This window comes from Cyclopterus lumpus, chromosome 14, assembly GCF_009769545.1.
Source record: "Cyclopterus lumpus isolate fCycLum1 chromosome 14, fCycLum1.pri, whole genome shotgun sequence".
NCBI lineage: Eukaryota > Metazoa > Chordata > Actinopteri > Perciformes > Cyclopteridae > Cyclopterus > Cyclopterus lumpus.
The window spans coordinates 19,189,482-19,333,660 of record NC_046979.1 but is presented as its reverse complement, the minus strand read 5'-3'; the positions used below and the strand labels follow the sequence as shown (position 1 = coordinate 19,333,660).

General features: G+C 43.7%; 2 protein-coding genes across 3 annotated transcripts; both read right to left on the bottom strand.

Moving 5' to 3' along the window:
* Positions 1-53,097: 53,097 nt before the first annotated feature.
* On the bottom strand, positions 53,098-74,406 carry ints2 (integrator complex subunit 2). The gene is made up of 25 exons (XM_034550361.1): positions 74,034-74,406; positions 73,008-73,316; positions 71,195-71,333; positions 70,491-70,593; positions 70,146-70,259; positions 68,970-69,100; positions 67,193-67,363; positions 65,927-66,147; positions 65,646-65,771; positions 64,938-65,009; positions 63,938-64,052; positions 63,354-63,422; positions 62,671-62,805; positions 62,387-62,563; positions 61,918-62,032; positions 61,072-61,176; positions 60,639-60,803; positions 59,942-60,143; positions 58,543-58,668; positions 57,979-58,180; positions 57,497-57,781; positions 55,907-56,014; positions 55,618-55,723; positions 55,110-55,286; positions 53,098-54,348 (listed from the first exon to the last, which is right to left on the bottom strand). The coding sequence occupies exons 2-25, from the start codon at positions 73,298-73,300 to the stop codon at positions 54,167-54,169; spliced, it is 3,639 nt and encodes a 1,212-aa protein (XP_034406252.1). The 5' UTR covers positions 73,301-73,316; positions 74,034-74,406; the 3' UTR covers positions 53,098-54,166.
* Positions 74,407-75,361: 955 nt separating this feature from the next.
* On the bottom strand, positions 75,362-143,356 carry med13a (mediator complex subunit 13a). Of its 2 annotated transcripts, none has more exons than XM_034549550.1 (31): positions 142,940-143,356; positions 142,717-142,819; positions 135,907-136,141; positions 125,105-125,273; positions 109,036-109,181; positions 103,564-103,764; positions 103,264-103,461; positions 102,972-103,134; positions 101,651-101,761; positions 98,853-99,638; positions 97,475-97,691; positions 94,449-94,479; positions 93,343-93,464; positions 92,927-93,017; positions 91,316-91,527; positions 90,660-90,856; positions 86,928-87,850; positions 86,365-86,532; positions 85,636-85,859; positions 85,186-85,375; positions 84,310-84,739; positions 83,940-84,171; positions 81,983-82,174; positions 80,973-81,196; positions 79,950-80,092; positions 79,647-79,805; positions 78,528-78,716; positions 77,917-78,059; positions 77,598-77,762; positions 76,749-76,849; positions 75,362-76,466 (listed from the first exon to the last, which is right to left on the bottom strand). In XM_034549550.1, the coding sequence occupies exons 2-31, from the start codon at positions 142,780-142,782 to the stop codon at positions 76,334-76,336; spliced, it is 6,561 nt and encodes a 2,186-aa protein (XP_034405441.1). In that variant the 5' UTR covers positions 142,783-142,819; positions 142,940-143,356; the 3' UTR covers positions 75,362-76,333. The 2 variants fall into 2 exon arrangements, with proteins under 2 accessions (XP_034405441.1, XP_034405442.1); XM_034549551.1 differs by having other exon boundaries at positions 103,267-103,461.
* Between the last annotated feature and the right edge of the window lie 823 nt (positions 143,357-144,179).

The window sequence follows — 144,179 nt, the reverse complement described above, 5'->3', positions numbered from 1 at the left end:
GGCTTTAAACAAGGGAAATTAAGTGGCTGCAACACTGTCAGTGGGGAAAGCAGCAGAACATTGAGGAGAGTTTTCTTTACTTTGTAAGATGGTTTTCCCCAGCGGGAAACCGGCATGCTGTGTGCTAATGCTTTTACATCTCAATAGTCTCAGTTTCTTGTTTCATCGCTGTGCCATTCTTAGTACAGTTTGGCATATAAGATCCCGATGGCATAACATTAAACAAGAGACCGACAAAGCATTGTCCCGGCAGCTATTTGTAATGCTTCCTAAGTCATGTTCCTTGTTCTAAGATGGGAGTACAGGAATGGACGATAACATACTTGCAGAATAACATATATATATATATATATATATAGTATTATACATTATTATATACAGTATTCAGGGACACCGTTTGGTGAGCTGTGACTGCTGCCGGTGAGCCCAGGTGTGGTATGGGTGGCAGAGTAATTGTTTTCCTAACGACATAAGACAGGAGAGGAATGCTCAACATGCTGGCGTGGAACAAGTGTCGAAGTACTACGGCCTCTGAGCGGAGGGGTTGTAAAGTGAGAATGAGGCCTGATTTTCTGGTTGGGAACCAGTGTAACCATTAGCTAACTACATTTACGTCTGTGCTCCCTCAGCCTGTGAAGAACTCTTATTTACTGACAATTCTACTACAGAGAAATAAATGCAAATGCCCTGCAATGGATGTGTAACATCTAACTGGATCTCCAGATGTAGTGGATGACCGCAAAGTTAATTCATTCTCCTTAGTATATTACGTCAATCTATGCTCCCTCTAGACGGCTCAATGGTCACATGGTTCCAAGGCTCAACAAGTCATTTTCTACATGGACATAATCCCTCATTCTTTACCTGAGCCGTGATTATTTTATATATAATATAATGGCCACTTTGTAAGCGCCCCTAGTAGCATAATACTATCAGAACTATCGGGAAATCCGAAGTGTGGACACAGGGGTGGTTCTAACAATCCAGCGATCACGTCATATTTTCTCTGTAAGTACCTTATTACAATTTTCACTTTTATTTCTACCTACTGTGTGTTTACTCTTAGTCACACTAGTGCTAGTAATGGTGTGTCGGTCCACCACTTTGGTCCAATCTGAATTATCTCAACATCTAATGGATGAATTTCCGTCAAATTAAATATTTGTTAATTGATGGTAAAAGTAGTGCAGCAGCTCTGTTCACAGGCAAGGTGGTAAGTGCATGCAGGTTGGGAACTGCACAGGGTGATGAGGAAGTGTTTGTGTTCTCAAGCACACATTACAAATGTTCATACTTTGTATTTTAAAACAACTTAAGCTAACTGTCTTGAGCTCGGTCTACGATCAATTAAGTCCTTCAAATTGTTGTTTTTTTAGAGAAAAAAATAAACCAGCATGCAAATGTTGATTTATAGTTTCAGTTTTATCAGCGTTATGAGTGAAGCTTCCAACTATTCGGTACAGCCCTAGAATAGTCTTGTATTAACGAGTCAGTTAAGTTCAGCAGTGAATAATGTAAATGTAAATGTAAATGTAAATAGCAGGAAAATACTGCACCATTGACTTCAGAGCAGGCTTTTGTTGGTCAACGGAGCAATCGCTTTCTGGTTGCTTCAAGACGGCAACGCTGCAGACAGCCAGCTGACCGCATCTTATTTTTAAGACCAACATGGCCGCTGGAGCACAGATGAACATGCAACAACGTTGGCCCTGGGCGTGAATGTGTCTTTAGTCTTGCTTTTTCCTTATAAAGTTTGTGAACAGACAATGATTCACTGAACCTAAATGATGCGAATTGTATAGGATTTCAATGCAACTGCAACACCTCCAACTCCCCTCCCCTCTGTGTTCGGGCCAGACACCTGCACCTCGGAGAGCGATGCATGTGACCACACTATCAGCACCCATTCGTTCCAAAATGAGTTAGTCCAGATGACCATCGCGTTGAGGCCCCGGATCTCCATGACCTGACACCCATTAACCCAGACATGGGCCCAGCGAAAGTGAGAAAAAGAGAGATCACAATCATTTTTCTCTCTCTCTCTCTGTCTCTCTCTCTCTCTCTCTCTCTCTCTCTCTCCCCCTCCCCCTCCCAGGATCTACTGTTTTACCAATGTCTGCACTTACAATTTGACGTATAAACTAATCCAGCCCACACTGCTCGGCCATTACGTGTCGATATACACTGCTCCTCAACGACCCCCCTTAACTAGTGAAAGGGCAGCAGCGCTAATGAACAGGCAGATGGCAGCACTTGTTGACTTGGCGTATAAGTTGTTTAAACCTTTGACCTCGCTCAGCAAATGAGGGGCTGCAGAACTGCTGACTCCCAGTTGTGCGCTCTCTTCTAGAGACACTTACCGGTAAGAGAGGGACTGCTAATAGAGAGAGTGACATAAGCTTATAGACTCAACATGTGCACTTTAACACAATGTATTCTGCCTCTACTAAGTGTTCATGCACTTTGTGCACACAAAACACTGAGGAAACATGCGCTTATGACCTCATTAAAATGGATCCTTGTTTTTTGATTTGCTGAGGAGGAAGTCGATGAAGTGACAGCACCAACATATGAAAGAGCCACATTCACTTTTGTCTGATCCCCAGGGAGAAATTCACAAGCTACCCTGTTAAAGTAATTAAAATTAGCCCCATCTTTATGGACTGCAGCATAATTAAATGGTGTGTAAATTAATGCAGCCAATAATTATAATCCAATAATATGATAATAATTGTTCTGAAATGGGATATTCGGCATGTGTGGTACTGATACGTTTACTTCAGTAAAATATCTCAGTACTGAGAATGCAGTGAGTTTTTTGGATACTTGTTTGGTTTATGTTATTGATCAGTGAACCTGTAACTTGCTTTTTAGTAACCAAACGAGGGGGAGGAAGACAGGCATGCGGCCAGTGTCCCAACTATTTTGCCACCATAGCTTACTTTGTACCACCAACAGACATAAATATATCACGTTTGTGATTTAAGACAAAGGCAAGAAGCAAATCTTTACATTTGAGAAAATGAATCCAGCAATGTTTTTCATATCTATCCTCAAATGTGTGCTCGGATTTAAACGATCAAAAATTGTTGCACATTATATTTCTTTCAATCGACTAATTGTTTCAGCTATAGTTTGTAATTAAATGTACCACCATATTTTGGAGAACATTATACTATAGTGATTATCTCTACTGTGCTGAAATGTTAACTCAGGCGTCAGCGTCAGCGTGGCCTGTTCATCTATAAGTGCTCTCACCAAAACGCTGTGTGTGTGTGTGTGTGTGAGAGAGAGAGAGAGAGAGATGAGTGAGATGACATTAAGCAAGTGCTATAACGCACTGTTTATTATGGCAGCAAACATTGCAACACAGAGTGAAGCTGTTAAAACATGAAAAAAGAGACATAAGAGCAGTGCCATTAAATATTAAACAGACTAAACTGATCTCAGACTAACATTTGTATCCATTTAGAGGTCACAGATTATTATACACAATTCAAACGGTGTACAAACGTTTCACATAGTTCATCCGACTTGATGCCATGTCCAGCAACTATCTGTAGCTTTGTGGTTCATTAACAAAATCAATCCATTTCCTGTAGTATATGGAGTGAAGAACCACTTCGGTGTCTGCAGTGTATGGATCCATTAACAGAAAGCAGTCACTTCTAGTGGGAATCCCTTTCTCTACACAAACATTCACCTCACCCAATCAATACGATTTCAGTCACCACAGCAAGTTCTCATGGATAGCATTGATGCACTGGGCTGGGCATTATCACTGGATTACAACAACAGTCTGGAACTATAATAAAGCGTATGTGTTATTTTTTAGAACCCTCACCTGTGCAAAGTGTCAGTTCCCAAGAAAATCCAAACCCAAGTGCAGTCATGAGAGAAAAGCGCATAGAGGGGGCTGAAGAGCAGGTGATTGTTACTTTGACAGAACAGTTTGCAGAGGATTATGCTTTGTGAAAGTGTGTCATCACCATTCATATTTCTACAATCAATGTTTTTATGATAACATTATTTACTAGTGCACAGTGTACAAATTCAAGTCCTAAATTCCAAAATGTTACTTTAGTAAAAGTACAAAAGTGTCCGCATCAAAATATACTTTAAGTGACAGATGTAAAAGTATTCCCATTATGCAGAATAGCTCATTTCAAATAATATGTTTATGGTAGTCTTTTATCATTGGTTTATATGTAATGATGCAATAATGTGTTCATCACTTTAATGTTGCAGCTGCTATTAGTGGAGCTAATTTTAACAACTTTAAATACATAATAGGCTATACGCTACTTAGTAATATATCATAGTTCATGAGTTGATTTATATTTTGTATTAAGAATCTAATTATACTGAGTAGCCTAATTAACTATAGAAAAATAAATGTAGTGAAGGTAAAATACAATATTTCCCTCCGAGATGTAGTGGCGTATAAGTATTAAATTAAATAATATGGAAATATTACTCCTGATAAAATAAAGTACCTCAAAATCCTACTTAAGTACTGTGGTGGCTGGGGCGTGGTTATGCTCAGCTGTGGAGGGGTCATGGGGGAGTGATTCGGGGAACAGGTGCCGGGGAGACGCCTAATTGGGCTCAGCTGCAGCAAATCAAGGCCGGAGTGACACTTCCTTATATATGGTGCACACAGGTGGAGGCGAGAGAGGGCAGCAGAGACACAGTCTGGACAATAAAGAATATTCCAAAACATATTCAGTTGTATGCTCATCCTTTGGTGCTGGGGGGAAGCAACCTGCATGTGACAGTATAGAACCTGTTACAAGTACATACTTGAGTAGCCTTGATTCCTTCACCGCAAGAGCACACCGTTTTTCAGAGATCTAGCCTCTTAATGTTGCTCTCAAAGAGCATCAGATTATAAAATAGTACCAACAGTCAGGACATTTTTCTTTTAATACTAAGGACTTTCAGTTGTAACAGAATATTTTACAATGTGGTATTAGTACTTTTACTTAAGTAGAGGATATGAGTACTTCCTGTCACTTCAGGTCTACACCTGAAGATGCTGTCTGTTACAGTGCACACACAAACAGTCCCCACTGCACACACACATACCCCCCAGTGACGGTAATACCACATCATTACTGCTGTGGCGATGACACAACAGCAGGTACTGCCTAATGCACCCATTTTTCATCTTCCGATTTCTAATTAGATTGATTTGCAGTCGAACAAATTAAAGAATGAGACATTTCCCTGTCCAATTGGCTAATTGGATCGACTGTTAATGGCTGCTAAAAGAAACGTCAAGTTTAATTTCACACTTATTGACATGCAGTTGATGTGGATGACATTAATCCAATGATTATTCATAAGACTTCCCTACTATCATCTCTCTCTCACCAGGCATATCATTAAGCCAAAGCAAAACCATCAACCAGCATGGTCGCCATGGAAAGTTCTCCTGATGATTTACTACCCACTGTTCAAATGGAAGGACACTTGTGTTACACTATCTGCTTACTTTATTTGTAAAGAAATCGGATGTTGTGTCTAGAAGATTGCTGCATTTTACCACTTTTTATTAAACTGCAGTGCACCAAGCGTTGCATGTTTCCAAGGCTCAAGGCTGAAATAAAAAATGTCTTCACCTTCAACTCTGACTGACTGAAGTAGGTTTAACAGGTAAAATCAATAACTTTACCAGATGAAATAGACTGACTACATACTGTTTATTGCAGCAACTAAAAGGGAGTTTCTACCTCAGCAAGAAAATATCCTGTGATCTTACGGGAAGATGTATTTTCTTCTTATGATGAGATCCTCTGTAGAACACAAGTCTAATTGCTACAAATCAAATATCTAATATCTTGATGCACACTATGCATATGATATGTCAGTGTCTGCTCTAGTAAAGCATCCCCTGATGTTCCTCAGTGTTAACTTAATTATCTGTACATTCAATTCAGTACACATCTTGTGGTGTTAACGCAAACTGCAATTTATTAAATAGTTTATATTACAAATGTGTGAATATCATGTTGATGGCAGATGGAAACAATAACCTCACGTTTATATTCCAAACCATTTATGAAGAAGTGGGCCATTCCTCTGAGATGTTAGTGCAGAAAAGATGAACTCTAGCCAGCTCTAAATCTATGACTGAAGTGCTGATTTAGTGGGTTTGCTAAGTAACTTGCAGCACTAAATATGTCTGAAGTGGTGATTCTCCAGTGATAAGTGAGAAGATGTTAGATAAAAACAGGCAATTTATGCGGAAACACTTTCTATAAAGGCCAGGCCTATAATGAATTCGAAGCATTCTCCTAGTATAATATAATCTTCTTATAGCATGGTATAATTATAGTAATAAGCACACAGCATTTTATATCTATTTATTCTATGTAGAAGGTCAAGAATCATAATACTTCATACCTGCTGGTCACTCACTTAATGCCATTATAATATCCTTATTAATTACTGTCGGTGGTCATTGGGTGCTTTAAGTGAAGTAATGAAATCCCCATATAAGTATAGGCAGATATAATACATTACAAACTGGTTGAGTCACGAAAAAGTGCTTATTATTTCCTTTTGGTATGACAGCATGGCGTTTTGTTGCTTATGGGTGTTTTGTTGCACATGGCTTTTTGTTGCTTATGGGCATTTTGTAGCACATGACCATTTGTTGCACATGACCGTTTGTTGCACATGACCATTTGTTGCACATGACCATTTGTTGCACATGACCATTTGTTGCACATGACCGTTTGTTGCACATGGCTTTTTGTTGCTTATGGGCGTTTGTTGCACATGACCATTTGTTGCACATGACCATTTGTTGCACATGACCATTTGTTGCACATGGCTTTTTGTTGCTTATGGGCGTTTGTTGCACATGACCATTTGTTGCACATGGCTTTTTGTTGCTTATGGGCGTTTGTTGCACATGACCATTTGTTGCACATGGCTTTTTGTTGCTTATGGGCGTTTTGTTGCACATGACCGTTTGTTGCACATGGCTTTTTGTTGCTTATGGGCGTTTTGTAGCACATGACCATTTGTTGCACATGGCTTTTTGTTGCTTATGGGCGTTTGTTGCACATGACCATTTGTTGCACATGGCTTTTTGTTGCTTATGGGCGTTTGTTGCACATGACCATTTGTTGCACATGGCTTTTTGTTGCTTATGGGCATTTGTTGCACAAGACCATTTGTTGCACATGACCGTTTGTTGCACATGACCATTTGTTGCACATGGCTTTTTGTTGCTTATGGGCTTTTTGTTGCACATGACCATTTGTTGCACATGACCGTTTGTTGCACATGACCATTTGCTGCACATGGCTTTTTGTTGCTTATGGGCGTTTGTTGCACATGACCATTTGTTGCACATGGCTTTTTGTTGCTTATGGGCGTTTTGTTGCACATGACCATGGCTTTTTGTTGCACATGGCCATTTGTTGCACATGGCTTTTTGTTGCTTATAAGCGTTTGTTGCACATGACCATTTGTTGCACATGGCTTTTTGTTGCTTATAGGCGTTTGTTGCACATGGCTTTTTGTTGCTTATAGGCGTTTGTTGCACATTACTTTTTGTTGCTTATGGGCGTTTTGTTGCACATGGCTTTTTGTTGCTTATGGGCGTTTTGTTGCACATGGCTTTTTGTTGCTTATGGGCGTTTGTTGCACATGGTTTTTTGTTGCACATGGCTGTTTGTTGCTTATGGGCATTTGTTGCACATGTCCGTTTGGAAAGCAAGCCTTTTAGGAGTGTTTCGATTGCTTGGTTCCTGGTCCCGAATGAGCTGCAGTTAAGTGAAGAAGAGTTGTAACATTAGTATATCCAGCATCCAGCAGCAAAAGTCAACAAGTCCACAGAGCCCTTAAGCTCCGCCAAACACTGCTACATGAAGCTGTTTGCTTGTTTAATCAAAGTTTAGAATTATTGAATAATTGTTTCCAAAGTATAGATTGGATGAGCAGTTCAAGATATACGAAGAACACACACACAGACAGATATTCCTTTCTTTAAAGTTAGATGGCTGTCATTGTGAGTGCTATACCATTTATGCTTCAAGGCATTTTACAAAAAGCCTTGAATCTGTTTGAGATTCTTCATATGGTCTCCGTTTATTGACAAAATAAAGTCTTGCTTGAGTTTTTTTTTTATTTTAACACATTGGATGTGTGACATTTGACAGAAAGTACTTTAGAGTCTCAATGACATAAGACAACTGTAGTAGCATGCATAATCCACAAAGTGCTGTGGGCAGTGAGTCTAATTGGTCTCTACAGTGACACCAAAACGGGTGTCTTGGGAGGCTGTGTCCTTTAGGCAATGAGGCATCAATGCCCTGCAGTCAAAGGACCTTGAGAACCGTTAGAAAGGACAAAGTACTTGGAGACACTGATTGGTATCTCCAACAACATTTACAAGAGTCTATTCATGAGGCTGGAGAGAGATAGATAGATAGATAGAACACTTTATTCATCCCCAGGGGAGAATTTGTTTGTAGCAGCAGCAAGCAAGGTTACAATATATACAGTACAATATAATAGCAGAGCAGGACATATTATATTTAAGAAAATTAAATGAAGAAATCTAAGTATATAAAGTGAAAGCGGTGCATTATTGCGGTATTGATGGTGATTCAATTTGAGGAGGATCTGGCCAGAGGTGATTTATTATAAAGTCTAATAGCAGTGGGCAGGAATGTTCTCCTGTATCATGTTCTACTGTATCAGGAATGTTCTCCTGTATCAGGAATGTTCTCCTGTATCTGGAATGTTCTCCTGTATCTGGAATGTTCTCCTGTATCAGGAATGTTCTCCTGTACCTGGAATGTTCTCCTGTATCAGGAATGTTCTCCTGTACCTGGAATGTTCTCCTGTATCAGGAATGTTCTCCTGTATCTGGAATGTTCTCCTGTATCATGTTCTACTGTATCAGGAATGTTCTCCTGTATCAGGAATGTTCTCCTGTATCAGGAATGTTCTCCCGTATCTGGAATGTTCTCCTGTATCTGTCCTTGTGACAGCGGAGCTGAAGCAGTCTGTTGGAGAACACGCTCCGCTGTCCCTGCAGTAGGTGGTGGAGAGGATGGTCCGTGTTATCCAATATGGACACTAATTTCTTCAGTGTCCGTCTCTCCACCACCTGTTCTGGATAGTCCACTGCAGAGGAGGCAAAGACTATAACCCAGATGAACTCCTCACCCGTTGAATTCACAGACACTGGAAACAAGTTGCTCCTTACTTCACCAGCATCTCTGTCCCCTCCTCCGCTCACACCCCCCAGAAATTTAATACCACTCAATCCATAACACTTTGAAATGCATGAAGGGGGTTTGCAGGTGAGGATGTGTGGGCGCCATGCTTGTGTTGTGCTGGCTTAGAGAGATCCAACGAGAGCCTGCAGGGAGTTTGTCAGATTAAGGTACTTCAACATGTAAACTCGGGGTCCCTGTTGGTGTGAGATATTAGGTTTGGGAAAAGTTTCCTTTGGTCTCCTGAAGCCAAAATTGGCTTTCTGGACAAAAAACTGTGCAGAGAGAGATGGGAAGAATTAAGTGCAAGGGCCACTTCCCGAGAGGAGATAGAGACAAACAAACAGTCACCAGCAGCAACTCATTTCACTAGCGTTGGGTATTAAAATCCTATTTTCCATCAAAACAAGCAGGATACTGCCAGTGGGGCTGAGATATTTCCACTTTATTCCAAAGCAAATCAGTCATTTCAAGAATGTTATTGGGTCAAGTGATATTAATCTGAAAACAGCCGCAATTTATACTATAGTGGAAATAGGCGACATTATCACACTCCATTAGCAGATTTTGGTTCACTCGTGGTTTAAAAATGAATTTGAGAGATCCAATATGAGATTAAATTACAAGTTAAGATGAATATTTTATGCAGTGTAAACATCTTGTGATGCCTGCCTGCCTTATGATGTTTTACTACAGGAAAAGAGAGTGTAAGGAATGATGATGTTTGGAGAAATATGCAGTGCAATAAGATGCCTTTCAGAAGTCTCTGCATCACATCATCCAATCCTCACATGCAGACACACCTGCACTCAATATTTCTCACCTATACATGAACAGCCAACTGATTGTGTTGCTCAAAGCACAAGTGTCATACGACAATGTTATTTGACTAATCACAGATCCCCACACCAAATAGGAGGTGACAAAACAACAGCTGTTTGATATTACATGGGGGAGAGCGGAACAAAAATAATGGGCTTTGAGCTGCGGTGGCGATAAGGACTTTATATGTGTTTTTATATGGAGTGTGTTTTATGGAACAGATGGACTTCTCTTGTCCTGAAGGAGTGAGAGGTCTGTTAGTTTTCATTTCACCCTTTAATACTTTAATTAGAGAGGATTAAGTGAGCAGTAAGTGACCCGAGCAGAGTTTAAGATAATACTGTGAAAGCACATTCGTATGCGTGTCTTCATATGAATGCAACTAAATGGCTGTACCTGTCATATGTACACATGACTGAAGCACAGCTAAATGTGTATCTGCTGCCCGACACGTTCTTGACAATTGCCGGAGCCAGAAACTAAAATGCATTCCTCTGCAAGCCCTAAAATGATCTAATGAAAGAATCATTTTTCGTTTTTCAGATTATCCATGACAGTTCTCAAAACATTATAAGAGCAATCACAGCACTTAATTTATCATGCAAATGGCCGCCACTCACTCACCCACTCACATTCAACCCTTGTGTTCAAAGTAAATAGCTCCTTCAGTCAGCACACATCACTGCCACCAATATGACATTTTCCTTTGTAATTAATTAGATCACAATGATGAAATGTCTATTAAATTGTGTCCAAACAAAGTATTCCGTAGATCTTGTGTGTGTTTTTTAAGCGCACACACACCTCACGCAGTGATTGGAGGTCAAATAGTAAACACGGTTTGAACTTCTCTAAACTTAGCTGCCTATAGCCATCACTTTTCATGTGGACATCCCAGTGCAACACTATGAATGCCTTCCAGGAGAGACAGTTTGAAAATGGGCTCTTGTTACCCGTATATCTCAGCTATTTTGGCATCTTGCCCCAAGTATGTGCACAGGCCACGAACGGGTTAAATGTCTTCCTCAAAGAAACTTCAACAGGTCATCACAAACTGCATCGCCCCCACAACTCCAACAGAATGTGATCCTGAAGTGTGGAGAACTTAAGCGTACAGCTATCCATCATCATCTGTCCAGCACAGACCATGAGGCAAACTCTCGGGCCTCCATTCTGAGTAACCTGAACCTTGATTGAAATACACTGTTTTACAGTCAGGGAAGAAACAAAAGACATGGAAACTGGTTGGATTACACAACCTTTTGAGTCGGTAACAAACTCCATGTGTCTCTGAGTGCTCTCTGGTAGGAAATAGGATCCAGCAGTGACTTTCCACCACAGGAATCTTGGGGTACCCCAAAGAGAAGGATTAAGAACTTGTGGCAGGAAGACAGAGATGAGAGTAAGGGGGAAAGAGCAAGACGTTATGGTTATCAGTTTCACACTTCTTTTCTGTCAGCGGGGATATACAGCCCTTAAACCAAGCCGGGTTCCCTGATCTCTGCTTTCCTCGAGTCGGCCTATCTTGAAATCCCTCCATCCATCCTGGTGGGCCAGCGGCCCGAGCCCGGCTGTTACAGATGAAAGGATTGGGAGAATGAACGAGCAAAAGGAGGCGTGAAGATTTTTTGGATCACGAGATGAAAACAATACAGATCAGCAAACGTTTGTCCAAATGAGAATATGTATAAAATGTGGTTTAGGTGTTATCGGTTTCATCTGAGCCCACTGGAAGCAGTCTGTTTCAATATCCTGCCCTGTAATGACTTTTCTTCCTCTGGAATGTCTTTGAGAGATGTTAAAGGTCGCATTGCTTTCAAGCCGAGACGGACACAAGCTAACTGCAGCGCTTGGCACAGAATTGATATGCAACAACCCCATGCTGTCTCCTTGGAGTATCACAGAGTCCAAGACAACCCCAGAACCCCAGTCCCTTTGTAGAAACATGTCGTGAGTTATATGTAAATTATGACCATGTGATACAGAGGAAATTCATCCCAGGCTATATGACTTACAGGAGATATTTGGGAAGAAATATTTCCTGCATAGCTTATTTAAGCAGACAACCATTTTCTCATTAGGATCCAGATGCACAGCTGTTAAAGCTTCTTCAAAATTAATTTATTTGCATCTCTTTCCCTGCAGTACAGGTGAAATAAATGTACGTGATGTCAGCATGAACTGCCTCTTCCACAGCGCACTGTGGTCATGTTTAATGAAACAAATAACACCCCGCCCAGCGGCGATGGGGGTGAGTAAGCAGGGAAAGAAATAGCGAGCAGAGATGCCTCGGACTGCCTAGGGAACACAGTGCAGCATCAGCTCACAAATCAGTGGGCATTGTGAACGAAGGAGAAAAGTCGCCCGCTGTGAAACACAGAACCAGACTGCACTCGGTTTCTCCCACCTGTGGAACCGACCTGGGTGAGGGGACACTGCGTGGGGTTTTCTGCAATAGAGAACGGATGATTTCAGACAACTGATCTTGAAAACTGTAGTGACCTCTCCTGGATAAGAATACAATAATATTTGTAATTTAAAGATATAAACAAATTTAAAAAACATAGGCACAAAGCTATGAGCTGCTTTAATTAAGAAATATCGGCATCTTTTGATGCTTTTTACAGCAGGGCCCTGTTCTTCAAATGTGGCTTCACTAATTCAGACTAATGTGTTATCAAGTTTAATTCTCATCCAAGATTGGTTCTTTGAACACTGTTTGAGAATTGATTTGTTAATCCTGGATTAAGTTATTTTAAAGCTACGGTAGGTAATGCATTTTAGAAACATTTTTTTCATATATTTGTTCTCATTATATCCGACAGCCATTCAGAATGTATTTGTTCTGACAAAGAAAGAAAATCCATTATCTGTGGCTGAACAAGTAGACGTATTGGTAAATGATATCAATATTGCTTCATTATAAATCTTAGAAAGCGAGCCATTTGTGTCTGAAGATAAGTTCATGTATTGGGTTCATCCCAAAATCTCTTGGTTATGATCCATGTCAAATCTCATGTGTAAACTGGATAACTCGGCTATGCATGTATAGGAAGAGCAGGTCGAGTGGCCCTTCCCTTATGACGGCTGCGAGTTCTGGTTGTCCCTTTTGTGGCCGTCTTTTATCAGAGGCAACATGAGCAGAGGAAATGAGAAGGACTAGAATGGATGATGCCTTCAGCATGCCTCTGACGTAAAGGTAGATGAAGAACCCAGCAGCAAGAGGAGGAAGGACATGATGGGAATGGAGGAAAGTGTGACAGGTGGTGCAACACTGCCCCCATGTGAGAAGACCTAGATTGTTGGTGTGGATATTGAAGCTCTTCTCTTCTCCTGTCTGTCTATCAGAGCAAAGAACCACAGCATGCATCTTCCTTGTTCGACACCTGCTACACCCTGCTGCCCTTTTATGAGGAAGGCTTTATGTCGCTTTCAGCCTAGATCCCTTGTCAAGCTTAAATCCGCATCGCTCCGGCCTTTGACACATCCCCCCCTCCTTGTTTACGGTGAGGGACACTCTGCCAGCAGATTTCATGTCAGTCAGCAAAATAAAATAGAGATGCCATGGTGGTGGGAGGGAGGAGAGACAACCACTGCAGATTACTGTAGAACTGGTCTGAAGACGGTTGTGCTACCTTAAGAGTTACTTGTGGAGGAGGAGAGTAGATGGATGTATTTTTGGATGGGAGAGACGAGCGCAACAGAGGCCGTGAAGTTCATTAATGTTATACAGATCCTGCTGACCTTTTATCGTGACATGTTTGCTGGCTTTTTTGAAAAGGGCAGCCATGAAAAATAGGAGCAAGCCTTTCCAAACAGGCAATAAGCACAGAGGGGAAAGCCTGTTTGCGATGCATGCAGAGCTGATTACAACACTGATACTGACACAGAAAGGCCATTACAGAAAAAGGCCAACAGCATCAAAAGGTGACCTACAACTTCACTATAATGAAAAGTAAAATGCAACAAAAACGGACACATTTTCATTCTCAAACATGGATATTTAAATTGATACAGTATAGGATACAGATTGCGAACCAAAGTGCTTAGCTGGCAGAAACCTCCCCTGTTTTAAGACCCAAAGAACCACGACTAGCTCAGGCATCAGAGAGTGTAGCCTCAGCATGGACATGGAGACTGCAGCTATAAACTGTTGAAGAAGTAGTATCAGACATAAGCCTAAATAACTCCTCTGAGGATTTCAACGATCCTTCCATGCCGGCCTGGGATTTTAATCTTCCGTTTCCATAAGCCGCTGTAAGAAATACATTTAAAAAAAGGGGTGGTATGAAAATACAGAGAAATGTTTTGATTACAATGTTTGTATCTTCAAAATGTAAAGTCAGTTAAATGATTGTAGAACATTCTGCAATGTGTAGGGCTCATAAAAACATTCTAAACCCATAAAATACACTTTCGACAACAGGGGTCATAAATTATTCTCTTGCAGATGTAGAAAGTCAAAGCGCTACATGCTGATAGAGCTTTGCAATTAGCCTCAAAACACACTACAAAGTTCATCACAACATCTCGTTTCACTGCACATAACTATCACCGTCACATTATATGCCCACAAGGCCCCCATTTCTCATGTGGTCGCGTGATGGATTCAAATGACACACACTAATAAGCACAGCTTCCACTGCCGTCTAGCAAATGTTGTTCTGACAGGACAGTGCGAGAAATAAAAGTGAGCTCCCCTTTTCCCTTGTTCAGCATGACGGCAGCTTTGTTCTTAAAATAGTCGGTGATTTAAATTCAGTCTGGAGTATTGAGAGCAATGAGACAAGATCAAAGAGGTCTCTTTAGACTCACTTACAGCAGAAGAGAGAGGAGGCGAGAGAAGACAGGGCAGAACATTCGAGTCTCTCCGGATCAAAACGGAAAATTGTTCTCCGCACACTTCCAGCAATTCATATTAGATAGAGTCACTGTGGCAACTAGAGAAGATAATCTTTAATGTGCTCTTTAATGAGAGGGAAAATGTTTGTCTCTTGTGATTGAAGCTCTCGTAGTGCAAATTATATCCAAATCAGTTCAGCAGCATGGGCTCTTCACTGATGAAAAGTGGCTGAGGGATGGCATTCAATTAGCGCATTAGATTGACACAATCAGAACATGTAATGGGTTGTGAGGCCTCGGCTACACGCGCATCACTCAGCAAATGTGAATGGCTCCAAAAAGGTAATCATTAGCAAACTGCAAGAACAGCCGTCAGCGGGTTCTGTATCGTTGGTGCAACATGCAGAGCTTCCACATACTGTCACAACACGCTCTGGGAGCTCTGGTTTGCTCTAGAGGACTGTAGTCACTGGTGTGTTGCACAACGACAGCTGTTCCAAACATCTAGAGGGACGTTTCTATCGCCCATTTTAAAGGAACATCCACATGAAACAAGTGAAATCATGAATTTTGTTTCTATGTTTTTATGTAACAAGATAAATTCACATGTACATTTGTGTCCTTTATAAAGTGTGGGATTCATAATAGACCAATTAAAAAAAGAATGGTCTAGTATGGATCTAAGGAACAACACTGATGACTTTGTCCAGATGATTTTCATAAGCTCTGGAAAGCTCCCTCCAGAGTCACAGCAGACATTAACCAACTGCTGTGAGTAGCACTCCTTTAGGAAAGTTAACTCAATGTTTTGTGCCCCTTAGTTAGTCAAGACTAGTATCAGGCGACCGGGACTCCACATACCATGTGCACATGCACACTGGTGCACGTGCACACAACTCTCAGCTCTACATGCACCAGGTACACGTAATCAGGGCTGCCAACCATGACTCACTTTTCATATAGTCTCATGCCACACGTCCATTTCTCCCACATGAAAAATACATTTATAACTGAAAAGATGATGCTGGCAGCGCAGCGCCTCAAGTCAGCCATCGTTTTTCAGTACTTGGAGTACTTGGCGCCTGTAAAGTATTAATACATATGAATAATTTCTCATATTCTAAGTACCAAATAAAACCAACAGCGTAGAAGTCCTAGTTTCCACAATGCTGCCATAAGCACAGTGGACTTCTCTTCAATTGTCCCTGGCTATGATCAGAAGTAGAATCACTGTACAGGGCAAGTCAGCTCAAATGATACTGTAACATGTTGAAATGGTCCTCATTTATAAACTCTCATACATTTTCCTTGAGAGGTTTGCTTGAATGTTTTATGTAATGTCAAATCTGAAGACCGTTTTTTTGTTTGGAAAAGTGAAGGGATATAACCACAAAATAAATGCATTGTAATAAAAAGGTGGTCATGTTTAAAATCATAAAATATTTTCTTTAAGATGTTTGCTGAAAAATGTTATCCGAGATGTTATACCATTATATCTGAAAGTGTGCAGCCTCAACAGATGTGTAGACACACACACAAACACACTGCTTACTGTAACAACAAAGATACCGCAATTATGGAGCAACTTCACACGCCTAATTGAGGCTCTTCAACTGCTGTACTGTCTGTTGTTTTTGTTTTCACGTCTTACGTGCACATTATGCTAATCTGGCAAATTAAAAACATTGTCAAACAAAGCTGCGCGGATAAAAGACAATTATTTGAGATTATGACTGTGGGATGATGATGAAGGGAAGAGACGTTTTTAACTCTGCGGTTCATGTTTAAGGCTTCATCACCATACATTAGTCAATTGTATTGGGCTGATCAAATGTAGTATGATTACTGATCCAAACACAGTGCTAGGGAGTTCAGCACCCTGTTTTGTTGGAGCACAATGCCGTAGACCCCCACAGGCCCAGCAACCTTTGACCCCTGTGCAGGCAGTCTTTCGTGGAAATGAGCTCGATCCCCTGCAGAGCAGCATGGACAGTTTCAGCCACCGGGTTGATTAAACCAGTCCCAGTGGCCGGCAGAGTCACAGCCGCCCAGATTGTCGATCAGAGGGATGTCGGGGAATTTGGTTTTCTAGTTGACAGGTGAGAGCGCTCCATGCTCATGCTATATTAAATCTGCTCCTCTACGCCAGCAAAGATGATGAACGGCAAGCTGTCAGCGCGGTGTAATCTCAGTGTGAAATCGATGCCTCGCACCTCGCCCTCTTTTTTTTGCCTGTCTTCATTTCAAATTTACAGTAAACCCAAATGCATATCATTAGATTACAGGGAGAGGCATTCATAACCCGAGGACAAAGATTGAGACAAATGTGTAGAACCATGAAGAACTGTAGATGTAAATCACTTTGTATAATATAGTAAGTGTTACATGTATTGAATATGCACAAGTCTCACGAGGCTAGTCTCTTGATTTACAGTCAAATGAATATAAACCATACCACACTGCAGTGCTGTGAAGTCATAATCCCTCTCAACAGCTGAGACAGTGAGAGAAGGCTGAATGTATTGAAGGGCTGTAACGGTTTGTGTATTAGTGCAGAACATCACTGTACGCAAAATACAGGGTATTAGGTATTGTAGGGTATGACGTGATGTGGATCCGCCTAAAAAACCTCTAGCCGTAGGCAGTCCGCAACATTTAGCACAACCAGCGAGTCCCACTAAGGCAAGTGCAAATGAAGCTAGAAGACCCGCCTCCAGATTCCCAGTGTCCCTGTTGCTCCAAAGTTGTAGGCCATGTCAATAGAGATGTGTTATAGCCTATTGTGACCTGTTACTGTCCTCCCCCCACCCCCCCTCATTGCCACTGCTTAACTACAGACATACAAGCTGTTTCATTATCTCAATATACAGTAGCTATCTGTACGTCTTCAGGCTCCCGTATATTGTTGTTGTTCACACCGTTTTGTGACAAATGTGCGTACTTTAGAAAAACAAGCTGAGAGGGTAGAATTGTAATGCTTCCAGATCTTTGTCTTTAGGTAATTCGTGTCTAGCACAAACAATCTTTACGTTACAATCTTTTTGCCAACCTGCCATCAAGCTTACTTCACACTGCGTGCCATAGAAACAACATATTGCATTAAAAATTCATAGAGTCCTGTTTAAGCCCTGCTGGGACAATAGTGCCTGGAGCAAGGCATCAAAAGCTTATTTCTAGTATGGATTGAGTGCTACTGAAGCGAAAAAATACAATTCCTTTCATAAAGGCTGAGTATATCAGTACTTAAATGAATCTCATCATGCCAGCAGCTTTAGCCATCACTATTAATAATATCCACTTTTCATAAAGCTGCTGATTTCTTTTATTTACGCCCAAGCGTGCTGCCGGTGGAAAGCGGGCCTGCATAATCACTGCTAATAAATTAAACCCAATAGAACTGTCACATCTAATTTGGACTCATTTGCACATGATTGTGTTTGTTGATGTTCGGTCTGGTTGAAAAAACAAGAAGTAGCTTTGACTGGCAAATCACTGGAATTAATGAATTTAACTGCTGTCCCTCTCCACCCTCCCTTCCTCCCAACGCTGCATGAGAAATCAAACGCTTTCTATCCGTTTCCTCTGGCAGAAGCTCAACATGGTGGAGTGATCCTGAGTGGAACACAGCTGTCAGACGTCAACAGACATCTTTCTTTGATAGGATGTGTGCATGTGTGCATGTGTGCACGTGTGCACGTGTGCGTGTAGGCGCTCTCCTGGATTATTAGTGTGCAGCATGTAATAAAAAAGCAATCAGGAAAATGATTAGGCTGAAGATGATGACAGGCACTGAGCTGAACTGTGAATGACAGAGCTCCCAAACACTCACTGTGTCACACACATCTCTATCACACACTGCATGAGGTAGAAAGGCAGCTACAGAAATGTCCAGCATGTGAGATTACAGAGATTAGGTCAAATAGACTGTAGTAGTTACAATGTTTACATTGTCCACATTTCAGCTGAGCACGTTAGCATTTTTAATTGGAAGATAATTGGAATATAATGCAGATAATTGGACATGAAACCTCCATAAACTATCAGACAATCTAGTAGTTCGACCTGATAATGAAGGCAGATGAAAATTCCATTGCAATCCATCCAATAGTTGCTGGGACCCCAAACTGCACTGCCATCCTTAGTCACGCCTCGTGTATGGTGAATAATCCAACACTGAACATTGTTTCAATCATTGTGATACAAAAATATTAACAAAGTATAACTATAATCCTCATGAAGGAACCTAGAATTGTTGTATGAGCTGAGTCCATTTATTTTTAAGTTATTGAGGGTTTTACACATATTCAACCTTGACTATAAACTAATGTTTGCAGCATTCACACAGGGAGTATTCCTTCTCTGCATAGACCTGAGGTACAGCAGGAGTACAATCACTTTGTGGGAGCTGGGAGCTCCTGTACTTGCTATTAAGAAGTCTAAAAGCTGTCTATATTTCCATTTATCTGGTTAGAGAGGTGAAGTCTGCTGAGCTTATACATGCCTTGATATGTGTTATAAATGAGCCACAGAATCAGGTTTCACTCGGTTTATATACTACTTTAAAACAATCCACTGACAATCTAATATCACACGTATCCTGTAATTTCATCCTCAATCAGAATAGGTAAGCGAGACAGTTGCTTTCAGAAGCCCGATATCCATCACCTCCATCTGCTGTCTGGTGCTGACCTGAACCGGAAACAAGCCGGCAGGAAGAACTGACAAGGTTAGAGTCCCCATCAATCAGCAGTATAACATTATGATATCCGAGCACACATCTCCTCCACGTCTCCAGAACTCAACCGCTACAATATCTGGAGACGAGATAATATAAGCACCGCCTGTAAGTCTGCAAGTTCATTTGTCTGTCCATTGGTTCTGTCCGTCTACTCTGTTGGCTCGATGTAGCTCAAACAAAGCATCTATACAAACACGCAGGCACACACTACATTTCATTTTGTGGAGCAACAATCTATTAATCACTGCAGGAAAACAAAAATTAGCCTCATATTCAAGATAAAGACATTCCCATTCTCTCTTCATGTGGGCACAGCTGTATATTGAACCTTGATGAGTATTGACTGAATATATTAGCATTATTATCTACTGCAATGCGTGTCAGAAACGGTTACGGAATTGTAGGACGGTACCAAATGTTAGGTTAGATTCTTCCCTAGTCTTGTCATTGATAATGACTGATTTTAAGAAAAATCTCTGGAACATTCCATCACTTTTCCTGTAATGCAGCCCTTAAAACCTCAAAAAGTCAACACTTACACCATATTTCAATATTCAACATATTGAATGATATCTAGCCTCATCATGATTGATATATATATATATATATATATATATATATATATATATATATATATATATATATATATATTTTGGCAAAAGAAATACACTTGAAAAGCAACGTCTGTATCAAGAAATCATGACTGGGTTACTTAAAAAAATCCACAGACTGGATTATCTGGATTGATAAATAGCACAACAGATAATCACCGAGGGACCACCCATCATAGGCTCAAAAGAATCCCGTGGGAAACACTGTATGTCTTTCCAGAATTCCCATTTGCATTTATAAAATTGTGAAATTGCTCCAAAACTTCAATACCCAGAATGCCTCTACTTCTTGAAGAACGCTTCAATCCTCCACGTTATCAAGAGTGTGGGGCTTAAAAAGTCATTTTTGGAACAATGCTTGCAGCATCCCGCCGTACCCCCATTTATCAATTATTCAGGATAGACACAAACGGAAGTGACTGTTTTGCTGCTTACTCTAAGAGAGAGGCAGGCTTCAAATAAATAATGTAATGCCTCACAAGGTGGCATGTTTGCTGCCTAATCAACACGACTTTGTCTGATAACTGACTGTGTCGACATCCTTGCTTGTCGCTATAAGTCTCGCTCGGCTGCTACATCTTCCTGACGCAGCACGGCTGAGACAGAGAGGAAGCCCTGTTTTCCCTTAAAGGAAGGAAAGCTGCATTAATGAGCGGAGGCCCAATAGCAGGTTTTAATTAGGATGTTGAAACCTCCGCTGCTTGTAAAGCCCTTCATTCCTGCCTTGCTTCTCTTCTGCCTTGCTGCCTGCTGGGCTGCCACGTTGTGTGCAATATTTTAGAACATCAATAAATCATTACCCGATCATTTTGAGGCAACAGAGGCGTTAGTGTAAATAAACAAAAGGATTGCCCATAAGACTGGCAGCCTGGGGTCACGTGATGCTTTCTAGTGGAGCAAACGTCTCTTGCTAGGCTTCTGCCCCATGAGCCATTGAGTTCTTCTTGCGTAACCAAGTGCTGAAATGTAATCTGCACGTTCTTCTCATTCAGAATGTTCTGCTAGAACTCACGCAGAAACCAAAGACCTTCTGTCTGCTCACCAACTTGGTGACACGATATTCATGAAAGGCAGCAGTCTCAACAAGCTTGCTCACCTTGCTCAGATTACAGCTGAATAGCTCCACTCTCACCACTGAGAATAGTTTTCGGCTGTGAAGGCCGAGGTGACTTCATTGAAAGTAATGTGGCTTCCCCTTAAACAGTCTGTAATATGAATAATAATAATAATACTTCGAATTTATATAGCGCTTTTCCAGACACTCAAAGACGCTTTACATAGGGCATAGACAAACAGAACAAAACTAAATAGAAAGACAAAGAGCAAACAGAACAAATAAACATTTCCGGGTAAAAAGGAAAAAGAACTGGAGAAGCTATGCGGAATGAGTCATGTAGTGGAAGGTAGGGTGCAGGTGAAAGCGAGTTTGAAGAGGTGGGTTTTGAGCACTTGCTTGAATGATGATAGGTTGGGAGCCGGGCATTCCAGAGGGGGGCTACAGCAGCTGAGTAGGCCCTGTCACCCCAGGTCCGGCGCTTGGTCCTGATGGTCTTCAGAGTGTTTGCACCGGCAGACCTGAGGCAACGGGTTGGGGTGTGGAGGGGGAGGAGGTCTGACAGGTAGGGAGGGGCCAGGTTGTTTGTAGGTGGTGAGTAATATTCTAAAGTCTATCCTGTATTTGACCAGGAGCCAATGAAGGTTGCGTAGGACCGGGGTGATGTGTTCATAGCGGCGGGTGGAGGTGAGCAGTCGAGCGGCAGTGTTCTGAACATATTGGAGTTTATTGAGGATTTTGTTGGGAGAGCCATAGAGGATGATGTTGCAGTAGTCAAGTCTGGAGGTTATGAGGGCATGGATGAGAATTTCAGTGGTGGCAGAGATTTCCTGAGATGAAAAGAAGGCCTTTTTGGTGAAGTGGTTGGCGTGGGGTAGGAAAGAGAGGATAGGGTCGAGGATGATACCGAGGTTGCAAACCTGGGTGGAGGAGGTGACGATAAAGACATCAATGTTGAGAGAGAAGGTCTGGGCTGAGAGTCTGAGGGAGTTAGGGCCGATGATGAGTATTTCAGATTTATTGCAGTTGGGTTTGAGAAAGTTCTGTTGCACCCATGATTTTATATCAGTGAGACAGGTGGTGAGAGTGGAGTGGGTGACTACGGTGATGGTCTTGGAGGAGAAGTAGAGTTGGGTGTCGTCAGCGTAGCAGTGGAAGTCGAGGCCATGACGATGTATGATTTGTCCAAGGGGAAGGATGTAAATGATGAAGAGGAGGGGACCAAGCACAGAGGATTTACAGTTGTTTATGGCAATGAATTGATGTCGGTCTGAGAGATATGAGGTGAACCAGGAAAGGGCAGTGCCAGTTATGCAAAGGGAGTACTGGAGACGTGAGAGGAGGATGGAGTGGTTGATAGTGTCGGGCACTGAGGTCAAGGAGGATGAGGATGGTGAAGAAGCCAGAATCAGCAGCGAGAAGTATGTCATTTGTGATTTTCAGTGTGGCGGTTTCTGTGCTGTGTTTTGAACGGAAGCTGAATTGGAATCTCGTAGAGATTATGGAGATTGAGGTTGGAGATGGGCTAGTAGTTGTTGGGGATGTCAGGGTCAAGACCAGGTTTATTCAGCACGGGGGTGACAGCAGCGAGCTTGAGTCGGGGGGGTATGAGACCAGAGAACAGTGTGGAGTTGATGATGTTTGTGATGAGAGGGGAGTGAGGGGAGGCAGGCCTTGACTAATGAAAAGGGGAGGGGGTCAAGGGCACAGGTGGAGGTCTTCATTTGACAGCCCATCTCTCGTAGGTCTGTACGGCGATACAGTGAAGATCTTTAACTGTCTGTTTTGTCTCCTGCTCTCCAGCCGCTAAGCGTCGAGTTTGGGAATCCATGGCCTTGCAGACAGATCCTATCCCATTTCCCTAGAAATGAAGTCAGCTTGATTTAAGACTTCTCCTACCACTATTTCAACTATTTTACAGCCATAACTTTCTTTCTTCTCCCTCATGCTCTCTTTTGCTTTCCTGTCATTGAAATTGCACACTGCAGTTCATGATAGTGGCCTCACTCTAATGGATCACCACCATCTTTGTATCACCACATGCCTGGGTCACATCTATTCTAATGAAGCCAGTACTTTAAAAGATAGACTTTAATTAGTGACACTACAATGACTGGGTCAGGGCAGACTGTGTGTGCATATGTGTTTGTATGCAGAGGGTTGAGAGAAGCAGAGAAGCCATTTGGCAGGCCTGGCCCTCTATTGCACCCATCTGGCCGGCACTGACATTGCCTTTGAACTGAAGTGTCACTTCTTTGGGAAAAGCTTTAGGAAACCCTCTTTGCATGAGTAAATGCACTTAAGACTCATGAGCACAGGGGACCGATCGCCACACAAGAAAAGAGCCAATCAAGACATTTTCCCTGAGAGTGCTGTAGCTGCAGGGTGGAGGGCTGTCATGCTCAGTTGAAGCTTTTAGAGCTCGGTTTGGCATGCGCCGTCACAGCAACACTGGGAGACTGGCTGAGTGGAGAGACGAGAGAGAAATGGGGAATGCTTACATTTTCTATTGTTGCTCAGTGTCTGGGTGGCAAAGCACATTTTGATGACATTTTGTCTAGTATGAAATAACTGCACACTCACTGAATGACTGGAGGGTCACATAAATGTTTCTGCTTTTTAGGGAACAAGAATCAGGAACAGCAGCGCTGCTAGAATGGAAAATCGAATGAGTCTCAAAGGCCCCAGAACTATGTGCGCCGTTTTTTTTAACGCATAATAGAAATATCATCGTCTTGATGAAACCTGGCGATGGTGAGGAAGAACAAACACATTTATCCACCTTCATTCCTGACAATAACGCTCTACTTGTACCATAAGAGCTAGTGCAGTCTGCTGTGTGGAACCAGTTACAAATGCTGATGACAGCCAGAAGCACCTTTTATTACTTTTCAAGCAAAAGTAACACCGCAGATGTGTCCAACCACCTGAAATGTCACAACAAAGCCAAGTAAATCCCTGTCGCCTGACCAATCATACATCCAACAGAGAATTAAAAATACTATGGGCTCATAATTCTCACCACCAAAGTTAGCCAAGAACATGGCTCCAGTCAACACTGCACATAAATGCTTGCTCAACAAATGCTACGCAGTGCCTTCCTGCAAATGTTTCTCATATTGTCCCACCTGGAAATATGTTATACATTAACGTTATATTGAGCAGCAGTCGAGGCAAAAAATGTGAGAAAAAATATCAAGATGAGGCCACACGGATTTAGGATTAAGCTGAACTATGACATTATAAATGGGCATTCAGTAATGACTTCCCCACCTACAGAATGTTGGGATCACTAGGGACCCTCTTACCATGATGAGAGCATCTTTGCGTCTCAAGATAGAAAGTCTCCATTAAAAAAGGTAATGACACACCTGGGCAGACTGTATCATGTGTAATCACAGATATTATTCACGGGCAAACATCACCACCCTGTGGTCGAGGACAAGCTTCACTCAGCAAATAAGTGGGTAAATTACCCTGCAAAGAGTGGTTGCCTAGCACTGCATCCCTGTATTAACTGTGAGTGATGTAACTGTTTAAGATCACATTAGGTAGAATATGAGATCATTCCCTAGCTAGAGCACGCTCTCTGTATATAATGCTCATTCTAATGTGAACTAGACTACAGTTTTAGTGTGTGCAGGTGACTTGGCGGTCATCTGTGTGTGTGTGAGGAGGGGGCAGAGGAAGTTAAGGACAACTCACACCTAACTTTAAATTGATGAGACCCTATGGTGCTTTCCCATCAGCTTGGAGCCTTTGAGACGTCTGCGTCTATGAATCAGTGCCATCGACGCGACCATTTGACGAGAAATGAGACGTGGCTTAATGAGGATCTGGCAGCGTTTAATGGCCGGTGGAGACACACTTCCAACAGACGGTTGAAAAGATGACTCATTTAATGGGTCTGAAAAGTGCTCATTTGCTGCCTTAAGTGGAATGTGTTTAACAATGCTAATACATTCCTGTGATTTTGGAGATGAATTCAAATATTGAATTTTTTTCCCTCCTTTAATCACAGGCTGGGCCACCAGAAAGCACCCAGAACCGATGAGCAGCGCGTCTCATTCATCCAAGACATTGATTCACCGCATGCTTCGGATTAGCCTATTCATTAGTCTTAGTGTTAGCAATTTTTCAGCTATTTGGAATATTACATGGATGGCTGAGGACTTAATGGAGAGCCTGGTCTTTGAGGAACAGGAGAAGAAATGTTTAGATAAGCCAGTTTTGCTTTTAAAAGGCTCTTATCTCTCTTGTTAGATCAAGTTATGTTTCTTTTCTAAGCACTTCAGTCTTATTTCATGCCGGAGCAATCTTGCTCACGCTTGAGGCTCTGACCTACAGTATGAAATGTGTATTTCTGTCCATGCGTAATGCTCCAGTTAAACTACTGTGTTACAAAAGGAAAAGAAGAACACCTGCCTCAACACGAAAAATGTCTTAAAAGCATGTCCGTAATTTCTACTAAAATGACTTGTAAACTCGTTGCCAGTTGAATAAGAGGTAATGAATTTTCCTATAAAGGGCTACAGCCATCTTGGGATTAGTTTAATTATACCACATTCTCTTTGTGAGCCATCAGAGGATGAACTAAATCTCTCTCATCTCATTATAAATCCATGTGAAGCCTTTAAATGTACAAAAACTAAGAATTCCTTGAGGAGAACAAGAGCTCCGAGGAGACATGGAAGAGCAAGTTCGTTGTCATACTGAAATTACTGAAAAGAGCAGATACTTCGGCTAAAAACTGCACACCAGTAGTGATGTTTGCTTGAAATTAAGATTTTAATGTGTCACTGTAATGCAGGACTAACATGTCTCATGACTGTAGGCCACAGACCTTATTCAAAATGTTTTCTGGACATTGTGCTTGGTCATCTCGTAAGCCTTGAATTCGAAAAAAGGTTTGCTTTTCTTATCCAGGAGAAGCACCTGTGCACCACTTTGTGTCAGCAACTATCACAGGCATATATATTGTGATTGTACTGCCATCGAACACAGCCACAAAGCATTTTAGTGCTGAACAAGCCTCTACCGGACCATTCGTCAAATGGACAAAGTGCTCTTTGATTACAACTGCTCTGAGCAATGTAACAAATGGCCTCCCGCTCATACCTCTACACCAGTACTATGATAAAGCTCCATCCTCACACCACGTCTAATAGGAGCCACTGTCACCTTTTAGAGACCCAATTTAACATGTGTGTGAAGTGTAAAGTGAATGATAGCTTTCTAATGGCCGCTCAGTCACTCTGCCTCTGTGATAATCTCTGTGGCCCGTTTGCTGTTTCTGTGTAGGATTGGTTGCCTTTTGCAAATGATCTGGTCCATCATACTCTAAACCTTGGGTGGCTGCAGTATGAACCAGGATGGATTTTTTTCTCCATTTGTCACTGATGCAAAAACACAAAAAAGAAAACCCATGCAGTGGATGTTTTCTGTGTATTGACAGAACGTCTTTTCCAAACAGTTTGACAAGGGAGGCTGGTGGAGAGTCACAGCTGGAGGCTGACTGTTGAAGGGTGGTTGATCGCCACAACCCCTCCATCCAAACAATTTCCAAATACACACGCGCACACACACACACACTCACCTCCAGCCATACAGGACATGCCCATCACTCGGTCAAGTACAGAGGGGGAAGAATCAACACTTTTATCAATCACAAACTCTAAAAACAACAACACACTGTTCAAGGACTCATTAGACAAATCATGACCGGCAAACGCAACATCCTGGTTCAGTATTTCAACCGTATTATATTTCAACTGGATAAAACATTGAGAAGGGCAATGAAAAGCCGTGCTTATACAACACCTTTGGCTCTGCAACAACTGCAAGTCAATTGCCAATCAATGTGCCTGAACCCATATGAGCAGCTTTTAATCTTATGTATCCAGTTTGTAAGACACCGATAAGATGGCCTAGTGATTAAGACTGTGCTGTCTTTGTCAACCTTTTTCCAGAATATTAAAAAGATGCAATAAATCCGTGGTCGTATATATCCGTATGAATATCTGCTGCTGTTAAAGTTGTTTTTTTAATCATTGTTAACATCTTGGAGATATCAGCAGGATCTGCAAGATGGTCCAACTATTTACATAGTATACACTTTCATCTCATTTAGGATGAGTTGTATTGGTCCATAAAAGTGACAAATTCTCTTCTCTTGAATGCAGAATGAATTCAGTAGAAATATTACCAAACCCACACCGGATCATTGTCCCAGTAAGGTGTCCCCAAACAATGTCAGCAGCTGTGTTGCACTGAAAGCTTTTACTTGTCTGGAGGCGTTTATTCCATCTGTAGACCCTGGGAAGCTAGTTTTCCAGCTTCTTTCCTCTCAATAAGCCTGTTAAGTGACTACCGCTGGCAGGCCTTGTCAGATATACGAATAAATGTCAAACGTAAAATAAAACCATCAGAATCTCAGCAAGATATGTATTTACAAAGGCCAAAATAAACCATCACATAAAAGCTGAACAAAACATCAACACCCAGACACACACAGTACATACAAACACAAAAGCACATTTGTCCACTAAAAGGGTTGAAATCTTGAATTCTCTAAAAGACATGGAACAATTTCTGATGGAGGCTGCATCAGTGAACAAAAGGCTCTCTCTCCCTCTCTGATCTTAGCGAGCAGGGCCCTAAGGTGAAGGCAGCTGTCACCCTGATCTACAGCCCCCGGCAGCCTCAGTAATGTTGGCCAAATTGCCTGAGTCGCTGGAAATGACGCAATCATTGTTGAGGAAATTGGAAATCAATGCTTGTCATCACTGAACATAATACCCTTCTTTAGGAGAGCCAGGCCTCAAACACATTTGTGTAGGCTAAGGCAGCTCCGACAGAGATACCAGTGTGTGGTCAAATTGAAGTGGACAAGAGCAAGATAAAGACATGAGAAAGGAAACGCTGGTAATACTGGTACAGACATTGACATACTGACATTATTAGTTTAATAGAAACAATAAAGGGAATGTTGATGATGAAATGCCTGTGAGGCTATACATCCTGAACAACCTCCTGGACCCATGGAGTATGAATCTACAAATACAGAATCACTAAAGCATGCGCATTCTTCTCCTACGGTGTCCTCCGGGTAAACAGTGCTCATTAAACAGATTTCTCTTCAGTAATGCTCCGTAGTTCTCAGTAATGAGTTTTCTTAACAGATTTGCAGAACATTCTCAGCGAGGCCACGTTCGGTTTCCTGGAGCTCATCTTGACATTGTTTACAGCTCGGTTCATTTCTTCAAGGAGACCTTCACTCTCCCGGGAAGATAAGTGAAGTTTAAGGTGATAATGTTGGATTACTGACTTGTCAAACGAGGGAAGGAGCTCCTCTCGGACACACAGTAATAAGTGTTGATATACTGCGTATAACTCATGTAGGTCATAGCATGAAGCATGACACATTACGGTGCTTTTGCATGCTGAGCGCTTCATAAAGATGATCCCAAGGGCGATAAGAAGTAATCAGCAACAGCGGCACACCCTCACCAGCTCTCCTCCATCTTCCCACAAGGCACTGCTCCGAGTCAGCCCCCATCCATTATGCATCAAAACCCCGCGCACCAAATCTCCTCAAATAGAATGTGTGTCAGGCGTGATGAAGAACAATCGACCAAGGGGAGGGAATCAAAGCACCAAAAATATTCCACTTTGCTCTCTGATGTTGTTCTTTGATTTTCTTTGTTTGTGTTGTTATTCGAGTTGTATGTTCCTGTCTCTCGTGGGATGCTTGCCGAGGCGCAAGTCATCCGTCATCCTAATTGGTTGTGTTTAGAGAGCAACTGTTGTGTTTGATAGAGCAGCTTTTCCACTCCTTCTGGTCAAAACAAAGCTGCCGTTCTGCTTTCAAAGATGGATCGGTAAGTAAATACAAGTAGCCACAGATGTGATTATCCCAGCCTTGTCTGTTTGTCTCAACGGTTTTTTTGCCTCGGTGTGTTCAGCTGTTGTGATCTAGCATCCTTCATCTTTATGTGCCTGGAGCGCAGTCAGACTCAGCTGGGTGGAAGCCAGCAGCCGCTGGATCTGGTTTTAATGAGATTACATTAGTAGAGAAGTTACTGGGTATGCGAAGATGTGAGGAGAACTTACAGGGTTAGTTATCATGACCACGAAGGCCTTTTTGATTTTAAAAAAACAACCTGTCCCTGAAAGCATAACCTTTGCAACAAAACAACATAATTAAACAGATGAAGAAAAAAACGGAACTGAACGCCGGACCCAATGTTAATGTCTGCAAAAGTGGATTCCAAGGATTTGAGAAAGCCAACAGGTTGATAATAAACCTACCCACAATAAAGCGTTAGATGCCACACAAATGTAATTCCTGTGCCAGATCACTTACACAGCCGGCAAAGAATAAAACAATGTCCAGTTAACATATCATGTGTTCACAGAAAAATTGCTTTCAGGGCATCGTATCGGTCTAACTATGGGTTTTGGGAAGCAAATGGTACACAGACCTTCCTGCAAAGCTTTGTACGATTCAACTAAAGCTGAGGCAATAAAGGAAAACCGCTTTTTAAAAATCAGAACCAGGATATGCCAGACAAAAGAAAAACCTATACAATAAATAAATCCAGAGACGTTGAACTACTTGAATTGACTGAAGATATTTTTCATGGCAGACAATGTGAGTTGAGTGACATTGCTAAACTCTTTGAGGTAGACTTATCCTGGTTTACAGTGAAGGACAAAGCCCGTCCCTGGTGATATATAGGACAGCAGGGAACTATGGGAAATCCATCTTTGTCAATCCACTACTTTACATATAGTATTGCTCATAACAGACCATTTTTCACTCCCTCTAATCTCCTCCCATCTTCCATTTCCTCCCATCGTTTCCTGTCAGATGGACATTTAATGGCACTGACCAACCATCTTTCATATTAATGTGTATTATCCGAGAAATCACATCACTTTTTACTACCTGACTGGTGCTCATTTAGTCATTACAATTTTAGATTTTTTTAGGGTTTTGGAAATGTCATAAAAACTTTCCCAACTTATTTGAACTTAAAAAACAGAGGTTGGAGGTGGAATTTGGGATGACCCTCACGAGAAAAACCTAACCTTGCCTACAGTATGTTTACATTTATCAAAAATTAGCAATGCTGGTTGCAGAGAAAAATCTGAAGAAGTGCATCGGCCCGTCAATGCAGCCTCGACTTCATTGTGTCGTTGATCTGGATGCTCATGTTGCTTCTAGCTCCAGTGCTCATCTAGCTGGGTGGTTCTGTAGGATGTACCTGGAACTAGTGAACTTGATGTGTCACTTATTAAGGTGTTGTACATGCTATGCGGAATATCTTTTCTCCAGCTCAAAGATGCCAAGATGCTTCTCCTCCCAAGACATCACAACAATTACTTTTTTGTGTTGTGTTCAGGTTAATCTGGTTCTTTGACAGTTGAATTAATTTGCAAATGTTGTGATGGTGATGAACTACGGTACAATCGCTGACTTCCGCTTAGTTTTCCAGGCCACCAGCCATCTGTCTGCTCTGCTGCTTCACCCCGTGACTTCCTCAGCTCCACTGATGATCCACTTCTTTGCCTATTTTCAAATCTAGGCTGTGTCATCACTGACAATTTGGTGACATTTGGAGCCACACAATTTGAGCTTCACAACGGCTCCTCAGAAAGCTATGGGTGACGTCACAGAGACCATGTCCATATTTCATACAGTCTACGGCACCCCTTCAGCCCTTCGAAACAGGCTATTAACACTTCTGTTGATAACACCATCGGTTAAAATCCTCCACAAACTACTAACATGCTAATAACAACAAACAAAGAGCTACAAAGCAAACAATCTTCCTTAGCAAGCAACAAAGTATAAACTTCTAGTCTGTAACATAACCAGCTAATTTCAATTTCAATTCAGTTTATTTTGAATAGCCCAAAATCACAAATTAGCCTCAGAGGGCACCCAAAAAAACTGAAAAAAAACTTTCACAGGGAAAAAGGGAAGAAACCTTCAAGAGAGCAACAGAGGAGGATCCGTCTCCCCGGATGGACAGAAGCAAACCGTTGACGACAACTGTCCGTTTATAAGGTCACATGGGTCATTTTAGATGGCAATGACAAATGACTTATTCTGTCGATTATAGTGTAGGGCTGGTGAAGTTTGAGGGATTGACACCAAAACATTGAACAAAAAAAAAAAATCTATCAAATTTGACTGTATGACATGAAAAGTAGGATTCAATTCACATTAGTAATGTAGAACATATACAAATTCCTGATACTGAATCCTCTCAAATTATGTATTTGTTCTTTTGACTGTTAAGTTATTTGTGACTGGTAGTGGGACAGCCACCACTTCATTCACTCACCCTGTCACAGACATGTGTAGGAACACTGCAGCGGTCCTCATTAGAGGGTTGCGCACATGCAAAGCAGAACACCTGGAAACCCACAGCCGCTCAGTGTGACAGGTGCGTATGAAAATGCACATATAAAAACACAGAGATTTAAGTCATACTGAAGTCCTCAAGATCACACACACACACACACACACACACTCCAGGCCGTTCTCCATCTGCTTGGTCTTCATCGTGGTTGCAGCAGCATATGTCAGTGTTTGGAGAGCCGAGCACTCTGGGTCAGCCTTTCATCTCGTCCTTTGATGGGTCTTGCTGGCTCTGCAGCTGTGGATGAGAAGGTGCCACACTTAATGCATATGGCGTCTTTGAGAGGTATCTGGAAAACTAATGGCCAGATTTTTAGGAAAAGTTCCCTTGGATATTCAAGGTACCCAGAGAATAAATCATATTGATTTTAGTAGTGTGTATTTTTTTAAATATACTTTTTCCCACACACACACACTATCACGCCAATCAACAGTCAACATCAACTACAAAATCTCAGAAACAATCTCTGTGCAATAACCCTGTAACACATTTTTCTGTTTACAACTTTCATTCATTGTTTTATGTTTACCTTTTTAAATATTTCTACTTATTTATTTGTGCATGGTAGTTAAATGTTTATTTTATGCCTTTAATGCCACTTTTTTATTCTTGTCTATTGTAAAATGAAATAGGAGTCCAACAAACTGGAGTCAAAGTCCTTGTATGTACATACACATAGTTGGCTAATAGAACCGGATTCTGATACAAATGAACACGCAATTCTTCCCAAGCAAATGTACATGTCAGAGGAACTTTGTCCTACCGGAGTAACACATCATTGCTACACAGCTCCATAATAATGCAATCTGTTCAAAGCTCTGCTGTCACAGCATTTCAAAGGGGACACGTATGCGTAAAGGTCACATTTGGCAAGTTACAGTGCGTTTCCCCCACCCATTTGTGTATTCCTCGTCGGAACTGCAGGCCTTGAGGTATGAAAATATGAAGAAAATAAGTGTGTATGAAGAGAATCAGAGAAAGGCATCCGTGTCAAAATAGTAATTACACGCTGGCCTGATTCATAACGATAAACGCAGCGCAGGGTTACCGAGACAGTGAACACTGTCTGATTGTGCCAAGGTCCCTGAATTCAATTAGCTGCACACGCACACGCACACGCACACGCACACGCACACGCACACGCACACACACACGCACACTCCTATAGGGTGCTGGCAGCTCAATCAGGTGTGGAAATCTTGCCATGGCTGATTTCTGGGAAAACACACTTAGTGAGTGTGTGTATATACGTGTGTGTGTGTGTGTGTGTGTGTGTGTGTGTGTGCGCATGGCACACACTGTCAGACATGTCTCTAAAGCTACTACGACAACACACTGAGCTGTCACTCAAACCTTATCTGGACTGACAGTCAAGGCACTTCAAGGTCAAATACCAGAGTCTTGTTCCGTAAAGAAACCCGTTTCCTAAGTGTTTCCTTTCAGTCCACGAGGGCCTAGCATTGATACAGTAATGTTTATACATGGTAAACCTTGACACGTCTTCTAGTGATCAATGGCAGCATCTTGAGGTGCAGTAAAGGAATAGGGAGTGTATAGTTTATTGGAACAAGGATTATGTCTTTTATCTTTGCTGATGACCTGCCGGCTTCGTTGCACTCAAGGCCGGTTTGCAGGTGGTTGGAAATGAGTCAGCACTTTTGCACTTCTGTTTAGTGGATTTTTTAAATGTTTTTTTGGTTAAATGTCTGAAATAAGGTCTGCGGTTACATATTTTAACATTTGTTCTATGACAAACTACGTCAGTTAATACCCGTCTTGTGAATTTTTAAGCTTTTACAAAATGTAATCTGTTGTGGCTCGATTTCTCTCTTCTGGATCGGTGATGACTCATCTTTTAACCTGATGCTGTATAAACTTTTATCTATCTCCTATCTGACTGCTCGTGTTGTGGCAGCATTCGATATAATACATTTTTCTTCCACACATCACATTGACTAGTTCGCCTTCACAGCCTCTTTGTGTGTCCTTGCCCTCATACGATTGCGGTGTAGTTTGGTTATAGCCTCATTAGCTTTTTACTTCTTGTAATTGCATTCCTGCTTCAAAAAATCATTAGTGTGGATCATCTTGCTGAACAAAAGTATGAATAACCTGTGCTTTCCACAGAGCCTATTTATTGCAATAATCCAGCATCCAATGGAAAAGTCCCATTAGCTATTTGTCAAGGGAGCCAGTGCAAAGCTTACTTCCATGTTTGGCCTACAAAAATACTTCATCCTTGCACCACTCTATGTGCTACTGTGCAAACATGAGACCATGCATGCTCAAAAATCCGGTATGCTTTATTCTTTTTATCTCGACTATCAGGGCATAAAATATACAGAATATAGCATCCGAGCCACAGCTGCAAACCTAACTTAGAGCGGCCATCCGAAGGTGATGTATCTAAACACTCCCATTCGCTGTCCCCGACAGGCAGCCTCTTTGCTGCAGGTCAAAGACAAAGAAGCAGATACAGAAGTGGTTTGAAGAAGTAAAGTCTACTTTTAATCCCTCTATCACTCTTGACTCAAGAAAGTCTGTGATCCACTGTCTTCCCTGGAGGAGACAGAGAATTCAGTCATACTGGGTCTATCAGCTCGGTGCCATGTTAAAAAGCACTATCTGATTTATTAGTGCAGCTAATTGCTCCACTGTGCTAATTAAATCAAGGAGCCACCTGGCGTGTGACGTGCAGTGTGTGTGTGTCCTAACAGAGATGAAAACTCCCCAATCCTTTTTATGAAGACATTCAAGATTATATATCATTTTGTTCTAATTCTCTCCGAATGCAAAATTACGCTGCCTCTTGTCTCATTTAAAAGCAACCGATAACATAAGAAGCTCGGCTGCCTGGGTGTCCTAAGCTCCACGCAATCAGGACCATTTGAAAATGCCAGGCTGCCTTGTTAGCAATTCAAACAGCCAAAGAGGCAATTACGCCATTTTCATGTATCCACAGAGGCCCCGCTGTCTCCGACACAACTCTGACACCGTGCCCCCGTGTTTTAATACGGTCGACAGGAACATTACATTCCTCAGCTGCTATGAAAAACTAACCGAGCCATATTAATACTCCCCCTTCCCCCCTCCTACCAGCCTCCAATCGCACCGCCTCCCTCTCCTATCTCTCTCAATCACCCTTATCTCTCTCTCTCTCCAGCCCTCACCTCCTCTTTCATTTCCGAGACAGTCTATCATTTGGGAAACACGGCGGCATGATTGTGGCTTCCGCTGGAGGGGGAGAGCCGAATGCTATCATCACTCCCAGGGCCATAATCAATAGTGTCAGTAATGGCGATGGCGAGAAGAGAACAGTGGATTGCTGCGGGGTCCTCAGAGATCATATTGGAGGGCTTTGTCTTTTCTCTGACTCTCCCCACAGTGCTGTTAAATTATTCTGCCGGCATTCCCGATGCCAGTCTCACTCAGCTGAGGGCTGCGGGAGGGGAAACACTATTTTGTCATAGAGAGTTTGGAGAACACGTTGCCTGTTGAAAGGCTTCCAAAGATATAGCTTTTAGCGAAGGCGCGGCAGTCTATCAAAATATGTGAATTTATACCATGACTACTTTCAGCCACGCCACGGCTATCGATACTAGCAGCACGTAGTGATGAGGCCAGCATGTAGCATGTAGTACGCAGTATGCAAACAAAAACACCCGGATGTCGTACCTATTTGGAAAAATCTTCCAGTATGCATCGGACCACAACAGTGGCCACAAAACCATAAAGTATCTTATCAGTCAAAACTAAACAAAAACATTTGTCATGAACAAAACAAATTAAAAGCTCAATAAGTTGTATTATGGGATAAAATTACAATAATGGTACGAGTTTGTTTTGTCCAGTGCTCTTAAAATTAAACAGTTTCATACAGCATAATACTGATGAACACACTATGCAGCATGCACTGTATACTGCATAGTTCAGTAGTATTGAGGAGGCGGTTTCGAATACAGCGCATTTGTTTGGTCAGAGGTGCACTCCAATATGTTCCAATTTAACATTTTATCTTTGTGTTAACATTTACCAATTGATGTAACTCTTCTTTTTACTGGCATCATGAGCATTTTAGTGCGGCCCGCAGTACTCAACCTGTACGCAATGAGTTACTATTGCTCCTGTAATCAAATAGAAATGCACTTGCTGGTGTTATTACCACATTTTTTTAAAGGCTAGAATATTATGTTTCGCTTGCAGAACTGACCCTCAGAAACATTTTCATGGGGAAAGGATTTATAGCAGGCCGTATTTCTCACCAAACATTTTGTGCTGCAGAGGAAGTAAATCACAGGAGAAAGACACAGCAGTGGGCTAAGCTCACACTTTGAAAATCATTCCAGGTGGTAAATCAGACGAGCCATAATATTGATCCATGCTTGACTTTGAACCTCAGTTTCAGTGCTGGCAGAAAAAGCCGACTTCACAGCTGTGTCTGTTGAATGTATTCAGCGTTTGTGTGTTTTAGTTGACCTCTGATGTCACGTCCAGTGCAGAACTAATTGAAAGCAGCAACCCTGCCTCGTGCAATCAGACTGAATGGAACAAAAGATGGGCAGCACACGTTCTTTGAGGTGTGTTTGATTTTCTCTTTTTAGTGTGTTTGCGTTGCATTTTGTTTGACACTTTTTTTCCCTACGTATAAATGGTTGTATGCAAGTGTATGGTTTTATTTTATTTGCATATGTCTATGTACGAGTATAAACGTATGGGTATATAAACATAAACATGTATTTTTTTTTTATTTCTTATGATGCACACTCAAGTACGGATTTCAGTTTGCTTATTATTAATGTCAATTCTGATTCCTTTTAGTTAACTGTGAGCATTATTGCAAAAAACAGCAACAGCTACTCAATGTAACACTCTGTAATGACCTATTTAGGGTCCATCAAATCCTGCACAGGATTCAAATTTGCTTTACACGCCAGAGTGATTTACGGGATACGAGGCATCATATTATCCAATACATTGATATCAGCCTCACTGTCTACTCTCCTACAGCCATATCGCTGCTGCATCAAGTTACTAATGCAAACCAAACATGTCCTACTACTGCCTCATTTAGAACAATTCAACCGAGAAAATACAGGCACGCTTTTTATGTCTTACGAAAAGTATTTGTCACAAATTGATTGTTCATCAAAATGCATCTACAACAAAATGATATTTTAAATATTTCAGGGAGTAGTGGAACCGTAGAGTGAGTTGTTGGATGCAGAGCTGCAGGCGTTCCATCCCCTCCTCCAAAGGCTCTCAACAGGTGAGAGTATTGAGCAGCTGCATGTCTGCTCCACAGAGGAAGTAATACTGAGTACTTCAGTAATCACCTCAGTAAAAGTACTTACACCACAATTAAAAAATATCTTTATCAAATAAAAGTCCTGCATTCAAAATCTTACTGAAGTAAAAGTATGTAAGTATTTCAAAGACATGTACTTAAAGTAGAAAATTAAAAGTACTCACCATGCATCCAAATGGGCTCTGTAGTATATTATAGATTATATTATTAATATTATTGATGCGGTAACATGTAAGATGTAATTAAATGTTGCAACTGGATGCAATAGAGCTAATTTTATTAAATTGTTGTACTTTTGAGTTGTTTAATTTACTGTATGACAATGCATTGTACAATATTTCCCTCAAAAGTAGCATCAACTGTACTCAATCACGTACTTGAGAGTAAATGTAACTATGTTTGTGCTGTTTATAATAAAAAGAGTGAGACCAAATCATGTGCCGACTGAAAAGGTTGGTGGCATACCAGTGGAAAGGTTATTCTGGAGCCCTGCAAAGGCTGATTATTGACTTTTTAAAAATGAAAATAATCTGTTTGTTTGTTTGGCCGCACTGTAAACACACAACTGGTGCTGTGGTATTAAATCACACTTGCTGTTACCACCACGGGGGTCACCAAATCAACTGAAATCTTAAAAATTATAACTTTAACCTGACCTTGTGACAGACTCTTATATCACTAATGTGATATAAAGCCATTGTATTCTGAATGAGTAAGAGCAAAGGAAGTCTCTGGCCCTATGAGTTATTCCAGCACTGTATGAGCCATAAACCTCCAGGCAAAGTGCTGCTGTCTTGCCCCCCTGGAAGTGTTGAGGTGTGGAAGAGCTATCTGTTCTCACAGGGGAAGCCAAAGAGAAAATAGGGCATCGCTGTCAAGCCACAGAGGATCTAGGTAGGATTAGGCAAGCAGGCCTCAAGCTGCCTGACTGCACCAGCTAAACACCTCAGATTTCCTCTTAAAATATGCTCAAATTACCCTGCAATGTTAACAGATGGCACCTTTTTTGCCATGCTTTCATTTACGTCTCAATTCAAATGTCCCCAGATGGAGCTTTTCAGCTCTGCGTTTGATTAATTTCCTCTGAGTGCTCTTACGAGACGACATTAGCAGTCGTCTCCTAACGTGAGAAGTCAGCCACCTCGACTCAGCAGCGTGCAGCCGTTGTTCTGCGGCGTCAGGGGGGGTTCTGATCCCTTCGTTTGTGGCTTCAGAACACAGGAGCAGGCACGTGATTATTAAGCTGTGGAGCAGAACGGCTTCACCTCACAACAGGAAGCCAAGGAAAAAGGCATGTTGCCATCCTGTCGGAGAACAGGGGAAGGAGTTGGTGGGACGGGCCGGAGGGAGCAGAAAAGATACAATTTCACAGCTGAGCACGCTCGCTTGGTTCTCCGACATGAGCAGGAAAGGATTTCACACCTGAAGTAATAGCAGAGCGGAGATAGAAGATGAGATACCATTTTTAAACTGCTACCCGTCTGTTTCTCTTCATCAGGGGAGACGGTGTTGCCCTTTACAAGGTCTTAAAATAGCACACGGTTTAAAAGAGCAACACGTTGTCTTACATTCACTTAACTCCACATTTTTCTCCCTCTAGCCCTTCATTCATCTGATTACGCAGCACAAGAGATACATTTTCATGTGACTCTAATGACCGAGTGGAAAATCTGTGTTTGGATGTCAGGATGTTTTGTAATCAGACATTCTTCACCTTTTATTAACCGGTGAAGTCTGTAGCTTGTTGAAGCTTGTTGTTTTCATCTGCCCTTTGTCGCATAGATGAACTGATCAACAGTGATATTGTTATCAAAATGAGTGAGTTCTTCAGCCTGAAACCTAGTGGGGGGGGTCACTTAAAACACGTCTTGCGGCTGCATTGCCTGGTCTACTGAAGCTCTGCCTCTTCCACAATGACACAGGGCTGCTTCTAACAATTATCTGTCAATCAATTTAATGATCTTTTTTTTCCCCGGTTAGTCGATTAATTTAGCGATTATTCTAAAGTTTACAATTGAAGATAACATTTCATTTACCCCCAAATAAATATAAACTTTTCTGATCATATTCTCTTCAAAACAAACAAATGTAACAAGATAATCCTAAAATCTTCTGCTGTCTGATCAGAACAATACTGGACCTCACATTCAAAAGGATTGCTATACATTACTTTAATCCCTGAATTACCACAGAAACCTTTTCCCTGAACTGAACAATTAGTACTTTACTTAAAACTGAAAATGGTTATGAGATGAATTGATTTCATCACGGGAGTAATATGCGGTAAATAATAATCACTGGCAAATGTATTTTTGCATCAGTGTGAGGCAAGAAAAACAACTGAAACAATGTACAGTCTGTACCGTTAGTTAGAGCCATTTTCTTGAATACATACAACATCAAAACAACCGGATGTCAGCGTTAGATAACGTATGCCCTCAGCTGTGAAGAAACATATCCAAACACACATACCTGAACATCCATCCTCACCAACAATAATGCACTTTTCATATGTTCCACTCATCCTTCGATGCTGCTGCCGCTCATCGTTATAAAGATGAAGCTCATTAGGTGTCAGTCGGTCAGGAGGCTAAACACAGTCCTCAGCTGAGGAATCAATCTGCCATCTCTCCGGGTCCACCGGCGAAGCAACACACACACACACAAACACACACACACACACACACACCTTATAGCTGCGGCGGAAGATAATCAAAACCATAATTGCTTTTTAAATCACAACGCTAATGACAAGATCTCTCAATTGTAATGCATTGTAATCGCACCATTAATATGGATATGACTGCAGCATAGGGAGCCATCTGTTTGGCTGAGGCAGCGCTGGACGTTTTCCAACAGACACACTCATTTCAAGGACTGCATTTTGGCCAGCGATCACAGGCAACATAATCAATGTGAATGCCGCCACCAGTGCTAGAAAACGAGGGACCTAAATTGATCCATCAATCACCTATTCAGACAATGTTTATTCAGCTTTGCCTCACTTCACAGTAATGCGCGCAGATGAAAGCTCCAAAAAGAAAGAAAAGAAAGGATGGCATAGACTAGAGAGCAATAGCATGGCACAAAAGCAGGCACTCTTTACACAGGGCTTTAGTGTTCGCTTTTGGTGGGGTAGGTGATTGCCTTGGGTTACCTCTGGGTGGAATCAATTATACAAGCTTTTTAAAAGGGCCCTGTTTGGTCTTCACAGGAATGTGCGAAGCGAGCAAGCTCCCGAGGTATCTAGCATTATTCCTTTTTATGTTCTTACATCAAACTTTCTCTTTCTTCTCAAACTTTTTTCGTACTTACTGCCAGAGTGGAAATGTGGGGCATTTGAGATGTTATTGCAAAACTTCAATTGCCCCCCTCCCTCTCCTTCCTTCCTTACCCTTATGACTAATGTATTTCCAGTACAAAAGCATATGTTGCTTTCAAAGAAGCTGTGCAGCAACTCCTGCATGCTGTCGCTGTTTGTGGTCGCTGGGGGAGGTGGGGGTGGAACAGAAATACTTTTTTTTTTGCCTCGGGGTATTTCTGACAGCTTCACTTTGTGTTTTAGCATTAAAAGGAATGAGCGAGCCAAACCCTGACTTTGTTGTGACATGGGTGTCTTTGAGAAAGTCTGGGGAGGCCAGCGGCTGGAGGCACGGGCATATGGGTTATTAGGGGCATCCCTAGGGGAAGGGGACAAGTGGAGTCACATTTATCAAGTGGAGATGCTGGAGAGAAAAACAGCATTTGCAATGTCAATAAATTAAAATAAGAAAAGAAGCATGCTCTGAGTTAAATCAACATATCAACAAAGACATTTTGCCAGACAGAGATGCCTCATTGTCTCATTTCTTTTACTGAATGTGTACCGTGTTTCATTAATTCCAGAGATATGCATAGTCCAAAAGTCTAGACCGGGAAGACTGTGGGATGTTGATGTAACTGCTCCCTCGATGATGAATGCCAGACAGACTTAAATCACATTTCCCTGGTTCAGTCCTGTTAGCTACACATTGAAGAAAAGCTCATTTTATGATAAAAGCAGAAGCAAGTGGGCCCCTTAACTTATTGCATACAGCATTTACAGTGTATGCCTTCCCTGCACCCAATTTATTATAGTTTCCTGGAGTTACAAAACTCTTAAAAGAGAACATTTTGTTACATCTTCCTAGTGTAGCTTGAAGAACACACGTATGCAAACCGCATGCTTCTGTCTGGCACCTTTCCTGCCAGGCACTTTAAATTTGGGCCTTTTTACCTGCTGAAACACGGGAGCTTTGGGTCTCTTTTAGTCTGCAGTTAATTGGCAAGCCTGCCTACACTCCCTGAGAGCAGGAGACAGTCTGCAGGGGGAGAGCAACCAACGCATCTCATCTCTCTGCAGATTTCTTCATCTCTTGTAATTAATTGCATTTTTAAAAGAACAAAATGTAAATACGCCGCTGACACGCTGCCAATTAATTTTAAATCACCGTCTTCCTGACGTTTTCTGCTCAACCGAGGGGAGAATCAAACGTTTTAGAGGGTGTTACGAAAGCTTTAATAGTGTCCCTTTGTTCCTCGAGACACATTGTGAAAAATGCATCCAGGCCTGACAAAGTGCTCCTGCTACGTGTAATCAATTCTGTCAGCTTCTACCAGCCGAAGAAGATGGGGCGGAGGGAAGATCTGAGAGAAACCACCATCTCACTTGTCTCCCCCTTGTTCTTTGATCAGGCAAAACAAGTTTCTTTCCACATCCAAGAAATGGAGATAAAGAGAAAACCACCTTATCGGAGCGGGACAAATATTCATTCCCTTGGTTATGTAGTCGGTAATTAAACAGTCAATAATTATCGACCTCTAGTCTGTGATCACTGTAAGATCAGCAAGCATTCCAACCAAACCAACTACCTGTTCATGTTTTTAATCCTGTAAAGCATTGATACATAAGGAGGATAATGGTGGTTTTACCTTTTTAATTATATGTTGTCTGCAGCATACATTGTCCTACAGGCACATACACACTACACAGTGTCCAACAGCAACCTCTCCTACTGTCTCAGCATTTGTTTAATCAACATATCCTTATGGTCACCAATATTTTTATTTGGTTTGACCTGGATGGAGAGTGCCCTGGCCAAAATATCTGGACAATAATTGTACATAAACCAGAACAGAAACAAAAGTCACTGTAGGAAGCAGAGTCAGAATAATAGCAGGGTTTGAAATACCATGGGATTGTCAGCGATACGTTCCCCAGCGTGTGAAACTGTCCAAATGTAATCATGTGCAAGATGACCCAGACTGAGATCATGTCACATCTTAAGTCATTGTACTATCTCACAACAAACTAATAAAGAGTTGGCAGCCCTGCGTAACCTGATATAGAAAAAGTGTTGGGTACAGCACAATAAAGCGCCACTCAAAATCGAATGAGTTAGTTGAATGTTTAATGTTGTCAGCGTGTAATTGCATGTCATTAATATGGCAGAGTTTTTTAGATAAAAAAAATGGATTTGGCCGTATAGGCGCATGTGTGGAAACCTTCGTTTCGTAGTGAAAACCAAAAGAACGATGCTCAGCAGTCAACGTTGGTTTTCTTTCTGTGGCGGAAGTGCAGAGAAAGAAGAACAAATACACAGACGATGCAGTTTGTGTGGTACTCTGGTGGCCAGTGCAGAGCGCATGGTGCACGGTGAGAGCTTCCATTAGACGAGGAGGCGTTATGCGGGGGAAATGTGCCTTATACTCACTACTGCACTGCCAGTAGTGGTGCAAGCAGGCACAGGTAAAGCGGTCTCCATTGATCTGCAGACGAATGCATGATCTATAAAATGAAAAAAAAGTGACTCTCACAATATCTGTTATCCCTTTATGTAAGGTGCTCTTGTCGCACATGCCGTTACTAAGCAACCCAAAACCTGCAAGCTGCGATGATGATGGAGTTGCTGTAATTTAGCAGTAATTATCAGTGACTAAAATAAACCAAAGTCAAAACTAAGATGAATGGATTTCAAAAACTGTAAAAAACAACATGGCATGTGTCCCAGCACAGTAGAATACAGTATCATTCTGACAGAATAGCAGGATTGATGCGAGCATAGACACTGCTTCACCAAACAACTTTTCACAACGTGACTGTCAATAAATGTACTAATTAACTGTTAACACCATCTGCCTCTGACAGCAGATGTGTGTGTGCATCCAGATAACAACGTGGTTTCCTGGGGAGGCACAATCCTTCACTTGTTGAGCCGTCATGCATCACTGTGATTGGTTCAGCTGTTCCTCAGCAATGAGACCAGTGATGTGACTGGCTGAGAGCACATTTATTAATCCCCACACCCTGCGATCTATGTTCACCTGCAAACAGCCCATTGGGACTTCTTGCTGCTGCACATACATGAACCAAAATAGCGCTCGGAGAAGCCCACATAATACTTGTGCCATAGACCTCCCGCTTCGTATCTGTTGTTGCCTTAGCACAATGAAAATAGCAGAATACCAAATTCAAAGAGCAGGTTTGAAAAGTCAAATACCAGAAGAGCTCTAGAGACAAACAGTGTCTGTGGTTTAGCTGTAGTCTCAGCAGTACCTGGGTGTTATAGCTGAAGAGCCACTGAGGCCAACAGGGAAAAAATGCTCCGCTAACCTCAATGACTCTTGTAACAAGCTGAAGTGGGATCTGTTGCCTCTCAAAAGCCGGCCTTTTATTACCAGCAAGTAAACAGAAGCAAAAAGACCTGCAGCGTGATGTGAATTAGAAAAGCTGGAGGTAGTGTATAACTAGCTAAGTGCACGAAGAACACAATTTAAGAGCTTCCCTCTCATGGGGCGATTTCTAAAGAGGTAGAGGCATTGTTGAGAAACTAACCTTATTTTCCAATAATTTTAGTGTTTACACTTCCTTGGCTTAAGTGCAAGGCCTGGGAAAGCAAAAGACTACAACACAAATATGAGATTCAGCTCAAAGTCCACACTCGGGGCTCGGTGCACCCCCACGCTCTGAATCCCAATTACCACCACGTGTCTACAGAGAATTCGCCTGGTTATCTCTATGATCACCAAATAACACAATTCAGTGTTTTTAATAATGACGACAACAAATATTAAGTCCCCTTTTGATCATCACAGACATGTTCTGTATCCCTGTAGAATCTTTAAGCACATCATCAGAAAATTGTGTTTGTCATTTACACCTCCAAAGAGATTTGTCAAAGATTGTGACTCTAATCAGACTGTGTGACCAAATATCTGCTGCCAGTTATCTGACATGATATATTATTTTAATATAACTGTAAGGGGATGAAAAGCCTCCTCGTTAGCTGTGATCCTCTTAGCTTCTTGTATTGAAAAAAATCCTTTGTCAACATGAACTCACAGCTATTTCCTGAGTAGTGTGTCACGCTTTTGTGTACAACTTGCAGGATGCTCTGTGTCTATAGATAGATCTGCTGTTTACATTGTACGGCTGAATGGAGCAGCCATGTTCTGTCTCACATTCGCATCTTAATCAGCACGGTCTGTTTGATATGTTGGGATGCAATCAACTCGGTAATGGACTGCAGCATGAGAGCGTGTGTCTAATTACAAAATGAGAGTCGTCAGCAGGTCTTCCCGAGGCAGCTGAGGATCGTCGCCATCACACAACAAGCTTGTTTGTTGTGTTAACTGGACAACGCTGAGTTCTCCTGTCCTGCCTTCATACTGAGCAGAGAATAAATACATCTCTCTCACTTCCCCCTGTCTCCTCCTCACCACCCCTGTTCTGCAGGTCGTATGTTGTGTGCGAGGTGTTGGAAGCAGCACAGCGGTGTTGCCGGTGAAAACTAAACTGCTCTGTGATTTCACCCTCACTTGCTTCAGGCATCTCTCACAGCATTGGGAAACTGCAGCAACACAACAAACTACTGCAGAGTGCTTCATAAATGCCTGCACAACAGAGACGAGGAGCACACCTCTGGACATAAAATAATACAAAACATAGTATATTTTATCAACCAATTTGCATGGTATGTATTATTACCGCTTTAGAATATTGATAACATGTCAATCTTCCTGTGTCATTATTTCTTATGTACAAGATCATTGTTGTTGCACATACAGGAGTGAATTACACCTGTATGCACCTATGATGGTGCATCACCTTGATTGGTGATGCACCATCATATCTTAAGGAGCTTGTAGTACCATATTGCCCCACTAGAGAGCGCTCACTAAATGCGGGGCTACTTGTGGTTCCTAGAGTCCTAAAAAGTAGGATGGGAGCCAGAGCCTTCAGTTATCAAGCTCCTCTTTTATGGAACCAGCTTCCACTTTCAGTCCGGGAGGCAGACACAGTCACCTCATTCAAGAATAGACTGAAGACTTTCCTCTTTAATAGTGCTTATATTTAGGGGTTGCACTGGTCCAGCCCCTTGATATGCTGCTATAGGCTTACTGGCTGCTGGGGGATGTTTTAGGATACACTGAGCACCTATCTCCTCTTCTCTCTCTCCTTATGGATGAATTTACATCTCTCCATTGCACCTTATTAACTCTGCTTCCTCCCCGGAGTCTTTGTGACTTCACATCTCATAGGGTCCATTGGACCTGGAGGTGTCTGATGCCTGGTGAGCCGGCCTCCCGCGTTGGCCCTGCTGATGCGCCCCGCCCCCCCCTCCTCTCTACCTCCTTCTGTTTCATGGATTGGAGTTCCATTCATACATTGTCATATTCATGTAATGTGTTTATGTAACTTTGTAAATGCTGTTCATTCTGTACACATGACATCTATTGCTTCTGTCCATCCGGGGAGAGGGATCCTCCTCTGTTGCTCTCCTGAAGGTTTCTTCCCTTTTTTCCCTGTCAAAGGTTATTTTTGGAGAGTTTTTCCTGATTCGATGTGAGGTCCTGGGACAGGGATGTCGTATGTGTACAGATTGTAAAGCCCTCTGAGGCAAATTTGTAATTTGTGATATTGGGCTATACAAAATAAACTGAATTGAATTGAATTGAATTACTGTGTAAAGAGGCAGGGAACTACCTTAAAAATATTAATATTCATTACTACTGTAAATCATCTTACACCATAGCTTCTATAACAGTGATGGTTTTATATTTCAGCATAATGTGTGCAAACATTGAACACTCTGCTCAGGTTCTTCACTGGTGACTGTTGAAGGTTTATTTAATTAACAGGTTTAGTCTGACAGGATGGATCTGATGTTTTTAGTGTGGCAAGACTGCCCTCTGGTGAATTACCACAATATGTCAATTAGGATATGGTGGCCGTTGCACAGCTCAGATAATATGGATTCATATGTGTGCGAGTGAGTGGTATGAAAGAAAAGGAGGCAGATGCCTAAAAAAGGCTCCATAACAGTATGTTTCAGTTATAGTAACCCTCTATATCATCGACTGTGGGTATTAAATGTTAAACTCAAAAAGACAATGGTATTGAAAATACGTTGGGCCCCTTTAACAATCTCACCAAGTAGTATCAGCCACATGTATAAGATATCTTCAGGGGGTAGTGTTATATGTGAGAGACTAACCGCAATAAAGAAAGCACTGTGCACTGAGATGCTTTTACGCTGTGAGCCACAAAGATAAGACCAACAGAGGCTCTGTATTTCAAGATGCTCAATTCTGTTCTGTGAGTTTTTGTCTGGAATACAGACAGCGGAAACAATTCCAGCTCCTTCCACAGGCTATCCATCGCCCCTAAATATGACAATAAGCCAAACCAGTGAATGCCTGTCACTAGCAGGGCTGGGGGCAATACCAGCTCAAAGTTTCAAAATTATACATATGACGAAGTCTGAACAAGGACGTTAACAGTGTCCATTCAATATTGTAGTTATATAAGGGTTAAGTGTTATTCAACCACTCAAAATATACTGTCTGTAAATGTGCAGCATCAGGACATACCCAGTGGAGCAGTTTGCTCCAAAATATGGCACAGCCTGTAAATCAATATTTCATTCATTTCATCATTCCAGTATTTTTGAATTGCATTTTAAACTTTTGCACAACATATAAATACATTTAATAATGCAGTATTTCTCCACCAGCATTTTATTCCGACTTGAACAGAAGTTTTTGAAACAGCTTTTATAACGCCATGTTAGGAAATAAATTGGGAAAAGAATATGCCTTTGAATATTTTTTAAGTTAATTTACTTTGCCGGAAATCTTATATGCAAGTGTGGCAGCGGGGTGTGGTTAGGCTCAGCTGCAGAGTGGGTGGAGCGGGGTTGTGGTTCAGGGAATGGTGTCATAATGTGTAAATCAGCCTTAGCTGGGATCGTGTGTGTGTGTGTGTGTGTGTGTGTGTGTGTGTGTGTGTGTGTGTGTGTGTGTGTGTGTGTGTGTGTGTGTGTGTGTGTGTGTGTGTGTGTGTGTGTGTGTGTGTGTGTGTGTGTGTGTGTGTGTGTGTGTGTGTGTGTGTGTGTGTGTGTGTGTGTGTGTGTGTGTTGTTTTCCATATAAGAGCAGGAGTAGCTGGAGAGGAGAAAGGAGAGCGGGTAGCGGATGACTGGATCGTTCGCTACCGGAAGCGTAACCGAAACAAATAAAAACTGTTACTGCCCTCACGATTGTGTGTGTGTGTGTTGCCCTCTTTGGTGCCTGCCCGAGACTCAAACGTGTCACAGCAAGATTGAGAAATAACCTCAGTAGAACTTACAAATACATTGTTAATAGGAAAAGCACAGGTGCTACTAATTAACAATGGTTTCATTGGTGTTATATTAAATGTAGCAGCCATGGCAGTGACAATACTACAAAATAAATGTGGTAACGCCTTTGTTCTTGAGTTTAAATGGGAGTTAAAGTGGAGTTTTTTTTTAAAGAATTAGCTTTTTAATTCCCAAAATGTGTCGCTTGAAGTGAACAGTTTGAGGCGCTGCATGGTTTCCTCTCACCAGACCCTGCCGCGGTCCCTCTTCCTCGTTAGCCTCGACAGGTTTAGATGCATTTTCACCGGTTTGTCATCCATGCACAAGTTTGCAGTCGATTTAAATGTCATGCTTTCCCGATTAGTGGTCACAAAGGTAACACGCCCACACCTCGAGTCAAATAATACCAGTTCGCAGAGACATGACCCAGCCTTCTGATTAAATGGTTTTAGTAATTGGAAAAATGTCATTGAAAGCTTTAATCATCATCAAGCGAGTAAAGCACACCATCATGCTGTAACAACAAATACATTGGAGAAAACACCAGTTCACACCCAACTATGATGTGCAATGGCTAAAACACAGCAGAAGACAAGGCACTGTCAAATTAAAATTATGATCAATTTATTTAAAATATTCTAATTTCTTTTGTATTTTTTCACTGCACAACTGGTAAAAGTTGTTTATATATATTTTGCATATAGAATATACTGTTACTGTATATTGGCATTTGAGCAGAACTTTTCTTATTTATTTCTTATTATTTATTTGGTGCAGAATACTGTTTTATATTTAAACTAACTAACTCTAATTATTTAAATCAGTTCCAAGTTACACACTATGTTTCTTCTTTATAAATGGCGGGGCTGGCATTGTCTCAATCAATGCTGAGACCAAACCTACGCCCTTGTTTGCAAGTGTAGGAGGACTCCCTTGCCATGGGGTCTCCTTACTGGTTGGTCCAGGTGTCCAGATGTGCTGGCTTAAGGCGATCCATCGACACATGCTCCAGTTTACCGGCAATGTCAACTTTGAAGGTTTTGTCCCCAGTCTCTAGAACACGAAAAGGGCCTTCGTAGGGAGATTTAAAGGGTCCATGGCGGCCGTCCTGGTGAATGAACACGTACTCTGATGCCTTGAGGCTGGATGGGACATGCGACTGTGGGACGCCGTGCTGCAACATAGGCACAGGTATTATTTTTTTCTTAAGGAATACATAAATGATTGTTTTAACAGAATACTACTTGATTGGTTTAACTGTTGTGTGTTTCCATACATTTGAGATGAGTGTTTTATGGCTGGCTAACCTTCCCTCTCTCTTCACGGGGCCAGCCTATCGTCAATCACACCACTACCGGTTACTCTGCAGCTCCTCCACAAGCCAGTAAGATGCATTTATTTGTTAGATTTAATTAACAATATATTCATAAAGAGTTACACTTGTCAGGCTGAGCTCAAGTTCAATTTAACATAATTGCAGCTTAATTCAATCAGTGAACCAGTAAGATCGTCGTTAGTGGCGTCTTTACATTACATTACATGTCATTTAGCTGAAGCTTTTATCCAAAGCAACTTACAATCATGTTACATTCATACACTGTAGAAACAGCTACAGGGAACAATGCGGGGTTAAGTGTCTTGCTCAAGGACACATCAACTAGGGCGGGGATTGAACCACCAACCCCCTCCTTGAAAGACAGACCTGCTAACCACTAACCCACTGTCTTCTGATAGACAGGTGACACTGTTGCAGCTTCTCTAACTAGCTGCTCTGTCTGTGTTTGTGTCTCCAGGATAACAGGGATGCACTTCGCCCATGTCTTGTATCATTCTGCTCACTTTAGTGTTTCTTCCTAAAATGCTTCTGTTTTTGTTCTGTATCTGTATGTTTGTTTTTCTGTAGGGAGTGAAGAGAAAGAGAGACAGGAGCATGGCTGTCAAACTGGACGCCAAACTGGCCGAAGGTAAGACAATTTCTCAGAGGATCACAGCTTGTGTGAAAACGGATGAAAACTGTAATGACAGGCTCATATTGGACTTGGATAGATCATAAAGAGAATTGATCAGTGTTTTTGTTTGTTTGTACTGCAGCATCTACATCGGGAGAGGTCACCCAGCCGGCCAAGAAGCTGTGTGGTGGAGGTACCTCCTAGAAACACAGGGGTAATGGAGACCATCCTGAAACCATCCAGAACTGTTACAGCTCCCCCAGCACCCTCTACTCTTCCTGCTGACTCCACTCCCCAAAACCGGACTGGTACACCTTTTATTACCTCCAAGATGTCGTCCTTTTATGCAGTTCTTTGGTTCCCCTATTTTAGTTTGTCTGTTCTGCTTTATTTTGTATTTGTAATTTTCTATTTCTCTATTGTGTTCATTGCCTATATTGCATTGTCTCCTTTGCCTCATGTATTTTATGAAATGTTTACTTGTATTGATGTTATGTTTTTACCTTGCTTCTATGTAGAGCACTTTGTAAACCCTGTTTTTAAAGGTGCTATATAAATAAATGTATTATTATTATTATTATTATTATCCACTTCCAGGGTCCTGTTCCACCAATGCTGGATGAAGATGAACCCTTCTGGCCGAAATCTTTACCAGCGCCCAGATGGATGGTGTCCCCAGCAGAGTCGGACAACGAGGTTAGTATCTCTGTGTCCCAAAAATATTCACTTCAGGCTCAGAGGAAACTCTAAATTATCAACTTGAATCAATCAGAATCATGGAAGGGGTTTCTCCATCAATCCGAAAAAATTAAATACCCACAATGAAATACAATAAATTAAAAATCAATTAATGTTCTATGTCTCAGCCTCACTGGTTCAATATAATCAGTATTAATGCAATTGCATGGCATGATGTTGACTATAAATATGAAGTACTGGTATCTGTTTATGTTGTGATTCTTAACTAAACTGAACTTTCAGCAGCCGATGAACATGACAAAGTCATCTGGTTGACGTCTGACGACGAGGATTCGGACAAAGACCTGAAAGACCTGAAAGACCTGAAGGACGGACTATAGGAGTCAGATCCTCGGCCGTGTCTTTCCTGGATCCCAGACTCAGAACATGTTGTCAATTCATGGCTGACACACTGAGTTAGTTAGTTAGTTAGTTAGTAGTAAGTCAGTTAGTTAGTTAGTTAGTTAGTCAGAGTCAGTTTTTTTTCAAATAAGCTGCTGGAACATTCAGGGCCTCTACTCCTCAACCTTTGGACTGAAGAGTATGAACCCTGAATTCCTCAAATCTATTGAATATGTTGATATTCTTGTGTTAACAGAAACATGGTGTCAGAATGATGCGCTCACTCACTGTCCTTCAGGATATCACAAAGTCATGGTGCCCTCTATAAAGGCCAAAACAATATGCAAGGGCAGAACTTCTGGGGGGGGATCTTGGTCTGGTATAGAGGAGAGCTGGCCAATCACATTTCACCAGTAAAACAAGGGAAGTCACACGTATGGCTAAAGCTTGATACAAGTATTGGATTAGCTGACAGAGACATTCATCTATGTGCTGCCTACATTCCTCCAGCAGTCTCCTTACTATGAAGAGGACATCTTTGATACTCTCAACACAGATCAGCCATTTCCAGGCCCAAGGAATTGTGCTGCTGTGTGGAGACCTAAATACAAGGACTGGATGTGAGCCTGATTTTCCAGATCCACAGGGCAGCAGCCATGTGTTTGTCAAGCCCCACTACATCACACCAACCATCATCAACCGGAACAACCTCGACTGTCAAATAAATCAGAATGGCAGGGAGGTAATGCACCTCTGTCGGGCCTTAGGCCTGTACATAGTTAATGGGAGGTTGAGAGGGGACTCTTTAGGGAGGTTCACATACTCCTCAGCTCTTGGCTGTAGTGTCGTCGACTATGCTCTCACTGACATGGACCCCTCCACTATCAATACGTTCACTGTCACGCAGCAATCCCCACTCTCAGACCACAACCAAATAAATGTCTACTTTAAAACCTTGAATCAACTCAACCCCCCCAAAAAGGAGTCCAGTAAGCTGTACAAACTCAACCCAACGGGGCTCAAGACAGTGGGAACAAATTCTTCATGGCTCTAAATTCCCCTGATCTAATCAGTAAAATGTTGGAATTCAGGGGAAATCAGTACGACGCGACCAAGGTTGGTGTTAACATGGCCACTGCTGAAGATATTTGCTTGTTTTATTGATTTTAAGAAAGCATTTGATTCAAATTGGCATAAAGGACTATGTTACAGACTTCTGCAATCTGGCATTGGAGGAAAAGTCTATGACATTATAAAATCGATGTATTTGAACAATAAGTGTGCTGTAGAATTAGGAGAAAGACGCACTGACTTCTTCGCCCAGAGAAGAGGCGTCCGTCAAGGCTGCAATCTGAGTCCGACACTTTTCAACATCTATATAAATGAACCAGAGTGCAGCCCCAGGCCTCTGTCTCCTAGAGAGAGAGGTGAAGTCTCTGTTCTATGCAGACGACCTGGTTCTGTTGTCTCCCACAGAGCAGGGACTCCAACAACAGCTAGACCTCCTGGAGGACTACTGTCAGAACTGGGCCTGGACCTGGTTCTGTTGTCTCCCACAGAGCAGGGACTCCAACAACAGCTAGACCTCCTGGAGGACTACTGTCAGACCTGGGCCTGGACCTGGTTCTGTTGTCTCCCACAGAGCAGGGACTCCAACAACAGCTAGACCTCCTGGAGGACTACTGTCAGAACTGGGCCTGGACCTGGTTCTGTTGTCTCCCACAGAGCAGGGACTCCAACAACAGCTAGACCTCCTGGAGGACTACTGTCAGAACTGGGCCTGGACCTGGTTCTGTTGTCTCCCACAGAGCAGGGACTCCAACAACAGCTAGACCTCCTGGAGGACTACTGTCAGAACTGGGCCCTAGCAGTAAATCTAAAGACAAACATCATGATCTTCCAAAAAAGGCCCAGATGTCAGGAAAACAAACACCATTTTACATATATATGTATATATAAATATATACACACATATATACATACATATATATATATACATCCACATGTTTGTATATATATATGTACGTGTGTATATATATATACACACATACATATATATATGTATATACATATATATATATATGCATGTGTATATACATATATATATGCATGTGTATATACATATATATATGCATGTATATATGCATGTGTATATACATATACATATATACATACATACACATATGTGTGTGTGTATATATATATATATATACATATACACACACGAACATATATGTGTATGTTTTGCCCAGTGGACAATCATTCAAAGGGAACACCTCTCATCTTTGAATTTGAGCTATTACTGTGTCACTGAAATTTATTTTGGCTCATATGCAGACCCCCTGCCTTCATTAAACTGTCACTGGATAAATAAATAACAAGTCAGAGAAAAATAGAGTTTAATTCTGCATGGGCGTATTCATTTGCTTTCACTGCCAACGATGCTGGCTTACCTGTATGCTTTATATGTGACAGGAATTATCAAACATGTAATGTTGAAAGACTCTTCCAGAACAAGCACAAAGCATTTGCTGAACAGTATCAAGCTGCAGACGAGCGAAGGAGAGCGATTTCTTAACTGTTGCAGCAAACGGAGCAAAAATCTACTTTCATAAAGTCTCCAAACTCAACTACTGCTGCTGGTTCTGTGGCAGCTCGTGAGATATTAAGGAGTCCGTTAGTGAAAATGTACATAGTTGTCTGATTAATTGACCAGTGTATTTTTTTTTCCTACTCTTCATAAGAGTTTGGTTTTGTTTTAACCGGTAAAATAGCAATACAATGTCAACAATTGCTATTTTGCTGCTACATTTTATTTGGATTAGTCCATTGTGGAGATGAAATGAAAATAAAATGACTTTACTAAACCTGGAAATATTCTAGTGTACAGATGGTTGCTGTTTAATTTGAAGTTTGCCGACAGGAGGAAAGATGTACTAATTCATGTTTTCTCCAGTAACACAGGCCAACTTTTTTTAGACAATGAGGGTCTATTTTTTGACTTTTTTTTAAAATTCATATGTATACAAACACAGTACAAAAGCTCTTCATACTATTGCAACATTTTCCATTTTTCAGTTGCTGAGAAAAGGTCACCGACAGCTTAGAAAAATATGCCTATAAAAAAGGTCAATAAAATGGCCCAATATTTCTTGTATTTAACATTCTACAAACTGCCAGAACACATGAACATACATTTCTAATTAAATTGCAAATCGTGATATATTTACAGTGTCAAATGATAATGGATTTTTGGGTCCAGCCTGAACATGGAAGCACAGTACAACAGCCGTACATTGCTTGAAAGCCAATGACAAAGGGGACATCAGTCCTTGTTGATTGGATGCGTGTTGACAATAGCCCTCTCAGGAATACGAATGTCTTTAGGAGGCAGTGTTTAGAGTTGTTGGTTTAAGTCCAGTCCTCTTAAGATCCTCTAGAATACGTGTGTCTATAGTCCATGGAGGGTGGCGCTAATGATGTCCATGAACGTGGCCTCTACACAGTAGCAGAGCTGGACATCAGGGTCAGCACCACCATGTTCCTCTGCGGTCCTCTGGGGTAAAGTCAGCTTGGAGGAGCCTCCTCCTGGAGCCACAGCCCCCTGAGGCTTCTCCTTCAGATACTGCAGGCCTGAGGCAGGAAAATGACAAACTTCTTATGAATGTTTTTACTTAAACACTCGTCATATGTCCTTATTACACTTTTATGATTCCCACTGATTTACTCAAAAGATTAGTTTGCTGTTCCTAGTATGTCTAGAACTATTCTTCATCATATACCATGTCCACGTACAGAACATGTGGAAACATCAAGGCACATGCACAATTCTTGTTTTTTTTTCGGTCCATATGGTGCAGAGTCAATCTACAAGATCCGTATTTATGGCTTATCAAGATTTTAAACTTTAAAAAAAAAAATTGTTTTTAAATTGCATGTGATCTGGCACACAAAGATGCATTATCTTAATGGAAATATTGATCAATTTGACAAGATTAGCTTATCAAATGGAATGTTGGTATACTTGAGGTAATGTGTGTTGATACATTAAGTAGTAATTACTTATTATTTCTTCTTTTTTTATTAATCGGGACATTCTTATCTGGTCTAACCCCATGTGTTGATAAAGGTTAATTACGGGAAAGGTCAACTAATATTACTTAGTGACAGTCTCTTTGTGTATCAATGGCAACATTTGATCTTATTTATGTTGAATGATCTGTATCAACTATGAATAAACGCCTCCAGGACAGAGACTGCCGATTGCGTGTTCCGAGATCCCTACTTGATAAGCTCAAAGAAGTACACTACACACTGTACAAACAGTGTTTCTACACTAGTGGTCACAACAGGGAAAAGGATGAAAAGCCACCCAAGTGACTAATTATACTCACGAGCGATCAGAGGGTCAACGTCCCTGGCTTTGGTGGCAACATCGGAGGCACAAACCTGGCCCACCTGTACGAGCAGCCCTGCGACTTCATCATAGAGCGGAGGGAAGGCCTGGCAGAAGGCCACCAGGCATGGCAGGATGGGCATGAAGAAGGAGAAACGCTTTGCACGAGTCAGCACTAAAAAGACAGAACGCACAGTACACAAAAGAACTGCGTGAACAACAAATGTAGCGGCTAACAGGCTGGTACACAGTGTGCACTCATGTAACGGAGAGAGAATGCTGCACTAACAGTCGAAGGCCAGATGGTGGCAGGCAAATATAGGGATCAAATTATGAAGACATACTGTATCGCAACAGCAGCTGTGTGCACAGGCTAAACAGGGAGGCTACTGGGAGCAAATTCAATGATGGAGACACAAATAATAATAATTATGATGAGTAAAAGAGGCCACAACCAAAAGTATGAACGTATGAGCTGTAAAGACAAGAAACCTGAGTTCACTGACCTGTGAGGAGGGTGCCCATGACACTGATGGCCAACCGGGCCACACTGAGAGACTTGGGCAGCGCGTACTGGGTGCACAAGTACGACAGCAACTGGATTGCAAAGATCTGGGTGGACACATATACGTTCAGAACAGCTACACATTTTTCACTACATATTTATGGAGCATATATGCAAACAGAGAGCACTGCTTTAAAAAAAGAAAATGTATGTGTAAGAGAGATTCTGGCACAAGCCCAGGGCAAGTCAGGGATTTAAAGACAGGAAAAAGAGGGGAGGGGAGGGCTCACCTGCTTTTCCAGCTGGGGCTGGGCCAGCAGCTCCGGGATGAAGTCCAGACAGATATGGATGGAGGGGATGCCCGCCACGGTTAGAGGCAGCAGAGCTTGAGGGTAACCCTGACAGAGAGAGGCACGGAAGACGGGGAAAGCAGGGAACATAAATCTTAAAATGAACAATGGAGGAATAAGGGAATACACAGTGAAATCATTTAGGCACACAAGTACTTTGATGTGTCTGTGCACACAGCAGCTTCTGCTTGGCAGTGTGGATTGGAGGGTGGGTGGATTAGAGTGACAGAGGGGGATTGGATTGATGAAGTCCACCATATGGCTGTCTGTTACTTTAGGGAGTGCTGCAGTCACTTACCACTAATGCCGTGGCAGAATGTGATGACTAATGGGGTGAACATGACTCGGGAGGTATTTTCAGTTTTATGGCACTATCCTGTCAGCGACTCGCACAAAAGGATATTTGCATAACATCCATTTCTCACAGCGGAAATGTAGAGGGGAGCAAGCAAATCTAAGCATGCAGTAATGTCCTTATGAAGCAGGACTGCCTGAACAACACGTTAGCTTTTGATTCAGACCCGTCCCAACACTCACCAATTCAGTTGGCTTTAGCAGCATGACATTGGAAATGTGCTGCCAAAGCACAATTCCAATTATGAAATACAATGACTAACATAAACAAAAGCAAAACAAACCGGAGTGTGAAAACAAATAAAATGATGAACAATTTCATATGATGGAATAAAATGGAAAATAATGTGCACAGTTGACTGCTTAATATATGACACTTCCTTCCACAACAAAAGAGGTGTACAAAAGTACCAGATTATATATTTTGAGGGCTAAATTATCCCTTTCTGCCAGACTTTGGACATTGGGGCAATTCTCTTCAAATGGTGTGAATAATGTGGACTTAGTGTTAGAAAGTGTAGTTCTGTCTCTTCAGCTCGCTCAACACAATGACAGCACAGCCTTCTTGGTGTCTTTCTCTGGTTCTCATCAGTTACGGTGGTTCGGTATTCTGCCACAGCAAACTTCTGGGACTTGTATACATGTTCCTAGTTTTTGTTGCGAGTGTGTAATATCATTCCAACATGTTGTCAGAAGGTGAAAGTTGAGTCAGCATCAGGACCAGTCCTTTTTATGTTCGAGGGCTTCATAATGTTAACAAGCAGGGTAGCTCTCTTTAACATGGCTACAGAATTCAATAGATGTTTTTAAATAGTTAGAATATCAGCCCAATTCAGCACTAAAAGGGTTTCGGGTTTTCTTTGCACCAAGGAAATCATTTTGCAGAACTCTGCATGCAGGATTTTAACTGCATTGTTGTCCCGTTTTGCCCAATAATGTTGTGGTAAGGGACCCCATACTTACAATCAATTCTATGATTAATAGGATTCCTTCCCGGCAGAGCAGACGTTTCCAGTGGACCTAATTTGGAAGCTGAGGCAAGTGTTGGTATTTGTTTGATCTATTATAAATGTGGGGTTATGTTATTTCTTTTCTGGAAGATCTCTCTCTGTTAATGTTTGAGTCTGTAAAACCAAAAAGATCAAGTATATAGTCCACTTCTTCCCATTGAGTTACCTGAAAGTGGACCAACTTGGCAATGTTAGGGTCAGCAATGAACATCTGATGCAGCAGACAACAGATGAGACATTGCACCTCCCTCAAGTCACTGAGTAGGCCCCCTTCTGGCTCGGCGTCCTCCACGCCCCCCCTGGCTCTCGGTCCCAGGCTTCCCCGTTTCGATTTCCCTGGCACGGGGCCCCTAATGCTACTCAGCAGGCTCTCTGTGTTGGCCCCCAGCTGCTGCTGCTCTTCGGAAGTTGGCAGACACACTTCCAGGAGAATCTGGACTGCTGCGCTGTCCTTTAGTTAAATAGAAACGGGCAGTTACCACAGTTAAATGTGAAAGGTCATCCCTCACATATTTTTTTTCATGACATTATTTCTGGACCAAGTTTCACCAAAACCCTTAAGACATGAAATTATAAACAAGAGTGCTCTTTTTATTTGTTTTTTTAAAGTGAAGTCTGCGTATGCATGTCAGTTGGTGGTTGAAATACCTGCGCAGATAGAAGGGCGTTCTTCAGCTCCTCCCTGGTGACCTCGGGTGTGTCCGGCTGCCCGGGCACGCCCAAGTTGGACACCGTCTGGCTCTGCCGATCGAAGTCAGCCGTCTCCTTCAGGTGGCAGTGCAGGTAGGCTTTCGAGGCCAGCAGGTAGCCATTCAGCATGTGAAGCACAATGTCCATCAAAGGAGGACACCTAGCAACAACAAAAAAACACCGTTGTCAATTCCGTTTGTCTTGGTAGACGATTACTAAATCTAAACATATACTGACATGCAGCTAGAGATAAATACAAAAAAAACATTTTCAAGTTTAACCATTTCTTTCAAGCTACTTTAAAGACATTTTATATATTATGAAAATAAATGCATGTGGTAGATATTTGGTCATATTTCCATGTCTTTGCTGATTGTACACATGCAGGCCAAAACATGTGACCAAAGGGACGTAAGAAATGCGTGACCAAGTCTGTGTATGCTGACATCCAATTTAGCCTACAACAGAAGGGTGTGCTGTATGTGTCCATGTATGGCCCTTTAGAATATGTGCAGTGGTTACCTGTACACCCGTTGATCACAGCGTAGCACAATGAGAGGGTCCACCATCAGGTCATTCTGAGTGTATTGCTGCTGCCTGAGCAGCTTCGCTGAAGGTTGGAGGGCGTTTACCGTCATCACCCACAACCTGCAAGAGACGCCACTTTTTACCCGCATCACTCGTTTGTTGTTGACCCGCGCTTGGAATAACAAAGAATGTCTAACCGTTTTTCAGTCTAACGTTTGAAAAGACTGACGGCTCATAGAGACATTATTGCACTTTTTAAAAAGATGATAGCAAATTGCTGGTTGACAAAATATCGTAGCTGTCCAGATGAAACAATCGGTTTATTTTTTCCCCCCAATGGATTTATTGTATTTTGAAGAAAGATAAATCAGATGCTACTAAAATATGGAGACTCACTTCAGTTGGGGTTTAGTTCAGTTACTCACAAATTATCCTGCGGCAGCTTTTCACCCTCAATCTCTCTTATCAGACCGATACTAAACTATGAACAGCAGGGTACTCTTGGAGCGCCAAGCCTTCCTGCAGCTTGCGCACTGGCATCAATCAGTGGATCTGTGTGAAATTTGACACTGCTCCCTTCCTGCTGAGTAAACCAGAGCACAGCCCTCTGCAACATTCAATAATACGAGAGGGCGTGAGGAAGAGAAGCGTGGAGGGGGCAGCAATCCCTTACATCTCCCTCAGTTTCCCTGCCCTCAGCTCTCCTGGTCACAGAACACTTTTGATCGATAGGATGTCTGCGCAGAGCTTTGGTAACTGTCCTCCTGTGGGCCCGGGGCACAGTGAGGGTCACCCCTTTTCTGTCCGGAGAGTACGTGGCGGCTGACAGTTGTTGGGCTCAATACCTCTGATCTATTCACACAATAATCAGTGAGCAGGCAGCCTGGGGTTAAGGTCAACACCTCTTGTTCCACAGGTCACCCTGTTATCCATTTACCTCGTCTCACAGCCACTTTACACAGCCTGGAGAGAGCTGCCACCAAGTGCTACTGTTAACCTTTGACTGAAAATACATACAACTATAAATCTAACCAGTAGGCCCAAATATCACTTCATTCACAGATTAGATAGTTATATTTCTTTTAGCTTTTTTTCATATTATGTTGAGCAAAATATCTTGAAATGCAAAGGAGTGAAGACAAGATACTAATTTGGACTCTTGAGTATTGGGGCTCAAAAGCCATCAAGTGATGACATTAATGTGGGGCATTAGGCAATTTGAGCCTCAGGGCACATCAATTATCTGGATCTTATGTGAAATTTAAGGGAAACAGATTTCATTTTCCAATTACCACATTGCGTTATTCCCATGTCACATTCAGTGGTAATCTCACTTGAGGCGGTCACAGTCGTATTTCCTATCCTGGGTCCCAATCATGTCCAGGGCACGTACCTGCGGGGCATCACAGTGTTGAGGCCCATCCAGAGCTTGTTAAGCGTCTGCAGGATTCGGCGGGGCACGGCGGGCTCCAGCAGCAGAGCCATGCTGGCTGTGAGGGCCTCCGCATAAGGGATCAGGTCTCCAGGTGAAAGCAGCGTTAAATGCTCCAGGATGCGCATCAGCCTGGGACTGCTGGATGGTAATTTCAGGAAGGCTGGGGGAGGGGTGACAGCTGAATTAATCTTCCAATTTGAACCAAATGTGCACACTGAAATAAACAAACATCTGGAAAACAATTGTTTTTTATATTTAAGTGGTGAGATTACAGCATAATCCTCTAAGCCTTGTAAGATTAACCCTTGAGATAAGATCTTAGTTTGATAGTGACCTGTAGATGCATTATACAATATTAAGTGTCTCTACCCTGTTACACTCAAACACTACACAACCCTGGCTCCTCGGTTACTATCACTACCGTTTGACTGGCTTTACACTCTGACACTATTCTTTTACTCTTTTCAATCCTCAACAATCTCAGTTGTATCTATAATCCAAGAAACAATACGTTTATATTTACCGTACGCACGGTGTGCCACTGATTGTTGAAAGACTTTAATTATATTTCTCAGATTTCTAAAAACTGGAATGGGGGCTGAGAACTACCAGCCGTAAGCCTATTTCTTTCATCCCTTATTCCCATCCTCCTCACCCTGGTGGAGCTGGCTCTGAGTGTATCTGCAGGTGTTGCTGGGGAGCATCATCCTCCTCAGCAGGGGCAGGGTACCAGTCACCTCCTCTTCACACACCCAGTCCTCCACTAGACATAGATGGGGGTAGTTGGTGGCCAACAGCCTCAGCAGGGCAGAATGCAGACCTGGTAACAGGGGAAGAGAATTATATTACACACAATATTGTTGTTTATTTTCCTTTTCCATATTTGTTTCCAACAAGGGATGATCGCTCACATTCTTTATCACTGCCCACAAAACCCAGCAATTACAGTTGACGAACACAATCAGTGATACTTACGGTGATATGTAATGCAGGGTTATGACTGTAATCATGATTTGTAACCCGTGTGCTCCCAAGTATGTAATACCATAATAGTAAAGTAAAATGTGGATGTAAGTCTGTTGTCTCACCCCCTAGCTCCTGCTGCAGTCCCTGGGCCTGCGTAACCAAGTACTTAATGGGGATCTGGTCCATCAAGGCTGCCGAGTATGACTTTGGCTTCCTCTGCATCAGGGCTTTGAAAAAAAAATATATATAAGAGGAAAATGTTGAGTGAAGCAAAGAAACTATAAGACAGGAAATAGAGGGGATGATAGCATAAAGCAAGAAAAGGACAAGACAGAGCATAAGTGTTTTATTTGGCAGTGTAAGGACGCCGGAGCCACTGTGCCGATGCGTTAAGAGGAGCGGAGGTGATTTCTCATTGACGTGGGTTCATTACCACTGCTGATGGGCTTCATTACTCCTTCCTTGAAGGCTGCGGGAGCACTTGGGTAAACACAGCAATTAAAGAGATGGGCATAAACTCTCACATAAATCTGGCCTAATGAAGGGCAAGAGGAGAGCTCGTCATGGGAGAGAATAAACACTGACTAGGCTAACTGCTAATGCTCAATCTAACCTACAGCTGTCCTAGTTAGCTCCGTTCCTGCAGCCATTGTACTTGGCTCTTTGTCAGTCCTCCATTTATTCTGTATGAAGCAGCCAATGTTCAATGCCAGGAGAGAAAAGGATGAATGACTGCACATCCAGAGTGAGAGCATCTCCAACAACTTAACAGAGGACAAAAGCTGCCTTTCTCATCTCACTGCCTGACAAATCCCCCCCATCTCACAAACAATGCCTCCTTCAGTGCAGGCGATGACAGTGGAGATGGCAGAAGAGGAGAAAATAGGAAAGGAAGTGAGCCGACAGCACAGAGGGAAGTCTGGCACAGTGCAGTGGTATATGGCACATAGAAATGGTCTTGTACATACCCAGTTGTTTGGTGCTCGCCAACAGGTTTTCCTCATAGGACAGGATGTAGTAGAGGATAAGGAGTTGGGTGGTGATGGAGTAGCGTTGCCGTCCTCCTCGACTACCCTCCCCTTGCTAACCAATAGCAAAAGAGAAGCAAAACAATAACTACAGGTCAGGGACGGGCAGCAAATTAGGGCTCTGCATCGTCAGTGATAGAAGACTTGTAATTATATCTGAAATGCTTGGAGCAACAAACAAGACTTGTTTTGAAGACAAAAGAAAATCTGATATTCAAGGCAACATTCTGTAAAGAGCCCCTGAGGAGAGGGAAAACAAATCTGGTCAATTTGGAAAGGGAAAATGCTGCCTTCTAATACTCGGACACGCTGTCAGATATCATCAAAATAGCATATGAAGAATAAAGAACACTCTACTGAAATAAAAATTAAAAAGAGTTTTTTGCAGTTTCTGTGAAGGCAGACTCACCCCAGCAGAACTCTGGAAGACATTGAGGATCTCCTGCTCCGTGATGGGTTGGTTGGTGGCCTCTGGGTTGGCCTTGGATGCTGGAGTGAGGATGGAGTTGATATAGACGTCAATTAGGGGAATTAGTTGGGTGTGGATGGGGGTGTTGGTCTCACAGAGCTGGCGATAGATCCAATCCTGAAAGATGCACACAAGGACATCGCCCGATGGCAAAATGATCTTTTAAAACGAAAAACGAAAACAACATCTAGGCGTCATTGAGCCATCGAGTGCACACCTCCTACCTTGATGGACACTTTGTGCTTGGTGAAGGATCTGCTCCGGAGCAGCTGGTAGATGCAGTGAATTGGAAGGAACCCTGTGATGTTGGCACTTAAGTTGTTGGTCACTGCAACCCTCACCGCATGTGCTGTCACCACCTGAACGCCAGAAAAACAAACTCTTTAAAAAGCAATGATGGCAAATAGACAAAGCACAGCCACACATACTGTATAGTTCAATGTCATTATTTACTGAGAATGTGCACAACTTGGAATGATTTCATCACCATATGCAGTGAGACGTTATTATACAGAGTTATCTATACCTGTACCCAAAACTGTTGTGTAGTGGTAAATAATGTACATGAAAAGGGATTTATGGCCACTTTCAGTCAGGCATTTTATTTAATTTGACAAGTTATTAAAATCAACATTTTCTACATTTACAGGGGTTCTCAATAAAGAAAAAAATTGAACATTGATGAGAATAAAAGATCAAGGCCCTTAGTTTTGAAGAGCAGTTGAAAAAAAGGTTTTATCTGTCAAAGTTGTGAAACGGTCTTCCTGGGATAATCTTTTGAAAAACAGAAACAATTGTTTTTTGGGGCGACGATACATTTTCTAATTTCTGAACTCAAATTAGATACAAATAAACCATTGAACACTAATTAGCAGGGAGAACATGTGCATAAGGACAACTTAAGTACCTGTTCTGTGAAGATCTCCTGTGTGAAGATAGTCTTCATCTTGCTTAGAGAGCTGGGCTTGATAGCAATCTGGAAAAAGTTAATAAATAATATATATATATATATATATATATATATATATATATATATATATATATTTTTTTTTTTACACACACATACACATACACACAACAATGTTAGGTTTACTGTGAGTGAAAACAACCTGCAGGCAACAGTGCTGGTATTTTGTAATTCCCTCCTTTCATATTTCATAAGAAGAATTCTACATGGCAGGCGCAACATTGAATTGAGAGGATTGCCCTTGGGGTGGAAACAAACAGGCTCCAAATCCAATTACATTACACATCTTAGTGGAAAACACACTGAGACAGGAAACCTACTTAGCACACAGGCAGGAAACAATAATGCACTTAATAAGTAATAAAACAGCAAATTGGCCACGGGGTATACAGCGTTTTGGTAGATATGTGTATGCTGCAAGTGTTTCGTTAGGGATATGGTCCTTCAATGCTGTGGTGGAGGAGTGGGGCCAGTAGCTGGCCAGCCAGACTGATGTATTGATCACTGCCTCCCTCCCACCTTACCTTCATCCCCAAAGTAGAGCACACCAACTCAATAATGGAGCTGAGCTGGTTGCTATGGAAATACATGGCAACCAGTAATAGCATCTCTCCAAAAGAAGCGGATACGCCTGCAGCGCTGTAAGGAGGAGAACACACATAAGCATGCGAGGCGAGTGAGAAAAGACACTCCGGCTTGCCGTTAATCCTGCATCTTACAGGACAGAATTTTAATAAAACTGATTAAGATGCTTGCATCAACCCACACACATCCCACCTTCTTCTATCAGCCCGCATCCCTTTAAGCACCCCGAAAGTCACTTAAGATTTTTTGAGTCACTAACCAACACACATTCATATGTACTGCTGCAGGTCGTTGTTAAGACAGGCCATATTAACTATTTCATCGAAGAACAAACTCTTTCAGAGGGACCATCAAATGCCTCAAAATATTGGACACAAACATTCATACGTGGATTCAACTCGTCATTTAAACTTTACTGCTCCTCGTTTATTCTCAGAGTATTATTGATTCTTCCCTCATTTGTTGTTAAGTTTCAATAAACACTGAATCCTTATCGAGTTGATATTCTGGAGCAGAAGACCGTGCCAGTGTAGTATGTTAAGTATAGTGTACTCTCTTTGAATCCTATAATAATCGGACATTTGCTGAAGACAATGTCACAATGCCTACATGATCAAACTATTTAAAATATTAGACGGGAGTAAACTGAGAGTGTTAAACAAATAATATGGGGAGCCTTGTCAAAATGAGCACGTCTGTCAGAACTACAAATATTTTTTTCAACATATTAAAAGAAATTAGACAAAAAGGTGTGTAATAATGCATTATAAGCCACTGATTTTTTGGTAAAGTATACATCTCAGTGTTAATAGATTAGATGTACAGATTGCATGTACGATTCATTTAGACACGCAAACTAATAACCATAGTTTCTCCACACAGTAATGTCTGTTTAATAATGACACCATCTCATAAAAGCTGAGTAGAGATTCTCCTTACCTCTCAAAGTATTCCTCCTCTTTGATCATCCAGCTGAGCCACATGACCATCAGCTGTTCCTGCTCTGGAGTGCTGGACACACACACACACACACACACACACACACACACACACACACACACACACACACACACACACACACACACACACACACACACACACACACACACACACACACACACACACACACACACACACACACACACACACACACACACACACACACACACACACACACACACACACACACACACACACACACACACACACACACACACACACACACACACACACACACACACACACACACACACACACACACACACACACACACACACACACACACACACACACACACACACACACACACACACACACACACACACACACACACACACACACACACACACACACACACACACACACACAGACAGACACACAGACAGACACACAGACAGACACACAGACAGACACAGACAGACACAGACACAGACACAGAGATAATAATGCTCACACTTCATAAAACAAAGTGACAAAGTATTCAATTCCAAAAGCAACAGAAGACTTCTGGCAGGCAGCCCAGCCGCATTGGCAGAAGATCAAAACTCAAGACCACTGTTAATTGAATAGGGTTTGTGATCCCCACCTAATGCGTTTGTGTTTGCTGAATAAAACAAAGGCTTCATGAGACAGTCTAGCTGTATGTACCTGACCAGCGTCGGGAAGGCCAGCAGCTTGCAAAAGGACAAAGAGACAAAGCGGACGCCGGCAGGAGTGGCCGGTGGCCGGCTGGTCATCAACTGCAAGAGCTGCTCTGCCTCTTCGTCTGTGGGTCTGCAGAGAGAGACGTTAGAACTAATACTTTAAAACAAATGTTTTCTAAAAGAATTTTGGAAAAAAATCAAAATCTTAAAAAAACAAATCAAAACCCTGATTTTCAGAATCCCAGATCAAACATCAGGAGAGCTTCCGCATCCTCTTTGACCCACCTGAGGCCGGCGATGCCCATGAGGGCACAGTAGAGTCGCAGCAGAGCGCTGGCCTTCACCACGTGCTCCTCTCTGAGGCCGGAGTACCCCGAGCTGACCTCCTCTTCCATATTGCCGTCATTGGGCACGTGGGTGCTGCGCGAGCGCGGCAGGATGGCGACGAGCTCCAGCAGCAGCTGTCTGCGCATCTGCCACAGCACCGAGCTGCTTTCTCTCTTTCGCTGGCAGCACAAAGACAATGACATCAGTTAGCTGACGCGCTTCCCCACCAGTGCTTACACTTGGGCTCCAATCAGTGACTGTTGGGCTTCGTTTATGATAAATGACAAACAATTAACAGATTAACTGAATTGTCAACAATTCACTTTCTGTTGATCGCTAACAAGTCTGAACACCAGCTTGGAAGCAAGTTGTTATTGTCATGTACAAAACAGAAAAAGCTGAACATGGACAGAACGTTTCAATGCATTTCCCCAGTGATGCAGCAAGGCTTTGCTCCCTTTCCTATAAATTTGCAGTGAAACGGTTGCTGTGAAAAGTATCTGACAGCAGATGGAAATATGCATGATGCCATGTATATCTTTTGCCATGTATATCTGTTGTCATAATTTGTACGTTAGCATAAATGTAGGACTATTCAATTCAAGATATGAAAATTGAGAGAGACAGAAAATTGGGGCGACAAAGACAAAAAAGGGTCCCGCAATGGGTAAGAGAATGCATTATGTCAATGACGGTCCTCACAAGTATAGAAAGAGAAACCTACACCTTTGAGAATGTGGCCAGTTTTTATGCTCAGGAGGACTACATGACATGCACATTAAACGCCCAAGCTTAATCCTGACTGAAGTGATGCTTCTCCTACTGCTCCATTCACGGACCATGAACACTTTATTTGTAATATCGTAAAACATGTGAACATGAACTAGTTTAACTCGACCCCATTGCATCCAGCAGCCTCAGATGAGGTGTCCGCCCTCACATGGTGAGACTCTTATAACGCGCACCACGAACACACCACAACATGGTGTCTTGTCTCCTCACACGGACACGTTGGCCTCTGCACAACATGCTGAAACTCAGTGATCAGACTTTTCCGAGATGGCGAAAGGGCTCTTACCAAATGTCTGCTTGCACAAGTTTGGTCTACTTGAATGAACTGGAGCATTGTGTGTGTGTGTGTGTGTGTGTGTGTGTGTGTGTGTGTGTGCGCCTGCCTAATTAAACAACAATTAATGGAGTACAGAGCAAAGCCTGGCCCCTCACCTGTTGCCCATTGCGAATGAACATGCTGAACCAGGTGCGGACTTTGCTATTGGTACCCAGCAGTAGACCGCTGACGTAAGAGACAAGGGGACTGACTGCCTCATCTGCTGTATCTGGTCTGTAGTCCAGAGTCAGAGCCACCCCCAGACCAGGCAGGTGACACTCCTCGACCTGGGACGACACAGAATAAAACACGGAAAATCATATTATTTTCTTAGTAAATGATTCTGATGGCATATGTTTATGTTGAAAAACAAACACTGACAACTGCTGGTGTCTATGTGTTTTGTTCTACAACCCACTCTCACTTGTTTATGTCTTATAGTGTATGCATTAATCAGAGTAATACATCCTGTTTGAGTTACTAAAACAAAAAAAGACTCCCAAGAGTACAGATTCAAGATGTAGAGAAGCCACCACTTGGCATTTTTGCTTGAAAAAAAAAAAAATTATACTCAAATAATTAATTGATTATTAAAATAGCTGCTCTAAGACACATCCTCAGCATCCTTCGTCACTTGTCCCTGCAGGTTATCTGCTCTGTAAACTGTTCTCGGGACAGTTCTGGGCAGAGTATAAGTCCTGCTGATGCATTCTTCAGAAAGGCAATGAATTCCTCGTCCCTCCTGGGGCCTCGTTCGATAACTGTAACCTTCTTAAGAGCAGGGGGAGCAAGAAGACAAATGTACCCCTCTAGGGAAAGTATCAAAGTGTATCACAACAAATATTAGTGAAGGCAAAAATAGTTCTATCCCGTGTTTGTGTGAAATAACTAGAGAATATAATGTAAATGTATAATACAAAACTAGCATCATTATTCAGTTCATCCGATTAGTATTTTCTTGATAAATCCATTAGCCCAACGTCTTTGTTGTGTCCCACTAACAAATAAAATGAGCAAATGCTAGAACCAGAGAAAATGACAGTCACTGTTGTTCATAGACAACAACTCAACATGTATTAATTGGCAAATCATTCATGACAAACAAATCTGTAACACCCGGCGCTTAATTATTGTACTAAATATATATTGATAACATTAAGAAGAACAGGTTTATGACATTACGTATGTCAAACTGATTTAATTTTCAACATTATCATTCATTGATTGATTGCGTTAAGAGTCCAATGGACCAAAATGTTTAACTTCTAAAAGGCAAATATCTGTCTCTGGAGCTGCTAAATGCTCCACTGTGGTCACTGTCTGTCTGCTCTTTAATGCTGAGCAGGTAGTGATGGAGAATAGTTATCTATATGTTCAGAACTATAAGTGACTCAGGTTTTAAGGTTTCTGTTTGGAACATTGTCATCATAAAAATATCAATTAGTCCCATAAAAGCCATTATGTTCAACATTAAAAAATTCACGACCGTGGTACTTTTGAGGAGACATAAATGGCTGTCATGCCGACTTAAATTTATTTCGGCTTTAAGCGAAGCTGCAAAATCAATAAAAAAGAAAAATCGCACTTACTGTTTTGATGCAACCATGTTTTTGAAAATAATTGACAATATGCGAAACAAACAACCTGTAACATTTTTTAAATCAAACCATATCACAAAAAATGTCGCAATGCTCCAAATTGTCTTAATAAGTATTCATTTCAGTTTACACATGCCCAATTAAAAAAAACAGAATAGCAGGAGAAATTCAGAGCGAATGCATCTAGAGCAGAATAAAGCAGCTTTGATGGATTAAAAATCACCTTTGGGAAGAGGTAATGATTCAAGTGGAACGCTGGTGTTTAATGTGTGATTATATTAATCATGTGACTGACCACCATGGCTCTGATGTTGAGGGCCTGTGAGGGGTTCATCTGACAGAGCTGCCTGAGGGCTTCAGTCCTGCGTCGACCGCCCACACTCTCTTCATCCTGACGCTCTCCGTTCTTTATCAAACCTCGACAAACTGCAAAGACAGACATGCACATTTAAGTAAACAAGCATAGGGAGTATGACAATTACAACATCTAAGGGTGCTCCAACAGGTCATTTACCCATTAATAACTTGTTTACTGATTTTTACCAGAAAGTAAACAGACATACTTTACAATCATTTTATAATTGCCAATGGCATGGCCAAGTCATGTTCCTCCATAAATTCCCTGAACCGCGGAATCATGACTCATTTGTCTGTTAAAAAGTTTAACAGACATCACAAGACAGCATTTCCAGAGCCTTATCTCACATCTCATTTCTCTTTGTACTTTTTCACGGCTGAACAGTTTAAAAGGGCAAACTGTTCATGGTTGGTTGCGACTATGGCATGTACTGAAGGGACTTCTGGATTATGGCATATGCCCCAGAGGTCTGGTAACCAGCACTTGTTCAACATGACAAACCCGTGATGCTTCCAGACAGCCATTTCCCACATTTCACCCTGAGATCAACTCATTTCACTTTTAATTCAATGAAACTAAGTATTTTGCTGTGACAGAACCAGAAGGATGTTGAACACACACACACACACACACACACACACACACACACACACACACACACACACACACACACACACACACACACACACACACACACACACACACACACACACACACACACACACACACACACACACACACACACACACACACACACACACACACACACACACACACACACACACACACACACACACACACACACACACACACACACACACACACACACACACACACACACACACACACACACACACACACACACACACACACACACACACACACACACACACACACACACACACACACACACACACGCAATTCAATAGTGATCTGCCTATAACTCTAATGAAGCCATCACAGAACTCGTCTAAAGGTAATAATGTTAGGTGAAGCCGGATCTCTGCCCCAGCAGGTACACTCACTAACCATATGAAGCTCGTACTGGCAATTAAACATCACAATATCAGCAGACAACATGTGCCTTGTTGTGAGGCAGATGAATTACTGTACCTTCATTGAAGCTGTCAGGGACGTTGGCAACCAGCAGACACAGAAACCAGTCTCCATTGCGGACATGCAGCAAAGCCTCTGCCACGTCCACAATGGGGAGCAAGGAAGGCAACTCTAAGAAAAAGGAAGGAAAAGAGAAACACGCATTCTAGACATGGATTTGTCAACTGCAGGACAAAATCACTGAGGTGGGTTATTTTCAGGCTGGCTTTACCATTAGGTAGTTTTTCCTAATATACAGCAAATTATGCAGTTAATGTTTGCCTATGTATTTGTATTCAGCACCATCCCACCTCCACAGCACCTTAAGGTAAAACTATTAAAAAGATAAAAGGAGTCGGGTACCTGCTTGCAAAATGCAGAGGACATCAGCAACCTCGTCCAAGTAAACGGGGCTTTCAAATAGTTCAGAGGACTTTAAGAAAAACTCTCCATTTGAGTCTACCACCTGAGAAACAACAAGGAACATGGGAAACATGGCGTGGATCAATCATCCAAGTCATCCTATTAGGTGAAGAAGCAAGCGTTGAAGGGCAATTACAGTACAAACAAAGTCAGTGTGCGAGCAGCTGCCAGAAATATGGGAATCATTTCTGATGCAAACTTAAGCTTTAATGAACAAGTAAAGGAAGCTGTGCAATTTTGTTCCTTTCATCAAAGACCCATCTCAACAAGTAGCATATTTTTAATCATTCAGTACTTTTGCACTAAATCATTCATGCTTTAATTTCCTTATATTTAGACAACTCTGTCTCTCTATATTCAAGCATGAAAGACGTCTCCTCCACTCCATATTATACAAAAGGAACAGCTCAGACAGGCCCCAGAAACCAACCAATTACCCATTTTTTCCATACATTTAATTTGACCAAATTGAATTCAGAATCATTTAGCACATATCTTTGACTTTTCCGATCATGATTTTGGTATTCACTTCTTTAGAGAAATGTTTTTCCCATTATTATTTGTTTTACCATACAAGCAAATTTCACTCATGTTATCAATGTCTTCTGATTTACTGAATCATGTGGGGACACCTCGTACCGTACCTTATTCATGATAGCCAACAGTTCACTGAGGGTTAGACGGAGTCTCCTGAGGGGATCACTGTGTTCAAACTCCAGGGTCAGGCCGTGCTGTAGCTGTGACACCAGGATGCTTTCTCCATTCGAGCCACCGGCCTTGTGCCTGGCGGAAAAGACAGCACATTGTGTATAGTTATACAGCTGTACTGACTTTGTTTGACTGAACAAAGCAACAGAGGCACTTTGTTCTCTTCATTACCAGACTGCAGCAATACTGGTATCCCCAGGTGCATGTCACATATATACCTCATACTGGTATCACCAGGTGCATGTGACATATATATACCTCATACTGGTATCACCAGGTGCATGTCACATATATATACCTCATACTGGTATCACCAGGTGCATGTCACATATATATATCTAATACTGGAATCACCAGGTGCATGTGACATATATATACCTAATACTGGAATCACCAGGTGCATGTGACATATATATACCCAATACTGGAATCACCAGGTGCATGTGACATATATATACCTAATACTGGAATCACCAGGTGCATGTGACATATATATACCCAATACTGGAATCACCAGGTGCATGTCACATATATACCTAATACTGGAATCACCAGGTGCATGTGACATATATATACCCAATACTGGAATCACCAGGTGCATGTGACATATATACCTAATACTGGAATCACCAGGTGCATGTGACATATATATACACCTAATACTGGAATCACCAGGTGCATGTGACATATATACCTAATACTGGAATCACCAGGTGCATGTCACATATATACCTAATACTGGAATCACCAGGTGCATGTCACATATATACCTCATACTGGTATCACCAGGTGCATGTGACATATATATATACCTAATACTGGAATCACCAGGTGCATGTCACATATATACCTCATACTGGTATCACCAGGTGCATGTCACATATATATATACCTCATACTGGAATCACCAGGTGCATGTGACATATATACCTAATACTGGAATCACCAGGTGCATGTGACATATATATATACTTAATACTGGAATCACCAGGTGCATGTCACATATATACCTAATACTGGAATCACCAGGTGCATGTCACATATATATACCTAATACTGGAATCACCAGGTGCATGTGACATATATATACCTAATACTGGAATCACCAGGTGCATGTGACATATATACCTAATACTGGAATCACCAGGTGCATGTCACATATATATATACCTCATACTGGAATCACCAGGTGCATGTGACATATATACCTAATACTGGAATCACCAGGTGCATGTGACATATATACCTAATACTGGAATCACCAGGTGCATGTGACATATATATACCTAATACTGGAATCACCAGGTGCATGTCACATATATACCTAATACTGGAATCACCAGGTGCATGTCACATATATACCTAATACTGGAATCACCAGGTGCATGTGACATATATATATACCTAATACTGGAATCACCAGGTGCATGTGACATATATACCTAATACTGGAATCACCAGGTGCATGTGACATATATACCTAATACTGGAATCACCAGGTGCATGTCACATATATATACTTAATACTGGAATCACCAGGTGCATGTCACATATATACCTAATACTGGAATCACCAGGTGCATGTGACATATATATACCCAATACTGGAATCACCAGGTGCATGTCACATATATATACCTAATACTGGAATCACCAGGTGCATGTCACATATATACCTAATACTGGAATCACCAGGTGCATGTCACATATATATACCTAATACTGACCAGGTGCATGTCACATATATACCTAAGCTGCTGCTCTTTTCGTGCGTCCTGCTCCAAGGCATGAAAGTCCACAGACAAAAGCGCTACAATGGAGTTGACAGCTTCCACCCCAGAGAGCAGGCGGAGGATGAGCTTCTTGTCTTGTGCCCAGGACTGGCTCTGATCAGCTGGGGCACACAGAGCCATCCTCACCAGGCAGGGCAGCAGCAGCCTCAGCTCTGGGTCACTCAGGGCAGCCAGGCGCGCCACATCCACCTTCTGCATGGCTTCAAAGGCATAGGAGCTGACAAACTGCAGCCCTGCACTGTTTGCCATGTCTCTGCAGCTTAACCTTGAGGGAACAGGAAAAGCAGACAATTTAAAAAGGCCGGCATCTGATGTCAATATGAAGCTAATTAAGTGGACAGATGCACCGATAGCAGGGTTTACCAAACACTATATCAACTCTAAATCAAACTCCTGAGTTAATTAATTAAGTTAGTCCAAAGCATCACTTTCTCATTTTACTAAGGTTCGTAAATATCCGGATGGTAACTTGCGCAATGTTTAGTTAGCTGATGTGTTCCTGGAGGTTTGCTGAATCAGCATACATACATAAGTTACATAAGCATACATGGTTGTTAATATCACTGTAAGGTTGCTAACTAAACAAGGTGAAGGCTGCTCTCGCGGCTAACTCCGACGCTAACTGTCCCTTTGCTCACCAACACTGGGAAGATAACGCTTCAACTGAAGAGCAGTTGGTCTTCTCCAAGTCAACACATCAGTCAGTTACGCGTCGCACCTGGACGCGTTCAATGTGTATTTTCAAAACACAAGCAACACCACAAGATACAGCTAACTCCAACTAGAACAGCTAACTGGCAGCAGCTAACACCCGTTCGCGTATCACCTGCTTTTTGAGCGGTGCATGCTACTAGCCGGCTAATAGCTAAGCTAGGCTAAGCTAAGCTAGCTGGTCGGGCTACATCACCCGCATGTATTGTCTGGTCTCTGCCGTGTGAATATATCTAACTTGAATACAATAATACGACACGATTCATCTTACCTCAATTCTTCGGACGATGCTTAAGACTTAAAAATAGTCAACTTCACCATCGAGGCCTTCAGACCTCGGGCTCTGTTGTGTCCCGTCAGCCTCTTATGTTATTGGGGAGTCGAAAGACCAACGACCAGGAGAGAAGCTCGTCCTGGTTGTTCCAGTAGGTTTATGGAAATGTCTTTGTATTTGCAACGCTCTGTCTATTATGGTGTCCGCATATCCACTTGGATCTCATCTGTAGCTACAGTGGTTAACCTATGTCAGTGTGACAGTGAGGGAACCGGTCTAATGGGCACCGTGGAGCAGCGCTGACTGACAGCGCTGACTGGAGGCAGTAACGTCTCCCGTCCTCCCCGACCGCAGGAAGGGGTGCGATGGGCTGGGCAATATCCACACGTTATACGAGCGAAATCGGAAACAACAAAAAAAGAGTAGAATATTTAAAGTTGTTCGGCTCTTCCAATAATGACAACAGACCTCCTACTGGTGACATGTGAAGATTAATTTTCTGCACCATTAATTTTGAAAAAAAAAGACCATGTGGATACACGCTGGTGTCTTATCCTGTCCCCCAAGCTCTTGTGGCTGACAGGCCTTATATCTATATGTTATGGTGCAGATATTAATATATTTCATTCAAAGGTCATTGAGAATGTGTTGCAGTAAAATAACTCATTTTAATTATCATGTATTTTAATGTGACGTGGCATTCTTTCTTTTACAGACATGAGAGGCCAAATCATTATTCAAAGCCCCTCTCAATTTTTGACCGATTACATTTCTCTCTTATATTCTGATGAGCTTTACCCGCCCAGTCACTGACATGTCAGGGTAAATTCCCCGACATTCTCAAGGGCACATTGACAGCAGTTGCTCAGGGATGGAGGCAAGCAGAGCAGGACCTCTGTGTATTTAAAGGCCGCGGACAGCAAAGAAAACTGCACCACATTCTCAAAAGGAGGAATTGCCAGCTGCTACAACACAACCTCGGGGCAATTCAGTAATTTACATGTAAGATATCCGACTATTTGTTATGCAGGGTTATTCCGCTGCCTTTTCCTGCTCATGAATACAAAAGTGTGTGTGTGGTAACAAGCTTGCAGACACACTGTATACTAGAAACAAATGGTGACTGCAAACAACCATGCCATTAAGGCAACTGTTCTCACATTCTAGCTCTCATTTTCTCACCTAAATAACAAAAGGTCAAACCTGAGGTCGGCTACCTCTAAGAGATGCCAGTAGTTCTTCTTCCACCCCACTATTGTTGTCCTTGTCCAATTGCACATCACCACCCCCCCCTCTCCAAAAGCAAGAAACACAAGCACAGGAAAATAAGTTGACGCACTTTATTCCTAAAACAGAAGCCACACCACCAACTGCTGGCATGGCATTCATATATAATTATTTATATATATTGCCGTTTGGTTTTTGTGTCTAAATGTGTGGTATAAAATACTATATACAACAATGTACCTCTTTTTATGAACACAGTGAAGTTCATTGCTGTACAAGTCCTCTGTAGCTACAGCTTTGCTGTAAGTCGTCCATGCTCAAAGGCATGGAACATAATTCTCCACTCTCATTCTTCTGTACATTGTGGCAATACAAATATTCTGTCTCCATTACAAAAAATAATACTCTAAAAGCAACCTACTGGGACTTTATTTAATTTTTATGGGATTTTCTTTCCTGGTTATTTTTTTTAATTAAGACGATTACATATATCTTAGACCAATTGCTTTAAAGCAGGAAGGTGATATAAACCTTCTCCATTTTTTATATATAAAAGAGGTTAAGAAATAAGACAAATTATACATTTAAAAACTTACAATAAATAAGATAGATGCAGGCATTTCATTTGGATACTATTTCATCCAAAGGAATAAAAAGAAATTTCAGGTCTTAAAACCAAAGATCCATTTTTTCCACGATCAAATATGTCCCTTTTCTTCCAATAACTTTACAAATAGATTTGTCTCTCCAATACACACTGGCCAGTGACTGTGCTGCCACGCTACATACCATGACAACCAATCTGTCATTCTCTCACGTTCATTAATTTGCAACTTAATTTCTGGTTCTTTATTCCCTTGTCTCTATGTGCACGTCTTTAATTCAAACGGACTGGACTGTCTCAACCAGTAACAGCCGCCTAATCCCATCTTGGCGCAGGATCCAGCTCCGTGCGCCGGTCTGGGTTCTTGCAGTCTGCTTAAGTCTTGATGAAACCCCCCTCGGGAGTCGTTGCTTTCCTCTTCTTTGAAATGTTTCCCCTGTCATCCGCGCCAGTAAGGGGCTGTTGGCTACAACATGTTCATGATGAAGTTGTACATCTGGTTGAGCACCACAAAGTGAATGGGTAGACACGATCGTCGGTCCTGTGTAGCCGGGTCACACGTCAGCCAGGAGAGGGCGTTGTACTGCTCCAGCACATATCTGTTCAGGCATACAAAAGACATGCAGTTACTTTTAATTTTGAGTTATTTATAGGATGACACACTGAGTTTAAAAAAGTTTAATGAATACAATAAGCCATTATTTTTCTAAATGATCCACTCCGGGGTATTATTAACCCAAATGCATAAGAAACTAAGTGCCCATAAAGCATGTTAAGCTTAAAAGCGACGTAAACGCCATTTCAATGCTCATGAATATCCTCAATTCGTTATCATTTGTGAATATATATCTATATCTATTGTGCGTTCCGGTGCTGTTTACCGGAGGACATCTGAGGTCTGATTGGAGTCGAGGGGATGGGAGTGTTTGCTGTGCAATAGTTCATCTGATTGCACTGAAGACACATGGAGGTGCAAAGAGGCCTGAGAGAGGAACAAGGGGGAAAGAAGTGGTGTCAATGGCATTAGAACAAAGGCATTAACCTTGTATTACACCTCATACAAATTAGTTATTTTCACAGAGCGGTGTCAGCTGCAGCGGTGAGTCTTGAGCTCATTCTAGAATGAAAGGATATCAGTGCAAATCAAAACTCTGTAGTCTTCTTCCGTTACCTTAAAAACACTGAGTTTAACAATGCCACAGAAGTTGATTTATGACTTGCATATTAATAACTGCCTTTTTACACGTTGTGGTTTATTGGTAGCGTCCTGGACTATTTCTTGGATGGGATGAGTAGCTTCCTGGACTCTTGTTGTCACAGTGAGGTTTCCTGGCAGAGAGACCAGGAACCTTCCCGTATAATCCCTCATAAACCATGTGTGCCATTTTTACACTATGTTTTTATACACAATAAACAAACAAGATACAACACAGAGCCAGACTAGCTGCTTCCCCGTTTCCCGTCTTTATGCTAATCAGATACTAGCTGTAGCTTTATATTCAACGGACAGACATGAGTGGTATCAATCTTCTAATCTAACATATTTCCCAAAATGACAAACTATTCCTTAAAAGTAATGAATATCCCTCCAGTTTGTTTTTTTATAGTTTTTTAATGTTCCCATTATCATGAACATTGTCTTCAGTTTATATTTTATTTCTCCCTGCGTAAATAGGCAGCACTACAAGAAGCCCCTTAAATAGAGACGTGGGAGGGGCGGAGCCTGCTACCTTGAGGAAGAGTGGACACTGGTTCTGAGCCTGCGGACAGGCGGACCAGAACCAGTCGGGTAGTGGGCCGGCTTTCGCCGTGGAGACAAAGTAGCCAAGTGCCAGAGGCTGCTGCAGGAGGTTAGGAACCTCTTCATGAGACTCCATACGGTCAGCACTCTGGCCCTGCAACAAGGGACAAACTCAAGGTTAGCATTGTCATATCACAAGTTGCACAGCAGACAATGTAGCGCTGTTGTATTCGGACTCATTCAACAACATACAGAGGAATGGGAGAAATGCGGTGCCACGCCAATCCAACGCTACTTTCAATATTCACCTTACTGCCATCACCTCCATGGTGGTAATGAGAGCCAGGGGAGTGTACTGGCGAAGTGTTGGGCGAGATGTTGATGATGTCCGGGTCCACCAACTCGTTTTCCTGGTCCAGCAGGTCAAAGATCCCGATAGCATCGGACCCATCTAGGTCAACAGGAGAATAATTCAACAAGCCTGCAAGTGATGAACTGGCAGGATAATTTTTAAACTCAGAGCATCTAAATAAATGTCCCCGATCTGTTTGCCAAAAATATGTATTTTTCTGTGGCAATATACGGTGTATACCTTTCAGAACATATTATTTGGACATTCTTACGTATTTACTGAATATTGAATGCGAGAGACCATGCATCATATTACTGGCAATAAATACAATTGCACAAAAAAGATAAGCTTAAGACGCTTGAGGGTGCTGTAGATGCACTAAGTATGTTAACACACACTACTTCAAAACACTCTTAATAGACTGGATAATTAAACAGGAAGGAATTGGAAAACACAACAGTACAGATTAAAAAGGAGAAACACAGTAATGGCTGCATTTCCCTTTCACATCTGAGGGCTTAGGGTCCAGCAAATAGGCTGCAAGCCCGATGAAGGAGCCCCACTGACCGGTGGTGGCGTTTAAAATGTCGATGTTTGGGTCGATGTTGGTGTAATTGGAGCTGGCCACTTGGACGAAGGCGGACGTGGGGAAGACCAGGATGTGGGTGCAGGACGTGTCCTGTGGGGTGTTCAGCTGGGGCGTCTGCATGTTCAAGGTGGTGCTGCGGCCAAACACTGAGCCCGTCGACACAGAGTCTAATGGGAGAGGGGGAAGGAGAGAGCGACAGGTCAATAAACAATAACCAGTGCGGCTAAGAAGACTGAAACTAAATAAGAATGCTTGTCAGGGTCAGGTCGTTAAACCGTTGAGGGCCGAGCGTCATACAACTCACAGATCAGTATGACAAGCTCCGCTGCCAAAGAAATAACTAAAATGTTACCCCATTTGATCTCTACATAGCACATAGGTGTTTGCTGCTAAAATAATGTTCAGCTTCTTTAAAAATACCATCTTCAACCGAGCACCAAGTAACAACGTTGCAAATGTGATTAAAATAAAGTATTGTTTTAACAGCATACAATTTCAACGACTGTTGAATTATTAATGTCTTAGTTTTACAATTCACAAAAGGTAGGTTTCCGCGTAATGAATTTCATAATCATAGCAGAAACTAGATAAGACAGAACAGCTGTTACGTCTAGAGCCAACAACTCTCTCTAAGTTTCTGTTCCACGTTTCAGTGATGTAAAACCCCTCTTGTCACTCACACCGCCTTGCTAATCTCTTTCAGTTTAAAGAGCGTTTTAGAAAGGAGATGTCCTCGGCCCAGCATCGCTCAACACAATCCTGCATGATGCACTGACATTCCCCCCCCCACTCGTTTCCCAAAATAAACCTATTGATCTGGCTCTCCATCACACTGCATTGAGATCAATGGGCATCCGAGAGGTAGTGCTTTATGAGCAAAAGGTACATGATCTTCGCTGCCATCAATCTGCTCTGGACAAGGAGGGGACACGCATTGTGATATGCTGCTGCCATCCATCACGCTCTACACTCACACACAAAACACACAGACATTAACACACCTTTCTCGGTGGAGTAATGCGACGAAGATGAGAAGTGCATGTTAATACAGATAGTAAGTGTACTGATAATCTTTTGTATTTGCATACGCACTGCACCTGGCATGATGATAAATGATCCCTGGGGCTCCATGGCGACCAAGCACACGCTAAGGATGCTGGGAGTATCTGAGGCGGAGATGCCACACATTCGACACATTTCCTTCAGACGGCGACTCAGTGACTGGAGATTTCTCCTGCTCAGCAGAATACTCCAGTCTGGGACATCAAGAGAGGAAAGCAACAGGGATGAATGAACATGTGACACGCTGGTGTAAAGAAAAAAAATAATACCTCAATGTCTTGAATGCTGCGTTTGGTCATGAAAAAGCATTTTTGTTTCATTTAACTAGTCCTCCTTACCTTTTAACTCTCCGTGTCCTATCCTGCCCAGTCGGCCAATCACCACCCTCCAGGGGAGTGAGGTCATCTGCACCAGCCCCAAACACCAATCCCACAGCTTCTGCAGGCCGAGCCGCCGAACGGAGCCCTTTTTCCTCCGTGCCCTGCGGGACATGCATTGACCCACATGTCAAAAACACTTTTCATAAGTATGGAGAACGAACATCAACAGACGTGCAAGGCAGGAAGTCAAGTGTACAAACGGCGTGCTTAGCCGCTGGTTTAACATTTCTGTGAGGCAGGTGAAGGTGAACCTCTGGAATGTATGGGCCTGTGCAGAGACCATTATTGACTGACAGCTGTGTGCTTTCCCTCTCGAGCCTAATTTACACTTGAGTGAAAAGTGTCGTTTAACAGCTGGCATGACATCACAGTTTTGATTTCACGCAGACACATTTTAAGTGTTCGCGACAGCTGCCGTGAACCTATTGTAAGGTCACACCCATCTGTTGTGCAGCTGTGACTGAACGAGGGATATTCACAGAAAAAAAAAAAAATGAACCGGTCGAGAATGTGGAGGATGGCGGCAAGTCGCTTTCAAGCACCACTGGTGCAAAGATGGACCAGATTGTTAAAAATGCTTTCACAACAGCTGCACTTTAAACAAAAAGCACTGGTGGGACATGCTTCCTGTCAGCTGACACTTTGTTACACGCCAGCTATAAATTAGTATCTTTGTTGTGTCACACCCGTGTACAATATAATGTTCTGCTGCGAGGAGTCTCTCAATAACAAAAGACAGAATTTGATGACGTCATGAAATCAGCTTCTCCCAGTTAGGATTCTGGAGGACTGTGTTCAGGAGGCTGCGAGCCAAGTTGCCGCGAACGTTTTGCTCAGCTTGTTTCTCTCATAACTTAAGGTCCCGTTGCTTGACAACCTTCATCCGGTTAAAACATACTTAAAAATGGCAAATAGTATGGTCAAATGTGTATCGTATTTTACGAGAGGTTTTAATACCACGCAGGTGGCTGGTGGTCGTACCTGTTGGGCACATCGATGTTGATGATGCAGGTCTCTAGGAGTTCCCCATACAGGTCAGTGCATGTGGCCAGGATCCAGCGCTGGTCGTGGGACAGACAGTATCCGACAAACAGCACGTTGTATTTCTGCGACGCCTCCCCAAATGTTTCCCCGAGCTCCGTCTGCTTGTCCTTCACCGGCGCTAGAATGAACGGGGGCGTGTACAGACGCAGACACTCCGGCCTCTACAGGTTGGGAGGTGAAGATGTCAGGATAAAAGGATATTAGTATAAATGCTCAGCCCTTCTAAAGAAATGCAGCAAAACCCGGACATGCTCCAGGTGTAATATGTTTGTGCATGCATGTCGGACTTTTACAGGAGCAAGACATCCTCTCTTTCAATCCTAATTTCTGCTCATCACAGCCCGGCTGACCCAAACAATTCACATTCGACATCTTTGCAAGCAAAAATGTCCCTTGCTACACTTGAATTGTCCTATCTATATCCCAGTCCTCCCATCCAGAAAGCTAAAGGTTTGCCGGTGTGTCAAAGGGAAAGGTTATCGCTGGCTGGAAGGAAGGAAGTCCACTGAATAGAGACCTGATCTAAAATGCCCCTTTGTCTAAACCTGGAGTTGAGATCACATTATAAAGGTCTCAGGGAGCTAGCCAAGCAGATAATGGAAAGAAAAATCTGTAGTAGCAGAGGGGTTACAAGTTCCCTTAGTGCTGTTCCAGAAGAAAAACTGTGAGAATGGTTAGCACTAAAAACTCATTGCCTTCCTTCTTTTCAGTGGTAAACTGAACACAGCCGGGGCAACAGGCGGGGTCATATCAGGTCAGGTTGTTTATTGGTTCAAGAGCTAAAAGCAAGTGAAAAGCTGCTGCCGGGGCCACAGTGTCAGCCTCTGTTTACTTGCCTATCGATCAGAGCACACAGCGTTACTGATCAGCTACAGAGCTCGACTGCACCCCGGGTCAAAACAGAATACCCCCAAACTGCTACAACTTGGACTGCGTGTTGCATTTACCTCCGGGCTCTTCAGTGCGGTGTCAATGGCCAGGCCCGGGCCGAAGCCCGTCAGTGACTTGACATTGGTGGAGGTGGGCAGCGGCCGTCTGCACTGAGCGAAGACGGAGAAGGCAAGAGACTTGAGGTGCTGGGCGTAGATGTGGCGGTCTTCGCCGCGTACTGGCTGCAGCAGGTACTGGCAGGGGACAATCTGAGGTGAAAAGAACAAGTTATTAGACAATGCTTCTATTAATGCCATACCTTTCTACTCGTTACTACTCTAGTGCTACATAGAGGAAAGTGGCACGGGGAGATAAAAGAGTCAGGCAACATTTAAATTCACTTTATGTCTAATGTTCAGTTACGCAACTTAAAATACATTTATGAATGTCATGAACGTACACTAAGTGACCGGAATAGAAAACAATCTGCACACCGCAATGCACTCCCGTACAACTCAATTAGGCCTTCCCCATAAATGTTGATGAGTTGAATAATCAGTCCAGAATTGGAATGAACTCCTCTCGTCAGTCGAATCGTTGCACTTTCTAAATGTATTTAATAGCTGCGTTATTGTACAGATTAAAGCAGGATAACAGAACGACAAGCTGTGAACCTTTACAAACTGACACGTCTCAAAACGACGCAGCTACTAACCGAGAGGCAGTGATGACAATGGAGGCAGTGACGCACAGCAGTGGGACTTCTTTTTAAAAAGAAAACACTAAACACATGACAAAAAGCCGACTGAGACTTGCTGAGACAAATCTTGCTGGGCTTAAATACTTATGGTCAATAGAATAATTAATAGATGGGAAATAAGTGCCTTTCTTCCATAGATTCTTGCCGGAGGACCCATTGACACTTGTTACCCAGGCAAATACCGACACACTCACTACAACTCAAATGTAACCCTTAAAATAGTGACTTTTTTAAAAAACCCACTTGAACCACTTTCCACAACCTCATAAATCCACCACACAGCACTTTTAAAACACAACACTCACTCACTAGTGGTGAAGATCACCAGGAGCGAATGCCATGGGGGGAGTTTTTATGAAAACAACATTTTGGTGTGTTAACTACATGCCATATTATACACAAATTGCTTTCTTTTTTTTTTTCAAAAGAAGTCCGGCGCAGTGCTCACTCCACATAAAACCCAACAGAGCTACATTCCATCGCAACCAAATCTCGTCCAGCTCAGCTAAAACACAGACACCAAATCCGTCAGCACGTTAGCGTGACGTTCACTACCGAGCCCGTTAGTAACAAAACAACGTTATCTTCACGTCACTCGTCTCTCCCCCTGGAGAGGTTTAGCCCACAGAGGGATGTTAAATAGTGGTGCACCGCTGCAGAATGAATATGAGGGAAACATTGGAGCTGGTACACTGCTTTTGTAGTTTGAAGAATTCATCTCAAGATACATTTGTATGCGGCAATGGCAAGAGGAGAGTCTGTATTTGTGATAGTATTGAACATACACAGAAAATGGGAGTCAAAATGCCAGAAACGAATGTAATGCAGTCAAATGCAACACTCCCCAAATACAAGCATGAAGCTTAGCCTTAAAAACGTACCATGGAACTCTATATACAAACTTGCGAACAAGTTTGTTAGTATTACGTATGTGTACAGATTGTAAAGCCCTCTGAGGCAAATTTGTAATTTGTGATATTGGGCTATACAAAATAAACTGAATTGAAAAAATTGAATTGAATTGAATTATTACATTGTGCTTCTATTTTTCTGGACACTCGGGATATGATGGTAATCATTGACAATTTACTGCTTCTGATGATGATGGATATGTCAGCAATGATGCCATTGAGCATAATCTGTTAAACATTAAGGAGTCATGGACACGCTGACATTGAATACACAATTAATGCATTCCCACTTACGCCTTCATGACAATGAAATACAACATGGTCAGCAATAACAATGTGGCTCTCCTGGCGAACTTTGCTTACCTGTACAGAAACCGAATTGCGGATGTGTGGGGGCAGGAACTGAAGCATCTCAAGGTAGCAGCGTAGCAAACCCAGCGTCCACACACTGGAGTGGGCCGGCACCGGCCCCGGGCCACCGTCGGCCTCCTCGTAGCTGAAGGGGTCCACAATGTAAACAACTATGGCGGGTGGATACGAGATGGCGTGGGACTCCCCATCCGTAGGCACGCCTACCTTCTCTCGTTCCAAAGTGCTGAGGAAAGGAAGAAGAAAGCACACAAAGTATTATTAAAGTCGTGAGTTCTTCGTGACTGACTGTCGGCAATTAACTGATTCAATACAATCTGCATTTCAGAGTTGACGGTGTGCAGCCTTGTGTGTCCTGCAGTACCTTTCTAGAGGCTCTGTGGGCCCCTGGGCCTGGCTGCTGGAGTTGTCCCCCGAGGTACCAGTATTCTGGGTACCAGCCTGCTGCCCCAGCTGTCCACTCTGGGGGCCACCTCCCTGGCCCTGGGTGCCCATGCTCCCAAAGGGGGGGAAAGAGCTGGGCTTGGCAGACGGTACCCCGCTGCCCGGCTGGCCCGAGGATGTCACCAGACTGTTGGATGACGCGGAGCCGTTTCCGCTGCTGCTGTTGTTGTTGTTGTTGTTGTTGATGATGATGGGAACGGAGGAGGCCGCAGCATTCAGTGAGCCCTGCTGGCCGACTGAGCTGGAGGTGGAGCTAGACAGTTGTGTGGATGGTGACTGGCTGGACGATGGCGGGAGACTGGGCTGTGTGAGGAGGGAGCTGTCCAATGGCTGTGATGCGAGGTATGGGGCTAAAGGGAGCAAACACAGTATTGGACACCATTACATTACACTTACTCCATTCCAACTTGACCTCCACCGTCACTCATTTCAAGCTCTCTTTCAAAACAGGCACGGCTCTCCAACTAGGCTTTTTTAAATTACATTACATTACAAGTCATTTAGCTGAAGCTTTTATCCAAAGCGACTTACAATCATGTTACATTCATACACCGTAGACACAGCTACAGGGAACAATGCAGGGTTAAGTGTCTTGCTCAAGGACACATCGACTAGGGCGGGGATCGAACCACCAACCCCCTGATTGAAAGACGGACCCACTGACCACTGACCCACAGTCTCCCTTAAATAAATAAGCCTGTTGTCAAAGGTGGAAATCCAGCAACAAAGAACTGTCTGAGCGGCCGTGAAGAATCCAAACTCCAGCGGTAACCTGCAGGCTGGAAATGAAACGTACCGAGGTTGTGGCGGCACACTTGTGCATAGAGTTTGAGCTTCGTGAAGGCGTCGCTGTTGCTGCTGGCAGCCTTGAGGAACCAGTCGCTGACCGGCTGATCCACCAGGTTCTTGGCCCCATTGCCGCCGACGAGGACAATGCCATCGGGGTAGCCTTTGGAAATGGGTCGGTGCTGGCCCAGGCGACATGACTGTCGAAAAACATAGACAAAGTGGAAAAGAACATGAGTGTATGAGCTGGTATATAAAGCACAAAGCTTTTTCGTTGATTAGGTTATTATCAACACAGTGATCTGGATAATTACTAATTAAACGGCAAATCTGCGATCGAGAGAAGTAGAGCACACATTTGGATAGCTTTAACACTGGTGGTGAATCGGATCGTTGTCAATCCGTACGGATCCCCACTGGTCAACGCCGACTTGTTTGCACCCTTCTTCCGTGTCCCTACCTCGTAGACAGCGGTGAGGTCTCTGAAGAAGCTCTTGGCACCGGTGAGCAAGGCCTCGCTGTCAGGACAAACCACAAGGTACCCGATGTCCCGCTGGGAGCCAAAGGGATCCAGCAGCAGTTTCTCCCAGTAGGGCAACCCGAACGGAGACAGCACCACAAAGTCGTACTCATAACCCACCAGGAAGGTGGGGATGGGCAGGGGCTCTGGGGACTCGTCTGTGCCTGTGGTGGTGAGAGGAAAGAAGGAGGCCAAAGAGGGGGAAAGAAGGTAGAGAGAGAAACACAGAAAGAAAAAATAAAAAGAAAGAAAGAAAGAACAGTGAGCGAGTGCTGTTTATGGGTGAGGCGTCAGCCCCCCTCCCTCCTCTTTTCACTCTCCACTGTGCATCCGAGTGTGATGTCGCCGAACCATCTGACGGCTCCTCCCAACAGAGCTGACATCTGGACCACAGCAGAGGGACCACACTGCCTATTGACCTGACAAAATCTAGAGTTTTTCTCCCCCAAGACACACACATTCCAAATGTCACACACCCAAACAAACTGCTGTTAGCCTCACCGTTTCTTCAAGAGTTGTATTTTTGGCAGAATAATCATAACCTTCATTGCATGAGTAGTTGAAAACACTGATTCACTGACATGTATACAACTAAACTTGATGGTAGCAAAGCATCTGTCAGAACTGTGCATCAGTGGATAAACATCCCTGGTTTGTCCCCGGCTTTACCGTAAGAGCCCCGTCCAGCCATCTTGTGGAACTGCTGCCAGGTGAGGGGACCCTGAACGCCCCACGACCTTACTGTCCTCTTCTTCTGGATTGCGTCCTGGAGTACGGGTTGGAGGGACATCAGCACCCGCAGCACATCCTGAGAGCACAGCGCACTCACGTCCACCGCTGGAGAGCGGACGAGAAAAGGGGAAGCTCAAGATGAATCACAGCATGAGAAACTCATCAGAAAAAAAGTGTTTGACTTCAAGGAATAATAAGCATTTATGCTTCTCAACTGACCATAGGTGAAAAAAATAAAAATCACAGCATAAAAACATGAACAGATTTAGTTCAATTTAGTTGGACAACAGATGTGAATTCAGTTTAGAAGCGCTGTGTCATTTGTTTAAAGAATATTTTCAGTTGTTGAATACATTATTTGGATTAAAGCTTACTTGCAGACGGCCTCTTTCAACTTTTTTTTATCATTAACAGGCTGAAAAAACCTGAGCATGACAAAAACATAATTTGGTGTCCAACTGAGCCATGAGCATGAACATCTAGAGTGCCACATCTCTCACCGTTTTCTTTGGCCCAGTGGTGCAGGCAGGTGCTCTTGACCAGCGCCTCGTCCACCTTGCCGCCCGACATGTTGTCCATGAACTGCCTGCCGTGCTCCAGGGCCATGTAACAGTCGCTGTGGTAGTCCTTCTCCTCCACCCTCACACAGGGCGGCACGGGAGCCCCACTTGGTCCCCGTGTCACTATGTCATGTTCTAGGATGGAAATGGGTGAAAAGGGGTTGGTGCACTGGTCCTGTAGGAGGAGAATAACCTCATCTGGGACACGGTCACCCCTCCCTACTCCAGTCCTTTCCAGCGAGGAGAGCCGCAGCGCCTCAAAGCGCTTCTCTGCCTCCCTGCTGACGTCTGAGCCGCGGCCGATGATATCCAGCTCGTCCTCCAGGAAGAGGCCCGAGCCATTGCCGTAACGCCGATTGACCACAGCGCTGAAGCCGCAGCTGCATGGTTCCTGAGCCTCGCCTACGGGGTCGCTCAGGTACACGCCCACATCGGCTCCTTTTATGTTCATGTTACACACGCAGATGCAGCAGCTGTCGAAGTTGCAGTCCTTGAAGAGGTTCATGACGGACTCGGAGAGGATGAGGGTGACGTAGAGGCTGTGGGCCTCGGGGATGGAGGGTACGGTGGCCGGCTCTACCGAGTTCAGCGGTCGGCAAGTGGAGGGGGTCGATGCCGGCGAGTACAGGTCGGAGTTCTCATATTTGAGCGAACCCTGGACGCTGGCGGGACCCCGAGGCGTGCGTGGGGTGCGTGGCGTACGTGGGGTGGGGGCGGAGAAACGTGGGGTGGCAGGTGAAGGCAGGATGCCAGCGCCACTGTTACTCGGTGGAGCACTGTTGGACATGAAAGGCGTGTTGGTCTGAGGGGTGTAGGACTGGCTGTAGTCCTGGTCCATGGTGCTGCCCACACTGGGGATGTTACTGAGGGCAGATAGACACAAGGACAGGAATTAGAAACGGAGATAGAACTAAGAGAAAAGTCACCGCACTACGTGACAGTGACACAGTTTAGGGTTTGAACATCTTCTCCTGTGACACCCAACAAAGTTGGACTTGAAATGATCCCTCTTAGACAAGGAATAAGTGGAACTCTTCTCATCACAGCTTCAAATGTCAACAATATTCATTTCCCATCACAGGAAGAAAAAAAAAGAGGAGGAAAATCTCGTCAAAATCATGCCACAATTAAATGTGCCAGAACATCTAATTGTGACATGGAAATGGAAGGACTAGTACACAGAACATACTTGTTTACCCAGGTCTCTTTTTAAAAACCCGGGCAGCGATCTTCAGGACATTGCTTCAAACTAAACTAAATACCGTTATCCAACTGTCTCACAGCATTTGTGAGGATAGTTTGAGTAATAAGGCACGACAGCATTCACTACAAAAGCAGAGAGAGAGAGAGAGAGAGAGAGAGAGAGAGAGAGAGAGAGAGAGAGAGAGGCACATCATGTCCCTAGCTGTAAGTGGGGAACAACTCCTGGCAGAGAGCCATTAGAAGGAAGTCCCAGCACGCCGCTCTCACCCCTGCAGCCGGGCCACGTTCCACATGGACCGCAGACATGAAGGCAGCTCCAGCACAACATCACAGGGTCTTTACCAACCACTCTCTGGAACTTCGCCAAGCGTAGTCAAGTGCAGACGCCGCTCCCCGCCTGCACAAAGCAACGCGTCTGGCCTTTTTCAAGTCAAAACCTTTTCCAATCACGACCACGGCTGAAGTAGTAATTAGTAATTAGTAGACGGGGCTGGTGTTGTCCGTTCAGAATAGAATAGCTTTTGGTAGTGCAATGAAATTCAGCCAAACACACAAATTAAGTTTGAAGTGCATCATGGTGATCATTTCTGCTCATTAGATTAGATTAGATATAGATCACTGCTGAGCCTGCCACTTGTTATATTCCTGGCCGGGTATATGAAATACACAAGAATAATATTAGAACAGCTGCACATGTACATGCTGCGTTCAGTTCCCACAAATTTCGCAACATTATTGTCTTAATTTGTTGTCTTTTGGTCTTTGTTAGTGGAGCACTTATAACACATGACAGAAATCACTCATCAACATTGGAGAAGGAAGCCCGGGGAATGGAATAATGAGAGGGGGGGCGGACCTTGAGACGATCAGCGCCATCAGCTGGCCACACAGCCAGCTCGACCAAGCGCCACTGGAAGCGCAGTCGGGAGGGAGGAGAGCCGAGAACGGACGCCAAGCTAACCCAGCTACGACCAAAGGCTACTCCACTACCCAGCCTTCTCCCGGCTTATGTCGGAGACTGACGTGCCCGCGTCTTCACAGGGACCTGGCTCATCGTGGCTTTCCGGATCAAGCTGCACTTGACGGGCGGCCAGCAGGACGGGGAGCAGGATCCCCGGTGGGACGAGAAGAGGCGGACTCTGTTTACTATCAACGGTGCTCGGCGCTCAATCATAGTCAAAGTTGATGGACAATGTTTTCTCGAGGTCAAATTTTGAATGTTAAGATGTTGGTCATGTGCCCATAGAATTGCTTTGTTGCTGCTGTTTGCACTCCTCCTGATGCACATTTAAAAAAAAAAAGGACTGCACTACTGTTTCCATTTGGCGTTTGTCCTGCAAGTAGAAAATGGGCTACAACTGCATTTTGTTGTGGAACCCTGTGTTGCATAATGTTGATAAATAATCATTGAATATAGGATAGTAAGAGTAATAAGTAACAAGAGTCAATTCTACTGCCCCGATTACAGAAAAAAAACTAAATCAATAGGAACAAAACCAGGTTTTGCTAAGAAATCCCTGCGTGCGTTAAAAGTAGCAGAGGCACATCTTGTGTGTGGTTAAGAGGAACGGTGACGGATATAATGGAGCCTCCAAGCTGCCATGAGCAGTGAGGTGGCATGCAGCCGCTGTGGGGGCCCATCTCACCACTCCAGTGATAAGCCTCATCTTCAAGACTGCATTTTACACTCATTTCCCTGCTCCGCCTGAGGCAGCCATGCATGGGAAATTGAGCAGCCTGCTGAGGGGGTGTCCGGGGAGAGGCCAGCGGGTGTGTGGACAGAAAGGGAGCAGAGTAGGAGTATCTGCTGCTGTGAACACAAAAAGCAAACCAGCAACAGCCAGCACAGCCTTGGCTTTTCTTCTGCCAGTCAAAATCAGAAGGCCTCCGTAACCAGATCACCGTGATAAAATGATAAGGGATCTTTGAAACGAGCCAGATGGGAATTACACAGAAACAAGGCATGTAAACAAGTGTCAGCATTGATACCACTGGAGTCACTTGATGTGCTTCTGTTAAGCTGCAATTTGAGGGGATCATTTCACTTGTTGCACGGTACTCTCTTATTAAAGCAGGGTTTCTCCTACTTAGAGAATAACGTGGGCTGCCGTCCTCCATCAAATTGAGTCCCGCCTCCAGATATTTAGCAGTAATTTGTCGTACTCTCAGTCTCACACATAGCTGAACCATGTCATGCTACTTCAGTCCACTTTAGGAACAAATATTTCAGATGAACATTTCACATTTACATTAGAGACACTACCACTGACTATGACAACTTAGCTACAATCTAGCACATTGTACCACCTCTTCCTTCTCATTTTGAGCCAGTAAAAAATGAATCAAAAAAAAAAAAGAATCAAATAAGATCTCAGTCGAACGATAGCAGCAACACCTAAGGACTTCTCTGAAGATGCCCAACACAGCCACACATTGCAAACCTCATTGAAAAGCAATACGGCAGCATACCTGTCCTTGTTGAGGAAGGTCATGACAGGCACGGGGTTGAGCATCTCCCTGCCCATGGTCCAGCTGGGTCGGTAGATGCAATCCTCTGGTATTTTGACCGGCGGGAGACACTGGCTGGGTAATGCCTTCAGAGGGGCGAACATGGAGCAGCCTACGAATGGCTGGCACAGCTCTGGCTTGTACACAAATGAATAGTCCTACAAGACAGAAAGAAAATAAGAATTAGTAAGGCAGAGGTATACCAATGTCTGTCTTGGTTTACTGTCCTGTATAAAAAGGTAAACAGGGAAATATGCAGAACAGCATCGCTACCTTATTTTCCCACAAACACAACATCTCTTGCAGCCTCTTCTCAATAACTACAGAACTGGGAGGGGTTTAAAGGGTGTTGCTCGTTGAGCTTCGGCCTGGCCGATGCTTGTTGACAGCGTGGTTGAAGCCTGTATTCCTAGTTTGTAGAGCAGCCTCTGACCATGTGGCCACCAAGCTGCTTCAAAATGAGCATGGTGAAGAAAAAGAAAACCTATCCGCCAACAACTCATTCACTTTGACTCATGACATCTATTGGTTTCGGCAGTAAATCCGACCCGTTGGTTGAGTCGGTTGTCATTTGACACTGCAATGAAACCCGTCTGATTTACAGAGTCGAGACCCACCTTGATCTCACATGGCTTGGGACTGCAGAAGCTCTCCTCCACCTCGATCTTGAAGTGGCCTCCCAGAGATGAGGTGCCGTCCATCGTGGTCATGCCCGTGTTGTGCTCCATGCTGCCGTACTCCTTGCTGCACATGTTCATGGGAGAGTAGCCCATGATGTGCTGCTCGAGGGAGGGAGGCGTGGGAAACATCTGGTGCAGGTCTGCCGAGCCTGGTGGGAGAAATAAGAGCAAGGGCCCATCAAAATGTGACATGGATTATTAAAAAAGAAGAAGAAAAGTTTCAAAAGTCTATTCCAACACCCGTAGCACACACAGCGCACAATGCTAAACATGCCGATAATGATAATAATTATATCTGCAATATGATGTAATGTAAACTGTTTGTTACTACGACTTCATTAAAGGTGCATGCTGATTTTCTTGTTTTGCAACCACATATGACAAGCAGCTGTTGTTATAGGCAGCTGCCATGTAAATACTGAACAGATGAATAATTATTAGACACACTTTAAGTCTGACAGGCATCTCGCCCATGACTGATGACATGTTTACATAGTTTGTCATAGTTGCTCTGGCATGTTCCTTCGCTATTTTCTTTCCCTTCTTTATATATCAGCGAGTGTATTTACAGGACCCAGCAGAGCTGTCTATCCAAAGTTGAAAGGTGGGTAGAATCTTTTTTATACTGCTTTCATTTCCACAAGATAATTCTACTCGACACTAGAGTTTCCCTATTAGCTTATTTTCTCATTGCACAGACAGGAGTCTCATGGGCTCCTCTGCTTCAGGCCTCTGGTATTCCTCATGCATAGGTAGCTAATTAACAGCATCATTATCCAATCACATTGCATGTTAATGGTCACGCGGGCCGTGTGACCAATCACAACGTCCAGGCATCTAGAAGGCTCTCTCTAGTATTTTAAAATATATACTATATATAACTCGCAAACTACTCTCAGAACTGCAAGACGTCTTGCAGAAACACAATTCATGGTAAATGGGCAGTCTTGGACTGTACAGCATCTGGTCATTAATCTAAAGCAAAATGGTTGATCTGAAACCAATTTGCCTCACAGTAAAATATAGTGTGCTTAAATTCTCTTAGTTCTACATTTGAGTCCCTAAGCTCTAACCTACGAATAAATAACTACCTAAATAAATAAAAAACACAGAACTATTGTCTGGTTCAGTTGGGTTCAAGTCAAGAAACCGGGTGGGACATTGAGACTGTGGCATTGGCATAGAAAGCTCACAACAGGTAAAGGGAGACTCTCAGCTGAACACTGATGCACTGTGAACTTAATTACAGACATATTCTCCACCACTAGGTGGCATAGCCAAGGGTGAGCACCAATGATGCTGGAGTACTAAAAGCCTTCCTTTTATTTAGTGGATTAAAAGGATATGATGCAGTTTCACTCAGCTGGAATTGTGAGCAGAGGGAATACTACGCCTCAAAAATCCAAGTGGCTAATGGGTATGACAAATCGGGTCCTAGATCAACATTTGAGCTCAATCCATCCTTGTACATTGAGAGGAGACACGGCACATCAGTGCTCAGGGAAAAGCGAGAGCGACATCAGTAGACACAGATGCAGAGATACATACTAATGCAGGATACAGGGTCCAACGTGGATGTCTTTGGTTCCTTGCTGCCAAATTTGTCATCCGTTCCATTCACTGGTCGCCTGGAACCAGGCTGTGGACAAAAAAATAACAACAAATAAAAAAGTAATTTAGCACCGGACCATTTTGGTAACTCAAAGTGTCAGTTAATAACTCTGCTCTAAATTCATCCTCGTTATGTTTCTCACACCTGTGAGGCCTCCAAGCCAGTATCACACATGACAACTCCTTAGAGCAACTGGTAAGTGGGTAGTGAGAATTGTCAGCTGATGATGGGCAGAGTGAAGACACTGCTCTGGCACATGCACGCCAGAGGGGACACACACGCAAATACTGTGCCAGAACACGCTCTCTGTAATGAGATATCCATTGCACTGCAAGCAAAGGCCTCTACTAACCGCCAGATCATCCTCGTCCGAATTGAAGAGGTTGTCGAGGTCGTTGATGGACACCACCAGGTCCGTCTCGTGGATCAGGCTGGTGGAAGCCATGCGGTTGTGAGCGGCCGCCCGCTGAGCCTCTGCACAAACAAACACATTTGACTGTTTGATGCCTTGAAATATGGATGTCCACATGTAGATATCGGGGGCTTGAGAACTCAATGAAACGGTGGCTTTGAGCTATGATTGCGTACGCTTACTTACTACCCAGCTCGGTCTCAATTTACTCTCTATTCAATCAATTCAGAAAGCAGTAGCTTTTTATCAATTCAATGATGGAAATGCTTGTGGCATTAATGAAATACAATTTAAAAAATAAATCAGAATAATAATAATTAAAAATGAATTATTCAGTGAATGAATATCATTTTGAGTGACATATTGAAAGACTGAATTGAAAGTGTAAACAAAGTTTCCGGATCTGGACGAACACCGAGAGGCAGGCGAGCACCCTTGGGTCTTCCGAGGGTGGCAGTATGACTGTATAACAGTTAAATAAGGATAGAAGAAATCACCAGTAATTGGTAAAAGAAACTGAAAGCTTGGCGTCCAAGTGTGTGCAGAATTTAAATATGAACAGCTTCCTGTTTCGAGTGTACAACAATGCAGCTTATAACAAGCTAGAATATTATTGGAAACACGTTGCTTGAGCAAAGCTCTTCTTCAAACTTCACAATTCAGAAGGTGAGTGTTGGCACTATTGGAACGGGATCAGCCAATATCAGCTTAACATATTATGGACTGACAAATCACAGTTAGAACCTCTTCGATGTAACCACCGAGTAGCCTGCAGAGGGCCTAAAGAACAAAGAGCTCAAATGCTCAATAATTTGCTTTAATAATGATCACGTGTCAATCATACTTTCCTTCAGACTGGAACACAAAATAAAATGTGAAGGGTATTTGGGGATGAAAATAACATATACCGTATTCTCCCCTGGCATGCAACAATGTAGAGATTTAATAATAAAATTGTGTTTGGTGTCTGAATTTTACTGTTTAAAAAAGATCTCTGGTAAAATAGTTATTATTGCAGAAAAACAACAATATCCCAGCTTCCTTACCATCTGACGGACCAGCTCCTCCATCTTCACCCTGCGAGGGAAAAAGAAAGACGGGAAGGTTAGTGTGACGAACATTTAGCACACATACCCGTGCAAGCAGACGGATCCATCACACAGTGAATATTTGATTAAACAACGCTCACAATGTGCGGTCTAGACAGACACATTGTTTATCATTGTTTACAATAATATGACACCAGTCCCATGTCGATGAAGCTTAATGAGAACCCGTTGCTGAGCAAAAGTCTGCTCCATTACAGTGTTGAAATGTGGGCGTGAGAACTCCTTTGAGCCATCACTGTGATTAAGAACTGGACAAACACATTTGACTGGACCTGAGGCGGAATAAATCACAAAACACAATGACACAAAATGATCAAGCGGCCAACTTAGAAAGGGAGGTCCCTTTCTCCAATCAAGACAAACATACAATAAAATACATATTAGCCATAATAAAAAGAAGAACATTGGACAGGAACAGAAGAACAGACACAAAGGGACAGCTTGTCTCTGCTGTGGCAAATGTGGTTTCCAGTGCGGATCAGAGTGAAATCATGATCCAAGGAACGGCCTCTCAGGCTCCAACCCAGACATCGATATCTGGCCTTCTGTGTGTGTGTGTGTGTGTGTGTGTGTGTGTGTGTGTGTGTTCTCTTATGACGGGTTGTGTGAACACTGTGCGCTGAGCAGTTATAGCTGGGGAACCGGCATGTTATGTGCCAGCCATTGATTTCATTACGCTGCGGGGCTTTTCTCTGAGTAACGCAGGCTTTTTATCCGTCTCCCTTAAAAAGGACCACAGCAGCGCACAACATGTGCACCAAGGCCACAATCTATAGGTGGTGGTGATGCCTTAACCCCTAATCAATAACCTGGCCTTGTGTGCACGTGTGGAGTCTTATACATTGCAAAAGCTTGTTCAACTCGGCATGAAGGCATCCCATCACCCATTTCCTCCATCTCAATTGCCTCCCTCATATATCCCACCTGCCACCCCCCCACCAAGCATGCATCTTACACTTCGTAATTCAGCAGGCTCTGACATATGTGTACCACTGTGCAGTGGCATATGATGATCCTCCATAGCACGAGAGTTATTAACTCTCCAGCCTGAGGATGTTATAGTCTGATCACTGAAGAAGCTCATGCACGGTTCACACCAGGTGTCTGTGCTCTAAAGTGAGACACAGTAAGTGGTTGAATAGTCTGCTGAGCAAAAAAAGGGGCCAAGTAGTAAAGGAATAATTACTGGAATCTTAAACTTTTACCCTGATATACTCAATTCATCAAGGAAGAAATTCTCTTGGTGCTCCAGGTTTATATTCTACATCAGCCAGGCAGGAGGTTAAGTATCTTGCAGTAGTATCTTCAGTAATAAAGTCAGAGGAATCCCACACACACGTGGTGGATACACACACTCTCTCACACACACACACACACACCACATAAAGCAGGCAGCGGAACGGCTCCGCTGCAGACTGCTCTTCGGGGATCCCCCCTCCCGTCCACTGAGAGCTGCCTTCACCCTTACATTCCAGCTAAGACCGGAGGGGACAGAGGAGAAGGGAAATATTTGAGTGTGCTTTTCAAGCTTAATGGCTGGGCGGGCCAGGTTTTGTTGCCGCGTTTAGACTCCAGGCTGCTTGAAGCTCGCTGCAAACACGCAGCCGAGGAATGAACACACATTCATCGAATCTCCCTTTCAAGCGCTGCGGGCGTTACGTGGCTAACAGGTGGTCCTTGTCTGGAGCCGGAGACAACAGCCCCAGAGGCAGAGGACTACGGTGGGAAGGAGGAAGAAGAAGGCAGAGGAAAAACATAACTTAAAAGGAAATTGGACAGGCAAACTATTTGGTGTTCCTCTGGGCTCAACTAACAATAGAGGGATAGCTTCCTGTGCAGTTCGACTTAGGCAGTGAAAGCAGATGAAGGCGGCCGTGCTGTTATGTTTAGTGCGGTATCGCAGAGGATGCTGATGATTTTCTACCTCGCCTGCTCACGGATCTTACAATCAGCCCTCTTGATCTTACTCTCCATGTTGCCTTTCAGCCAGGCTTGCTACCGCTAAGCTGCCTAAACGGCTGCTAAACGGCCTTTTCATGTATTTATTTTGTATTAAATCCAACGGGATATGGCTGCAAACTGGCTTGAAAACAGGCATTGTGCGTGGCATTTTTTAACTAGTTTTCATGTCATCTAGTTACAATAAAGACAGGAACCTGTTTGCATGTAGTTCATAATACACATGTAGGAAAAAGTATTTGTTACTCTTGTCCAAAGCAACAATAAGCCTGAGGGATCATTCAGTTTGCCCCCCACCCCAAGCGAAGGAGTTCAAGTATCTCGGGGTCTTGTTCACGAGTGAGAGTAAGGTGGAGCGGGAGATCGATAGGCGGATCGGTGCGGCTGCAGCAGTAAAACAGGCGCTGTACCGATCCGTCTTGGTGAAGAGGGAGCTGAGCCGGAAGGCAAAGCTCTCCATTTACTGGTCGGTCTACGTTCCAACCCTCACCTATGGTCACGAACTCTGGGTCGTGACCGAAAGAACGAGATCTCGGATACAAGTGGCCGAAATGAGCTTCCTCCGTAGGGTCGCTTAGCCTTAGAGATAGGGTAAGGAGCTCGGACATCAGGGGGGAGCTTGGAGTCGAGTCGCTGCTCCTTCGTGTCCAAAGGAGTCAGCTGAGGTGGTTCGGGCATCTAGTCAGGATGCCTCCTGGACGCCTCCCATTAGAGGTTTTCTGGGCACGTCCAACTGGTAGGAGGCCCCGGGGAAGACCGAGGACACGCTGGAGGGATTATATTCTCCCGGCTGGCCTTGGAACGCCTCGGGATCCCCCAGAATGAGCTGGAAAGTGTTGCGGGTGAGAGGGAGGCCTGGGTCGGCCTGCTGAACCTGCTGCCACCGCGACCCGACCCCGGATAAGTGGGTGATAATGGATGGATGGATGGATGGTTCATTCTAACAATTTGAAATACTGCAAGGCTCTGGCGAGTGACGCTCTCCACCCCTCTGCTTGGCTTACCTTGTGTTTCTTGCCAGGCTCCCGCTCCCCGCCTCCCTTATCCTTCTTGTTGGAGAACGTGAACTTGACATCTCCTTCCTCGAAGGCGTAGGGGTCACTCTCCGGTTCGTGATCTCCGTCTGTTATCGCAGCGGACAGGTACTGGTTCCTCCTGGCTCGATACATCTGGAGACGTTCTTCAGACACCTTTAGGGGCCATTTAGATGTGGACATCACCCTGGGAAGAAGGAAACACTGAGGTGTGAGGATTCTGCAGCAGTGTTGGCGCACCATCAGAGATTTATGATTCACAGGCAACAGACTCCCCGAGCCGTTACAAATGTACACTCAACAGGCTGATTTGCAATTACAGATCATTTGAAATAGAAATGCACCGGTCCTTACAGAATCACTTTCATATACTTTTTTTTTTTTTTTTTTTGTCCGGAAAAACACGCAGTACCCATCTATTGTCTCACACACACGCACACAAATTATTCTCGCTAACGGGAACATTTCCTCAGCTGCTCTGCTGTGGCCTCATGTTGCCGGCTATCATGTGTCGTGGCTGCTACCATGTTTATCTGCAGGAACAGAAATGGCAGCGGTTGCAAACAACTCTGACAGCTGTCAGGCAGCAGAACTGGATGCATCATGTTTGCTGTCAGACAATTACATTTGCAGCCGACTCATGGAGACTGCAGCACTGAGTGCTCATACACTTACAGACGGACACGTTTCTCACTCGTTACTCTAACGTGGCTCGTCGAAATCGTGTATGTTCCTTATCCGCGACAGGACAGGGCGGGAGGGTAAAAAGGAAGGAAGCTACTGGCTGCTCTGACCCAACTCACGTGTCCCTCTCCTTCACTGCACCTCTGTCCTCTCGTCAGGCCTGTCCAGCTCTGATGTGAGGTGATGGTGCGCAGTGGCCAGGGCCAGAGATTAGACGCCATTCAGAGCTGTGGCTGGGGGGGGATTACACTCACTAGAATAGCCATTCCAAGCGGTTGGCCCCTTGGGATTGAATAACCCCGTCAACAATTCCCACTCTGGCCACTCCACGGCCTGCTGGTCACTCTGCCTGCTTTCACACTGGACAAGCCCCCCTTTGCTCTGTCCGTGTGTGATCCTCTACCTTTCTAGCAGCTTCTTCTAGGTGCAAGTCTCTCTCCAGTGCCTACCAAACTCAGCTGACAGTATTCATTTCATCTTTAACTGGTTTACAAAAGCAGGTTCATGTTCATCTGACCCCATCATTGCACTTACTCTCTCCGAGGTCCAGTGTGGGTGTGGGTGTATGTGTGTGTGTGTATGTGTGTGTGTGTGTGTGTGTGTGTGTGTGTGTGAGAGACAGGGCATCAAAATTGTGATCTAAAAAGTGTCAGGTGTCACTCACTCTGTGACCGACAGCGGGTTGTCCTGTGATGCTAAGGGCTCGTCCCTCAGCTTGTCCCCTGGCAGCAGTGGTGTGGGCTGCTCGGCTTCTTTCCTGCGGGGTAGGTTGAATAACCGCCATGGTCCGTGGGAGCCGTCCTCCTCCAAGTTGACCGCTGTGCCCACATACACAGTGGGCTCCGGGGGATCGGAGTAAGTTGAAGCTCCGGGGTGGGAGTGGGGGTGATGGGAGTGGGAGTGGTGGGAGTGGGAGTGATGGGAGTGGAAGTGCTGATTCAGGCCCTCTGGCCCTCCGGGTTCCTCACCGTCCCCCTTCACCCCGACCAGGCAGGGCTCCGGGGGCGGCTGGTAAAAGTGTTGGCTGTTGGGGTTTGAAGGGTTCTTCATGCCCTCCCCTGACTCCTCGCCACGCTCGCAGGGGTGGGGGCTAAGTGGTGGGGGTTGGGGAGAGTTGGCCTGTTCTGACAGACAAGCGCCGACGCCCCCACTGTGGAGCTGGGGGGCTTTTTGGATGCCGGACACATCGGTGGAGCGTATATTGGGGAATCTTCCTCCGTCCTGGCCCCTCATGGCTAACCTTTGGCCAGATGTTGCCTCGGCCTCTATTGAAGCGTCGTCGCTGGTCAGGCTGCGATGGTGGAAGGGTGTCTGGGGTCTTTTCTGCAGCTTGTCACCTTTCTCTGGCTTCTCTCCCCCAGCTTTGTGCTTGGCAAGAGGCTGGGAGGGCTGGCCCGCTGACGGAGTTTGGCCTGGGGTGCTGCCTGTTCGCTGCTTCACTGATTTGTATCTGCAGAGAAGATGACAAACGGGAGAAATGGTGAGGCTATAAGGCACCGGTGACACCAGGCAAAACAGCAACAGAGATGAAGACGCCGAATGAGAATGTTTTATTGTCGTGAAACGCAGAGGTCTTGTGCTAGCTTCTGAAAAATCTCCCTCTGAACCCTCACATCTGCTTTTTCTAGAAAACAACAAGTAACAAAATCCTCTCAGCTGTAAAGTGGCAGGCCCACTTATTCATCTCAAATCAATTAGCAAAAAAAACACCTACAACAAATAAGAGGCACGAGTGTGCGACTGCTGTCTGCAACATCAAATACACAAATTATTGCACATTCATAGTTTTCATTACCATTCGCACTCATGAACAAATCGCATCTCCTAAAAGCCTATCCGTTACCTTTTTAAAAAACATCCAAAAAGAAAATCAATAAAGCAAATAACCCAAGTGCTGACAGAAGAAAATAAATACCTCATTCTCAGCTCTACTGTCTATTCGGCGTGTTCAAATGAGGCTGCTCTGATGATACATTGGAATACACTATAACAAGGTTTCGCCGTGGTCATCAGGATCTGTTGGTTGCCCTGTGGACTACCTCACCTGAGACCACCTGACAGACAGAGCCAGCTGGCTCACACTACCACCATCTGTCTCATGGGTCAACATCAGTGTTCCTTTAGCCTCGCCGTCACTCGGTCACCACTCAGCCCGCTGCTGCTGCTGCTGCTGCTGCTGTGCATTAGGGTGTTGATGAGGACGCTTTGTCTCTTTGATGGCCAGGATACTAGCGTGTGCTGACAATTAGATGTCGCGATAAGCAGGCCTCCATCTACAAAACAAAGCTAATGGCCAATAAAACTGGCAACGCATACAGCTTCCCATATCTGTGTCGCCAAAGTGCTGGGTGGCTTCCAACAAATTAGCATGCTCCAGCTGACTGGCCCAATCCACTCTGCTCTTGTCTACGGCCCAAGCCGGCTCTCCTCTCCCTCAGTGGGAAAAAATAATAAACGCCAAGTGCAACGGATTTCCGAATTGTGTCAACCAATCAAAACAGACGCAACAATCTATTTAGATAGGATTCATAGTTAATGAGCAAGCACTAACTGTGTATAACATATATACACACACACACATATATATATATATATATATATATATATATATATATATACACACACACACACACACACACACACACACACATAAATGTATACATATGCACACATAAATACATACATATTTATATATATACGCATATATATATATATATATATATATATATATACACGCAAATATATATATATATATATATATATATACGCATATATATATATATATATACGCATATATATATATATATATACGCATATATATATATATATATACGCATATATATATATATATATATATACATATATATATATATATATACGCATATATATATATATATATATATATACATATATATATATATATATACATATATATATATATATATATATATATATATATATATATATATATATATATATATATATATATATATATATATACATATATATATATATATATACGCATATATATATATATATATATATATATATACACACACATACATGCATACATACATACACTGTACATCAACGTTGGGAGCATGATGCAATACGCACGCTCCATTATCCACCACAGAATCCCTTGAGTGCTCCATCAGAGGTCATGCTACTCTTTCTCCCTCAAATTCTTCAGTGCAGGAATATAAAATGTCTGACTTACAGAAACACACAGCCCCGGCAGAGGTGTCAGCCCGGGCAAGGCTGTCACTTAGACGAAATAGTGATGAATTGAAAAATAATATGCTTTGTCGGTCTAGACGTGGATATAACTTGCAGATATTTAGCTGACTACGGCCCTGTGTGCTCCATAGACTCTGTTTAACCTCTTTGAAATGTCTTTTGAGCACACGTATGAGCAATACCTGCACATGCTGGACAATGTCCACGTGATTAGTGACTGACCTGGAACAGCTGCAGTATGACCTCTGTGAATGCTCCACAAAATCCCAGACTCCCGCTTTCTCAGTCCGCTCGTCCTCACAGGTACCGTTTGTTGCAGCTGAGAACTTTCGCCTGAGGAAGGGAAATAATTTCAAAACACAATTCTACTAACGGCTAATTTCGTCTGTGAGTATCGTTAGTCATGTGAACAGACTCAGCCTCTTTCTTCTTATCTTTTTTTTTCGAAACACCACTCACAAAATCCTAAAAAAAAGGGTGCACGACCCTTTCTGAGGTTCCTTTGGTATTTGGCTTTGTGCTGAGGTAGACTCCATCGCCCTGCTTGCAGTGAGAATATTTAGGCTGACAAGCTCCAGCCGACGTTCTGTGCTTGGTCAAAGGGCAACAGATCCCGGGTTGCTCCCAAAGTGTCAGATTCACCGATGGTGAATAATACAACAGACCATGTGACAAAACAAACGGCAAGCTAACCCTTACTTTAATTACTAGAGACTATTAGTTTCATGTAGCTTTCTCTGGTATTTTTGGCTGGTTTTTATACGAACGATAGAACATTATAGAAAACCTTGTCAATGTAGTGCATTAATGACTAATGTGCAGTCAGGTGCAGGAAAATGACACTGAAAGGAAACAGGGTTGTCGAGAAGTCAGTGAAAATTAAATAGACTAGAGTCAGGGAATGTTCAAGTATTTAGCAGCTTCACTCCAGTGCGAAACACACACCTCATTCAAAGTTCATTTAGACCTAATTAACCAGGCATGGCATTTGGGCTTGTGTTGAACCTTGAAACAGTTCAAGTAGTTGTGTTAATTGTATTGTTTTAAACTGAAAATGAGATGCCCGACTCTCGAAGAGCACTTGAGCATTGCCGCACAACCGCGCTCTTCTTTACTCGGCTTGTTACACCAATAACGTGTGAGTGCTCATTAAAAAAACAAAAACAAGTACCGTCAGGAGAGGCTGGCTGGTCCTCTCTACTGAGATGAAAGAGTCAGCAAATGGTTTGAACATACTGCTGATGATGATTTTACAGTTCGCCAATTAAGTAGGAAGACAGGTGAGTAGAGGTTTATATGGAGGTCGTTCTGGCATCTCATTTGTATGCCTTTGTGCCGCATTTACATAAACCGTAACCCTCCCACTTACTTTTTTCAAACTCTCAATAATTGCTCACTTTCTGATGTTTTCCCAGACACAGGGAACTCTCTCAGCCCGTTTAATCTCCCGCGGCCTCAGTCAATACACAAAGACAATCGTTTGGGTTCAACTTTCATTTGTAGCATTGGCTGATCAATCCGCGCTACTAAAAAAAGGACTTACTTGTTCTGGGCTCGGTTGATATTGCACTCTTGCCAGACGCGCTCCACCACCTGACTGGCTTGCCGGCGTGGAATCTTGCCTCCGTGATGACTTGTTCTGTCCACACTGAACGCATCAGACAATGAAGGCATCTTAACCCACTTCTGGGCCGAGTGAGAGTCCACTGGGGGAGGGAAAGAGCAGGGTAAACATTTGACATTTCTTAATGACGGATCAAATCAAAAGCAACCCTCGCCCTTTATATAGTCTTTATGGTCCTATATACCTACAATGTACACTGTGTTTACACCACTACCTGTCTGTGCCTCCTCAGGCGATGTGGGAGGGGTGAGGGTCACCAAAGACAGGGCGGGCTCTCGCTGGGAAGCAGGCACTTGGTGGCCACCCGAGTAGATGGCAGTGCAGTGGGAGGACCCCACAGGGGCCACAACGGGGATGTCTGACTGGGGCACCAGCACAAGGCAGGCTGGGTACACCATCCGCACACCACCTGCACATGCAGAGGCGAGAAGGTTCACAGAAACCCAAGCAGTCAAAACCAAAAGCATTTTAAAAACAGGTCAACTCACAAAACGATATTGCAAAAACTGACCTACGAGGACCTCCACAGAGGCCAGAGAGTCATCCTCCCAATCCATGTCCTCCGCTTTGTCCTCCGACACACCATCCTTGGCGCTGGGGCTGATGGGATAGAACTGGTTCCACTCCTGTATTAGCTTCTGGGTGGGCGGGTCTGACATCTTGAACGACTGGCCAGTCAGTGTCCCGTTCAGGCCGAAAGGACTCAGGATCACTATTCAGAAGGAAAGGGCGGAGAGGAGAAGAGAGGAGGAGTCAGCATGAGGACATCCTAAACTCACTCACTCATCACTGACAACAAGAGATACTTCTTTTGTTCAACTCTGTATCCTTTACCTTCTGCACTTCCCTTTTCCCGTTTCTTGTTCTTACTATCATTAGTGCTTACTTATGCCCTTTCCTTACATTCTAGCTTTCAATTCATACCTTCTTATTACTTTACATATTTTATTCTTCTTTGCCATTTTTTTTACTATTGCAACAATCTAATTAATCATCCTCCCTTTCTCTCCCCCCACATGCTTTCATCTCCGGCCGAATCAGCAGCGACCTTTCCAGAGCACCGCTGGACCCAGACGGTCCCGTCTGACTCGCCAAATACTTGGAGAGCAATCCAGACGCCAATTATTGGCAAGCGGTGGCCTCTCAGAGCCCATAAACAGAAGCTTATAAAAAAGGGCCACTCCTCGGCAAATACACTTGACTGTACAGACATACTGAGAGCACACGGGGAGCCAATCAGTCTGCCTGTGGAACAGACCTACATCCAAGCAGAGAGTAGCATAAACTACATACATAATGCATACATACGAGCACGGAAAGCATATGCATATAATTCTTAGGTACACACACACGCACGTGCACGCGTATGCGCACACACACACACACACGCACGTGCACGCGTATGCGCACACACACACACACACGCACGTGCACGCGTATGCGCACACACACACACACACACACACACACACACACACACACACACACACACAATCTCTCCGCTTGTTCTGCATCCACTCTCTGCATCATGCATTTGAATGAGGAGAGGGGGAACAGAAATGGTTCCACTGTACGAGCAGACCGGCTGGGTGTGTGAGTGAGCATTAGTTAAGGCCCCTCTGTGTCCTTACTAGACTGGGTGGCCTTTGTCCCCAGGTATTGATCCTGCGGCTGGACTAAAGGACAGCTTCCACGATGGGAAAATGGCAGGAGTCAACGGGGGGAGTAGGAAAAGGAAAATGAGATACATTAGCTCATAGATCCTTACAACACTTAAAAGTTATTGCAAAAATAACAACAAAAATGGTATAATGTTTATGGTACACAATGTTATTTGCTGCACTCACTAAATATATTTAAAGTAGTAACTTCCTCAATATATAGTTTTTATTGGTAGTGGCGGAGTCCACCATTCCCAGGCAGGTTTCAGATGGCCTTCCTAAGCATGAGGGATTCACAGGGGATCAATCCGGCACAATCGTATCTCAATATGGGCCTCAGTGTTTACTCTCAGCACCATATCAGAACTGTATTAACAATTACCAATTACTACCTACTACCACAGAGTGGCTTCTTCTATTGTGGAGCAGGCACAGGAAACAATGTATGAATCATTGCTCATCAAAAAAGCATCCACAAAACACAAAGACATGTCATTTATGGCATTTCCTTGTCATCAACAAACTTTACTTTGCCCTGCTTTTGAGTGGAAAACTACTCGCAGCATGAAATATACTTGCCTTTAAAACAAGGCAAGTATATTGGACTGCGCTGGAAACAAATAAACCTCTCCTGTTGTATCTCTCAGCGTTTGCTGTAGCGTCAAACCACACTTTTAACTGGAAATCACAAAGATCTGGTAGTGACTGGCAGGTGGAATAAGGTCACCAGGCAGAGGCCGGTACTTATAGCTACTATGTTGCCGAGAGACAATGCATTCTGGATGCCCATCAGAATAACGTTTCACCCTAGCCCACAGAACATACTGCGTCAGCAAAAATGAAGCCGCAGAGGGAAGAGCAAAAGGTTATGTCGTGGTGCACAACAACATCTAGCGATGGTCGATCATATACCCTCGATTAAATTCAACCCAACTTTCATTTCTGCATTTCTTGCTGCGCGCGCACGAACTCCTAAAACCTGAGGCCAGTTGAGGAAAAGAGATCAAATTCAGCACAATTATGGAAATAGTTTACCGTTTCTCTCCCCTCCCTCTATCACATCCCCACCACACCCTCCCCTCCATCCCCTCTGGTTCTTTCCCTCTCTGACTGTGAGCCTATCTCTGGCTCCCTGAAGACATGTCAAATGTGCTCAGATCAGTGTAATGGGCTGAGAGTTCATTACATTCACTCTGCGCCCTTTTATGAGGTCACATCCTGGAGAGGTCTGCCTGCCGGAGCGCTCTGCCGCACAGTAAACCAAGCTTGGCAGAGGTGAGGGGGAGGGTGGGTGAAGGGGGATGGAAGTCAGCCCTTCCTCGACGCTATGCTTGGTTAGCCAGGAGGAGATGCACTGCGGCGGTGAAAACACACACCTGTGTATTGACACTCGCCGTACTCGATGACAGAACACACAGCCGGTGCTGATTGTAAAACACACACACACACACACACACACACACACACACACACACACACACACACACACACACACACACACACACACACACACACACACACACACACACACACACACACACACACACACACACACACACACACACACACACACACACACACACACACACACACACACACACACACTACCGAGACGCAGAGGGAGGGAGGGGGGAATTTATTGCATTTTGTAATTTGAATCGTTACATTTCAAGATTCTACTGAAGCAATGTTATCTGACATTAGAGTAGGAGGTGCGTGTGTCTGTGTGGAGGAGCATGACATTTTAAAGGCAAAGGGGCATTCATTGACCAATAAAATGAGCCATAAGTAACTATCTACTAGTTGGCGGCTGGGGATCTATCTGATCATCCTAAATGACCAGGAAACCCCACCAGTATCCTTACAGCGATCCATACGGCAAGATCCGATAATCGTTTTATTTTTATCCCAGCCTCTAGTCTGTAACTAGGCGGGACATTATCACCTCCCTCCAGGAGAGCTCTACACAGTTAATGGGTGGGCTATACGGGAATTACTGTGGTGAGTGGAGGAAGAGATGGCTGTTATTACTCTGGAGGGGGTGTTGGGAGAGGGGAGGGCTGAATCGGGTCTGTCTAACTGAGCATGAGCAGGTAAACTTAGGATACAGAAAATGAAGGAATTGGAAGATTTTGATGGTAAAGTCATTGACTAAATAATTAAATGTCCCATGAGGTGCTCCTTTGTCAGTTTTTCGAAGTAGCATTTCTATTTGGAACCACGTGGGTGTGTTTGCAATGAGTGTATTGTCTCGAGTCTGGTACAGGCGGCATGTTGTTGTCGTTGTTAAAGGAATACTTCGGCCACAAAACTGGATGCATATCAGTTACTCACACCGTGTTACCTTGAATTCTTAAAGAAAAAACTTATTTTCTCGCATGCCTCCACAGGGAACGTACTTACTGACTGCAAAACCATATGAAATATCTGTTTACACGCTCTCAACCAACTTGTGCAGTCTAATCCAAGTCCCATGTATCCACGGATGAACTGAGCACGGTACTTCAAACGGTTAGGCTTTAGCCAAGACGCATGGGTTTGTCGAGAGAAGCAACGTTTTCTTCAAGAATTCAAGGTAACACAGGGTGAGTAATTGATGTACAAATGGTCTTCTTGTGGGCAAAGTGCTCCTTTAAAGTCAACGACAGGGTCTACTTATGTAACATCTGCTGGAGAAGGATCAGGGGAAGTAAGCAATATACAGCCAAATAATGCATGAGGGAGATGTTCATACCTCACTATGTTCCAAATACAAATCAGGGTGAGTGCGTGGTACTTTCCTTCTTATTCTAATTGTGTTGTTTAGAGAGCTACCTACATTTTTTACCACAAAGTAAATGTTTATGACATTAACATTTCTCTGTGTGAAGGGGAAATGAAAGCAAACAATGGTTTTGGGATTATATAGTGTTTGGTTTAGGGTGGGGTAATGAATTTAGAGCCAATGATGGAATATCATTAGAGCCACACATTTTATAGCTACACGTCACCATAATTTAAAGTGACTACGCAGGCTTTTTCTTGGCTGCATGCCAATCTGTAATGAAAGACAGCCGGACAGAAGATTGTATACACATTATCTTGGCAACAGCACCCAACACGGCACACACACAGTTTACCAATATAACTAATTAAATAAAACCTACACTCATACGCTTGCGCTGAGCATTTAACGTTAACAAGGAAATATTTTAAAAGAAAAACGCTTCCGAAAGCATAATTCTCTTATCTACTCGAGTGTATTCCACCTTATCTCCTTGGGCCAACAGGCAGTGTGCTTTGCTAAATAACAGCCTTAGCCTTACGTTATTTGGAGCAACGGGGGGGGTCCTTGAATCCTGAGGATTAACTTGTGTTTTAGAAGATGCTATTTCTCAGATTAAATCACAAGCAGTAATGTGCGCACAAAACCATGTTTAGGTTTTCTTTTTGCAGTTAAATTGGCTCCCTGAAAGTAAACGTATCGGCAGCACGCCCACTCGATGTTAGAGCGGTACCTTCCAATGTCTGATTAGCATTAAAACATTTATTTTAGCGAGGCAAAGCCAGATAATTCCATTTTTTTTTAAGTTTTAGAGTTTATACTCAAGACAGCTGCTGTGGTGCCAGCATGGAAATTCTTCCCATATTCACAGTTTGGGTCCGACTGAGCCACTCTGCTTTACTAATATCCTCCTCAATATGTATCTAACCCTACATTTTAGCCACCGTTTGCAGCATGCAAATGATCACAGCTCATATATGTATTACTTTTGTTTTGGAATGAAGAATTCCGAGGCCGCCTTAAAGCAAAGAACTAAAGAGAGCACAAGTAAGACATAGCAGGATTTATTCACCCCCACAAAAATCACTCTGTTTATTCATCTGTCACACGCATACTTGGAGGTTAATGTTGTGTCTCGCCATAACTGTGTGGCGCTCCACTTGAGGGTCAAATCAAAGTGACACATTATAGCACAACACTGCCTGTGTGTTTATCCAGCCACTGAGCTGCTGATCAGCTTTTCAGTAAACATGTTGGCATGATGTGTACCAGCTACAAGCTTTCTTCTTATGTTGTCTTTTTTTTTTTTTTATGACAAGCCAAGACGCCATAATTACATAGGAGGTTCAAGTTATATTCTGCATTTCTTTCTAACTGGCCCAAAGGGGGGCTGCGTAATTCCCGAATGATGCAGTGTTTGCTGTTGCCGTGTAACATGTTTGCTTTAATTGCTTTAGCTCCGACAGTGCATTTGGACTTTCCCCCAGTGCATTCTGAGCTGCTCGCAAAGTAATGGCAGTGTACTGCGAAAAAAAAAAGCAAGAAAAAAGAAACCTACCTTGGAAGGGACTGGACGCTTGCTGAGCCAGAGTGAGGTGCTCCTCCGTCAGATGGTACACGGGCTGGTGCTGGTTGATCTCCACACTGGTGCACACATTGCTCTCCCCGTGCAAGAAGAAGGTGAAGGCGCAGGATAGGTGCTCACTGAGAGGACGAAGAGGGGGAAAAGAGATGAGTCATTATGGATCACGTCACTTTAACATGCACCTTTGAAAATAACTACTGTGTGCCGATGATTAACTCCGATAGAGTGTGAGGTGGAGAAGTGACTGCTGTGGGGGAAAGGGGAGCCAATCAGAGAGTCTGGTTCATGATGCTGCTCACAGGGGGAAAAAAAGAAAAAGAGTTGGCAGGGAAAGGTAGCGACAGAAAGGCCTGACTTTTTTTGGAGGGGAATCTCTCCTCTCACTCGGTTTCAACATAAACGGAGACTGTTGATCGGAGCGATTGAGCCCGAGATAGTCGTCACAAGGGAGTAAAATAAGGCTACTAATATGTGCCTTCTGGTGATACAAAGACGCCTCATGCGCCTGTGTCAAATGTTTTCTGATCATTTAAGTTGTGCATCCTTACAGCGTAATCACCTCAATAAATGGCACATGTGGATGGGAACTTGGAGTTTAGAGACAAGTAGACTGACAGGTGGCATGTCTGTCTGGTTTGGATAGCGGTGTGTGTAATGAAACAAAGGGGCAAGCCCGGACTAACCCTGGCTTTCTAGCCAATACACTCAGCTACTACAGTTTCTCTCTCCCCCTCTCTTTAAACAACACCGGCCTGTGTCAGTCTGACCTCAACAGCACGCAACAAAAAGTGACAAGGAAAGCAAGGGACCAGGCAGCCGGAAAGAGAGAGGGCAGAGCAGAGTCCTTTCCCTCTTTCCGCCCATCCTCGGACATCACACACACACACACACACACACACACACACACAATGCAGAGAGCGCGAGAGTCTGTGCAAGTTGCGGACGAGCGAATTACAAAAAACGCTGTGAATCTGGAAGTGGATCATAGAGGGTTGCCTCCGCCGAGGATTTTGGATAAGCAAATATCAGTCTTCTCTCTCTGGCACACCTACTCTGCAGAGGATTAAAGAGAAGGAGCAGGAGTGGGAGAGCGAGGCGGATGGAGATAGAGAGAGAAAGAGAGAGCACACTTCAAGAAGATAATACCACCTACGTAGAGGAAAGATGCCCTAAGCCCCCCAGAGCCTCACATTTCTCTTACGTGTCTTGTGTTTTTTTTTTTTTTATGTGAAAATGAGGTGGTGCTACTTAGTAAATGGCTATGAATGTATGATATTTAAATTGGACAGCTGGAAGCAAGTAGGCCAATGAGGGTGAGTCAGAACGAGAGGGAGGATTAGACATGCACGTGTTCAGGTATTGGACTGCAACCACTGTGAAATGTTGAGGATTGGTTCAGATTTCTTTCCTGTCATGATACAATATTGACATGCCTATATGTGCGTCGAAAGCTCTGCTGGTCGTTGTGAACACTCCTCCCGTTTACACTGGCCATGGAGCAGCCCTCCATTCTGCCACTTTTTGCAGAAGCCAATGCGAGGCCAATGCAGTCGGAATTAAACTGATCAAAATTGGGCATCTTCCAAAGTGATGGTCTTTTTAGCGCCAACTTCCCTCTCCGGGTTTCCACACGGTGCTTCCTTGCTGAGATGCACATTAAAAAAAAAAGGGACTAGAGAGGGAAGTTTGACACTAAAAAAACCAACGACGGAAGATGTCCACTTAATTTGTCAATCTGGATGACATTAGCACAGTATGAGGGAAGCACAGCCGCCTCATTTGAATGGGTCCACTCGGTTGGTGCAGTCAAATGATGCAGCGTTGCCCAGCAGAACAGTTGGACCCGACTTGACTTTTGCCAGACCACAATGTGAGGTCCTGGGCAATCAAAGACCTGGTAGATTACTTAATAACAACGGCGTGTCTCTACCGTTTGCCTCGCTATCGGCTCGATGAAAGAGAAAAGGTTACCGCTACCATGATGATTTTCCACAGTTGCAGAATCCTGTCACAATTTGATAAACTGCTCTGCAGGGTTTTGGCATCTTTGAGCCTGAGGCACAAACCAACGCACGCCTTCTCTTAACGCAGGACTGCTTTTGGTCTGAGCGCCCTTTAATTCGGGACTGCTGAAGCCGGAGATGAACAATGTTGCACAGAACAAGAACCCCCATCCCAAGTTAACATTAGAGTTGAGCTAGGAACGCCACTTTACAGTACAATCCTCCAAAATCCATTATGTTTGTGCCACAAAGTGTAACAAGCAATTCTATTTTTTGTAAAACTGAAGGAAAATTTAGACTAGACTGTCAAATATTATCTGCACGTGATAAATATCGGCAAAGTGTTTCAATGGTAGATTCTAGTAAAAAGACTGAGGCCTCAGTCTAAAATCGTACAATAGTGTTAGATTGCAAATATCATAACTTAGTTGAACATGCAAGTCGGATTGTGTGACGATTCTATTCACTCTTGATGCTTCCTAAAGCAAAATACGTGTTGCGTGCAACAGCGTCCAGACCTGGGGCAGAGCTCGTCAACCAATCAGCTGGAGCATGTGTGAGAAGCAGCAAAGTAGAAAAGTGAAGATGTTGAGTGGACCCGTAGCCAGGCAGGAGTCTTCCTCATTAGCAACGCATGGAGTGAAACAAGACTAAAGAGGGGGTGTTTGGGGTTATTTAAGACTCACTTCAAAGTCATAAACCATGCATTTATGTACCAGGGGGGGGGGGGAGACAAGGGAGGAGAGGAAGAGCAAGTGCCGAATATACGACAACAAAGCCAGACAAAATGTGTCGCTAGTGTTCTGCAGCCGTCAACAGATCAGCAGTCTACCGCTCTCTCGCACGCAAAGCAAAACTGACCACACACACACACACACACACACACACACACACACACACACACACACACACACACACACACACACACACACACACACACACACACACACACACACACACACACACACACACACACACACACACACACACACACACACACACACACACACACACACACACACACACACACACACACACACACACACACACACACACACACACACACACACACACACACACACGTCACTTGGAAGCTTGAGGTGGAGGGCTGCCATCTGTGGCTCAGCAGGCAGTAGTACAACCCGACTCTCTGCACGCACACGTTTGTAGAGAATTGATTAAAAATGTGGTACAATACCGTTGGTGTCAGCTGATTGGTTAAGAAGATTAGCAGATGTGCAAGCTGTTGCATGCTACATGATCACGTTACTGCCGTGGTTAGAGGACGACGTGTTCTATGTGAGCATATCACTTTACATGTCCAAATGTCACCTCGTTATTCAGAATTCTGTTCGTCTCCTTGCATGAAACATCAAATATTTGTATTACGCAACTTTAACATTTCAGGTCACATGGGACACTGGAGCTAGGACTGGACGCCAGTCTCCTTATAAGCCGTGATTTGTATTCACTATTGACCGACTGAACAGCTGAACATTTAAATCACTAAGTTGCAGAGTGGTTGCCGACAGAGCAGGGGTGGTTCAAAAGTCAACAGGTGCTTGGCGAGCAGTTGACGAGCACTTGACGAGCACTTGGCGAGCACTTGGCGAGCACTTGGCGAGCACTTGGCCGATCGGGAGCCGAAACATCAACAAAAATTCGCTGCATCATGACACATTTCCTGTGTCCAGTCAGTCTGTCCGTACATCGGAGTGTTTCTTGCTCTGTTCACGCAAACAAACAGCTGATTTAACAAGTGTTTTCTTTTATAGTATTACGGCCGGTAGAGTACATATCATTGATCTCCAAAAAAATATACACATTTATTTTAGTTTATGATTAAGCAATACGCTCACTTGTTAGGTAAGTTAGTGTTAAAGTGTTAAAAGGGAACCACTCAACATTATGGGGAATATATGTATTCACTCTTGCTTAGTTAGTTTCCGTTCATTATCCTTTCAGAAATTCGTACGTTAATACATATAACTATAACGTTGTTCTTGTCACCTACAGGCAGTGAGAAATATCAAGCAACAGAGCAGAGAGTTGGAAATGATCAGATGCGACAGTCAGTCACTGGTTCCCTTCTGTCAAAGTGTCAAAGCTCGGGCATGAAGTCCCTGAAACGGAGTCGACTTGCCCCGGAGGAGCGCTGCGACCGCAGCTCAGCCATCGCAGCTCGGACCACCGCCCGGTCAGCTCCGGGCTAACGTCCGATCGCAGCCCAACTCGGCTAATCCAGCAAGGGGAGGACGCTGACAGTTGTAACAGGTTGTGGCATTGTGGAATCTCGGCTCGAGCTGTACTTGACAGGCGGTCAAGTCTGCCGCAGGACAGCGCGCAGGACTTGAATGAGAAGATGGACATCACTCACGTCTGAGCTGTAAATATGAAGCTACAGCAAGCAGCCAGTCCCGGCCGGGCGCAGTGACATACTGAACACCGGCGTGCGTCCCTGTAACGACCCCGGTCTGCCTTAACAGAATTTCTTTTTTATGATTTCATTTGGAAACTATGTCTTGCTCGACCTAAGGGCCCCCAGGATCCCCCTGAGGGACCCCCTCGGGGGGCCCTTCTCCATGACACATTGCGGGTTAAACCTGCCTCAAGACTCGGGTTCCCGGGGATTTTAGAATGCAGTCTCCCCTTCAGCAAGATACTGCTTACATTTTTTTTAAAAAGAGGAAAAAAAGGTAAAAACCGTGTGGCTACTGTTGAGTACCACAGAAAACTGTGCGTGTGTGTGTGATTAAAATACCACCTGTCAGCAGCACGCTGTGCATGAGCTAATGGACCGACGCCGAAATCCCTCTTCAAACAACCAAATATTTCTCTTCTTGTTTGTTTGCTCTATTTTTAGGAGGAGTTAAATATATAATTTTAATAATGGAGAGAAAAAATGAGATGTGTACCCAGTTAAACGAGCTTCAAAACAACCAGACACTTGTCAGAACGCTGTTCATTAATGAGATGCGTGGCATCACGTTGTGATCGCCGTCTCTCGGCCGTGTTGAGAAAGAGTATAAAGGAGGGAGGGGTAACCTCTGGAGCCTGAAGAAAGAAAAAAAAAGCCACAAGATCTTTTAATCATCTTTTCTCTCTCCGTCTCCACCTTTCCTCCTACTCCCCTCTCCTCTCCTCTGCTCTTCTGTCCATTAACTGGCAAATAGACCGGGCTGCTCTCTGATCTGCTCTCCTCGCCGTCAACAACAGCGTACGCCTCCACGCCACTGTGATTGTCCACGGAGGGCACTCTCCCCGCTCTCACCTCTCGGATGTAAATGGCCGGCGGCCTTTGGCTCGGTAAGGAGACAATAAGATAATCCAGGGAGGATTTGGAGCGTGGCCCACATACAAAGGAGGGCAGGTGGGCACATTTGCCTTCAGCTGGCATGCCATGGAAATGAGGTGCCAAAGGCCAGCGGAGCTCTGTGCGGCGGCAGGGAGGGAGGGAGCAGCGTGGGACTGACAGCCTCCATCAGTGTCAAATGGGCAGTCTGTTGTGGAGCACACAAACAGATGACCGGCCATTTAAAATCGCCCCAAAGTTTTGATATGACATGTATTTACAAAAATGGATGTACACATTACTGCGTGTATTTTGGAAGTACACTAAATGGATACGACGGCTTATTCACACTACCTGCACCAACGGACTGCATCGATTTCATGTTTCCTCGAACGTCGGGGAAATTGCACCGGACAATATATATTCCGCTTGTTTGACACAAATCTGAAACTCTATGAATGCAATTGAGGATTATTTCCATAATTTTTTGAAGTCCAGGTAAAGCAAAATACAGAGAAACAAGTCTCAGATTTATACTTTAATGTATAAAAATTAAGAAATTACAATTTTAAGAATTGCATTGCAGTCAAAGATGGTGTCAAATCATCAGAACAGAAGACATTTTCTTCTTTTGAAAAAAATAAATAATCAAATATCAAAATGATTGCAAATTAATTTTCTGTAGATTGATTTACCAATCAAACCAACCTTCTATCAAGCTGTCGATTTGCTCACACTTTCATTCTTGGAAGAATTATTTCTCACCCAATGAAAGCCTTTGTTATAATTATTAGACAACGGTGGACAATAGCAGTGATGGATTGTTCTGTCTGAATAGAACAATAACTGAGAGTGACATCATCTCATTACCTTCCGTGAGTTATCCGTTATTAATTTGTGGCTTGTCGTTGCAGCACATGGCAATAAGAAGCAGTTGCCCATGTAAATCTTCAGGGACAAGGCATCCCAAATCATTCATTTACGGTCTGAGCTACTATAACGCCATGCACACACTTATTTTTGGATTGCATTATTATGACATTACTGCCCATTTTTCATGCATTAGTGGCATTTTCGTTGAGGTATTTATTCCTGTAAAGTTGGTTGAACTGCATAATACTGAATATTATTGCTGCGGCTTTAAGGCATCAGATAAATGCACATGCACGCAGTATATTTAAAAGGTGATTTAAGGTGAATCAAAAGTCAAATGAAAGCCAAAGGACGGTGTGTGAAAGATATGAAGACAGAGAGACGAGAAATAGGACGGAGGCTGCGGAGCTGGAACATTCCACAGCTGAGCTTCCGGTTAGCTGGAGTACACTTCCTGAGAACAACAACAGCAGCAAGCGACCCGACTACTGGGAGGAGGAGGAGTGCCCCCCCCCCTCCCTCCTCCACCTCTGGCCATTTGGCCTCGCCGGACACAGCAGCCCCCTCTGGCCTGTCGAGCACATGGATATCCGTCATGTGCAGCAGCCTGTTGTCAACATGTTTTGACTGGTCACGCGCCGCTGCAGTGAGAGGACGGGCTGGCATGGGCACCGCTTCTGGCACAAAATCATCAAACAATGTTTCTGGAATTACAATAACAATCAGCCCCCACACGTGAAAAGGGATTCATTGTTTTGACTATGGACAGTGAGGTAAAAGAGTTTGCCAAGAAGCCGTGGTTAGTTATCAAACGGGTTTCTTGGAAGGAGCGAGGAGGCAGTGGAGCTATTGTTGGAATGATGTAACGGACGTAGTTAATTTGTCATTCACACGGATTAAAAATCAAGGAGTATAGAGCCTTGTATACCAGCTGCTAGAACTAAACAAAACAACTAAACTAATCTGTATCGGCCAATAAGGTTAATCGACATTGTCTTTTTTCCCCCTGCTGATCCAATCTGCGTCTCAAAACCACGCTGTGATCCGAGGCATGAGCTTTGGGATCTGTTGTTCCCGTACCTGCCATCAGATTATTTCAAGGTAGTGAAAATGTGTACATTTAATTAAATAAGAAGGTGTCACCAAAGAGCGTTAAGACAAATAATAAGCAAGGCGCGAAAATGAGGGAGGTGGTAAACAGCATTGAATTAGAGGACACATTTCCAGGGCAATAATATCTTCCCTACTGTCTGGCCACCTGGGAGACAACAACACTGTCTGCTGCGAAAGCAACACACACACACACACACACACACACACACACACACACACACACACACACACACACACACACACACACACACACACACACACACACACACACACACACACACACACACACACACACACACACACACACACACACACACACACACACGGGTGCACCTTTAGCGCGCGGTTCACACAGGACACTAGGTGCGAGAGTAAACACTAAACTGAAACTCTTAATGCCCACACATTCGGAGCTCTATTACTTTGAATTGATTTCCCTCTGCCACAAACGGAAGAAGGGGTGAGCCTCTTTATAAAACGGCGGATTAAATTTGGAGAGAGAAATGGAAAGTGATAGAACGACGAGTGAATCTAAAGTGGAGAGATCAGATCCTCTGCAAGCCTGTCATAGCCACACACAGATACAGGTAATACTGACATAACCTTGACAAGTCAGGTTCCAGCACCCTCCCAGTTTAGGACACACACACACACACACACACACACACACCTGCTGTCAGCTAAAAAGCAACCGTCTCAACCTGAGCCAGATACCTTTGAAAGCATAATCACTTTGCAACAGCTCTGTGATTGCGATGCCACATCTTCTGCGCTGCAGTGAGATATGCATTTAACAGCCAAACTGTGCATAGGCAGAACGCAGCAGACCATCTCCAACCGTGTGGCATAACGCGTCCTAGCAACCCGACAGTGGACCACCTACTTTTAATGGCACAGTGGAGTGGAAGAGAGGTGGCGTTTTAAGCTTGTTTTTAGCCGTGCTCACGTGAGGTCATCGTGCTATTAGTGATATGAAATGTGGGGCTGTAATAATAAAAAGCTTCATTACCCAGAGCCATGACCAATTAGTCAGCCTCATCCTGGATTAAAGCTGGGATTCTGCAGTTAACTCACAAAAGGCGAGGCCTACTTTTGCTCCTTTTCTTTTGTTAAATGAGCCGAAACGCTTTTTGAAAATCACGTTATACCGCAGTTACTGTGCTTTAAATATCGACCACCAGCTGGGACACAGAACTGTAACTAAATGCCATGACCATATTTGTGGGACTTCCCAACTGTGTCCCAGAGAAATTAGGAAAGGCTAACAGGGCGACATAATCCCCGTGTTTTACTGAACAAATTATCAACCTGCAGAAATGCCACAATACGTACATCAATACCATGTTAGCTGCTCATGCAAACATTTCCTGAATTGATGATGAAACGTCTCAAAAATGACATGTGCTTTATTTGGACTCGCCAAATGTTTTTTGATGGACCAAATTGAAAGGGAGATAAGACACACAGTATATTCCCGTATACTTTTTAATAGTATTAGCTTGTAACATTAGCGCCAGTGGACAAGATTATGTAAGCTTTTTTCCAAGTCAGTCATCTGTGTGTGTGTTGGCCTCAGTACAATACAAGAAAGGAGACTAATCAATTGTCCCCTGCTCTTTGTGGCAGCGGACGTTTACTTGTTGACACTTTGATAACACCTGTAACACTAATCACTCTCAAATAGTAGAATCAAGTGTGTAGCAGATAGGTAACACCCACAGATGTAGAATCAAACATCAGAACAACTACCGGCAGTGGGTTTTTATTGTGTTCCATTAACAAAGCTGGAAAAAACGTGTGCAATGAGCTCAACTCAGCTGATCGGTTTGAAAGCCACAACGTTGTGTTCCAGCAGGCTGCATGTTAAAATGCATTTGGCCTCACTCCACTTACACTGCATGACATTCACGTCTTACAGTTACTTCAAATTAAAAAAAATTAAAAAAACACAAAAAAGAAATGCATTTCTAGAAAATGGAATCAATCCACTGTTATAAACACCGAAAGAATCCTATGATAAAACCAATCGAGCTCAGAGGAGGCATTGTCAGTTGTTTTGGCTGATGGCTGCGCAATGTTAACAATGAGGGGAAACATAAAAACGAGACCACTTACAGCCCCCTGATCCCCGGCTCTAAATCCGGATTATGTATTCTGCAACTCTCAGGTGTGTCTTAAGGACTCTTTAGTCGCATTATTAGCCGGTGCAGAGAATCTAAACAGTTTGGAGTAACTTCATTTCAAGGTTTCTCTGGAGTTTGCCATGCGCTGTGGCGAGGATCCTGTAAATCTGTTAATACAATGCAGTCACCTTGTAGTCGACAGCGATGAGGTGAAAGGTCAAACGCCACATGAGGGATTAGTTTTAAATGTGGCCATCTGTCTGAACCTCTGGATTAAAGACAGTACCACAGCAATCACGGTTACTTAGAAAAGGACAGGGAGGAAGGCAGAGGGAGGGACGCGTGACGGATTAACTATGACGACTTCTTCGGAGGTTCGCACGGCCCCAACTCTGCCGTAGCCTCTGGTCACAGAGGAGGAATGGGAGGAATGCAGCGGCTGTGTGGCGCACGGGGGGAACAAAGAGGAGGCAGAGGAAATGCAAGGACACAGGATTCCCCTCGCGAAGACAGAGACGTGTCCCTGCCTCTACCCTTGAATTCCACAATACGGGTTTCCTCCGTGCTCCGACACAAAGAGACCATGTTCACTTTAGTGATGAGATGAATTCCTTCTTCTCTTGAGACCTCTAGATCACGTTGTAAGCGGTAATTGGTGAGAAAACAGTAAAGCTTTGCTTGCATCCTCACACTACTTGCATTTTGCTCACTGTGCACACGGTGTCGTGAGATGTGCCAATGTAACAGAGCGCTGCAGGGATGACGTATGGTGTAGGCCAGCCACAGGAGATAAAGCACAAGTTTCCTCTGCAAAAAAAACTATTGTCAGATGGATTTTTGGAGCTACTTATGAATACAAAATGCATGATCAAAGAGTTGCGTAGGAATGGCTCAAAACTGCCGATCCGGGATGCCGTGGTCTTCACACAAGGTGCGGCCACAACGGTCTTGGAGCTCCCACTGCTGGGCCAGAGCAGATCCTACTTTGTCCATTCCACTTTCCTATGAGGGGACATCAGCCAGGTCCAGCCGGTCGGGCTCTCTGGTCAGAGGATGCCGTGGACAGCGATCGTCTCAAGGTCCGCTGCACGTAATCCAATCCCAGCGCTTCCGTCTCCAACGTTGATGAGTGAGTGTATCACTGCTCCAGCCCGTATGTGCTCCAGGTACAAAAAAGGCAACAAATGAAAACAAAAATGTACCGGAGTCCATGAGAGCTGCTGGCCGCTGCATCTGCATTCGCTGCTGTCAGTCACCATGGGGAATTATTTTTTTTATTCATTTTTTAAATATATTAGTTTCATTAAAAAAATATATCATCCCTACTTAGTTTCTGTTGACGTACATTTTTCTCACTGCTTATTGTTAGTTTTTAATTTGTGATAATAACCAGGCCTTTAAAATGCAGTACCTTACATTATCCATCCTTATCAACTGAGAGGAACCAATTTTTCTAAGAGAAATGCTTCCTTGGGATGAATACTTTTTGAACAAGTGCAGTCAAAATAAATAACATGGTTCGCCTTGAAAATGGGGGGCATGAGGTTTCAGTAAGTATATTGGCAGCCCAATTGAAGGCTCTTTGGAAGGTCAGTGATGCAAAAGACGTTGCTTTAAATCACAGCACCAAAGAGAAGCAATGGGCTATTAATAACATAATTGTGCAGCAATTAAGGAAATGATCCATGCCAATGAAAAACACTGGTATTTTCCTTTAAGAGCCATATTTATCTTCTGGACAGGATCTCTCCAGCAACATGATATATCCAGAGCGCCGGGTCACATGGTCACACAGCCCAGTGTCCCTGGAGTTCCCTGCTGCTAGAGAGACTGGTGAAGTCTAGGGGAACCCAGGGGGTGGGGGGTCGAGTGTTGGGGGGCAGGGGTACGTGGGAGATGTGCCGAGTTGTCCTGTACATCTACATCAGCAGTATCAGTCTGCGTGCACACTACATGTCCGATACGCAGTTTCATCCGTCTGCACTTTTTTGGGTGTCTCGCGCCAATAATTCCAACGAAAAAAGCCCGCGTGCCAACTCCCCGACTGCCCTCTGTGCGGACCAGGCTGGCATGCAGATTGTTGACAAGCATGTTTGTGTGGCCGTCTCCTTGTGTGTTTGTGTTGTGCTGGGAGCAGAGAGGGGATAAATTTAGCGCTTTAGCCCCAGACTGGAGGCAGTGGCCCTTTATCCTGCACTGTCCTACTTAGCAGAGTACTGCTCTCTGCTTCTGCCTGCCACAGCGCACCAGGACACACACACACACACACACACACACACACACACACGCCTCCCAACATCGGGCCAACACAGTAGAAGAAGAATGTGCTCGGCAACACAACACAGCCCTGCAGGAAAAAAACGCATGTGTTTACGCAGGCATATTTGTTATTGTATAACTACGCTTTACATTCAAATCATTACCATTCGCTCTTGTAATGTGAGCCGCTGCACACTGGCCTCGTTTCATAACAGCTTGATTTGTTGATGATGCTTTCTGTCAGACAACAACGGCTAAATGCACAGCCGGCGACACATATTTGAGTACAGTGGAGTAGTAATCCAACCCTCTTCTGATTGCAGCGCGGCGGGACGACGTTCCATGCCTTTTTAAAAACAGAGCGCATATCAAGCAGATAAAAAGACGCATGATCCCTTTTGTCCCGATCAAATTGAAACATCAAAGCAGGCAGGATTTAGCGTTGCTCAGAATTTTGAGAATGCAGCCAATTAGGAGCAAGTCAACGCCTTAGTCTGCCTTAAGCTGACCAATAGAGCGTGGGCATCCCGCTTCACCTTGGAAACACACGATCCCATGGTGCATTTCCCTGCTGCCATGACAACCGAGAGGAGCTCTGCCTTGCTCGTTCCCTGCCTCCCTCCCTCCTTCCCCTGTGTTCTCTCCCGCTCTCTCCCTTTGCTGAAGCCAGTCTACCTAGCAGCACAAGGTTCAGAAACAACCACGCTGCACAACTTGGAGCCGCCTGCACTCCAGACAAAGAGAATTGCTGTCAGCTGTAATCAACACACACTGCTGCATTTGCAGTTCACATTAACAAACAAAGGCTTTAACCGGGCATTGATTGATTTTTTTTTTTTAAACATATTTTAAAAAAAAAATGTTAATTTGATCTTAATATTTCCTTTAAACGCGACAGAATGTAGCCTCAAACGTCTCTGAAAGAATATGGCACATTCCTGATAACTTTGAAGTGAAAAGGAGATATGAACAACTGGAGGCATGAATAGAGGTTATCAATATCAAAGACTCTTGAGAATTCAGTTTGCTGCCTGCTGCTTAACCACACACACAAAAGAAAGAGCAGTGAGAGAGATAGAGCGAGAGAGAGAAAGAGAGAGAGATAGAGAGAGAGGGAGATGATGTAAGCATTTTAACACAGGCTGAGGTCTGGGGTTGAAGTTATGAACACTGTCAGCTGGCCACAGCCTCCACCAACTGGAGACTCTGGATGCTGCAGAGGAGTTGCCTTCTGATCAGATTTGACCAGCCTGAGTGACGAGTGCACCACAAATTCATAAAACAACTGCAGACAAAACTGTTTAGGTTGTTTCATTAGGGCTGCAACTAACGATCATTTTTCGAGTCCACTGATTTGGTTGCTCTCATTAAATTTGATATTGTTGGGTTCAGAAGACTGGTATTAATTAATCAAAATGACCTAAAGCAGGTGATGTCATCAAGGGTGTTGTCTAAGCAACTGTCCAAAACCCTGAACAATTCAATTTAGTACAATGTTATAAGATAATTGACTAACCAATCAAGACGATCCCCTTAACCAACATGCCTGAAGTTGCACATAGTTCATACGCTTGTAGTTCATCCATTTGTGATTGAGACAAAGAGCCAATACTAACGAGCGCCCGACCTTGTCCATGAAAGGTGAGAACAAGATGCTTTTTCAGGAGACAGATGAGGTGATGGCGAACACCGTTCACTAATCTGTTGAATGTGTGTTTCTGTGTTAAGGGAGGAAGGAAATGTATCCAAGAATGCCCAGGCGTGACTCGATGCACAGATTGAGTTCACTGGACAATAAGAGTGGGAATTCCCCGGAAATTCTCGATGGCATTCCCGGTGGAATCGGCAAGTCATTGAGACAGATGCGAGATCAGAGCGCCGACATTAAAGTCTCCCCAAGGAGTGAACGCTGAGTTCTTGATGGCAGCACTGGTGGGACAAACTTGAGCATCTTCGTGTTGACGAAAACGCATGAAAAAGGATTTATATATTACAAATACCACCGCCTCACATCAATAACAGCTCAGGAAATGCTTCACTGTCAAACCAGCTGGTCTGGCCGCAGTAAAAAGGAGGAGGAAAAAAACAAAACACAAAAGGGGTTTTGTAAATTTCCGTCACAGTTTTGCGGTGCTTTGTTTGTCGAAATCCCAGCGTGGCCGGAGCACAGCAGAACACACCAAAGGGAGAGGAAAAACATCCTTGATTCAGGGTGGTTGCACCACTATTTATAACCTGCCCAGTCTGCTCTGACAGCAGAGGGGGATGAAGGGGGGAGGGGGGGGGGGGACGGAGACAGAGACAGAGACAGAGAGAGAGACAGAGAGAGAGAGAGAGAGAGAGAGAGAGAGAGAGAGGTCTGTGAATTCCGGTGCAGAGGAAAAGACCATTGTTTTTTGTTTTTTTCCTTGACTGGGGCCCTCTGTGATCAGCGTACTGGGTTAAGAGGCAATACAGCAAAAAAACTAAAACAAGCCATGAATGTCGGCTTAAAAGAGAAGTGGCTTGCTCTTCAGTATTATGTTGTCTATTATTCTGCCAGTTGAGTGGAAATCTATCACAATTGTCCTGACGGGTGAGAGTCAGTGTCGATGAATGCGGGGCCTACAAAAGAGTCGGCGTTAACGCCCGCAACTCTGGTCTGCCACCTCTCATCGAGGTGCTGATAAAGACAAGCTGACAGCAGAGAGCAGAGTTCTGGCCATTTCTATCCTGGACAGAGCAGCCGGCCCGCAAAACAAACAAACACACACATATGCGTGTGTGTGTGTGTGTGTGTGTGTGTCCGTGCAAAGACAAGATCATGTCGCTGCGAGGCCCCCATAGTCACCTGACTGGTCAATCTGGCAACAACCCCAAAAACAATAACACCGAAACATGCACATAACAGAGTTGGGAGTCTGGAAGCAAGAGCCTCTCACAATTCAGAAGCTTCTGTCTGCTTCTTCATCTGCAGGTGCTACACATGCGAGCACAGAGCCTGTCACACATCACACTACAGTTGTAGTTTTCTCAAAACCAGATGAGCCACCAAACAATAGCAGGGTGTAAAATGTGGAGACGGGGTGAGGTAGGGAGAGTCGGGGAGTTGGTGGAGGTTAACAACTGCTGCAATTTTCTCCTCACCACCCTGCGTCTCCTTCTCTTATCAATAAGCCCAGACACCGAGGGAGAAATCCAGCTCAGCAGATAGCACAGAGGAAGTGGAGGACGTCTCAGTTGTACACGGACGCACTCGGGGCGAGAGGAAGGATAGTAGTCAGACAGGTACTCATATCACTACTTGAATGGAGTGCACAATGCAGGGAAGTCCTGAGCTTATCCGCCGATCAATCCAGACATTTCTTTTTCTTTATTGGATACATAGGTCTGTTTACAACCCTACGTTTGTTTGCCTTGGGTATACAGGAGCTGTCAGTAGTGTGTAATCGTGCGCTCCGCTAAAGAAAAAATATAGATGCAAAGAAACCTGCAAGCAAGCGAGGGCCCAGGAAAATGAAAACACAGCAGCCAGCGGTTTTAACTGAACTAATGACATGGTGATGTGAAGGCAAGCTGTGCTGCTCTTTGGGTATGAAAACAAGAGCATTGTGTTGAGCTAAGCCTCTAAAGTCATGCTGTTGGTTGGAAACGCCGTTTGAACTTCCATATTTACTTGATGCTGGAGATAAATAACCACTGTGGTGCAGCACTATGTTAAATGAAGCCATTTACTCATGTTAACGGAGCCTCGCTCGAGGCTAGAATTGTCACAACATTGACGATACACAAGTAAATGTCAAAAGAAATATTGAGATCATATTTATAATACAAAAATGACAGATAGATCACGATTTTGTACAGTTATGGTTATAGACTCACTCTCCACCGCTACATTAAAAAGAGTAAATAATAATAGACAAAACACACAATAAGCCAGGTTAAAGATGAATTTGAGCTATAGAATTATAATTTTTTCACTATCAAATTTGTAATACATATCGCAATAATATCGTTATTATAAACTCTTTCGCCCACGATAATCATTTAGCAAAAATCTTGGATATCGTGATGGCCCAAATCTGGGCTGAGCATGCACGGTGCAGCTTGAATGTGATCATAAATAAAGACTGTGTGGGTCTCATAACACACTTGAATCAAGATCAGAGGCACGTAGGACATGATCAGGAAATCCCTAGGACAATATATGCCGTTTAATATCTGCCTCTGTCCAGAGCATCCGTATATGTGCATCAAGAGTGGCCAGTGGGAACAGAACGCTCTAATCCAGGAATTATGACCAGACCACGGCGCAACCTCACAAGAGACATAACGTGCCAATTCCCAGCACTGCCATGAAGGAGGGCCAACTGGGAGCAGGACCAGTGGGACCAACGTACCTCTTGTTGATAGGCTTCTCATCCTTCTCGTAGGGCTTGACGAACCACTTGCCGATGCGAACGAAGCTGCGGTTCATGAGGCAGCGCTCCAGCAAGTTGTGGATGGCTTTGAACAGCAGCGTGCGACACTCATAGGAAAGCCCGTTCTCCCACAGCCCGTCATCCTCAGCTGGAGAGGAAAAGAAGAACAGAGCGAGAGAGAGAGAGAGAGAAATGTGAGCGGAATGGAAAGCTTGAAGAGTTTTTGGTGCCATTTTCACAAACCGGGCAAACAATGTCAATCTTGGCGGCACCAAAACTCCATCTACTATTGCAGCGAGAGCGGCGCCTGGTGCTGGCCGTGGTAGCGGCGCAGCATAAAGCAGCCTCGCACATCAGAAGGCCCGGTCACCAGTAAGGATATCCATTGTTTACCAGTGCGGAGGCACCAAGCACACATATTGCGCCATTACACTGTATCACCAATATCAAGCTTTAAAGTAATACATGTTACTTTATCACTCAGCGTTGCCTCGTCTAAGTTGAATAAAAGGTGTTACTCAAGAGTCAACATCAAATGTATTCTTTCAACCTATTTTGAAGGCGGCACGTTCATTTAAGAAAAATTGCTTGAACTCAAAGTCTGCACATCGTAGTTTAAGGGTATTTTTAATGCACTGCTCCTGTGGATGACATCAACTGGGAACACCGATTCCCAGTTGAACACACTCATTGAATTCTCGAGTTATTGCTGGATGCCTCGATACAGAAAGTGCACATTTCCTGGAATGCAAAACAGCGAGTCAAATCTAAAGTGACATCTGGGAATGGTATGACAAAAAAAGAAAAGAAAAAATAAAGATTGTGCACAGGTGATGAAAATGCAAACAGGAGGAAAGCTGCTGCTGGCTGCTTTCCCGTTGTGGAGGTTTCAGTTGCTTTCTGCCCCTCCCGCACGCTGTGTTTTGACGCTGTGTTTTGACACTGCGTTCAGCAGCGTAAAGTTTCACAGTTCAGTAGTGCCCCGGTTTGGTTTCCACTACAGCGGGGGAAAAACCCAAGATTTGATTTATTAGTATTTTGCTATAAATATATGCATTCTCATTTGCAAATGGTAAAAAATAAATTTAAAAAAAGCTATGTGGAATGGCACAAACAGGAACAGCTATGTGCAACAAACACATCTCTGTGCACATGCAGGAACATCGTATTGTGACTGGCCCGCAATACCATTATTTTCTGATTATGGTAACATTTCCGCAATTGTGTGTCTCCCACTGACATCGTCGCGGTCTTAGCGAGTCGCTGCTTAAACACCACGGGGGAATGTTTGATGTCGCTACTTCCAGTAGTGATTACCCAGCGTGCTAGTCATTGTCCAGTGATGCTCCGATTTATTGGAAAACCATGATGCTTTCAAAAACAGGGAGTGTTGTGGGATGGCGTTCCCTGGTTGTCCCCGCCTGTATAACAACGCGTAAGAGAAGCCAAGCCAGCAGACAGAGAGTGACAAACTGCCAACACTCGGGCAGAACTTGCACTTCTGAGTTCCTGCTCCCCGCCTGCCAAGAGTCAGAGCGTAATTAGACTGCGTTAGGCTCACAGGACTGTAGCCATTTGGTTGATGTGGCGCACCGCACCGGGACGAGAGGCACACCGAACCTGTACCAAGCTGTTCAGGAGAAATAAATGTACCGTTACACCCACATCGGAGTTGCATTCTGCGCTGGCCGAACGCTGCTCTAATCTCATTAACGGCCACTGCTCGTATCCTTCAGCACTTAAGCTCCTTTCAGTCAAGTCTCCAGCAAAGTGTGCAGTCTCTGTCTGAGCAATAAAAAAAAGAATGAATACAAAAAAAAAGGGTGTGTGAGGGACCCACCCATCGTGTCGACTTGGCAGGCACCGGGGAGGCCCGAGCCAGCCCAGAAGCAAGTCAATCAAAGCCTATTCAATTATTAAGTGAGCCCTTGGCTAGCTGTCGTCATGCGAAGGAAGATATAAAAAGGTATTTTAAATGCGGATGGTTCCAAGGCTATCAAAAGTGGAAATTGCATTGATTTCCTTCCTTAACCATAAGAGACACCGTGAGCCCTGTGCCAGCCTCTGAAGCGCTGGTTTGAGAAGATGCTGAGAGCCGTTATGTTTTCCTGAGTTAGAGCAGACAGACGGCAATGTTGCATGGAGGCAATTGTGGGTGTTCAACTAGCCTTTAAAACATTACATCCAACTGAAAAGGGAAAACAACCCCCCAGGCTAGCTGCCAAGTAAAGAGGTCTGCATGCCCGATTATATAGAGAGCAACAAACTCATTTGTCAGGTTCACACGCACGCACACACAGACACGCATTGTGGGATAAGATCAGGAACACAGAAAAGCAGGGCAGAGGCAGGAAAAAGGAAGGAAAACAACAATTTCCCATAAAGAATTTACAGCAACTGCAGAATAAAAGTGAATCAACAACAATATGAAGCCAGTCAACTTTCTCTGCGCTTCCCCCCCCTCCCCAAGTTTGCTTCAAGTGATCCGGCAGCTGGTCTGGCCATCCCGAGAACCTTGGCAGGCAAGAGGGCAACAAGTCAACACGCAAAAAGAAAGCAGGACCACTGGGCCACTGACAGCAGATGAAGAGAAAAGACGGGGGTGGGGGGGGAAAGATAACAAAATAGGATTTAGGTCAAACTGCTGGCTGAAGAGACAGATCAGTGTGACTGACAACACTTGAAAGACAAGAGAAAATGAGGCGAGCAGCAGGGCTCAAATCTGTGGCAAGAGAGACGTCAACCCCGTTTGCAATTAAACCTTCAGTGCTCTGTGGATGATGGCTCTTCTGTAAAAGTGGTGGAAATCTCCCTACACTTACTTTTACATTAACTACCATGGCAATCCATTACTACTCCTCCTCCTCCTCCTCCTCCATCATCCAACGCCGGTTGCAACACTCTTCTTCAGACAGACTCAGAGACAAAGAGTTAATGTTGCAGTCCAGGTCTATGCGGGTCCAATGGAAACAACGCAACACTCACTATGATTGGTTATGCAACTTCTATAAAAAAAAAGTTTTCCCCCAAACAAAACAAAACATCCTGTGCAGGTAACATCACAGGTCTGGGACAGACAGGACTGGGGGGGGGGGGGGACCATGTGACGTGCCGAAAAATTAAAGATAATCAGCAGATAGGAGTGAGTCGTAGTTTGTACCTTCGTGAGTCACTTGATGCGAGCTGTAAAATAGCCAGAGAGTAGCACCAAACTAACATAACCGAACAAATCCTCATTTTACAGTCTCATCTATAAATTGATTGTGGATGCAGCTGACAAAGATGTTCTTGATTCATTGATTAATCATTTGTTCCGGTATGTCATTTCATAATCTTGATAGCATGTCTTCAGGTGAATAATAGTCTATATAAACCGGTCTTGGTTTGCGCCTGTGTGATATAAATACTTGAAAAGTACTTTATAGATATGTAGCTGTATACATTATTTTCTTACACTGGCTTTAGAGCTGCTTTACTTCTTACATTCGTAAGTAATGGACATGTAGTGCGAGAGTGTGTAGTGTGATTATATATATATATATATATATATATATATATATATATATATATATATATATATATATATATATATATATATATATATATATATATAAAGAAAAAGAAAGAAAGAAAGATAAATAAAGAAAGAAATAATCTGTGACCCAAAATTGAAGCTTGATTGCAGATCTGTAATGGGAGGGTGGGACGCGGTGGTCAGAGCACAGGGCGTTAAGATGAGTGGCCTCGTTTGGACAAAGATTTATGAGCTCAGCTGATGGCCGGGACACTTTCATGCCACTGCCTCCCGTGCAGCACGCCGGGATGAGCTGCCCTTTGATAAGAGCTCTTGGGCTCTATCGGGAATACTCACGCCTACCTCCAGCAAGCAAAGTCCTTTAGAAACAAAAGCGCACAACACCTTTCCTATAACGTCTAGATCCAATGCTGCTTATCCCCAACACACACACCCTAATGTCACAAAATGGCACATGGGTGCTTCTGGAGTAACAAAGTTATGGAATTTAGTAAAAGGAAAGAAAATACTTGAGCCCCCCCCCCCCCCAGTTGCTCTTCTGTGTATAAGCAATTAGAGCAGCAGTCGTTCATTAAACGGCAAGATTAATGCCTTGTGATCGACTGAGCTCAGGGGGATTCTACCAAGCCTGGACAGAAGGTGCTCTCCTCCACTTCCTCCTTATCTGCAAGGAAAGAGAGAGGGAGAGAACCACTGGTGCTCTGAAAAAGCTCCATTACTAATTAATTTATATTTCTCAAGCAAGAGAGGGAAAAGAGAGACGGCTAGCGAGCGAGGGGAGAGGGAGACTGCACCCATGGGCCAGGGCAGCGTGCGTGGTGGGGTCCCTGCGCTGTGCCGGTCAATGGAGATCTATCAGAGAGGGAGAGGGAGCTGGAGGAAAAGAGGAAAGCGGAGGGTGGTTCACAGGAAGGAGATTAGCCCCGGAAAATTGATCCCCAAGCACAAAAGCCATCGGCCTCCTTTACTTTTTCTTTTTTCTCCTCAGGGCTGCTCTGGGTTTATCTATTCATCATTCTCGCCGTCGCACACTGAAGTTTAGCACCATCTTTGACGTGGAAAGAAAAAAAGAGAGAGAAAGCACCACAAATGCTTAGCCACGGTTAACCATGTGTATCACTGACTAATTATCTTTAATAGACATCCATGGCCTCTCTGTGACCACCAACACCACGCCAACAAACCTTCGCCAAGACTACCAAGTGATCAAATAGTATAGAAAATAACAATGTGCCTGAGAGAAGAACTAAAAGAGAAAAGGAAAAAAAAATAGAAATACTTTCACGGTATTAACAGGATCTCTAATGTCATTCCAGAAAGCAGTGTTTCCCGCCCCAATTATGTGTTCTCATTCAGTTTCTAATTGCTTTCAGCCATAGTCAGGATTTCACGCCACAGACACTTTGCGGTCCAATGTTTACAGCAAAAGCGTGGAGATTTTTAAAATTCACTTCGACTCTCTCTGGCTGCCCAAGTCAGTAATATTTGGGGATTCTAAAGAGTGAGTGGCGTCTCTCCTTTCCCGAATCCTTGCCTGGGGGCATCCACTGCGCTGCAGCGTTACGTCACCGCGGGACTGAGTCTCAACCTCATTGTTGTGTGCCATCACGGCTGTCACTATCCAAGAGAGCAGAGATATGCTCTTACAATCTTTTAAAGGGGATTGCGAGTGCAGAGTCAGACAACCACATAACCGGTGGCTTGACAGTTTGCTGTAAAAATATGGCCCTGTAATAGACAAATATGAGCCTACATTTTCACTGTCGAGAGTTGTCAAGTCATAAAGATTACCGCCCACAGTCCACAGGCAGGTTTATCAATGCAGAGGCGGGGGGCTCACGAAAACAAGGAAAATATCACGATTTATTGAATTGGAATACAACGCGTGTTTTTAGAGTCACAGCTGTTTATCGAGGATTACCGTATGTGCAACAGATCAGCATGAGACACGACCACGGATCTGCCTGCCGAGTCATTTTAGAGGAGTACTTTGTCAACCACTCGCAGAACCTTCACCCGATCGCACCTCGGGACGATCCGTTTGCATTTCTAAATGCATTTTGATGTTCGCGGTCACATGAACTTGGCAGCAGTTTCGTCCCGAGTTATTTTAGATTCAGAGATCGTTGTCTGCCGTGTTGGCAATGGGAAGGCAGGAATAGTGGTATGATGAGTGTGTGGAGAGCAGGCTCCCTGGTGATCAATGAAAACTTTAGCCACGACAGGCGTAAAGCTCAGAGCTTTCCGTAAGCGCAGGCGGCCGGCCAAACCGCCGACTACTCATTGAAGTGCAGCCACTTTGTTACATTCAAAAGATGAAACCGTTGTTATTAACAAGTCGGGTGCATTTCACGACTACCAGCCTCCGTTTCAAAACAACGCGGGCGGGCATGATGATAAAGAAGCGTGTCTGCATCAGTCCCCGAATATTGGCAAAATAATTCATGACAAAACACATTTCACAGGCGGGGGGGTAGAGAGCATCCTCATTAGACAGGCTGCTTTAGAAACGGGGGCAGCGACGTGATGATTTTACAGAAAGCTTAAAAAGGGCCCCCGGATTAAGGAAACGCACTAAAACAGGCCGTGTTGTCAAAGTAACAGCACTGGAGGGAAAAACACAAGCTATGCCTGAACCGCAAACTCCCAATTTACAGTTTAAAATGTCCTGGAACACTTTTCTATTTCCTGTCATTGACCAATTATTAATGTCAGAGGCCTAAAATCATCTTCTAAAAATTAGATATGACGCAATGGAATTTCCAATGGATGTACGATGATGAGAAGTCGAAATCGAGTGAGTCACATGTTGTTTTTATAGGTATGTTTGGCATAGGTTTATTTAATAAATCATTTAATTAAACTAATAAAAAGCTAGGTAAGACACAGCATTAATAACATATTCTAGTTAAACAATACATTAATCATCATTGGGGCATGTTTAAACAATAAAGTGATGTACAAACTACTTGTGTGCCAATAGTGTGGTGACGTTTATTTTAACCAGTAAAAAGAACTGACCATCAACAACATCTTTTTTTTCCATTTTAAGGTTTCAGTCTGTTTTACATAGAAATCAAAAGCACATCATTTATTTTACCATGCTGGCTTACAGTTACAGACAACTACATTCAAAAGGTAATGAAATAAAGAGAAGACATAATGTCAACAGTTGTATTGGTATTTGTGTCGTCAACAAACTCTGCGGGCAGTCCTTCAAACGGAGGATGGCTTACAGGTCTGAAACCTTCAGCCAACAGGGCCCTCGCAGACTACTGAAATATGCCCTTTGGAACTGGATATTCTGCCCAAAAGTGCAGAGCAGGGTTGTTTTGATTTCACCGTTGTTTAAAAAAATAAAAAATAAAAAAAAGGCACAGAGGGGAGTGCTAAAAAAAGAACAGAAAAAATAAATACAATGAACTTGACAAAGCTAGAAAACAAAGTCTAAGAATTAGTGCATACCAGCAAAAAAAAAAATTAAAACAATTGTCAGATGATCATTGTGCGAAACAAGCTCACAGACGGCCGTTACATTAAGCGTTCACTCCCTCCATCACTGGATAGATCCCAAAACAAAGTGTTCATCCACTGGTGGAGGAGCCAGACAATTTAAATGCTGCTTCCATCCCCCACTCTCTGTCTGTCGTCCTCTGGAGAGCCGACCCGACACCCGGTGATGAATAGATGTGCGAGCTCCAGGGACCGCGGTGGAGATGGCTCGCTGATAACCTGTGCTGGACAGCACATGGCCGTCTCTCCCTTTCAACCTTCCAATTAGCAATCAATAACCCCAGCCCCGCTGCTCAAGGAGAGAAATTAGCAGGGAGAGATGTTCAACACCAAAATGACTTTCATCAAAACAGATGTTTTCCAAATTCTCCTACATCTGTGTTCTTTGGAGTTTTTTCCCCTTCGACTTCATTAGAAAGGTAAAGAATGACTGCAGCGTGAAGCCCATCACTCTAGAGTCCCATACAGCTGAGGGAACAGTGAACTAGGAGAGACCCAAGAGGGAAACGTGGTACCAGACTGGCGGCGGCGGTAGCCCCAGTGGACTGGTACGGGGAGAGACGCTATAGAGACCAGGCCTGACAAGTAAGCAATGTACGGCGGAGCAATTAGCCTCACAGACAGACATCCATTCTTTATTTCTACCCCCAAAAGAGAGGGATCTGAAGGGAGGAAAGGGCAGCCATTTTTCTTTCGCTTCAAAAACCTCTGGTCAGGAGCTTCCACCAGCTTTTGAAGGGAGATGACGATGAAGAGCGCACGGCATTTGCATAAGAATGCATGCCTATACTCAACCGGTGGGAGGGGGAGGCAAGCCGTTTAATTCAGCAGCTCACTTGTTGGGAATCATTTCTGTGCATGGCCAGGGGAAGATTAGATTTGGTTTTACTCGTGTTAGCGTGAGCAAGGCGGGTTGTCCAACAGTGTAGAGCGCGGCGGGGCTTGGTGGTTACCCTTCGCCTTCCTTCAGTAGTGATTAAGCGTCAGACATTAAAAGTTTTTCCGCCCTTCACTACTCTCATCTCTCCCGCTCACTCCTTCTCCCCTCATCTCCCTGGAGAGAAGGGATTACTGGCACGCTGGTATACACAAATGGCACTTGCTCAAAATTAAAAAGACTTTCACAGGCCGCTAATCTAATGAGGGTGGAGGGTGGAAGGGTGTGTGTGTGTGTGTGTGTGTGTGTGTGTGTGTGTGTGTGTGTGTGTGTGTGTGTGTGTGTGTGTGCGTGTGTGGGGGGGGGGGAGTAAGCGGCATTTCGGCTTGCCGAAATGAAAGAAAAAAAGAGCGGATTTTCATGTTTACCGCCAACATAGCCATAAGACTAAAAAGAGGCTGAGAACACAAAAAGAAAAAAAGCTTTTTAAACCCAAGCCAGGCTTGGACAAAAGACAGGAAAGAAATACACCGAAGTGGTAAAAGATACAGTGTGCGGTGGTTCAAAAGCAACAACAGGTTGGGCAGGTCCCGTCATTGTTTGCATGGCCAACACTTGCTGATATACATTTGTTTTTTTCCCAGGGGTAAGAGTTCCAGAACTTTTTGACGACTATAGTCTTCTTTGCAGGTTTCATCGGTGTGTACCATAGCACTCCTCACAGAGCTGTGGCAAAATCTTGAATGCCTTCGTGTGGACAGTCCTGAACTGAGCGCTGCACTCATTTTACCAGCCAGGCGACAAGGCATGCGCGTGCACCGGTGATAATTTGAACCCCTCACTCGAAGAGCAGTTTGTTCCCTCAAACTCTCGCTCAAACTGCTCCGGTCAACAGCTGCTCAAATCGCTCACCTGTCCAGTCACATGCTCCATTTAAATATGGGGATAGCGGCTCATATTTTCAGAGAGTCTGTCAAGGAAGGGATTCATAGTGAGAAGTGACAGAAAGGAGTGTGCAAAGAATGAACTGGAGAGCTAGAAAGAGAAGTTCAAACCCTGGCTCCTTTCTCTCATTGGCATAGTTGGCCAATCACGGCGTGAAGTGGGTGTGAATGTTAGATTGACAGTTTGGGAAAGTTACAGAAATTGACAAAGGGTTCAATAAGCCATTTAGCCATCCAACAAGCAGTTCTGAGCATAGTCATGCCTTAAAGGGCTCTGGAAGTGGACAGTAGTACCCCCTACCCAGGAGGTACAAGCGCGTGCAGATACACAGGTATAATCATCCAGACAGAGGTCCTGACATGCCTTCATCCCTGCCTCAGCTGTGTGATCGGGTCTCAGGACACACCATCCTGCACCGACTTGATCAGCAGCTGCAGAGCAGAGGTTGGAGGAGGAAAAAGAAGCCCTGTGGCTGTCTTTAGACCATCTAGAGACGCTGCTCTGCTTCATTTCACCGACAAAGCAACACAGCAGCTACAGGAGGGGGAAATGCGCAAGAAGTAGTAGGAAGACGTCTTCCACGAGAGAGAAGGGAGCCACAAAACACTTGACAAACATGGGGTGATGGGGAATGCGGCAAAAAGGCTCATCAGGTGCATGTCCCTGTGACGGTCCACGTCAACCTCAAGAGGAATAGATGTGCTCTAGCACCACATCAAAAACAAGACCTGCCAACACATGATTCATCCTTTTGTTTTAGAATAGCTGGAAGGGAACATGCAGCTGAGATTTCCTGGTCAATATTCAATTTCAATCTTCTGACACACAAACAATATCCCGTTTCATCTCCCTAAAGCCAGCCTGAGAAAACAGCAGTGACTCCAACAACTTCCAAATATAGATTACCCATACCACCCTCTCTAACTTGAAATGTAGCACACTCTATTAGCGGCCCTGAGCCAGATGCTTCAGGTAATTACCAGGATCCGTTAGGGCTGAGTGAGCGGACCATCGTAGCCTTCAGTTCCCATTTTGAGTCCACTTCAGGCACAATGTCCCATAATGAAGGAGGGTCACAGGCGGGCATTGCTTGGCTCAGACTCCAAAGTTCAATTGACATGGCAGAGAGCATGAATAAAGATGGCCTTTCCCATCTTCCACTGCTAAATGTTACTGAAGTGGGGGGTGGGTGCGTATGCCTCGTTTCTGCACGACAGAAGTTATAAACCGGACTGAGCCCAGCGTTTTATACCTTCCTCTTCATTCGTTGAGGAATGCCTTCATTTGATTATAGTCTACTTGGTCAAAATAAAAAAGCAAGGTGTCGCCTCATCTGGTGATTTAGATATGATAAGGAACTCGAACACACATGAAGAGACAGGTGTTGGCACTACAAGCTTGGCTGGCTAGCTCATCAGTCAGGAGGCGGGTGGGGTGGGGGAGCTGTGTGTGGGGAGGGGGGATTACACAGATTTGAACACTTCCCTAAGGCTCTCACTTACAGGGTAACTCCCTTGTGCCTACCTGACAATCGAGCAGCAGAACCTGTATCATTTTTCATTGTACGACCAATAACGTTTCTTGACAGGGTGATCGATGTTCAAAGTGCTTCCCTTACAAAAATTCCAAGACCTCAACACTTCCCGTTATCTTTTACAGCTCTTTCAGCATTAGAACCTTGAATGAATCCAACAAAAAAGGTGCAAGGGTATGGGGAGGTGAATTTCATATTCATGGTTATTCAGAGAATCAAACATAGAATAGCAGTCCTCTATCGCTGTACTAGACAAGCTTATTTGGCTGACCACCTGACAAACTATCATGCAGCAGCAGGATGATGACAATGACCAGCTCCTTCACTAGGAGAACCACCTCTGTGCCCTTAATGTGTATACGTCAAGGGTCCCCCACCTGTAAGCTCGTGGTGGATCAGGTCGGCGAAGTTGGGGTCGTCCCCCCACCAGAAGAGCCAAAGCTCTCTCCGCCCCGGCCGCTGACTGCGCCGCCATACACTTAGCACGTCGGCCTTCAGGCAGCGGCTGAAGCTGCATAGGATGGGGTCCTCCTCCGTCACTGGGAAGAGGATGGGCGCGGAGGTGGGACCCTGCCACACAAACCTCTTCCATTTGATTCCTGTTAAGTCAGCCTGCAAGACGGGGGAGGGGGAGAGGGGGGGAGAAAAAGAGACAGTCAGTGTACAGAGTCGCTGCTTCAGGATCCACTCAGCAGCTCGGAGTAAACATGTGCTGAGCACAGTGCAAAGAGTAGGTATTAATCCTCTTTTATGGGGCTCGCCCACCAACTACCTCTGACAATAAGACACCTGGGCTGTCAAAGCTAGGGGGAGAAAAACAGAGAGAAAGGGAAAAATTGAAAGTTACAAAGTAAATGATAAAACTGAGCCCTTATTGTGTTTGAGGGCGGGGGGGGGGGGGGGGGGGGGGGGGGGGGGGATGATGTTTGTCTGTTTCTGCAAATAACTGTGTACTTGTGCTTTCAATATCACCACGGACAACATGTTCCAAACACAAATAGGAAAGAACTAATGCTGGTAAATGTGGTCTCTCCACCTTAATCCTCATCATTGGTGAGTGCTGGTGGGGTGCTTTGCCTTTCTATAAACGCTGTCTGGCTTTCATAGAGAGAACAAAACACGCAGGAAAAAGCCTCATAGGCAGTAAATCACTGGCGGGGTTATTAGGTGTTAAAGCAGAACAATTACACTCGGCTGCTAGCTAGCACTGTTGGTAATCATCCAAGCACCGACAGAGAACCCGTGTCTACCTCAACATGTAGAGGCGTGTGCACATGCATGTGATGCCTTGGGCGTACGTCCACGTTACCGCCGGCACTCTTAGTCCTCCATCTATCCTGTAGACATTTCACGTAATCTGTACGAACGTGGACTGTTCACTTTCATGCCGTTTAGCCCCATCCCGTTCAGGCCGAGTTGGCAAACTGTCCCTCTGTATATTCAACCAATTAATCCATTACAATTCAGGGGGATATCTTAACTCAAGTGCAGAGGCGCTGAGCCCGAACAAGTGATTACCCGTGCCTGTGGCGATGCGGCGGTGTTTCGCCTGGCTATGGGTAAGCTGGGAGATTTGTGGCGTTAGTTGTGGGGGTTGTGGGGGGGGGGGGGGCTGGGGACTTTCAAAACAGAGCATTGTGTGGCGTCAGCTGGAGCAGAGCTCGATCACAACAACAAGTTAGGAAGCAATAAAGATGTAGTGAGTGCACACACAATGGACAAATCATTAATAAGCTTGATGTTAGAATAGTTTCGACGAGATGAATCCTAATGCACTGCAGCAGCATACAGGCAAGCTGGTTTATGAAGTATGCACTGCATGCATCAGCAAAAAAAACAGAAAGCATGCGTTTGATTTGTTATTCAACACTAACTCAAGGGAATAAGTGAAGGGCAAGCATTCAAGGAGTCATCATAACTTTACTTTTCTTCTGTGGATGTCCAATCAGTGTTGGTGGTAAATGATGTCGATCAAAGCAATAAATTCCTCGGTGCGCGCTATATTGACTCGAGTCGGCAGCTGAAGAATCGGTTGTTCTTCCTGCATCCAGCAGTGACGTAGTTGCATGCGAGGAGGAACTGCAGGCTGTTATTCCAGCTTGGAGCCAGAGTACACGGCAGAAGAGAGGCAGCGCAGAAAGGCAGAGGTCGCGGCTGCATCAGCCGTGGAAGAGGACACGGCCGGCGAGAACCCTTCAGGCGTCAGGCGCTCAGAGCAGTGCATCCCGGTGCATGTACGCACCGCCGGCATTAGAACTCTGCTTTATAGGTCAATACAGCACGCACAGAGGAAGTTATTGCTTCGACACCGATTGGACATCCACATATTTCCCTTTAACACAGCAGTTATCTGGATGCATGAGCAAAACATCTTGAGCTGTGACGAACACTTCTAGAGCTGCTCCACATGCTGAGAAAAGGCTCAGAGGTGCAGACAGCAGAGCCAGGTCTGTGTTAGGCTGCTCCTTCCTGCTCGAGTGTGAGAAGCACTACAGTACACCTGCATCTCGCAAGGAAACATCTGTGCACACAATGCAAAGGGAGGGCGGGAATGACGGTTAACTGTGAAACCAGACCGGAAGCAGTGCAGATGTGAACGCCCCATCATCTTACTGACCGGACTCCAATGGCACGGTGTGTGTTTCAATATGTACAGGGATGTGTTCACAAGGGCCTTGAAGATGTTGTTACGGGCCGCTCTCCCTCGGACATTTTGGTATCACACTTTCCGACATGATTATGTGCTGCACGCAGCAGAACTGGCTTGTATATATGTCCACACACACACACACACACACACACACACACGACCTAAACATTTCCTGCTGCATCATCTTCCGTGTGGACGTTACATTTACAAGAACAAAAGAGTAAAGGGCAAGGCAAAGTGCTCTCTATCCAAATAAAAATGTTGTACCGCAATTAAGCAGTAACAATCTGTTCTGAAACAATTACTATCGTCAATCAAATGGATCAGCCCAACTGAAGACAACTTATAATAATCTATTAAGTGTGCTATTCAAAAAGTAAAGATGTGGGGGGGGGGGGGGGGGGGGGGGGGGGGGGGGGGGGGGGGGGGGGGGAAGAGAACACATTTGACAATGACACACTTTCCCAGCTGACAAACGGGTTTAACTGGAGTAAAAAAAAGAAGAAAAGGCAATCTCCGAAATCAAGCAGACAAACTTCTCTATGAGCATGTGAACAAGAGATGGTTAAATGGTTTAAACTGTCAGCATGGTGTCAGGTGACGGAGAAAACACAAACATGCTTGTTGTTATTGACTACAGTAAGTGCAGGGCAACTTGAGCCAGCTGACCACATCCGGTGGGCACAGAAGCTTTGACCCGCTTCCTCTCTGAGATTTATCTGCTGTAGCAGTCGCAGCTGGAATACTGATTAATGCTGCTTAAATGTGTGGATGAAATACAACAGTCTACAAGAGCAGAAGTCTAGACTATTCATCTTACATTACAGTTCCATTCGGCGTCTTTTTCCAGACCTTTTCTGCCACCATCGGGATGTTTGTATCTATGCTGCAGTTTCTCTGCCAAGTGGGTAATTGAATACCTTATGAATCTTGCCTTTAGAATATATGGCACAATACAAACCTTCACTACAGCAACTGTGGTGTAGAGGTGCGTTACTATCAAAAAGAAATCCTTAGTAATGAATGGCTTATTGAACGCATTGTGTCTATTATCTGAAATGAGATAACTTGATTAGGTTTAAAAGTGTCACATCTACTACATTTAATGATCACTGCAGGTGCATCTCACACAGCACAGTTATTACAATTATGTCAAAGAGACGTTTAAAATGAACAGTATTCTTTTCATGGGCTTTAGTGTTGAAATCAGAGCAGTGATACTGAATTGCACTGAAGAAAAAGAAGGTGCTGCCAACGTTTGTTGCGGTGCGTGGACAATTTATGCGATACATGATGTCTGCCCAGCTGCAGTGTGGAGCTGAAAAGTGCCCACTGACATTCAGAGCGGTCTTTTCTCTTTTGCACTGCTTGGATGCCAGAGAGCAAAAAAGGCCAACGAGTTTTACCTCACAATCCCAGTGAGACGCGGAGCTCAATACTGCGCGGATGTGGTGACAAAACTGAAACTCTCTGTACATTTGTGGGGTTTTGGTCAGTTGGTAGTCTTGCCATGTGTACAGTATGACCGCACGTTTGAGAGCAGTGAGAACGTGAAGCAGCTCTCGAGCTTGTCGAGTTCATATTAATTACAATTATTATTAATTAAATAAAAAAAATTCTAAAAAGACACTGAAACGGGTCTCTCCCAACGGTTTTGTTTACACAGGAAATAGAAGAAAGTATTTGCACTGCCGATTCATAGCGCCCCTGCTCTGTGATCGTGTGTCAAACCTATGGACAATACTTTTTTTTTTTTTTTTTTTAAATGAACTTCTGTCCTTTGGTATTCCTGAGCCTGAAGAGGCAGAACTGAAGAGCCCCTCTCTCTATGAAACATAAGTGTTTACACCGACCTGCATCTTAGCAAACGCTTAAGTATGGCAAGTGACTGCTTTTGGGTCATGAGACGTTTCATCTTTCGTATTCCATAGCCCCCCCCAAAAAATACTAATGTATTAGGTGGGAAACTAAGGCCAAAGACACTGGATAGAGGAAGGAAGTGCTCTTTCCTTAAGGTGACAAGTACTTGGCGGGGATGGGGGGGTGAGGTTACGACCCCTGATTTTGCCAGCTGCTCACCTTCCCTCTGGCCACTTAAGGTTTTGGGTCTCAGTAGGGAACTGTGTTCAAACAGCTGCCTTCCTGTCACGATATGAGACAAGCAACAGGTGAAGCCCCTCAAATCATGCTGCAGATGCTCCTCCTCTACCAAGTCTCTTTTCCTGTCTTTCACCTTTCTTTCTCCCTCAGTTTCAACCCTGTCACTAAGCAAACATAAAAGTAAACAAGTGTGTGTGTGTGTTTGCATTTTTGGTTGAAGAGGTTTCGAATGTAAATGTATACGGAGCTCTTGTCACTTTAATGATTGCCACATACGATCAACAAACAGATCATTTTTGCAGAGTGCTTAAAAAAAGAAGCTTAGTACCTTTGGGCCTGAAATGCATGGAAGCTCAAACTACAAATGTCAGTGACATAAACCCATAATAATAATAATAATAATAATAATAATAATAATACAGAAACAGACTAAAGTTAATTCCCATAAGCCCACTTGAAATGCAAAAAAAAGAAAAAGAATGCAACAAGTTGTATCATACTCCAGAGAAGACTATCCACTGAAAAACCAAGGAGGAAAAAAGTCCCACAATGTATTCGCATTCTTTCACTATAAAACCACAAAGTGGAGTCTGTTCAGCGAGTGAGTCATAACAGCAGTGGTGTTATGCTTAGTCTCAGTGTGCAGGAAAATGTCAGCCAGACAGGCACAGCACCACAACTACCAGCCTCTACCTCTGCTGTCCACTGTGGCCAACGCTGCCTTCAAGTGCTGTCGTAAAGATTGTGATTACGAGTTCAGCACACACAATCGACCCTACTAAGTAGTATTGAGAGAGTGGGAATTTTTCTGCAATAAAATGTTACCTTTAGGGAGCAGACAGCGTGGAAGCTGTTTCAATGAGTTTCATGAGCGGTGTAGTATTTCACCATGTTGTTATTATACTACATTTGGAGTCAACATTACTATTGAGGCCTTTCTACTCTCACTTAACACTTTTTTTCTTTTGTATACACATTAAATCAATCTAGGATCAATGTACTTTGTGGTCTTTCACTGCTGGCCCCGTACCATAAAGTGGTCCAGTGTTTGTTTAATCTATAACATAACTCTACTTTTTGGAAGGGTGACATTTTAGCATTTGAGAAAAAAAACACACCTGCAGCTTCCAACTCCGGGAGCAGGATGTTCAGAGGAGCTCGGGCAGGTAGGCGTTACACTCCTCAGCTAACCTACACTACAAGTCAAAGTGTGGTGAAGCCTGTTGACTGCAACAACACACGCACATTCCGACCATGTTCTCTTGTACAGCCAGACGAGCTGCACACACACAAGCAACACCTTTCCATATGCTGCTGGGGTGAAGATCGAGGAGTACACAGCGGATGCTCAATGCACTGCTTATCTCAGCTTATTTAGGTTAATGGCAACTGGCCCAAACAACATATGATGAAAAGATATAGAAACACTACAGCTTCACCGCAATCTATAGAGTTGTAGACAGTGTAGCTCAGATAAGTAGTTACCTAGATGTTTGTAATGTCCAGGAATGCATGCCAACAATTATATAATCAGCTTGGGGGCCGTGCCCTAGTTGGTGTGAATACTAGAAAATGAAGTCCAAGGAGATTAAGCCCTCGCTGACAAACAAGATGAGATATTACATAAATAATTAACGTTTGCAAACCAATACTGTTGTCACGAAAAGATAGTGTTGCATGCTTGATGCAGTAACAACAACAACAACAACAGAGCTTTCTGGCCAAAGCGTAAGGGGCGTGCAAGTTGGGCATTGACACTCGTCCCTCCAGGAGTTGTCAGTGTTGTGCAAAGAAAAAAAGAAAAAGAAAAACAGACAGTGTCTCGCAGCTAATGGTTTCCCAGTGTCAGCGACACAACTGTACGCCGCAAACTGAAGTGCATGCATGGGGTGTTTGCTTTGCGGTTCACCGCTTGATAAAAACATAGTGGAAATGTAACCAAAACGAGATAGCAAGTTAATCATAAACAAGGTGTTGGGGGCGAGAGGGAGAAAAGTGCTACAAGTAACTCGTTGGGAAACAGTCGCGCTTTTTGCCAGTAAAATGCAACAACATGTTTAATTGTCCGCGCTGAGCAGGCGACATGTTGACGTTTTATACCCAGAGAAATGTAGTAAATTAAGCTTATGAGCGACTGGCGTTAACCTTGAATGTTTGCTTCACGAATAGAAAAGAAAAAAAATGAATGGAAATGTGTCAGAAAGAAGAATGTAGCCGACAGACAGTGACAACCAGGTGGAGTGACAAAGTGTGACAACAAGACAACACGGCAACGTGAGCGAGCCGGGATGCCGTGTTGCCCTGAAATGATGTCAGCTCGACAGGGCCGTAAGCCTAGCTAAGCTCCTATCAACTGATGCCCGTGTGGCTAACGTTAGCTTAGCCCCCGTTCAGCTAGTTAAAAATGGCTGCTTTCCTTTAGTTTTAAATCTCTTACCAGACAGAATAGATTGGAATGGCAATCCTCCAAGCTGGCCCCGTTTGGTACATAACAAGAACTCATCCTTCTTCACTGCGAGATCCAACTCTCCATCGTTTCACTTCCCGGGGGAAAAAAAAAAAGAACAATTGGCGAATTTGTGTTTTTAAAAGATGTTCAGGCTTAATCAACGAGAAATATTTTTGGGAACATTTGGCTGGAGGATAGTTAATTCAACAACCTTCCGATTGCAGTTCCCCCCCGCCGGAGCTAAAAGCGCATAAAAGAGACCGTGTGGGCTTCACGTCGACATCTCAAAAGCACACAGCAAAAACTAATTAAAGGCAGCGAAAAATGTTCATAAAACAAAAAGAAAAGGAGAGCAAAGAAGCAACTCTCCCCCTCCCCCTTAGCCCTAAAACGGTCTCTGCTTTAAAAAATAAAGACGTCCTGTCTTACTCCTCCATCGCAAAAACGAGTCTAAAAACGAAATACATCCTGTAAAAACCTCTTGAAATGTGGCATCGGCCTATATTTTAACGATTATTTCGGTCATAATTTCTGCCTCGGTTCCTGTTGGTTTCCATTTGAATTCATGGATTCCTTTCTTTAATGGCGGCCACAGGGACAACTCTGCCTTCCACAGCCTATTGGCTCATTCGTGGTCAAAGCTTTGTCAAGCCGACCGAAGACAGACAGACACACGTCAGAGAGTAGCCACCACTTCCGGTAAAGTAAAAGTATGGCATTGTTTTGTTTAATATTGTGACTGATACTACGATTGTTGCTATAGGGCAACCTGAAGTTGTTGAATATATTTAGTGACTAAATTATATATTTTATTTTATTTAACTACTTTACGTCACACAAAGTTGCTGCTACATGCAAAACAAACTGCGCGCGTTTTATTTTGACAGTCCCGACCGCCGTTTCTGTGTTTTAGTACGGCTAACTTGACACTGTCGTGGTCATGAGGGCTGTAATAACACAAGACTGATAGGTATTGCCGCTAGGCCGGCGCAAGTGGCGCTACTGAGCAACAGATTCTGTTACCGATGATCAAAGCACATAAACTTGCTCACTTACACAGTGCACCACCTAGCGCATGTGATGTTGCACTTGCAATTGAAATGTGCAACCAAGATGCATTGAGGCGCCCGTTTTGTTGAATTTCAATCAAATACATTCACTTGACCCCAATTCCACCGAGTGTGGCTTGAGTGAGATAAAATGAAGCAGTGAAATCAAAGATTTATTATGTAGAAATAAATGGGCAACGATATGAAACAGACAAATATACAGTACATGACAATGTCTCTGTAAGTGCCACAACAGGCAACAGCTTTTTTTTAACACAGTTTTACTTTGTCATAAAAACCTCAGTACGTCTAAAAGAATCGCTTTTATCCGCCTCATTATTTAAATGAAGAAAAATATCTTATATTACAACTAGATTACAATTTTTGTGTAACTCTTAATCG

Coding starts and splice junctions, on each gene's coding strand:
- ints2 (XM_034550361.1), bottom strand. CDS start 73,300: ATGGCAAACAGTGCAGGGCTGCAGTTTGTCAGCTCCTATGCCTTTGAA. Junction 69,101..70,145: donor CCCTGACAGCTTCAATGAAG/GTACAGTAATTC, acceptor CTGTCTTTGCAG/TTTGTCGAGGTTTGATAAAG. Junction 56,015..57,496: donor CCAAGTTGGTCCACTTTCAG/GTAACTCAATGG, acceptor TCTCTCTGTCAG/GGTTACCCTCAAGCTCTGCT.
- med13a (XM_034549550.1), bottom strand. CDS start 142,782: ATGAGTTCTTGTTATGTACCAAACGGGGCCAGCTTGGAGGATTGCCAT. Junction 91,528..92,926: donor GGACCCTGTATCCTGCATTA/GTATGTATCTCT, acceptor TTCTCCCACCAG/GCTCGGCAGACCTGCACCAG. Junction 78,717..79,646: donor ATCATTTATCATCATGCCAG/GTGCAGTGCGTA, acceptor CTCTCCCATTAG/ACTCTGTGTCGACGGGCTCA.